At 37.5% G+C, this 144,179-nt stretch overlaps 1 protein-coding gene and 2 long non-coding RNA genes across 3 annotated transcripts in view; all 3 read left to right on the forward strand.

Moving 5' to 3' along the window:
- Nucleotides 1-1,860: 1,860 nt before the first annotated feature.
- On the forward strand, nucleotides 1,861-100,484 carry ZNF644 (zinc finger protein 644). The gene is given in 8 exon segments (XM_084873463.1): nucleotides 1,861-2,188; nucleotides 35,723-35,783; nucleotides 70,654-70,670; nucleotides 70,673-73,684; nucleotides 73,865-74,473; nucleotides 76,215-76,337; nucleotides 97,960-98,062; nucleotides 98,808-100,484. Coding segments are annotated over 7 exon segments (4,101 nt in total). The 5' UTR covers nucleotides 1,861-2,188; nucleotides 35,723-35,739; the 3' UTR covers nucleotides 99,001-100,484.
- LOC311616790 lies at nucleotides 45,219-51,023 on the forward strand. The gene is made up of 2 exons (XR_014793991.1): nucleotides 45,219-47,242; nucleotides 47,475-51,023. It is a non-coding gene; the product is annotated as an uncharacterized lncRNA (long non-coding RNA).
- Nucleotides 100,485-138,936: 38,452 nt separating the features above from the next.
- LOC311616586 overlaps nucleotides 138,937-144,179 on the forward strand; it is a 14,504-nt gene continuing 9,261 nt past the window's right edge. The window contains exon 1 of the long non-coding RNA XR_014793950.1: nucleotides 138,937-139,085. This is a non-coding gene — a long non-coding RNA (uncharacterized lncRNA). The remainder of the gene's footprint in view (nucleotides 139,086-144,179) is intronic.

A 144,179-nucleotide genomic window follows, 5' to 3' on the forward strand; every position in this document is an offset into this window, starting at 1 on the left:
TTCCATTCACTGGAATAACTAATAGATTCATATATTGTGTTAACATTGTCAGATTTTAACATATTAACCATAGCCAGGCCTTGTTTCTCCTCCTTTTTTTTTTTTTTTTTTTTTTTAAGATTCTTCATCAGGTGAATTCATCAGAAGTAGGTGTGCTTTGCAAATTTTCTCCCAGGTCAAACTATTTTCAACATCTTGATTTTCATTCTCAACTTGTTTTAATGTCTTTAACTATTTTGGCATTGAGCCATATAACTGGATATTGGATTTTTCCAGTTTGCCTGTGGGTTATTTTTTTTCTTTCTGCATTACCTTATTCAAATTTTCTGTCCTTTGCAAGTTTTCTTTCATGCACAGAATTTTTTTGACATCCATTTTGTTTATAAAGAGTTTCATAAACTATCACTACTTTTACTATAACAATTTACTACTGTTACTCTTTTCATGTATTACAGTTTAGTTGCTGACCCTCTAGTACTATATAAACAACAGCTTCATTGGTGAGACAAATGTCTGGTTATGACTGAGTTCTAAGTGCTTCTATTTGCTTGTGTTGTGATCTGACTGCACATCAGTGAGTGGTGTGCATTCACAAGAGAGTTTTTTGCTGTTTTTGATAACTGTTTTTGCAGTGATATAAGGTTTTCAGAATTTCCATAGTACGTAATACTTTTGTTTTTAATTGTAAATCCAATAGTAACCTGAGAAAGCCAATTTTAATGGATTCTGTAGTGAAATGACCCAACACTATTGGCTAGAAAAAACACACACATTTGTATTTTATTCTTTACTCATTTGTGTAAATGAAGAAAGAGACTGTGCATTTTCAAAGAGCTCAAACAGCTATGTGACTTGGTGAAAATTACCTTACCTCTCTTTGCCTCATTAGGTTGTAATGAAATTAAATGACTTAAGCACTGTTTGGTACATAGTAAGCACCCAAAAGTGTTAGCTATTATTATTAACTAACTCAACAAGCATACACATCTGTTGTTTGGAATCTATTTCTGTTGATAATGATGAAGAGACCATCCTATAGAAAAGAGAATGTTTCTCATTCTTCTCAAATAAGTGCAATTTTATGGTACATTCCTCTGAACACCAATAACATCTTGAGGATTTGGAGGAACACAGTTCATGGCTGTTGCTAAACTAATAAAAACTTTTTTTTTTTTTTAATGAGAGAACAGATTCAGAAAAACCAACTAATTTATTAAGGCAGGACTAGATTTCTAGGGAACTTTCAGTGCATGTCAACCATGTTAGCAACTTCTGTTTGTTCCATTCAAAAGCAAAGACAATCAACAGCCTTTAACAGTGTGAAGCTCTGCCCTCAGACTCCTGGAGTGAAAAGGAAGCTTCCCAGAACTCTCTTGGGACTTGCTGATTCTTTGAAGGGTTAACCAGCATCCCAGGTGCTTCACAGCAACTTTAATTTGGAGACCATGGGACATTCAGAACTGCAGGGAGAAAGTATCCTCACGGAGTCGATGGGCCTGACCCAGAGCACCTTTCAGGGCAAGTTTGCCACTTTGGATGCTTTTGCCTGGCCATCACCTCCCCATGACCGGTCGGTCCCCTTCAGAGTCCAAAACCTTCCGGTGCCATCACCCTACAAACTGTTAACCGGCAAACTTGAGTTCTTCAGCAGCTTTCCTCAAGAGTGGGGGGAGAAAAAGAAAAGGCCTCTCGGCAGGCCGGCAATGGTGGAAACCAAACACGGGCCTGTTCCACCTTAAAGGGCCTAGGCTCGCCCAAGTATTTGGGTCTTGCGGAGTTGGGCACCACCATATTTGGAGCGTGCCTACTTTGGGGCGGGAACCTCCTTGAGAGTGATTAGGTCAGCGCTGGGGGAGGTGACCTTGTTTGGTTTCTGGCACCCGACGGCGGAGGTGCGCTGTGGCCGCGGCCCCGCGTCCCTAATTGGCCCCGCGGCCCCCCTTTCCGCTCCCTCCCCACCCCCCTCGGCTCGAAGCCGCCCGAGGGCGCCGCGCCGCCGCCCCCGCGGCCCGCAGCGCGGGAGAGGCGGGAAAGCCGCGCGCCTGCGCTGTGGGCCCCGCGGCCGGAGGCGAGAAGCGGGGAGCGGAGGGGGCCTCGGAGCCGCCGCGGAGCGTGCAGAGCGGCGCGTGACGCGGGGACGCCGCGCGCTCCCAACGTCGCCCCGGTTTGACGCACACGGCACCAAACTGTGAGTTTCTAGGGCTTCTGGGGTCGGATTCTCGGGGGCCGGAACGGGCCTGGGCCTCGGGGCTGTGGCGGCGGCGGGCCGGAGGGTGGCGGAAGAAGTTGGGGGACACGCGGCCCCGGGCGCTCGGGCCGGGGAGCTGACGCCCTAGGCTGGGTCCCCACCATCCAAAAGGACGCATTTTGCCGCACAGGCTAAGATGGCGGCGGCGGCGGAGGAGGCGGAGCTGGTGCTGCTGCACAAGGAGCCCGGGCCCCGGGTTCGGGGAGGCGGCGGCGGCGGCCCCGGGGGGCTGCGGAGCCTGAGGTGAGCGGCGGCCGCCGCCGCGGGGCGGGACCCGGCGGAGGCAGCGCGGCGGGGGGAGGACCTTTTCCTCCGCGGCGGCGGCGGCGGCGGCGGCGGATCCGGGAGCCGGACACAAAGGGGCTGAGCTGAGCGCTTAGACTTGGGGGGTTTTGTTTATAGTCACATGCAGCCGAGCAGCCAGTGAGCAGCCGGGGGAAGGGGCCGAGACCTGGCCTGGGCCCCGGCGGCTTTGGGGAGCCCGGCGGGCGCCATTGCCTCGCACTGAGTAACGGGGCGTCCGGGAGCGGGACCAGCCCCCCTCCGTGCGGGCTGCTCGCGCTCATCCCGCAGCGCCGGCTCTGCCACTATAACTGTCCGCATCCCTCCCCTCACGTGGGGCCGGACCGCTTCTCCCTCTCCTTCTCCCCGCGGCGCTGCGGGATGCTATGCCTCTAGGTGCCCGGGAAGTTGCTGCAAGAGGTAAAACCGCTCCGAGTGTCTGGGTGGCCAGGGGGTCCGGGGGTGTCAGCTAAAGCTTTTTGCTTCTTCAGGTCTGCCTCCCTGGCTTTGTGGCCCTGGGAGCTTTAACCTCTGCCCGAGGAAAGCAGGTGTGCTCTCCGCTTCTCCCCGGAACCCGAGGATGAGTTGCCCCAGACCCTTCCCAGGAATTGGAAACTTGGTTGGTTGGAGCTTAAAAGGTTTCTGGTTCACGAGACTTCCGCAGTCGACTCTCGTGCCGGGATCCATCCCCATGGGGTAGCAACATTGGTAGAAAACTTTTCTCGAACTGTTTTATAAGTAGTCGTGGCATACATTTAGCTGGCATAAAACTGATGGTTGGATTTCAAGTTTTATGTCATGATTAGGAAGTATTGTAATTAAGAAGTACTCAACAAGGGGGAAACGCAGTGGGGGGCTTGAATGATCGTCCTCTCTTGTATACAAATGAATCATTTCAGCAGAAGTACCAAAACAACATCTCTTCTGGCCACTCCTGACTAATGCCAGTCTTGTTGCATCTTGATGATAGGTTAGAGTTGCTTTAATGGGATATTGCCTCTCTGCAGTGGTTTAGTTACTTTTACTTAAAAATTTTTTTTCTTATTAATGTCCTACAAGAAGGAAAACATTTCAAAAAATAGACAACTCATATTGCCCAAAAAGGAATCTGGCTGTTTGCCTTCAGTGCCATGTGTAAGTATCCAGGGAACTTGATGGCTGCGATATTGCATTAGTAGGTTTGGTAAGAAAAAAATTAGTTTTTGTAAAGTTATAATTTAGACATTTTAATAGGTGAAGTAGGAAGGCTTGACTAATATTAGTAAAATGATATGTATATTGCTGTTAAAGTCATAGTATTGTAAAATTTATAATTTCTAACATGTTTTAAAGTTACACTGCATTTATGACTGTGTATGGATATTAACTAATATTTGAAGTACGAAATTTGGAAACGACTAATGTTTTGTCTTGGCCAGATCACATTAACAAATTTAAAATGATTTTAGAGGATGCTTAAACACATTGCGATCACTAACTTGAGATCTCTGTTCAAATTAAAATTTGGACTTTTCACCTTTTCCTAATACTTTCATTTTCGTGTGTGTGTGTGTGTGTGTGTGTGTGTCCCAGATTTTCCCCCTTTTAGCTTTTTTCCTAACAGAACAGGACTTACATTAACATTGACAAGTATATTACTGAATCGTAGTTTTAGAATGGAAGGGATCTCAAGGAACACTAGTCTCATCTTTTTTGCTATATTAAGGGCCAGGTATGATTAAGTTAGTGGCATAATGAAATATTCTCTCTCTGCTTCTTCCCCATTGCTCTTTTCATTGCTCATGTTCTCTGGTACTAGAAGGCTACTGTACAACTAACTGGTTAAAATAAGGGCGTATGTTTGAGAATATGTGTTAGATACTGTAATATTCATGAGAACTGTGACAATAACTTAATCTCTTATTTAATGAGATATGATGACTTAGGTTTTAAAGTGATTTTCATTAAAACCAATTTAATACAAAATAACAGACATTTCAAATAGTTTCAGAGCAATATTGTGCTTTAATTTGGGGGTTTTCAAAAAGCAGTTATGATCCATCAATTAAAAAATAGCTTTAGCTGGTTTTGCTCAGTGGTTAGAGCATCGGCCTGTAGACTGAAGGGTCCCAGGTTCGATTCTGGTCAAGGGTAAGTGTCCGGGTTGTGGGCTCGATCCCCAGTTGGGGATGTGCTGGAGGCAGCCGGTCAGTGATTCTCAACATTGATGTTTCTATCTCTCCATCTTCCTTCCTCTCTGAAATCAGTAAAAAAATATATTTAAAAAACAAACAGAAAAACAGGTAGCTTGATAGACTTTTTGAAAAGTTTGAGATAACTGTTATTACTACCAGTTATTACCTAAGAAATGAGATGAATGCTGAAAACAATGGAGCTAGTGCCTTTCATTTTGTAATAGGGTTGCAGTTGTGTAATGGACTTGCTACTTTGGCCCTATTTAAAAACAACTTAAGACTAATTACTACTACTGAATAGTATTTCTGTAAGATCTGACAAATTAAAACAAGTAGTAAAATCATTTATGGTGAAATATCACTATTATCTTTTACTTTTTTGGATATCAAATTTAGCAAAAACAGTTAAATCATCTTGAGATTTTAAAGCTTTTATGGGTCATTTAAGGTACATTTAAATTATTGACTTTCCTAAGAAAGTAGATAAGCTATTTTTAAATTTTCACCACTATGTAAGTGAGTGGATTTAATTACACAGTGGTCTTGTGATAATTAGCAATACTGCCAGATTACTTATAAAATGTGTCCATCACCTGCAAACCTTACATATTTTGCAAGTTTAATTGGTCATTCAAGTTATAAGAGGGAGAGTTTTGGTTGTGGTTGAATTGAGACAGGTAGCAGGAGGAGAAAAGAATCCACCAGAAGTGATTGGATGATACCTGCAATTTAGAGAAAGAGATTGTCAGAAAACATCAAGTTCACCTTTCTCTCATTCCAAATGCATTATTAGCATTTAGGGTTACTTATTTAGATTCTCAGATTGTGATTACAAAGGAAAAGAGTGGGTCTTAGTCTTGTAGGAATGTTTTTCTCATAACTGGTTTGCAGGCATATCTTAAAGCAACGGTAGTTTGCACCAAATTCAGGAATTGGTATGTTGAATTATCCAATCCTAATTTTATAAAACGCTAATTTTAGGAGTAAACCCTCCTCCCCCTTTTTTTTAAGTAAGGGAGAGAGAGGGAGAGAGAGATAAAGAAACATCAGTGTGATAGAGAAACATGAATTGCCTGCCTCCTGCACAAACCCAACTAGAGATCAAACTCACATCCTAGGTCTGTGCCTTGACTGGGAATCAAGCCCACAACTTTTTAGTGTATGGGACTATACTCCAACCAACTGACCCAGGCAGCCAGGACGAGAATGTCTGTTTTGTAGGTGGAGGATCTGTAAATATTGCACACAATGAATGAGATGTAGCACTGACTGAAGCAGTTCTAGGCGTATACTGTGTCTTTTAATTCAGGTTTATTAAAGTATGTTTGAGATTACTTGTTAATTAGGTACTATATTAATGAGAACTTTTTTGACAATACCTTAAAAACTTATTTAAAGAGATATGACTTAGTTTTTAAAGTGCAAACCATTTATACCATTGAATTTTGAGAGAACTGTGAAGACTCAAACTGATTCTAGCATTGGCTCACCCTGCTGGTTGACTAAAATATTTCTCTTTCCTGTCATAATTTAAAAAAATACATAAGATCATTTGAGACCTAGAAGTTAGAACATAAAATTTAATTCAAGAGATGGTGTCTTTATGAAAAAGTTTTCATCTCAAGAGACTCAGTTACTCTAATGTTTAATTTTTTTTCTTAGATCTGCTAAAGTTGAACTGTGAGTTGCTGTCTTCTTTGAATTTACCGGAACTCTTAATGTGATTATGGGGAATTAGCATTATTTGGGACATCCTTTGACAATTAGCTAGAAAAACAAGAGTCATGTAAGATAACTTTCCAAGAAGAGAAAAGCAGAGATTTTCAGGAGGGAGGGAGCATGTCAGGGCAGAAGCAGCAGCAGTGCAAACCTCTCTTGAATGGGGGAAAATGAGATTGAATTAAGGTTAGTGTTTCCATGGGATTTCCACTCTTCCTCTACCAATTTTTGTTCTACTCTGTGTCTACAAGCTGTAGCTTTCCCATTTCACTTGAGATTCTTGGAAATGAGATCTTGGAAGTAACTTTGTGAAAAGTACAGATGTTATTTGTTCTTTGAAATTTAAGTCTGTTAGTCTAGATTGTGGTGCAATTGAAGTTGGTAAGAGAAATACAGATTTTAGGTATTGCCTTTTACTATGTATATGTATGTCATTCATTGAAGTTGAAAATACAGCTTCTAAGACTTTTTGTACAAAGTCCAGAAACTTAAAGGTTTTGAGCCAAACAGGTTAATTTAGAATAAAAAATGAATAAAGTATTAGGATTAAAGTAATTTATAGTTTACAAAGCATATTTGCCTGTTTCATTAATTATCAAACTTTTAAATGATTAACTTTTTTTTTTTTATTGATTTCAGAGAAAAAGGAAGAAGGCGGGGAGAGAGAAACATTGATGAGAGAGAATCAGTGATTGGCTGCCTCCTACATGTCCCCTACTGGGGATTGAACCTGCAGCCCATCCCATATCGGACCTTGACATTCTAGTTCATGGGTGGATGCTCAACCATTGAGCAACACTGGCCGGGCATGATTAACATTTTTATCCTTTCATGTTGTTCATTCTTTTACTCAAAAGCCTAATGCATATGTTTTTCATCAGTTTCTTAAGGGAGATGTTAAGTATAACTAGTGCTTTCAAAACACCATTTATTGGGAAGGAGTGATTGCTAATTGTTAAATGGTTTGTGAAGGTGGATAAAAGCCTTGCCAAAGTTGGAATTAATTGCCTGTTGCTTACTATCTACTTACCAATAATACACACACACCCCAACACACCAACACGTGTGTGTGTGTGTGTGTGTGTGTGTGTGTGTATAGAAAGTCATAGTTGCATTTATAATTATGTATAAACTAGAGGCCTGGTGCATGAATTTGTGCCCCAGTGGGGTCCCTTAGCCTGGTCTGTGGAATCCGGGCCGGAACCGGCTCTCCGACATTCCCCAAGGGGTCCCGAATTGTGAGAGGGCACAGGCCAGGCTGAGGGACCCCACTAGTGCACAGTAGGGGATGGGAAAAGATGTGGGAGGTTGACCAGTCAGGGAGGGACTGCAGAGAAGTGCTCCAGGGTGTGTCTGGCCTTTCTCACTCAATCCCGATCAACCGAAACCCAAGAGCAAAGCTAACCTACCAGTCAGAGTGTCTGCCCCTGGTGGTCAGTGCACATCATAATGACTGGTCATAGCAAGTGGTTGTAGGATATCATTAGCATATTATGCTTTGATTGGTTGAATGGCTGGGCACTTAGTATATTAGGCTTTAATTATATAGGATGAGATAAGCTTTAAAAGTGTAAGCCTTGAAGTAAAATTGGTGGGGTTAAAATCTAGCTGTGTGAACACTAGGCAAGTGGATTTAATGATAATACCATGTGCATCCTCCTATATAATAAAAGTCTAATATGCTAAGTGTCTGGTTGACCATTCAGCCAATCAAAACATTACATGCTAAGTCTGCTCAACCACTTGCGATGACATGCACTAACCAGCAGGGGGCAGATGCTCTGACCAGTAGGTTAGCTTGCTGCTGGGGTCCAGCTGATTGGGACTGAGCAAGAAGGGCTGGACACACCCTGGAGCCCTCCCGCAATCCCTCCCTGGCTGGCCAATCTCCCATGTCTCTCCCTGGTTCCATTTGTGCATCTGTGGGGTCCTTGGGGGATGTCGGAGAGCCGGTTTCAGGTCCAAGGACCCCACTGGTGCACGAATTCGTGCACAGGGCTAGTAATTTATATAAAATACTTAGTTTTCTGGTATTTTTTTAGAATAAAAATAGTTATCATTATCTTTGTTTAATTACTTTTTCTACTGTAACTTGAAGTTTTTACCTGAGTGATTTGGATTTATATGACTTTGCTAATGTTTCATTTTTAGACTCCTATTTACAAAGGCAAGGTTGTTAAAAAGGAAATCAGAGGTAGGTATCACAGTATGGCTTCTCCAGTTTTAGCTGTTCAGTTCTTCAGGAAAACATACCATTTCTGACCATCAGCTGATGAATAAAATGCATTTGGAATGAGTACATTTTAGTGAAATTATTTCCCAACCATTGTGTTGGTTTGTCTTTTGTTACAACATCCTGAATTTCTTCATCCTTTAAATTTTTGACCACGAGTATGGTGGTGACCATTAGTAGAGGGACTAGGGTTGTATAGCTATGTGTATTTGTATGTAATGTACATCTGGGTGAGAGTGAAGAGTAGCCTCAACAGTAGTTAGGTTGAGGAGAGGCATGCTATTTTTTCTTATTTTATTAATCCTCCCCCAAGGATATTTTTTCCAATTAATTTTTAGAGAGAGTGAAAGGGAAGGAGTGGGGAAGAGAGAAAGAGAATGGGGTGGGGGAAGAGAGAGAGACAGACATTGATTTGAGAGTGACACATCGATTGATTGTTTGCCTCTTGTACGCATTCCGACTGGCACTGGGGAGCAGACCACTACCAGGTACATGTCCTTGACCCTTCGGCCCATGGCCAATGCTCTAACCATTTAGCATACCAGCCAGGGTTAAGGCATGCTATTCTTTTCATTGCTTAGTCTGAATTGGGGAATTTTCCCAGACAGCATTATCTTTTGCAATTTTCCTCTCCATACTTTGTATATATCTGGGCTACCGCAAGTATGGTCTTAAACTTTTCCTCTTTAATTTTCTTATGTCTACCTCCCCCCACCACCATCACAAATTGTAAGTTATAAAAAAGATAATTGTACTAGTAAAAGTAATTTAAAGTTCACATGATATGAATATGAAATGATAGAAGTTTCATATATGCTTAAAAAGTATTTTCAGCAGTTTGGAAAATGAAGGAGGGGTACCACCATATAATCATTAGTATTAAAGGGAAAGGAGGAGATAAGAATGACATTAATTATCTATTGTGTTCCTTTTGGTAATACTGTGATGTATATATATTTCCATTTTACATGCAAGAAAACAAATTCAGACTTAGGTCACAAAGATAATAAGTAATAGAGCAGTCAAGTTTGAATCTAAGTGTGTCTTGATTTTACAGATGGGATCTTTATTCTGTCTTCTTGTCCTTTCTCTCTATATGTCTATCCTTAAACCCAGCTATCTTCAACCTTTTTCATCTAATGACACACACAAACTGATTACTAAAACTCTGCCACACACATTTTTTTTTTTGCCTATCTAACAAAAAATAAAAAGTAATTTTGAATCATTCATACTAGATAGCTATTGTTGTAATGGCTGTTGTCTTTATTTTTGGTTTTAATCTACTTAGTGCCCCTAACTAAATAGTCAGTTATAGCATGTTTTAAAAATTCATTCAGCCCACTTTTGCTGCACACCTTTTGAAAATCACTCTTTTAACTTGATTAATGCAATTTGTGAATTTCATCTACTTTTAAAACTTAACATTATAAAAGCATTTTTTTTAAATTTATTTTTTGCCTATTCTCATTTCAAGTGGTGTCTTATTGCCCACATTGTTTATTCATACCACCGAATAAAGGCTCTTTGTCTTGGCTGCTAGACTTCGGTACAGTGATATTGGTCAAAATGGAAGCTGCCTTTCTTTTTTTTTTACTAAGTGACTAGGATGAAAAATAATCTAGCTTTATCAGAACTAATATTCTGGGATTAGAAATGCTATTGGTTGAATGACTATCCTTCTGGTGTAACATTTTTAACTTAAATTTTGATATATTTAAAATGTAGATGACAATTTCAATTTATAGCTATATTAAAACAAAAGTTTCTTTTCATGCTTTGAAATGCTTTAAACCTTTCCTGTAAAAAAAATCTTTAAAAATGTTATTAAAATTATATAAGCACTTAAATCCTGTTTAGTTATTATTAGTAATTTCTAATATACTTTAATTTGTTAAAAGAAAAAAGCTTTATTTGGTTTTTACACTCTCAGGTGGATGACATACACTAAATGGTAATTTGTTTGACATTTATAATTGTATAGGTCAGCACTACCCAAAAGAAATACTGTATGTTACAAATATGGTTTAAAATTTTCTGTAGCCACATTAAAAAGTAAAAAGAAACAAGTAAAATTAATCCTATTGCATTTTATTTAACCCAGTATATTCAAAACATTTCAATGTTATCATGATTGAGATATTTTACTATTTCTCCCCCCTACACAAAGTATTCAGAATCAAGTGTGTGTTTATGACATATCTGAATTTAAACTAGCTATACCTCAAATGTTTAATAGTCACATACAATGTATTGAACAGTGCAGATATAGAAAGTTCTGTACAACTTAACATTTAATATTCACTCAATCTTATATGTCACAAGGGGCATCAAAATTTTAGAAATGCTTAGGTGGGGCATGGCAAAAAAAAAAAAAAAAAAAAAAAAAGGGCTGGGAACCACTGATACAAATATATCAGATAACTTCTATCCCCATGAAGATATATAACATTTTGTGCACAAAAAAAATGTGCCTCTTGCCCCTTCTGTTAATTCCCCCTTACAGAAAAAACACTATTCTGACTTCTATCACTATAAATAATGGCTTATTTTTGAACTTGCTTATGGCATATTTTGTTCTTTGTAAGGGTATTGAGAATTCTAATCTCTCTTCTGTCCTTGTTTGACATTGTTGTGTGAATTTGGATGTAAGTCAGATGATAGGTTGTTGGTACTATGATCCTTCTGTTTTTTTCCAGGGTGGTTATGTCAAGTTTAGAAAGATGTTTCTTAGATTTCATGAATAGTAACCCTTTAGAGGTTAGCTTTTTGACTAAAAAAATTATTTAGAATATAGAAATTGAAATTGCTTCCACAGATAATATGGTGGTCTGGCTTGCTTTTATTATAGTATTCTCTAGGCAGATAGCCAAGAAGTGGGTAGAGGAGGTCTTGGATTGCCTCCTTTTATAGATGCCTTTTGGAAACTTATTAAACTAGCTTCTAGGCATTATATAGGTTAGCTTTTAGACATTTCAGGTTACTTAAAAAGGTATTTGAGTATTTCTGATTATATTCAAGGGGTAGGAATAAGTTAATATATTTATGTTTATAGGTAAGTATCCATTCAAACAAATATTTTTTTTGTTTAATAAAAAAATTATATCTACTTAGAGAAATATTCATAATGTCAATAAAACAGTTGCAACTTTTTTTGCAATTAATGATACTCAATAGATTGACAGTTATTTCATATAAGCTGCATTAGAGACAACTAAAGATGAATAAACTACCATCCCCATAAATAACCAATTTGTGCTGTGCACCAAGAAGAACCTGCTTTAAATCTCCATGCCAATTTACAGTCCCCATATGTGACTACTGAAAATACCACCAGGACGGGGCTATCTAAAGACACTTCCTGTAGTGTGTTAACTATACAAAAAGACACTGTACAGTTTAAAAACAAATCTTCCATTTCCATTTTTTTCTTTAAAAGGAGTGAATTCTCTACAGGGGATTAAGTGCTTTATAGACAAGAAGGAAAAATGCACTAGATTCAACTTATCTCATCTTCTCTTTAACTTCTTCCTCTTCCTCTTTTTTCTTGCTTTTTTTCAGCCCTTACAACTCCCTTTTTGGACACTCAGGCTTTCCTTTAGCACATTCTCACAGTTAATAGGTTTCAATTAGTAAATAAGTTAGTGAAATTTTTGGTAACATGGTAAAATAGATAGGTTGACTCATCTAAGTTACCTGTTGAAGCAAATCAGCTAAAACAAAATATTATAATAGATTGTCTCATTACCACAGGGAAAAAAGATTTCATCCATATCTGAAATTTGGGGTTTCTGTATAGACAGTACGGATGAGAAGGGATGACAGCAGAACTATCGACTGTTCCCTGATTCTGATGAACTAGTGATATTGTAATAGGAACCTTGCCTGAAAGCCCTGCCTTGAACCTCTTTCATAAATAGTCTCCTGTTTATACCTATTTGTGCTACATACTTCTTGGAAATAGATGGATTCCACCTGTGTATGCTGTTGATTCTCTGCAATCTGAAAAGCAATGAAAATCTCTACATGCATGAGGAGAGGGAGCACTGAAAGGGACTAGGAAACCAAGTTAACTTCCATTTATAATATGTTGATCCTGCTGAAACAGCTCACACTGGTGGAGAAGATAGAGATAACTGTCAGTGGCCGTGGGATAACCAATATTCTTGTGCTATGTGGCTGAATGTCTTAATGGTGGCAGTGCCATTAACAGTAATGCAAATGGTATTCTAAGTAGATGTCCTTTAGTGTGGGATTGCTTGCCTAACCTACTCTTGGTACATTCATCTTATTTTTCATGCCCTCTTCAACTTTCCTGTCAAATTTGACTACCTTATAGTTTTCCAATAGATTTTTCTTAATTTAACTGGAATTAATTTCCTCCATCCCCTATTCAAATTGGACTAAAAATCTTACTGTGTGGTTTTATGAGATTTATCTAGGTCAGAATGACACGAACATTGAAAATACGGGAATGGCAAAAATAATACTAAAACTTGCAAGTTTCATTGACATCAAGAAAAGGATACAACCTTTCTAGGGCAAAACTTTTGAGTGGAAAAACATTTTTTAAATAAAATACAAGGACTGCTCTAAACAGTATCAGTCTTGAACATTTCGGGGATAAATTCAAACAAATAGCATTAAAACATATAAGGTAGTAGGAGGAACTAAAATGGCGGCATAGGTAAACACCTGAACTTATTACCTTGCACAACCACTTCAAAACTACAATTAAAAGACAAAACGGGTGTCATCCAGAACCACGGGAAGGCTAGCCAAGTGGAAATTCTACTACTAGAAAGAAAGAGAAAAGCACACTGAGACTCGGAGTGGAAGTAAAGTGCAGAGGTACAGAGGTGAAGGGCTGGCAAGTGAGTACGCTGTTGTCTTTTTCAATTGGGAGGGAGACACAAGCTCCTGGCTGCTCTGAACTCCAGCTCCGGGCAGGACTCCGGGGACCAAACTCATATGGGGAGAAATTGGACTGTCTGGCATCTGGTGGAACGTGAGGGTGGCTTTCTCTCTGAGGTGCTTGCAGCGATAATTGTTCCTGCACAGTGCTGTGGGGCACAGAGACAGGACCTCTTCCAGGCAGGGCTGATGGTCAGCCATTGCTGTTTGACACACCCTGGAGATTCACTGAGACCCTGCCCCACCCAATTTGTGCTTAGAGCCTTTTGCATTTGAATGGCCTGGCCCTTTGCAATCTGAAACCTAATTTACTGCAGTTGGGTCAGAGAGCGCCAGAGCCTCCAAAAAAGATCCAAGGCTCGACAGCAGTTTGCATTGCTTCACAGTTGGGCCTCTCTGAGCACCTCCAAACTCCAAGCAAAAAGAAGGAATCTGTAGATCTCTCTAGCTCCTACTGGGTGACCTTTCTCTGGAGATCCAAGAGCCAATGTACTCAGAGGTCGGAGAGAGAGCCAATGTACTCAGTGGTCATATCCATAAGAGACACTCTCGGGGAAGACTGTGAATGCCAAAGCCTCACTGAAGCAAGTCTTCCTCCATAAGGGTGTCTCCAGCACAGAAGTTCTCCCATGATATATACAATTGATCATGACAGCCAATTGGCCTGGAGGTCAATTCCTCCCAGTGATACCAACAACAATCAAGGCTTAAGTACAACAAAACTGTATACACAGCCCACAAAGAGATGCACCAAGAGTGTCCACCTCAGGTAATTAGACAGGCTGGGCTACAGGGCACTATAAGACACCTAGCTCAAAAAGCCATGCTATCAACACAGGGAAGCAGCCAAAATGAGGAGATAAAGAAACAGGTGATAAATGAAAGAAACGGATGAAAGCAAAATACTGGATATAGAGGTCAAAACCACGATTATAATGTTACTCAAGAATCTTCTAGAAACCACTAAAAAAATTAGTGAGACCCTCGATGATATGAAAAAGGATCAACTAGAAATTAAGCATACACTTGACGGAAATGAATAATATACAGAGATCCAACAGTAGACTAGAGGATTGCAAGAATCAAAAGATTTGAAATTCAAAGAAGCAAAAAACACCCAGCCAGAAAAGCAAAAAGAATAAAAAAAAAATATGAAGATAGTTTAAGGAGCCTCTGGGACAATTTCAAGCCAACAAACATCTGATTTATGGGGGTGCCAGAAGAAGAGAGAAAGCAAGATACTTAAAACCTATTTGAAGAAATAATGGTAGAACACTTACCCTACCTGGTGAAAGAAATAGACTTTCAAGTCCAGGAAGCATAAAGAACCCCAAACAAGAATCCAAAGAGGACCACACCAAGACGCATCATAATTAAAATTACAAGGGCAAAAGACAGAGAATATTAAAAGCAGCAAGAGAAAAACAGTTACCTATAAGGGAGTACTCATATGACTTTCAACTGATTTCTCAACAGAAACTATGTAGGCCAGAAGGGAGTGGCAAGAAATATTGAAAGTGATGAACAGCAAGAACCTATAACCAAGATTAATCTACCTAGCAAAGATACCCTTTAGAATTAAAGGTCAGATAAAGAGCTTCTCAGATAAGAAAAAGCTAAAGGAAGTCGTCATTGCCAAACCAGTATTATATGAAATGCTGAAAGGTATTTAAGAAGAGGACGAAGTAGAAAAAGGTAAAGACAAAAACTATGAAAAACAAAGTGACAACAAACGTCAACAAGTGAATCTAAAAATCAAGTGAATTAAAAATCTGATGAACAGAATAAACTGGTGAATATAATAGGATCAGTGGCATAGAAAGGGAGTGGATTGACAATTCTCAGAGGAAAGGGGTGTGGGGAGTATAGGAAGAGACTGGACAAAAATTGTACACCTCTGGTTGAGGACAGTGGAGTGGGGATAAGGGCAGAGGGTTTGGTAGGAACCTGGTGGATGGCAGCTGTGTGTGTGTGTGTGTGTGTGTGTGTGTGTGTGTGTGTAGGGAGGGGGGGCGGGGAAGAACAACTAATAATCTGAACAACAAAGATTTATTAGTTAAAAAAAAAACATATGAAGTAGTTTCTTTAAAGATATTGGTAAAACCAGTATTTTTTTTTTTTTTAGACTTTAATTTCACCTCTCAGAATTTAATAAATAAAAATTAAGGCTATAAATTTTTGAGTAGCAGTATACTTTAATAGATATATGTCATACTTTGGTTTCCAATAGAGAATACTCAAATTCCTATGAATTCTTTTGAAACTGTCTTGGGCTTCAATGAGAATTTGAAATTTTAAGTAAGAAAAACAGTATTTTTTTTTACTACAGTATAGTAAAACTAGATGTAAAAGCCAAAATGAGTCTACCTGCATTGTTGGGGTGTGTGGGGAGACAGCTGATCATGTTTTTTTCTCACATCAATGTTTTTCTCTCCCCTTCTCTCCCTTATTCCCATTCCCTCCCTCCCCCTCCCTCTCTCTCTCTCAAAAATCAATAAACATATATTTTGGTGAGGATTAAAAAACAAAAACCTCTGTGTCCTACTAGAATTCAAACTTAAATTTCATACTATTTAGAAATGTATAACAATGAAGACATGACTCATCAAACTGATAGATGAATATCTATGGTGAATTAACCATTTACTTTTTTTTGCTATCAAATCTCTACTGGAATTGATTTTTTTTTTTTTTTTTTTTAAATAGGCATAGGTGTCAAGGGCAATGAAAACTGGAAAGTTGATAACACCTAAAGTTTTAGGAACTACAAAGCAAAAAAGTGGTAAATAACTGTAAATGTGAGAAAACTGAATTTATTAGTGGGGAAGTCCTAGAATTGGTGCTTGTAGTTCTGGGATGCTTCAGGATTGGTGGCTACAGGTACCTTGAAAGAATTGTCTAAAAGTCTATAATAACAAGTAACATATTACCAGGAAAGGGTCTCTTCAGGTTTCTTCTCTAATACAAAGGGATGATCTCTGTTCTTATCACTGGGCACAGCTCGGATTAAGGGTGTCATGCTGACAAATAGAGAATAGAAATGTACTTGTTGAAATGGGAATCACCAACAGCCTCTTCCTTTCCTAGTTCTGAGAACACTGGGTGTCAGGCCCCTAATCCCAGAAGATTGGAAGATTGATCCTGTTACAGCAAACTTATGATCAGGAAGAAAAAGATCAAGAGATGGTAACATGGCCCAGACTCATCATCCAACAGTAACACCTATAAACAGAAATTCCAGCAACTTTTTTGTTTCATTTTAAAGTATGAGATTAAACATTTTAGGATAAACTGTGAAAGAGAAGAAGGAAATAGAAACAATTCAGGAATAAACTTTATTAAAAAGTTATTGATGAACAATAAAAATATTTAAAAAGTTACTGATACATTTGGAAGGGGATAATTATATCTTTGAAACAAGAAAAACCAAAACAAGAAAACAGAGAACTCTTGGACATTTAGAACATGAAAGAATAGGATTGGAAATATAGAACATGAAGGAAATTTTTAAGAAAAATCGAACCAGAGAACCAAAATGATGGCATAGGTAAACACCTATACTTGCTGACTCCCACAACCACATCAAAATTACAACTAAAATACAAAACAACTATCACCCAGAACCACGGGAAAGCTGGCTGAGTGGAAGTACTACAGCTAGAGAGGTAAAGAAGAAACCTCATTGAGGCTGGTAGGAGGTACAGAGATATGGAACGTGCTGGTGTGGCTCCTGGGTATGCGCTTTTTTAATCAGGGAGATCGCCTCGGTGGGGGGTGCTCTGAGGAGTGAAGTCCCAGCCACACACCAGACCACCACCTGGGGTCCCAGAGCTGGAGAAAAAAGTCCCTATGGTCAGTCAGAACTAAGGACTGTAAAAACCAGTGCTGATTGGGGCTGTGTGACACACAGGCTGCTGGAGACCCAGCTGTTCCACTTAAAAGGCTAGGCCTGTGAACTGAATTTACAAGCTCCCGCTTGTTCTGAGCTCCAGTGCCAGGCGAGTTTCTGGGGGACCCAGACACATGTGTGGAGAAACTGGACTGTCTGGCATTGGGGCAGGAACTCTAGGGTGGCTTTTTTCCAGACTGACGTACTTGCAGCGGTCATTTTTCTCATGCCAGGACCTCCTCAGTGCAGGGCCCTACCAATTTACACTCCCACCAGGCTGTGCGCAGCGGCTCTTGCATATGAATAGTTTGTCCTTTCTCAGGCCAACCCCCTGTCAAACAAGCTGCAGCTGGGTCAGGGAGCTGCAAACCTATCAATAAAAGGCACAAAAAAACCAGCTTCAGCTACAACCACCTTGCTTCACAGCTGGGCCTCATCTGGGCACTAACAAACCCAATACAAAGAGGAGGATTCTGCAGATCTCTTTGTAGCTCCTGCTGGGTGGCTTCAGGCAATGGCTCACTTTGCACCTCCCTGGAGACCCAAGAGCCAGTGTAGCAGTGGTCAGTGTGAAACTGTACAAGATTGTTACTCTTCACATTCATAGGTGACACACTCAAGGGGCAGACAAAGTGAGCACCAAAGCTCCACTGTAGAAAGTCCTCCCTGAGGCTGTCTTCTGTACAGCAGCTCTCCCACTGTAATTGCAGCTGGACCCCACATCCAATTGGCCTGGAGGTCAGTTCATCCCAGTGACTTCAGTAGCAATTAAGACTCAACTACAACAAAACTGCACATAGCCCACAAAGGGGTGTACCAAGAGTGTCTATCTCAGGTGATTGGGGAGGCTAAGCCACTGGGCTCTATAGGGCACCAACTACACAAGGCCACTCTGTTAACTCAAGGAGACTTAGCAGCTACCCATTACATAGAAACAAACACAGGGAAGCAATCAAAATGTGAAGACAAACGTGACAAATGAAAGAAGTGGAAGAAAGCAAACTACTGAATATAGAGTTCAATACCATGGTTATAAGGTTACTAAAAAATCTAGAAACCCCTGAGGAATTTAGTGAGACTTTAAGGATCTTAGTGAGAATGTGAAAAAAAAAACACCAAAAAAACTGAAGAGAACCAGTCAGAAATTAAGCATACACTGACTGAAATAAAGAATAATATACAAGGATTCAACAATAGATTAGAGCAGTGGTTGGCAAACAGTGGCTCGCAAGCCATATGTGGCTCTTTGGCCTCTTGAGTATGGCTCTTCCATAAAATATGTGCATGCACACAAGTACAGTGCAATTGAAACTTTCTGGCCCATGTGCAGAAGTCGGTTTTTGGCCTGTGCCTGTCTATTTTGAAGAAGTAGCATTAGAACACTTACGAGGCCAAAGAGCCGCATGTGGCTTGCGAGCTGCGGTTTGCCAACCACTGGATTAGAGGATCCCAAGAATCAAATCAATGATTTGAAATACAAGGAAGAAAAAAAAAAAAAAAAGAAAAAAAAAAGAAAAAAAAATCCAACCAGAAGGGCAAAAAGAAAAAAGAATTAAAAAAATGAAGATAGTGTAAAGAGTCTCTGGGACAATTTCAAGCAAACAAACATCTGATTTATGGGGGTGCCAGAAGAAGAGAGAAAGCAAGATACTTAAAACCTATTTGAAGAAATAATGGTAGAACACTTACCCTACCTGGTGAAAGAAGTAGACTTTCAAGTCCAGGAAGCATAAAGAACCCCAAACAAGAATCCAAAGAGGACCACACCAAGACGCATCATAATTAAAATAACAAGGGCAAAAGACAGAATATTAAAAGCAGCAAGAGAAAAACAGTTCCCTATAAGGGAGTACTCATATGACTGTCAGCTCATTTCTCAACAGAAACTATGCAGGCCAGAAGGGAGTGGCAAGAAATATTGAAAGTGATGAACAGCAAGAACCTACAACCAAGAATACTGTACTTATCAAAGCTATTATTTAGAATTGAAGGTCAGATAAGGAGCTTCATAGACAAAAAAAAAAAAAAAAAAAAAAAAAAAGCTACAGGAGTTCACCACCACCAAACCAGTATTATGTGAAATGCTGAAATGTATTCTTTAAGAAGAAAAAGGTGAAGAGAAAAAAATCTGAACAAAGTGACAACAGATATATAACAAATTAATCTAAAAATCAAATGAATAAAAACTCTGATGAACAGAATAAACTAGTAAATGGAATAGAATCAGGGGCATGGAAATGGAACAGATAATTCTCAGAGGTAAGGGAGGATGCGAGGAGATTAGACAAAGATCTTCTACGCATGTATGCATTTTTTATGGACACAGACAATAGGGTGGCAAGGGCCTGGGATGGGGTGGGAATTGGGTGGAGGGGAGCTACGGGAGGGAAAAAGAGGGACATCTGTAATCTCAACAATAAAGATTAATTGGGGGGGCGGGGGGGAAGGTGTCATGTTAAAAAAAAAAAAGGATAATGAAACCAGCATGTCCTGGTGTGGCTCAGTGGATAGAGCATTGGTTGAACATCAGTGGATTGATTGGTTGAACATCAATCCAGCAACCAGAAGGTCACTGATTTCCCATATATCATGGTGTAATTTCAGGCACCAGAAATAAAGGGAAAATCTTAAAAGCTTTTGGGTATAGTGTATATAAAGAGATTAGGGCTCTGACTTGTTTGGCTCAGTGGATAGAGCATTGGCCTGCAGACTAACGGGTCCTGGGTTAAATTCCATTCAAGGGCATATGCCTGGATTGCAGACTAAATATTAAGTAGGGGGTGAGAAGAGGAAGCCAATCAGTGGTTCTTTCCCTCGCTATAGTCAATGATAGACGCACATGAACACACACACACACATCCTAATATATATAAAAAACCAGAGACCATCATGACCTAATTGACCAGATGGACTATTGAACAGCAGGCTGTGTGGGACAACCAGGCTGGTAGGGAGGTTAGTGAGGGACAACCAAATGACTGAACAGCAGGCTGAGTGAGATGACCAGGCCAACGGGGGGAAGGGGGGAGATGGGACGACGACGATGACGACAGTTGAGCGCTACCAAGCTGCAGGCAGAGGTGCTTAGGAACCAGTGGTTTCGGATTGTTAGATGGATGTCTGACTGCCAGTTTAGTCCCGATCCTTGGGACATATCCTGAGTGGTCCCTGATTGGAGATGGTGCAGGCTGGGCTGAGGGGATACCACCCCTGTGCATGAATTTTGTACCCAGGTCTTTGTGTGTGTGTGTGTATCTATCTATCTATCTATATGTGTGTGTGTATACACACACACACACACACACACACACACACACACACACACACTGAGTGGCCAGATTATTATGACCACCTGAGGTTTGTAGGCAAATTAGCTGTACACTGCATCATATGGGATATGGAAGCCGAAGGCCTGTTTGAACACCTTTGCTGTCTGCAGTTACCAAGATAAAATGTCTCCAATTCCCACAGGAACAAAAGGATTGGACAGTCAAGCATTGGAAAAAATTCATGTGGTCCAATGAATAATGTTTCCATTTGCATCATGCAGATGGCAGAGTGAGAATTTGGTGGAAACAGCATGAAAGCATGCGCCCCACATATATGAGTACAGCCCTTTAAGCTGGTGGGGGCAGTGTTATAGTTTGGGGCATGTTTTCCTGGCATGATTTGGGCCCTTTCATTCATGTGGAACAACGTCTGAATAGCACAACATACCTAAGTATCGTTACTGATCAAGTTCATCCTATCATTTTGATGGAGTATCTCAATGGAGATGGCTTCTTCCAACAAGACAGTATGCCATGCCATGGTGCAGGAGTGATTTCAAGAATGTAAGGGAGACTTTACCTTGCTTTGGTGGTCCCCACAATCGCCAGACCTCAATCCAATTAAGCATTTGTGGGAAGAAGTTAAAAGAGCCATCAGGCAGCTGGTTACATAACCATCAAATTTCTCAGAACTGGACAGTGCTATCCATCAGGCATGGTGTCAGATTCATCGTATCACCTTTCAACATCTTTGTGGAGTCAATGTGAAGAAGAATCGCTGCAGTATTGAAGGCAAAAGGTGGCCCAACTAAGTACTGATGAGGTGGTCATGGATACTCTGTGTGTGTGTGTGTGTGTGTGTGTGTGTGTGTGTGTGTGTGTGTGTTTCTGCAAGTGGATTTGAAGAGTAATCAGTTCAGATTGGGACAAGAAGACAGGGATCTAGAAAACATATACAAAATGAAGGGGGTTTTATTTGTAGTTTTCCTATGATGTCTTTGTCTGGTTTTGTTATGAAGGTGGTAAAGGGCTCATAAAAATGAGTTAGGAAGTGGTGCCATTTTTTTTTTTTTTGTGGAGTTTGGGCAAGATTGGTGTCACTTCTTCTATAAACATTTGGTTTAAAGGTACATTTCATCAGAAAAGCCCTCTGGTTCTGGGCAACCTTATGGGATAAATGTATTCAGATTTTCTATATCTTGATCAGTTTTGGAAGTGTTTTTCTGGGAATTTGTCTATTCCACCAGGTTATTTTAATTTATATTCTTTATAAAAAATTTTTATTGTCTAAAGTTTTACATATGTCTCTTTTTCCCCAGTTAACACCCCCCGCCCCCCCCAGCCATTCCCACCCCAGGCAAGCCCCCACTGCCCCAGTGTCTGTGTTCATTGGTTATGCTAATATGCATGCATATAAGTCCTTTGGTTGCTCTCTAACCCCCCACCCTGCCATTTGTCTCTGGTTCTATTCTTGTTCATCAAAATATGTTGATCATTATATCCTATATGTGAGTGAGATCATGTGATATTTATCTTTCTCTGACTGGCTTATTTGGCTTAGCATAATGCTCTCCAGTTCCATCCATGCTGTTGCAAATGGTAAAAGTTCCTTTTTTTTTTTTTTTTTTTTTTTTTAATAGCGGCATAGTATTCCATTGTGTAGATGTACCACAGTTTTTTTAATCCACTCATCTGCTGCTGGGCACTTAGGTTGTTTCCAAATCTTAGCTATTGTAAACTGTGCTGCTATGAACATAGGAGTACATATATCCTTTTTGACTGGTGTTTCTTGTTTCTTGGTATATAGTCTTAGTAGTGGGATTACTGGATCAAATGGGATTTCCATTTTTAACTTTTTAAGGAAACTCCATACTGTCTTACACAGTGGCTGCACCAGTCTGCATTCCCACCAGCAGTGCAGGAGGGTTCCTTTTTTTCCACATTCTCGCCAGGACTTGTCATTTGTTGACTTGTTGATGATAATCATTCTGACAGGTGTGAGATATTATCTCATTGTTGTTTTGATTTGCATAACTCGGGTGATTATTGACTTTGAGCATGTTTTCATATGTCTCTGGACCTTCTGTATCTCCTCTTTCCTAAAGAGTCTATTTAGATCCTTTGCCCATTTTTTGATTGGATTGTTTATCTTCATTTTGTTAAGTTGTATGAGTTCTCTGTAAATTTTGGAGATCAAACCCTTCTCGGAAATATCATTGGCAAATATATTCTCCCATGCAGTAGACTTTCTTGTTGTTTTGTTGATGGTTCAAGGAGAAGGCACACTTCTGCCGAAACCGGTTTGGCTTAGATAGAGCGTCGGCCTGTGGACTGAAAGGTTCCAGGTTTGATTCTAGTCAAGGGCATGTATGTTGGTTGCGGGCACATCCCCAGTAGGGGGTGTGCAAGAGGCAGCTGATCGATTACTCTCTCTCATCGATGTTTCTAACTCTCTATCCTTCTCTCTTCCTCTCTGTAAAAAAATCAATAAAATGAAATTTTAAAAAAAGTTTATAAAAAAAAGAAAAGAAAAAGGAAAACACACTTCTAAGCTCTTTCTATGAAGCCAACATTACCCTAATCCCAAAACCGGATAAAGACACCCCAAAAAAAGAGAACTACAGGCTAATATACTTGATGAAAATAGATGCAAAAATCCTCAACAAAATTCTAGCAAATCAGATTCAGAATTACATTAGAAAGATCATACACCATGACCAAGTGGGATTTATTCTGGGGATGCAAGGATGGTACAATATCCGCAAATCAATAAATGTGATACATCACTTAAAGAAATTGAGAGACAATCACATAACCATATCAGTCGGTCCAGAAAAAGCATTTGAGAAAATCAAACACCCTTTCTGGATAAAAACTCAGCAAAGTGGGAATAGAGGGATCATACCTTAACATAATAAAAACCTTATATGACAAACCAGTCAACATCATACTCAATGGGCAAAAACTATACTCATTTCACCTAAGAACAGGAACAAAACAGGGATGCCTACTTTCACCACTTCTGATAGATATAGTACTGGAAGTGCTAGCCATAGCGATCAGACAAGAAGAATAAATAAAAGGCATCCAAATTGGAAAAGAAGTAAAACTGTTCTTATTTGCAGATTATATGATATTGTTCATAAAAAAACCTAAAGACTCCATCAAAAAACTACTAGACCTAATAAATGAATTTGGCAATGTAGCAGGATACAAAGTTAACATCTAGAAATCTACACCATCGCTTCTCGGCCTTTTGGCTAAGATCAAGTGTAGAAATCTACACCAATAACTCACAGAAAGAGAAAAGAAAAAAAATCCCTTTTTATCATTGCACCAAAAAAATTAAGATTCCTAGCAATAAACTTAACTAAGGAGGTAAAAGACCTGTTATAATCATTTCCTCCCTCTACCTCTGATTTAGTTTGCTCCTTTTTCTGATTTCTTAGGGTGTAAGGTTAGGTTATTGATTTGATATTTTTAAAATGTGTATATATATATCAATATATATAGCTATAAATTTCCCTTTAAATACTGCTTTCATTTCATCCCACAAATTTTGGTGTATTTTTTTATCTCAACATATTTTATAATTCAGCATTCATGTCTCATTTTTTTTTTCCTTTGACATATTGGTTTTTTAGGACTTTGTTGCTTAATGTTCACATATTTGTTAATTTTCCAGATTTTTTTTTTCTCATTTCTAGTTCCATTACATTGTGTTTGGAGAACATACTTTGTATGATTTAATTTAAGTTTATAGAAGTTTGTTTTATACCCTAACATATGGTCTATATTAGAAAATGTGTACTTGAGAAGAAAGTATGTTCTGCTGTGGAGTGGAGTGTTCTGTACAGGGATGGGTAAAAATAGGCTTACTGTTGTTTATATGGAAAATAATACAATAATTAACAAATAAATAATGCAAGAATAAACTCTCTTGTTTCATGTACAACTATAAGCCTACTTTTGCCCACCCCTGTGTATTGTCTGTTAAGTACTGTTAGTTTAATGTTCAAGTCTTCTATTTCCTGTTGGTTTTCTGTCTGGTTCTATCCATTATTGAAAGTGAGGTATAAAGACTCCATATTTTTGTTCGTTTTGATCTGTTTTCATTTTTTCTTTTTCAATTCTGTAAGTTTCAACTTCATATATATTTGCTCTTAGATATACATGTTTGCAGTTGAAATAGAATTTTTGATAGATTGATCTTTTTGTTATTATAAAATGATCTTTTTTTATCTCTAGTAACAACTTTTTTCTTAATGTCTGTTGTGACTGGTAGAGTATGGCTACTCCAGCACACTCGCTCGCGTTCTCTCTCCCTCTCCCTCTCCCTCTCCCTCTCCCTCTCCCTCTCCCTCTCCCTCTCCCTCTCCTTCTCCCTCTCCGTCTCTCTCTCTCTCTCTCTCTCTCTCTCTCTCTCTCTCTCTCTCTCTCTCTTTCTCTTTCTTTTTGTGAATCCTCATCTGAGGGTATTTTTTTCACTGCCTTTTTTCAGAGAGAGAGGGAGGAGGGTGAAGAAGAGAGGGGAGCTGGAGGGAAGGAGGGGGGGAGAGAGAGAGAGAGAGAGAGAGAGAGAGAGAGAGAATGACATTGATACAAGAGAGACATATCTACTGGCTGCTTCCTGTTTGTGCCCTGACTGGAGGCAGGGAGAGAGCCCACAACCCAGATACATTCCCTTGACCAGGAATTGAACCCACAATTCTCAGGACTGACACTGAGGAACATCAGCTGGGGCACCAGCTCTTTTTTGATTTGATTATTGTTTGCATAATACATCTTTTTACATCCTTTTGCTTTCAATTTATTTGGCCCCCATGGTTTGTGATGATAATTTAATTATATTTAGGATCTCTACATGTGACAAGTTGTTTATCTTTGGCTTCTTTCAGGCTCCTCCTTTCTTTTTGACAGTTGATTGTGATAGTATGTCTAAGAGTGGGTCTCTTTGAGTTTATCCTCCTTGTAGTTTCTTGAGGTTTTTTGGTGTTTAGATTATTGTTTTTCATTAAATTTGGGGAATTTTTAATGATTATTTATCCAACATAATTTTATCTTTCTCTTTTATTATGTGAATGTTTTGATATGTTTAGTGGATTCCTTAAGGTACCTTTTGTTTTTTCCATCTGTTTTTTTGTTTGTTTGTTTTTCAGTGGATAATCTCAATTGACCTATCTTCAAATTCTCTGATTCTTTCTCTTGTTGGTTCAGATCTGCTGCTGAAACCTTAAAGTGAATTTTTCATTTTAGTTATTGTACTTTTCAACTCCAGAATTTCTATTTTTTTTCACGATTTCTCTATTGTTATTTTCTACTTGTTAGACATTCATTTCATGCTTTTCTTTTGTTCTTTAGATATGAATTTCCTTTAGTTCTTTGAACATGGATAAAATAGCTGATTTTAAAACTTTGTCTAGTGAATTCCATGTTTGGTTTCCTCAGGGACAGTTCCTATTGACAGTTTTTTTACTTGAGTATGAGCCATACTTTTAAAAAAATGTCTTTTTTATTTTATTGAAAACTATACATATGAAATAATGTGACAGGCCTGACAATCATTTATTCACCACTCCCCAGTGTTTGTCATTGTTAGTTTGTTGTTGTTTAGTTTTTGAGTTCTGTAAATCTATATATATTCTTTGTTGTGTATGGCCCCTACAGTGTCTCTACTCAATTAATTTAGTGGTCAGCTAATGATTGGACAAAATAGCAAAAATAGCAAAATAAATGCCTGGGACCACCAGTAAGTCTCCCAGTCTTTGTTGGGGTACAACTTCAAAACTCAGCCAGGAAGTTTGTAATTTGCCTTACCTTTACTTCCTGCTTATGTAGAACTTCCAGGTTAGCCAGAGGCAAGCACTTAGGGCCTTTGTAGGTCTTTCCTGAGCATGTGTACAGCCCTGGACATGTGCAGAGTTCTGTGCTATGTGTGACTATCTAGATTTTTAAGTATATATTGGAGCGTTTCTAAGACCTCAGTTTTTATGTTTTTCGGTTAGCTTATTGTTTGCCTCACCTGTTATCCACTGCCTTGGACAACCACAATATTAAACAATTGCCTCTGATTGAGCTCTGTTTCAGGTTGAATTAGGATAGCTTTGGAGTGGGGTCTTCCAGGATACCACTAAACTTGTCAAATAATGACAATACTTGGGGAATGGGGTAGTGAAAGAGCTCCCACCCTCTTCTGCCCATCTTAGGTGGCTGCTAGGCTACTGGTTTTCATGAGGCTTATGGAATGTTGGCTTTTTCCCTAGTTAAACAATGCTTTTATTGCTTGAGTACATAGACATTTTATGCAATCAGGGCAAAGGCTATGGATGCCTCGTATTTCCAGTTGAGAAGGGAGAACTCGTTTGGTCTTATAATATCAAGCCCCAACCAGTGAATATGGCTCTCTATCAGAATCAGATGGAATTTAGTGTCCTTAAACTTTTCTGTTCCTCTCAAGATGCTTTGAACAGAAAATGGTAGAGATCTTAAGGAAGATCAGGAGCAAATGCTTTGGAGTTAAGAATTCTCAAGATTTTATTGCCTGTCACAAAACATACTTGTGCAACACCATGTGAGTCAATATCATACAGATTGGTGAGAGAGTCAGGTCCTTCTTTGCCAGTTTGTAGATCTACTCCTTTATGTCTTAAGATGGCAACTTCAGCCAGGTGGAAATGCTGTGGCAGTAGGGAAGAAGCTACTGGGACAAGTGCTTCCTAGAACAGGAGCATGCATTCAACTCCAGATGGCTGCCAGGCAGTGAAAAAGAGCATCAGTTGGGAACACTGCAGGAAGCCACCCAGCATGCTGGAGGTCAGATGTTGGCTTTCAAAATTACTGTGGATCTGGGGTGGGAGGATGGGAATAGGGCAAAATAATATGCCACAAAGTTTGCTGGTCTTATCAAGATTTAGCCATCTTTCTTAATAAATTCTTCCCAGGTTGCTGCAAGCCTTTGATTAATTTTTAGAGTTTGGAAAAGTTGACTATTTTTGCCAGTTGTTGGTCTAATGAAGGAGATGATTTTTGAATGTTCTTATTTTGCTATTTTTGCTCATGTCTTACTGTTAAATTTTGAGAGTTCTTTTATGTGAGCCTTTTGTTAAGTATGTAGTTTGCAAATATTTTTTTCAAATCTGTCACTTACTAAGCTTCTTAACAATGTCTTTCACAGAGTAAAATATTTTTATTTGATGAAATCTTGTCAAATATTTTCTTTTCTGGATCATTCTTTTGGTGTTGTTTCAAAGAACTCTTCCAGATCCTAATGATTTTTCTCTTCTACAAGATTAATAGTTTCACAATTTACATTTAAACTTATAATCTATTTTGTATTAATATTGATATAGTGTGTGAGATTTAGGTCACTATTTCTCTCCAACCCTTTCTCCCCCCAATGTATAGCCAGTTGCTCCTAGAACCAAATGTTGAAAAGATTTTGTTCATTGAATTGCTTTTGCACTTTTGTGAAAAAATTAGCCATCCTCTTGTGGGGGAGTTATATAATTTGGGGAAGTTACAGAAGGATATAAGAGTTAAGTTATTTTCACATATTAGATCCAAAACGAAGCAACCAGATCCAAAATGAAGAATTGAAATACTGCCACAGAAGTAATGTTTAGAATGGGTGGTGGGGTGCTGTCTTTCATTTAAGCTTCATTTAATTTTTAGAATATGCATTTATATAACTTTAAAGTAAAAAACAAAATACTATAATGCCAACGCCTTAGATGAAAATTCAAGCCTTAAACGTTTAGTGTTACTTTTGAAACATTTTTACTGTGGGAAAAATACTCAAAATAATGCATGGAAAAATATACAACTTAAGTATTCAAAAGTACATCCTGCTTAATCACATCCTAATTAATAATTAAAACCTTGCCATATCCTTCACTTTGTCCCTTCCCAGTCACACCTCCTTCCTTAGGAGAAACTACCATCCTATCTTTTATGGTAGTCCTTTATTTGGTTTCTGTTTTTACCATTTAAAAATACATTTTTGAACCGTATATATATTTTTTGTTAATAAAAGTTATATAAACGGATACTACTCCAGCATTCTTTGTGACTCATCTCTTTTGTTTCATATATTATTGTTGTTCATTCATTTTCATTGCTATACAGTATGTTATTTGAGTATCCCACTATTTATTATTAATGGAAATTTGGGATGTTAACATTTTTACGAATAACTAGAAGCCTGATGCATGAAATTCTTTCCCAGGGGTGAGGAGGAATGTGTCTCCCTCAGCCCAGCCTGCACCCTCTCCAATCTGGGACCCTTTGAGGGATATCCTACTGCCCATTTAGGATAGGGCCGAAATGGGCAGTAGAACATCCCTTTTTACAATCCAGGACTGCTGGCTCCCAATAGCTCACTTGCCTGCCTGCCTGATTGCCCCTAACAGCTTTGCCTGCCAGCCTGATCACCCCATAACCACTCCCCTGCCAGCCTGATAGATGCCTACCTACTCTGCTTCTGGCCCGATTGCCCCCAACTGCCTCCCCTGCAGTCTTGGTCAAACTCCCCCCACACCCCCCCAATTACCCTCCCCTGCAGGGCTGATCCCTTCTGACTGCCCTCCCCTGCTGGCCTGATCACCCCCAAACCCTCCCCTGCAGTCCTGGCCACCCCTAACTGCCCTTCCCTGATCACACACAACTGTTATCCCCTGCCAGCCATCTTGTGGTCATCTTGTGTCAATATGGGAGCAGCCATCTTGTGTGTTGGAGTGATGATCAATTTGCATATTACTCTTTTATTAGACAGGATGCTGCAGTGCATTTTCTTGTACCTGTCTCCTAGTGCACAGTTATATTCAGTACTAATATAAACATGTTAATATGGTTAGAGGGGATCTATGATAGATTTTAGGACATACTCAGATTTCCCCCCCAAAGTGTTTGTAATGGTTTGTAGTCTCATCAACAAAGTTCTTTTTATACTTCATCTTTATCAACACTTTGTATTGTTAATTTTACTTTTAGCCATTCCAGAGAATATGCAATATTACCTCATATTTTTTGGGTTTTTTTTTAACCTCATAGTTTTAAATTTTTTTTTAATTTTTCATTTTCTTGTTTCAAAATGTGGTTCTACTTTTTTGTTTTTATTAGCCAGGTGTTGTAAATATTTTTTGTGTATTTGAAAAGAATGTGTATTCTGAAGTTTTTTGGGTGCAATATTTATATTTGTTAAGTCATCGATTTGTTAACCATGCTAAAAACTTCTACATCCCTACTAATTTAATTTTTGCATGTTGGTTCAGTTTAGAGAGGTTTGTTAACTTTTTCTATTGCTATTATGGATTTGTCTTTCCTGTGTTGCTATCCATTGTTTTACAGATATTTACGAGTCCATGGTATTGGGGCACACAAATTTAGAATTATTCCTTGTTTCTGATGAGTTGAAGCTTTTATCATTATCTCTGGTAATGCTTTTTGCTTTGAAGTCTATATTGATTGGTAATAATCATAGCAGTGCCAGCCTTCCTATAACTAGAGTTTGTGATTCCTTTTCTTCCCCAAACTTTTATTTAAAAATTTTCTGTGCATTTATGCTTTAGAGCAGGGGTCTTCAAACTACGGCCCGCGGGCCACATGCGGCCCGCAGAGGAGTCTGATCCGGCCCGCCAGGTTTTTTGGGCAGTGAGCGCAGCCGAGGTGTTACAGTAGGAATTAGTAGTTCATATAGTCCGGCCCTCCAGCTCTCTGAGGGACCGTGATCTGGCCCCCACTTTAAAAAGTTTGAGGACCCCTGCTTTAGAGCTATTTGATGTATACACCATATTATTTTACTTTCAATTCCCCCATTTAACACTCCTTGTCTTTTAATTATAACGTAAGTTTGTTTAGATTTCATATAATTACTGATGTCTTGATGTTTATATCTGATCTTAGGTGTGTTCTATTTATTCTGACTTTGTGTTCTTTTTCTCATCTTTCTTGCCATCTTTTGGATTAAGTATTTTTATTCTCTCATCTTCCCCCACCTTTTTAAAAACACTGTTTTGTCTGTGGCCTGAAGTCTGATTTTTGTTTATTGAAAAATATCCCTTTTTTCACATTTATTTTTGAAGTATAGTATCATTAGGTATAGAAGATGTTGTTCCAATACCTCCCTTATTTTCTGATAGTCAGCCATTACTTGTATTATCATTTCCAATATGTAAACTCTTCTTCTGGAGGCTCTCAAGGTTTTCTCTTTGGCCTTTAGCAGCTTGAATATGATATATATAAATATAGATTCTTTGTGGTTTTTTTCTGCTTAAGTTTGTTAATATTCTTGGATCTGTAAGTTAATATTATCTACCAAGTTGGGATGCTTTTGACTGTTACTTCTTCCACAAAAATTAATTTGTACCTTCTTTTTTGCTCTTCTTTCATTCTGTATCTATGTTGAGTGGGTTTTATCTATATTGGACTACCTGAGATTGTCCTACTGGTCTTCGAGGCTGTTAAATTTTCTCTAGTTATTTCACTCTGTTTTTTGCATTGGATAGTTTTATTGCCCTATTTCAAGCTTCTCAGTTCTTCCTTCTGCCTTCTGGTGATTTTAAATTTTATGTAAAAGCTTTTTATTTTTTATATAGAGTTTCTATCAATACTTAGAATATGTTTTCTTTTATTTTTAATGATAGAATGCTTTAAACTCCTTATATACTATCTACAACAGCCAGGGTACTCAAAACCAATATCTAGTGACGCTTCCCCCCCCCGAGTATGAATCAAGTTTTCTGTTTTTGTTGTTGTTGTTTTTTGTTTTGGTGTGTGTGTGTGTGTATTGCATATCATGTAACTTTTGTTTGAAAACTGGACATTGTGAATATGTTCTAGTGACTCTGAATTGTTAATGTTCTTCTAAGAATTATTGGGTGAAGTTTAGTGTCAGATTTTGAATCTTTCTCTGTAGTTTTCTTGCTTCTAGGGATTCTTATTACCAACTATTCTGCTGGGTGTGGGTTCTTTCTTTTGACACTTCAGTCTTGTAGGGCTTCAGCTATCTGCTGTCCTAATTGTGCACAGCTGTGGAATGTACCCTTTTGAAAAAGCATCAAATTCAGTACAGCTCTATTTTTCAATGTAGTCGTCCCCCCCACCCCCCATCCCCTCCCTGGCTTCTGCCAAATTTTCTGCTTTTAATTCTTCCCTCCTTGCCAAATGAGTGGAATAAGGGGTGCTGCGGAATTGAGGCTGTTTTTGCAGATAGACTTTGGGGCTCAAGCTGTGTAATTAATTTTTACTGTGTATTTAATTCTAGATTGAACCTTGTTATATTTCAGTAGGAATTGTGCTTGAAAATTGAACTTGGGGCAAGTATAAATTAAATACATTAATCTGTTCAGTATCCAGATGACTCTAGTTATACCTTTTTCATTGAATGTGTCTGATAGGATTCTGGAAGCATAGAATTGCCAGTTGTAGGGTAAGTGTAGTACCAGTTACAGATGTAGAAAGATGATTTATTTGTATCTTTACTCTTTTGGTTATAAACGACAGTGTTTTTTTTGTTTTCATTATTATCATTCTGACATTCTTAATTTGAGAATTTGACTTTATTTTTTTCTTCTAGTTTATTGTTTTCATATTGTGGTTTTAAAAAACAGATTTATTAAAGTATAATTACACTAGGGGTGCATTGCAGGAAGATTCCTGCAAGAACAGGGCTTCTAGTGGGCTTTCCTCCCGCCGCCACCACCTCTCCTTCAGTGCCCGCCCCACGCTTTCCCTGCTGTCTCTGTCCCCCACCCCACGCTTTTTCTCCCGCCACCCTCTCTGCCCGCCACAGTAGCCACCACCACCACCACCACCACCACCAGCACCCGGGTGGGAATAGCTGGAGGCTGGGAGGTCAATTGGGAGTAAAAGAGACATATGTAAAACTTTAGAAAATAAAAATAAATAAATAAATAAATAAATAAATAAATAAATGGAAAGGAAAGGAAAGGGAAGGGAAGGGAAGGGGAAGGAAAGGAAGAGAAACACTGATGTGAGAGACACATATCAACTGTTTGTCTTCTGCACTCAACCACCAGCAGCTGCCTTGCTTTTTGCTTTCACTCCCTCTTCTTTCTATGCTGTCTTCAGTCTTCACTCCTCCCTCCCTCAGTGTATGCAAAGTAACTGCCATCTTTGTTGGTTTAATTTGCATACTTGTTTTGATTGGCTGTGGGCGTAGCGAAGTACAGTCAATTAGCATTTTTCTCTTTTATTAGTGTAGATAGTAAGTTACAAATTTTAGTGTATAGTTTTGACACCTATATAAACCCATCAGTAATTGCCTGTTTAATATCTGAAAACTATCATTTCATATGTTTCTGGTTTCTAGGGTAGGGGACAACCTCAATTCCTGTTATTTTACCTTGCCCTTGTATTAATTTCTTCTCTTGATGTTTTTAAAATTGTGGTAAAATATATAACATTAACCACTTTTAAGTGTACAGTTCAGTGGTAAGTATGTTTACATTATTGTGCAACAGGTCTCTGGAACTTTTTATCTTTCAAAGATGAAACTTTTTACCCATTAAACACTAACTTTTTTTCCCCTTTCTACTTTATTTTTCTCTGATTTTTGACCATTTTAGATATTTTATGTCAGTGAAATCATTTTCTATTTAAAAGACCATGTTACCTACAAACAGATTTTTTTTTTCTTCCTTTCCAATTTGGATGCCTTTATTTTTTTTTCTGATTTATTTGCTCTGGCTATTATTTTTAGTGCTATGTTGGAAAGTAGTATATATAAGTGGGCATCTGATCTTGATCTTAGAGAAAACATTTTTAGCCTTTCATATTAATATGATGTTATCTGTGGGTTTTTCACATATGACTTTGATTATGTTGAGGTAGTTTCCTTCTATTCTTAGTTTGTTGATTGTCTCTGTTATGCTTTTTCAGCATCAGCTGAGATTATTGTGATTTCTGTCCTTCATTCTATTATGGTGTATTACATTGATTGATTTTTATTTGTTGAGCCATCTTGCCTTCTAGGAATAAATCCAACTTGATCATTCTAACATATAAAAAGCCAGGGGCCTCACGACCGAAACAACTGGACGGACGACTTAACAGCAGGCTGCGTGGTGCGACAAGGCCAGCAGGGGGGTTAGTGAGGGATGACTAAAGGACTGAACAGCAGGCTGTGTGGGGTGATCAGGCCGGGAGGGGGGTTAGTGAGGGACAACCAAACGACTGGCTGCGTGAGGCAACCAGGCTGGCAGGGGTGGCAGTTGGGCAAGACCAGGCCAGTGGTGGGGGGCAGTTGGAGGTACCCAGGCCAGCGGGGGGGGGGGGGGGGGCAGTTGGGGACAACCAGGCTGACAGGGGGGCAGTTGAGGGTAACTGCCAGCAGGGTGGGCAGTGAGTGGCAACCAAGCCAGTGAGGGGACAGTTATGGGCGACCAGGCTGGCAGAGGGGCAGTTAGGGGTGATCACCCAGAAGTTTGAAATCAGTATCACTGGGCAGAAATTAAGGTGTCAGCAGGGTTATTCTCTCTCTGAAGGCTCTAGAAATAATTCATCCCTTTCCAGTGAAAGGTTTTACTTGGCTGATTTTTGCCAATCATATTTTCACTTAGCCATAGTTATTTCATAAAGTAACATGACTGGATCCAGAAGTGATGTGAATTTTTTCCGTCCGATCTTTGAAAATGTAACTTCAATTCAGCCTGAATTTTACTTGTTTTATTTCTATATTCCTATGTACATTTTAGGATACAACACAAAATTTCTGTAGTCAGTCTACATTGTTATGCTTTTATAATGTGCTCACCAGTGAAAATGCTAAAATTAGATAAATGAATTTTTGTCCACATTGTAGTTCAGAAAATGCACAAGTAAACCAATGGGGTTGATAAAGAACTGTTACTAGTTGCTATAGCAGTTGAGAAACACAGCTATACATAGCTGAAGAAATTAAGGAAGGATTTGTCACGGTGACTGGGCTAATTAATTGAAAAACTAGTTAAAAGATATTAGTGAAGTTAGATAGTAGGTATAGTAAACCATGTGAAAAGGTATGAAAGCTGAGGGCATGAGGGCTGTTCTGAGAGTTGAAGAATTTAGTGTAGTAGAAGCCCGGGGTAAAAGTGACAGTAAAAATTAAGGATAGATAGAGGTGAGGTCATTGATGGAACTATTGAAGGACTTGAAGCATAGATATGACATCTGCAAAAGGATTACTTTTATAGTTCTGGAAAGGATGAATTTGAGAAGATAGTCTAGAAATAGAACAGTTATAGTAATCTTGGTATGAATGGCAATTAGTAAGCTGGTGCAGTTTTTTGAGAATAAGAATTCAGACGAGTTACAAGTCTGTTTCAGGCAGGGGAAAGTCATGTTTAGAGTTCAGGGTAGGATATAATGAGTCTTCAGAATTTATAGAATGTGATAAAATTAGAGATAAGTAGTTTTTTTTACAAGTAAATTTTCAGTGGAGTGTTGGGGTGAAGGTTACATTATACTAGATTAAATTGAGGAAGTAGAGTATTAGTATATGCTATTTTCTGTAATGATTTTTGGTATTTATTAAAGTACCAAATCAGTGTTAGCCATTATTATAGGTACTATTAGTATATACTTTTATGTATCTTACTCTGTATTTTTTCTTCAACTAGTTGGCATTTTTTTTATATGTACATAATACCATTAGGTAAACATTGATTAGATAGTATGTTTTATGAACAAATTCTGATTTTAATTATAGCTATTGATATACTATTAAAGTTATTACAACAAATTTTGTAAAATATTTTGAAGAGAACGAGAAAATATTTCTCATTTAAATAGGTTATTTTAAAAAAAAAATAATGGGACTTAGCAAATTCCATGAAGGTTTAATTACTCATGTTTTAGTTGAACAATTTTTCAGATAGATATCTTACCAAGAAAAATTTTGATTTTCAGTTTTTAATTTAAAAGCATTGGGTGTCATAGATGTAATTATTCATATCTGGAACAGAAAACTAATTGATGGTTTTACCTGTATTCTTTCAGGTTTGATTTAATTTTGAATGAGATTGTTCCTGCAGCAAGATGTTAATAAGACAAAATCTAGGTAAGTAGAAGACTACTTTTTTTTTTAAATAGTACATACCAAATTAGGAATAATACCAAAAAATTTTTTAACTGCCTTCTAGTCCAGAATCAATGAGTTTTTTAATGAAATTCAAAAATATAAAGAATTGACTTTTTGATGCACTTGATCCAATTGATTTGGTGGGAGAAAAATACAACAATCAAATTATGAAACTGAATAATTTCCTCTTTTATAACTTAGGTGTGCAGTTTTCAATGACTACAAAACAAGTTAGAAAATCAGATTTAATAAAAGGTTTATTAGGTTGCTTCACTGTTCTCTGCTTGTAGATTATAGTACTTGAGTAGCTTTTGTGAACTTTATTTTCTTATTTCCCTTAATAAGGTACTTCACAAATTGGTTAAAGTATCCAAATTGTGATTTTTAACATAATATTCAGAATTCTAAATGAATGGCTTAATATTTTTCTTATGGGATTCTCTGTTTTTTAAATTTAGCATTCTTATTTGCTTTCATTTTATTATTTTTAAGACTGTTGACTTTCCAAAAATTAAATTTTGGCCTTGTACTTTTGGTCTGGTATCTGAAAGAACGCTTTTTAATAATATAAACTGTTGAAATGTTAAAAAATAGACATTTATTTAATGTGTATTTGTTAAGTGTATATAGTTTCAAAATATAAATTAAGAATACTTTGATAAAATTACATTAACTATTAACTTGACCTTTTTCTAATCTGACAGATGATTCAGCTATCAGAAACTTGCTGATTTCAAAGTTAAAAAAAAAAAAAAGCTTTGTATGAGAAGTGCTGTAATTCAGTAATGTGCAGTTAAATAATGTATTCTCAATAAGTGGTTTAGAATAATTTAAGCAGTTTCCCTTGTATTGCTATTATATAATAACTAGAGGCCTGGTGCACAAAATTGGTGCAGTGGGGGGTTGTCCCCTCAGCCAGCCTGCATCTTCTTGCGGTGTGGGAGCCTTTGGGGGATATCCAGAGGGAGCAGGCCTAAGCTTGTAGTCGGACATCCTTAGCGCTGCTGCAGAGGCAGGAGAGGCTCTCATCACTGCCACTGTGTCCGCCAACCATAAGCCCAGCTTCTGGTGCACTGACCATGAGGGGGCAGCTTCTGCATTGAGTGTCTACCCCCTGGTGGTCAATGTGTGTCACAGCGACTGGTTATTCTGCCTTCTGTCAATTTTCATATTAGGGTTTTATTATCTACGCTAATTAAAGGGAAAGATGCAAATTGACCATACCTTTGTGATACCCAACAGCCAATCAGGAGTGAGTATGCAAAGATGGTGGGTTAATTTGCATACACAGGCGCCCAGTGGCCGGGGGTAGGACACTCACTGCATTTCACACCGCCCCAGCTCCTCTGGGCTCTGGGCATTGTGGGAAGGTGGAAAGGCAGCTCCAATGGAGCGAAGGCAGAAAGGGGGCTCCAGACTGGAGCAAAGACTGTGCCGGCAGCCAGGATAAGGAAGGCCCATTCTGCACAAATTTTTGTGCATTGGGCATCTTCCCTGTTTTCCCAAAAATAAGACAGTGTCTTATATTAATTTTTGCTCCCAAAGATGCGCTAGGTCTTATTTTCAAGGGATGTCTTATCTTTCCATGCTCTAGGTCTTATTTTCAGAGGATGTCTTGTTTTCGGGGAAACACAGTAGTATAGGATAATAGTAATGGTAGTTTGAAGAGTATTTATTGGCTGTGTATTGTATTAAGTGATAATTGTGCCTTATTAATCTTTATATTACCTCCTATGAGATAGGTAACTGCAGTATAGAAACTATTTATTTTTTGGTTAATAGGGAGCTATTTCTTTTTATTTGGAAATGCATTTTATTTTGCTAGCATGCATTATAAGGAACATTTGCCTGCATATCTTCCCGAAGGAGAGAAGCTTCTGTATTTAAGGTCTTACAGGGATTTTGTTTGCTAGTTGAATATACAGGTTTTATTAGAAACTTTATTCTGATTTCTTGTAAAAGTTAGGTATTAATCAAGGGATGATACTAGTTTAGTTTACTCTAACCTTATCCCACTCCAATTATATGTGCAATTTTTTTTTTATATTAAGTTCTAATGTATGTATGGTAAAATATGGAAACTTTAAAATACAGAACTGAATGAGTTTTTACATATGTGTTTATATATATAACCACCATCCAGATCAAGATGCAGAATATTTTTATTGTCCCAGAAAGTTCCTCTTGTTCTTTCCCTTCCAAATCCAATAGCTTTTCTCCCTGAGGTAAGCATCATTCTGAATTCTGTCAGCACAGCTTAGTTTTGCTTGAACTTTGTGTATATAAAATTATATATTCTGTATTCTCTTGTTTTTAGTTTTCATTCAGGAGCTTTTGAGATTCCTCCAGGTTGTTGTATCAGTAGTTCATTTTTTTTTTTTAATGTTGAGTAATATTCTATGTAAAAATACTACAAATTTTTATCCACTGTCTGTAATTGTTTTTATTGGATTCTCTGAGTGCCAACATTCTACACTGCTTTCCATCCTCTAGTTTTCCCTTCATTTTCTTCATCACCTGTACAATGAAATGTAAGCTTTATAATATGGTATATAATGTTATCACTGTAGCTGATTCAGAATGCCTAGTAGTATCTGAGTAAACAAAATATGATGTTTTATATTCTTAGTTTTAATTCTAAGTATATGTTGTCAGCCTTCTCCAACCATTTGCCTCCCAATTGTCAATGTCCCTCCCTCATTAGCTTATCTCCTGAAATAGTCCATCTCAAGCATCATTTTATCAAGACCTGGCCATACCACAATAGTCGGTTTTCTTTACTAGACTGTGAGCTCTTTGAAGGTAGATACCTTTCATGTTTTATTTATCTCAGCACAGTACTTAGTGAATGTTTGTTAAACATAGAACAATGAAAAGATATCTCTAAGACAAATAGAGATTCAGAATATTTACTGGCATAAGATGGGGCTTTAGCACTTCAATTGCTGTTGAGCTGCATGAAGGAGCCTTTGAACAACATAGAGGGAACGTTATAGACATTTTAGAAAGACAGATAAAATATCCCCTGTCTTTTTTCAGTCTAGTTGGAATAAAATAGCTAATCATTATTGATCTTGATTACTCTTTCTAAATGAAGATATTAATTCATGTTATGGAAATTGGTGTATTTGTTACTAATAGTATTTATACTACTTATTTCTTTTGTACTAGTTTGTAATAATTATTTCTCTAAAAATTTAAAAAGATGTGTTAGACTAATAGAAGTAGAAGATTAGGAAGAATGGTCACTTCTGTGAGAAGTAAAGAAAACTGCCTCATTTTCCTCAGGGTGAAAACTGTTGGAGTGGAGGAAGGAATTGAATTATAGTCTGGAATTGTGATAACATTTTCATTTCCTATAGCTTAGAAAACTTGCTGCTTGCTGAAAAGTATTTTTAAAAAGTGTGTTTTATCATTATAGATCTGTAATATACATAAATATTTTTTTTTATTGAACTTATTGGTGTGACATTGGTTAATAAAATTTCATAAGTTTTAGGCGTATAGTTCTATAATACATGGTCTGTATATTGTATTATCTGTTCACCACCCTAAGTCAAGTCTTCTTCCATCACCATTTATCTCTCCCTATATTTTCTTAAGAAATGAAACTTTATAAAACTTTAAAGCATTTCACAGTAGTCTTCTCCCATATTTGAAATTCGGCTAGTTGGGTTGGCTGTCGTCGTCGGCTGGGGAGTGTTTTGCCTGAAGCTTGATTGCCTTCTAGCAAGTCTGCAGCGAGGAGAGGCTCTTTCCCACTGGGATCAATTTGTTCTCTTCCTCTCTGCGGCTTCTGCCATAACGGTTGAACACAGACTTGGATGTTGACCCCATCTCATGCTGTTCTTCTGTCTCTCTATAAGGGTTTTCTTAGCCACAGATTCTTATTGAATGTAGGACCCAATTTTATTTCATCCTGGATGTTAAATGTGTTTAGTTTTTTTGTTGATAAATTATGAGTATTCAGAGAAATTTAATCTTGTGATTGCTTGACTTAGTGTCTTTATAAGATTTCAGACTAGTCCGTTCCCCTCCCCCAGAGGTTAATAGGTATATTTGAATTTCAGACTCTTCCTCTTTATTTTGTGCTAGAATATTTTAGTCAACTCCTGTTAAGCTTTTCTATTTTGCAGAATTCCTAACTCCAAGGATTTGAAGTTCTTCATGAAAGTGTGTTTTTTTTTTTAGGTTAATTTTCTTCATTTCCAAATTTTCTGCATTTCACTTTAGTAGCACTATAGATGTATTTTCCTTTGTTGTAATGTAAAAAACAAACAAACCACCTTTTAATTAATAAGGTTATTTGTTCTTCACTCTTGATTACATTGTACAGTGTACATTTGACTGTTTTCAAATATATTGCCAAGCAACATTCAGTATTTTCAAAATTGTATTTTAAAATAAAAGTCAAATATCCTTATATGTGTGAGCAAATAGTACAGAAATGTTTAAAAATAAGCAAAACTCTTTTCTCCCAGCACTGTGCTCCCATAAGTTATCAAAAATGCTTGTATGTATTGTGCATCTTTCTCTTTCTATTTAGCAATATATCGTGGACATTTTTTCCTATATACATTATATATAATACAACTGTTTGGATAATTGGGTAAATCTCAGAGTTTTTTTGCTTATGTAAGCAATACTGCAATAAATATTCTTGACTATATCATTGGGATTATGTGTGAATGTCTGTATGGTAATTTGTAGTAATGGGTTCCTGGGTCCCTGTATGTGCCCTTTAATGTATGATATATATTATAAAATTGCAGTGAGATTGTACCATAACATTCTTATTAACAGTTTTTGAGAATATCTATTTCCCCACACTATGCTAAATGTTTATTTGTGGTTTAATTCTTGTCAGTCTAATCAGTGAAAAGTATATTTATTTGTGAATTTCTTTAATTGTGATGTTTTCTTTTCTTTTTTTTAATAAATATATTTTATTGATTTTTTACAGAGAGGAGGAGAGAGGGATAGAGAGCTAGAAACGTCGATGAGAGAGAAACATCGACCAGCTGCCTCTTGCACACCCCCTACCAGGGATGTGCCCGCAACCAATGCACATGCCCTTGACCGGAATCGAACCCAGGACTCTTCAGTCCGCAGACCGACGCTCTACCACTGAACCAAACCGGTTTTGGCTAATTGTGATGTTTTTCAAAGGTTTGACATGTCACCTTCATTTTATTATTAAATCCATCAATTAACATACTTTCATGGTTTAAGTACTGCATTTAGTTTTTAATATTGAATAACTAGATTTTTTTAAAAACATATTTTATTGATTTTTCACAGAGAGGAAGAGAGAGGGATAGAGAGCTAGAAACGTCAAGGAGAGAGAAACATCGACCAGCTGCCTCTTGCACACCCCTCACCGGGGACGTGCCTGCAACCAAGGTACATGCCCTTGACGGGAATCGAACCCAGGACCTTTCAGTCCACAGACCGACGCTCTACCACTGAGCCAAACCGGTTTCGGCTGAATAACTAGATTTTAATAAAAGCTACATATTCTGATATGTGAGCAAATAGCTTTCTTTGTTTTCTTCATATTTATTAAGGATAAATATTTCCTAATAATGAATTTCTTTATAATTGTCACAAACAAATGTTAGCATAACATGTACATAAATAGAAAGAAAATAAAAGCCATTACTGAGTATTAGGTTTATTAAATCTGGACTAACAGCATGCCACCTGAGCATTAAGAAAACTTTCCTTCTTTATGATTATACTTTTGTTGTCTTTAACATGTATGATAAGCTGTAATTATTTGTCTGAAATCAGCTTTAAAGTCTATGATCTCCTGTTTCTAAAATTCTTTAATTCTATAAATTATTAAATTTAAGAACTGAAAAAAGAACTGAGAAAAATCCTTAACATATAATAGTTTCCTCTGAGTTATTTTTAAGGATTAAGATTCTGCCTCTTTGGGGCTTATTTTTTGTACAGTATTTCCCAGTGTGATGCCTTTATTACTGGATATGTTTGTATTTATCTTGGTTTCATCTCTTAAAACTCATTCTTGGTTTTACTGTGTTGTTTTATTTATTGAAAGGGTTAAGTAGGCTGCATTAGTACGTTTTTAAGCCAAGTGGTCAGTCTATTTTTCCAAAGAAAGTTCCATCTATGACTGTATTTATTATAAAAATTTCAACCCAAATCTGAAGTGGTTTTCAACTTCACTATTAAATATTAGTTAAGTGGCAAATGTCATTCTAATATGTGATCAGGAAATTATAAAACTGTCCTGTCAAACAAAAAAATTTGCTGTTGCTTTAGGTTGAACTTTTAATGGTAGGTTTAAACTGTAAATAAAGCTGCTAATTAAAACAAGGCATTGAGTAAGTCTTTATTGAAATTGGATGTCTAGGCACTATGCTACATTTAAGTATTCATAGCTAATTATAATAGAATACTTAATGCCATATAACGAATTATGTTATAAGTTATGAACAGAATACTGTCAGATGTAAAGAGAAATATAGTAGGACTAAGGAGGGAATTTTGAAAGACAAGATCAGGAAAGGCTTCATAGAAGGAAGGCGATGTTTCAGTTGGGCCCTGAAGGAAAGTATAGAATTTTGATTGTAGGAAGACCTAGGGGAAATGTAGACAGAGGGAGTGTGAATTAAATTTTAATTTCCAGAAATTACTTTGTATAACAGTTTCACTCATCTGGATGTCCATGCTGTCAAAGTTACTGACTCCCCCCCCCCCCCCCCCCAATTTTATCAAAGTTTACACTCTACTATAGCTTAGAATTCATTGTTTGAACTCTTCCTTTGTTCTGTTTTTCAAACTTTTAAAACTACTCTAATTTTGGACCCACCAAGAAATAAATTATACTCTGAAAGGATCTATGCTTATCATTAATTTACACATGACAGTATTATACTTAAAAGTGTGAGGTTCATCCATAACATCCAAAACAACTGAAGGCTCAGCTTAGTTGATTTATTTTATGCCCCTGAGGCTTCCCCTACTGGTGTTACTTTAGGAAGTGGAAGATAACTTTCCCAGACTAGGCCACTTGTTGCCTTTAAGTGAGGGAAGGTAATCTCTGGAAGGATAAAGGGTATGTTCTGGATTTGCTGCTTGTGGTTGTGGTGGGATCCTGTTAATGAGGCTCCCCGCCTACACACTGCTTCTCAGTGGAGGAAAGCAATCTCTTACCTGGCAATAGAGGATAATGCATTTGTTATCAGCAGAGCTTCCAATAACTCTTGCTGCTTCTGCTAAGTTTATCTGGTTTGGACTACTGAACAGTACAGGGAAGGAATGAGCCTAATTGGGCTACTTTCTGGTGCTTTATTAGAAAATAATGACCCTGGTCAACCTTCTGTTAAGAGTCATAAGGTGTTCTACTATCCTCTAGTCCCAAGGTCCCTAACAAGTTCATCTTCCTCTTGACTTCTTTCAGATTTCTCCTTTAATTATCTTTTTGTTTTATTCCTGGCTTTATAGTTGTAACGAGCAGTGGGGAGATAAATATAGACTGAAAGTGGCATGAGGCATGATTATAACTCATGTAATTACCGCATTTTATTTATTCTGTATAAGATTATTTTCACAAATCCATTAGGCTTAACATCTTTAAATTATTTGCCTTTTACAAAAATAGTGGCATATATAATTAGTTGGTATACCATGAATATAGCATCTGTTATAGAGAGACTGGAGGCCCATTGCAGGAAGATTCCTGCAAGAATAGGGCTTCTCCACCGCCCTGCTTGCTTCCCACCTATCTCTGCCACCCCACTTGCTTCTCCGAAGCTTCACTCCCTTCTGCAGCGCTTGGCTTCCTTCTACGCTGTCTTCAGTCTTCACTCTGTGCCTGCATATGCTAATTAATCACCATAGTTGTTGAGTTAATTTGCATACTCTCTTTGATTGGCTGGTGGGCATAGTGGAGGGATGCTCAATTTGCGTGTTTCTCTTTTATTAGTGTAGATAGTTTTCTAATGTTCTGAATGACAAAGGTGACTTAGATCAGAATAGTTTACCTATTGTTTTTTTAAAAGATCTAAGAAATTTTACAGATACGTACATTTCAATTTAATTTTACTTATAACAATAAAACTTCAATGCTAATATTTATTTGTCTTATCTACTGCTTCTAATGTCTTAGAATATGCCTAACTAGTCTTAGTAGTAGGAGATAGAAGCAAGAGCACAGTCACACCTACCACAGGTAAACAGGTGCACCAAATCTATAGGTTAAAGAAATATTTCTGATTTATTGGCTCTCTTTGAAGATCTCTACCTTAGTAGTAACTGCAGTTCAATACCTATTGTGCTGACAGTGATGATGTTGACAGGACTTTTAAAAATTTGTTTCTAGGTACATATTTAGTCTGGAGGGATGTTTGCCATTGAAATATGGAAATTTCTAGAATATTCTTGCTTAAGGGATATGAAACAAAATATGTAAAAAATTGGGAAGTTTTATGGGTTCTTCATCACGTAGGCACAATCTGTTATTAACTCAAGGTGTAGTCTTTTTTCCTCCCCCAGAGGATTAGGGGTGGGGGCTAGAAAATTCCAAGCTTCTAATCATAGCTTAGTCTTTCTGGTGACCAGTCCCCACCCATCCAGAGTACCATAGCTTCCTTAGAACAAAAGATCCTCTTATCACTAAGGAAATTCCAAAGGATTTAGGAGGTCTGTATAAGATTTTCTTATCATTCAGGAAATTACAAGGGAGATTTTAAGAGTGCTTTGTTAGGAATGAGGAGCAGAGACCAAATATATATCATGTGTCACAGAGTTTCTTGTATATTCAAGATATTAACCCCTTATCAGATATATGATTTTCTAATATATTCTCTCATTCCATAAGTTGCCTTTTCACTCTTATTATGTATGTCCTTTGATTCAAAGAAGTGTTTAAGTTTGATATAGTCCCATTTCTCTATTTTTGCTTTTATTGCATTGCTTTTGGTGTCACATCCAAGAAAACATTGTCAAATCCACTGTCATGAAACTTTTTTCCTATGTTTTATTTTACCAGTTTTAAAGTTTTGGCTCTCATGTTTATGTCTTCGATCCATTTTGAATTAATTTTTGTATATGGTTTATCTTAGTCCATTTGGGCTGGTATGACAAAATAAACACATATTTTGGGTACTTGATAAGACAAAAATTTATTTCTCACAATTCTACAGGCTGCAAGTCCCGAGATCAGTGTGCTAACATGGCCAAACGTTCCCAGGGCCCTTTTCTGGGTTGTAGACTACTTGTTGTGTCCTTACATGGCAGAAGGGGTATACTTTCTTTATACCTTCTTTTATAAAGGCATTAATCTCATTGATGAGGGTTCTTTCCTCACTAATCACTCTGAAGGCCCTATCTCCTAATACCATTACATTGAGCATTAAGATTTTAACATACAAATTTTGGGGAAACACTACCATTCAAACCAAAGCATGATGTAAGCTAAGAGTCCAGCTTCATTGTTTTGCATATGCTTTCTAGTTTTCCCAGCACCATTTGTTGAAAAGACTGTTCATTCCCTATCAAATGGTCTTGGCATCCTGGCCAAAAATCATTTGACCTTATATTTGAGGATGTATTTCTGGGCTCTCTCTTGTATTCCATTAATCTGTATGTCTGTCTTTATGCCAGTACCACACTGTTTTGATTATTATGGCTTTGTAGTAAGTTTTGAAATAAGGAATTGTAAAATCTGCAACTTTGTTCTTTTTAAAGATTGTTTCAGTTTCAGCTATTTGGGATTGCTTGTGACTTTAGGGTTAATTTTTCTGTCTGCAAAAAACTCCATTGGGAATTTGATATGGGTTGCATTAAGTCAGCTTTGGGTAGTATTGACATTTTAACATTATTATGTCTCCAAGTCCATGAGCATTGGATGTTTTTCATTTATTTTGTACTTAAAAACAAACAAATTATGGATATTAGCAATACTGAATCAGAAATTTCAGAAAAGAAGTTCTCCAATCTGTGTTTTTGAAAGGGCAAGTTTTTCTGAAGCGTAGCGAGGTTCCTGACCACTAGTCCATAATTTTCTCAGCCATAGAAAAGGACAAGTGGAAACTTGTTTTTTTTTCTTAAAGGGAGTAGTTAGGAAATGTTTGATTGACTAATTGATTTAAAATTATTTTTAATCCTCAGCCAAGGACATGCAAAGAGAGAGACATTGAAGTGAGAGAGAAACATTAATCAGTTCCCTTCCCTGTGCTCCCCAACTATGGATCAAATCAATGATCTAGGTAGGTGCTTTGACCATGAATCAAACTGGCAACCTTCTGATGCAGGAGACAATGCTCAACCATCTGAGCCACTCTGGCCAAGCATTGGCAAACTATTTTAGTTAAGATAATTTGCAAGGGCCTAAATATAAGTTTTGTATATTATAGGTTGAAAGGAGATACATGTTTTATGTATCGGGTATATATTAGCTCAGTTGTTCTCTTTTGATCATTGAGGAAATCGACTTAGGTACTTATCCAGGTACAGTAGAGATTCATCTCATTGCTTCATAGGGTTGTAGTAATAAGGGTGTGCAATACTAAATTGTTTTTTTTAGGCATGCTTGCTCATATGCATACATATTCTTTTTTAAGTCATAGCATGTAGCATATATTACAGTTGAATAGAACCTTTATAATCAGTATAATATAAAACATCTCATTGGTTCTGTTGGTATGAATATATAAGACTACCAGGGCTTAAACAACAGAAATTTTTTTTTTTTTTTTTTACAATTCTAAAAGTTGGAAGTCAGGGCAGATTAGCTTTCTCCTGAAATCTTTATCCTTGGCTTCACTTTTTTTTTGCTCTATCTTTACAGAACCTTTTTTTTTTCCTGTGAGAATGCTTCCTTGAGGTCTCTGTATATTCTAATCTCTCCTTACCAGGGTGTGGAACCTTTTTTCTACCAATGGCCATTTGGATATTTATAACATCATTCTCAGGCCAATACACAATTATTATTGATCAAATACTTCATTAACTCACCCTTAATACTTTGGCACGGCCAGACCAAATTATTTCTTGGGCCATATAAGGGCTGGACGTTACCCACCCCTGCCTTGTGAGGATATCAGTATGATTGGATTAGTTAATAATCTCCTTTTAACTTAGTTACCTCTTTAAAGGCTTTGTCTCCATATATAGTTACTTTCTCTTTGAGGTTAGAGCTTTAATATTATATATATTTTGGTAGGGGTGGTATATTCAGTCTATAAACAGTGAGTTAAAAATGTTCTGTATGATTGAATGAACTAATGAATTAATAAAATTACTTGGAATTTTTTAAATGAATATTTAACCATATTCTTAGAATGTAATACAATATAATGCATGGTCACATAAGTGGCTTTTAGTTTGCTTTGGCAAGTAGGTGTGTATCAGTGTCATCTGAAAGGTCTACTAAAGTATTTAGAAAAAAGATGTCATAGCCGAAGCCGGTTTGGCTCAGTGGTAGAGCGTCGGTCTGTGGACCGAAAGGTCCCAGGTTCGATTCCGGTCAAGGGCATGTACCTTGGTTGCGGGCACATCCCCAGTGGGGGGTGTGCAAGAGGCAGCTGGTCGATGTTTCTCTTTCATCTACGTTTCTAGCTCTCTATCTCTCTCCCTTTATCTCTGTTAAAAATCAATAATATATATATATATATATAAAAGATGTCATAAAACTGGGAGGGAGTTATAACCTTATTTTTATATATCATTTATGATATGAGTTTTTATTACATCATAAAGACAATAATTATCTTAATCCTTTTTATTATAATATTGTCATAAGGAAACAAGGTTTGTACTATATATCAAATTTATATAATTTAATCTGAAGATAACTGCTGTTTAGGCACCTGAAAGCTAAAGATAGAACAATAAATGTTGCAAAGATTTATATTATGTATTCTTTTTTCATGTTAGTGAAAATATTAAATGAGCTTTTAGCTTTTGTAAGAACACTGATGGCTATTATTTTTCTTTATTGATTAAGCTATTGCATATGTGTCCTTATCACCACATTGCTCCTCCACCCCCCCAACTCATGCCCTCACCCCCTGTTGTCTGTATCTATTGATTAGGCTTATATGCATGCATACAAGTCCTTTGGTTGATCTCTACTGATGGCTATTGAGAGTCTACCCAGAAGATGCAGTGTGTTTGGATTAAAAAAGTTAATAAAAAGACATTTTTGGAAATTAAAAATTGATGTGGTGTAAGTGGATGCTACACTGACACATTCCCAGGATCAAACTGGAATTACAACTAAAATACAAAAAAGAAAAAAAAAAAAAGAAAATCATCCTGAATAATCAACTGAAGACTAGCTAGAGAAAACTCCAATAACAAAGGAAGGAAAGTGGAGACCACATAGAGACACATAGGAAGGGCAGAGGTACAAAAGGACTGGCCAGGCTCTCACTGACAGCAGCGAAGTTCTGGAGAGATATCTCAGCAGTGGGAGGTAGCCATTGAGAACTCTGTGGCCTAAACCCCAAGCTGGGCCCCTCAGAAGATAGCATCAGAGCTGAGAAAGATAACCACATAACATCTAGGTATGAAAAGCAGCATGGTTGCTGTCTGCAAGGGAGAGATGGCTGGAAATTCAGGCACTCTTAAAGAGCCAATGTACAAAATTTTGTATGTAGCCACTCACCTTGGACTTCGGCAAAGGGAATGCAGGGTGGACTGGAGCTGTGTGAGCATAAGCCAGAGTTGCGGGCTCTGGGGTTAGAACTGAGAAGGCAGACACCCCATTTCCTATGCCGAGTCATTCCCTCACTCTGTACAGGACATATCTCAGTCAGACCTTTGCTATCCAGATGGATTTTGCTGGGGACGAGGGGAGGCAGTGCCCCACCATATTGGAAAACCACTTGCTCCACCATGTGGTGTTCCTGAGGCCCATTAATAGACAGAATAATAATTAACCTCCAATCAGAAGCAATTTTCCCACCTTCTTGGAAAACCTCTTATCCCATCTATGAACCATTGCCTATGGCTAACTACAGTCAGTATGCTGACAAAGGCAGATCTCTGGAGGATTTGAGTCTTTGCCTGATCTAATTAGAAAGTGTTTGACCCTGTCATTCACTAGAGATTGGGAGGTGTAAGTAGATGTACCTAACACATAGTCACAAACCTAAATAGGCAGCCATAATGGGGTGAAATGAAAACAGCTCTCAAACGAAAGAACAAGAGAATTCTCCAAATGAAATGGAGATAAAAAATTTATCAGACATAGAGTTCAGAGTAATGATGGAAAAGATGCTCAACAGCATGAGAAACTATGGACCTTGAGAGCTTGTTTGGAGGTTCTAGCAGGGGAGCGCAGCTACTCATATACCCTTGACCTAAGACCGGTCCTCTCCTCTTGGGGGAAAGTCGTCCTCTTCGACCGAGCGCGCAGCTTCGGGAGGGACGCACATGGATCGGTGAGGGAGGAGGGGGACACCCGCCTAGCCAGCCAGATCAGCTGAATCAACCCTGGCGATCAATGGGGTGACAGATGTCGCAGCCAGATCGCCCTCACATCCAGCATGAGAAACTATGAAGAAAGAGCATTAATAAAGAACACAGCGGAAGGATTACACAGCAAATTAGGAGGGGGGTAATCACTCAAAGAACCAAAAAGAAAAAAATGAAGGACACCTTAATATTGCTGTGGGACCACATGAAACATAACAATATTCACATAATAGGTGTGTCAGAAGGAGAAGTGAGCAAGGGATAAGAAATAATGGCCGAAAAACTTCCATTACATAATGAAGGAAAATGTCACACAAGTTCAGGAGGCACAGAGAGTGCCAAGCAAGAAGAACCCAAACAGGCTCAATCCCAGACATCATAATTGCCAAAAATTAAAGACAAAGGAGCTCCTCCCATAAGGCTGTTAGTTGATTTCTCATCAGAAAATCTATAGGCCAGAAGGGCATGAATGGCATGAAGTAGTCAAGATCATGAAATGCAAGGATCTGAAACCAAGATTAATAATATTCAGCAAGGCTACCATTCAAAATACATGGTGAAATAAAGAGCTTCTCAGACAAAAAAAAAAAAAAAAAAGGCTAAAGGAGTTTATCACCACCAAACCAGCACTGCAAAAAAAAAAAATGCTAAAGGGACTGCTGTAATGAGAAGAATATATAGAGAAACATAGGCATACAGAATTAAAATAGCAATAAATAAGTACCTATCATTAATAAACTTAAATGTAAATGAATTAAATTCTTTAGTCAAAAGACATAGGGTACTAAATGGATACAAAAACATGACCCAATAATAGGTTGTCAATAAGAGACCCACCTCAGAACAAAAGACTCAAATGGATAAGAGTGAAGGAATGGAAAACAATTTTCCATGAAAATGGAAACAAAAATCTGGGGTAGCCATACTCATCTGACGGAGTAGACTTCAAAATGAAGCCCATTCCAAGAGACAACAAAGGAAAACTAGATAATACTAACAGGATCAATACAACAAAAGGATATAACTATAATAAACATATATGCACCCAATATAGTAGCACCTAAATATATAAAGAAACTTCAGGAGAACTTTAAGGGAGAAATAGACAGCAATACAGTCATACATCCTGCTGACTTCACTGGATGGATCTTCCAGACAAAAAATTAACAAGGAAACAGTGATTCTAAGTAACACACTGGATCACATGGATTTAATTGACATTTATAGGACATTTCATCACAGGACTGCAGAATGTACATTCTTCTTAAATGTACATGGATCATTCACAAAGATAGACCACATGTTGGGATACAAAACAAGTCTCTACAAGTTCAAGAAGATTGAGATCATACCAAACATCTTCTCACATCACAATGGAATAAAATTAGAAATCAACTACAGTGAAAACATTCAAAAACATTCCAACATGAGACTATAGCATGCTATAAACAATGAATGGGTTACCAATGAGATAAAAAAGAAATAAAACACTTCCTGGAAATCAATGAAAATGAACACACAACAACCCTAAATCTCTTGGGCACAGCCAAACAAGTTTGAGAAGTAAGTTCATAGCACTACAGGCATGCCTCCAAAAATAATAATAATAATAATAATAATAATAATAATAATAAAAAACAACTATTTAACCCTACAACTTAAAAGATTAGAAAGAGAAAAATAAGGAAAGCCCAGAGTATGTAGAAGAAAGGAAGTAATATAATTAGAACAGAAGTAAGTGACAGAAAAAAAAATCAAAACAAAAACCCATAAAATCAATGAAACAAAGAGCTGGTTCTTTTGCAAAGATAAACAAGATTGATGAACCAATAGCCAGACTCATCAAAAAACAGAGGACTCAAATAAAATCAGAAATGAATTTGGAGTAGTAATTACTAACACCAAAGAAATACAAAAGATTGTAAGAAAATACTGTGAACAACTACATGCCTATAAGCTGGACAACCTTGATAAAATGGACAAATTCCTAGAAAAATACAACCTTACAAAACTGAATCAGGAAAAGTCAGAAAACCTAAATAGGCCAATAACAGATGAAATAGAAACAGTAATAAGAAGGGAGGGATGGAAGGAGGGAAGAATGGATGGACGGACTCCAGCAAACAAAAGCTCGGGTCCAGATGACTTCACAGGGAAGTTTTACCAAACATTCGAAGAAGAAATAACACTTATTCTCAAACTTCCAAGAAATCTAAGAGGAAGGAACACTTTAAGCTCTTTTTAATAGGCTAGCAACCTAATTATAAAACCAGATAAAGATACTACAAAGAAAGAAAATTACAGGCCAATAACCCTGATTAACATAGTTGTAAAAATCCTCAACAAAATATTAGCAAATCAGTTATAGCAATATATTAAAAAGATCATACACCGTGACCAAGTGGGAATTATTCCAGGGATGCAAGGCTGGTACTATATTCATAAATTAATAAATGTAATACATCATATATACAAATTGAAAGACAAAAATCACATGATAATATCAATAGATGTAGAAAAAGCATTCAACAAAATTCAACACCCATTTTTGATAATAATCTCAGCAAAGTTGGAATAGAGGGAACATGCCTCAACCTAATAAAGGCCATATATAACAAACATATAGTGAACATCATACTCAATGGGCAAAAACTAAGACCATTTCCCCTAAAAACAGGAATAAGACAGGAATGTCCTCTTTTTTATTCAGCTTAGTGCTAGAAGTCCTAGCCACAGCAATCAGGTAAGAAGAAAAAAATAAAAGGCATCCAAATTGGAAACTATTATTCACAGATGACATTATATTGTACATTGAAAACCCTAAAGACTGTACCAAAAAAACTACTAAACTTAATAAAGGAATTTGGTAATGAAGTAAGATACAAATCACCCAAAAATTTTTTTGGCCAAAATTTGGCATTTTTAAGTGTAAAAATATATATGATGTTAACACCTTCAGCAAATTTGACATATGAAGTTTTGAAGCTTGCTGTCAATACAACAAAATAGCATACATATCAAATCACATATATATCAACATATGTGTAAATCCATCTTTTGAAAAAAATCCGCATTATTAACTGGTACACCTAGGATGCTAAATGAAATACACCAATCAAAAAGTCAAATATCACATAATCTTTCTCATATGTGGAATCTAATGAACAAAACAAGCTGATGAAAGGGGTAGAGACAGAAGCATGTAACAGACTGGGGAATCTCGGAGAGAAGGCAGGGGGTGGATGGGTGCTTGGAAGTGATCAACCAAAGACCTTGTATCCATATATGCGTGACCTTTGGACACAGCCAATAGGGTGCTGAAGGCCTGGGGCACGGGTAGAGGTGTGGAGAAAGAGGATATGTAATACTTTCAACAATAAAGATTTAATTTTTTAAAAAGTTTGCTGTGTTTAATTTTTATAACTGATTACAGGCTTTATTATTCTTACAGTTAGCCTGGACTTAGTGTGTATCCCTTCATTTACATACTTGAGCACCTATTAATTGTTCAAAACAGTGTATACAGCAAGAGACATGGTTCGAGTTCTCTTAGAAATTGGTTTCATTGGGAGAAATACATTATTCAGTTATCAATTATTGAAAGGCATTAGATCTCAAAAGCAAAATTCTTCAAAAGCATGTGACAAAGAAACTTTATATTTAGAAGGTTAGAGGAAGGTTCCTGAGAGTAAATGTTGTTTAGAGCTGTGATGTGAAGGAAGATCATGACTCAAAGTTATATAAATGTATGTGATTAAGGGCTGGAGAGTACAGAGCATGCTAGACTAAGGAAACTGCATGTGCAGAGGCCCTGTAATGGATGAGAAGGAACATGTTGGGAAATTTGAAAGAGGGCCAGTGTGGTTGAATCTCTGGTAACTAACTAACTGGTGTGAAGTGTGAGACCAGATTGGGGCAGGGACCATCAAAGCCATATCAGCTATGTGTAAGATATGGGACTCTGTCCTAGGAGAGGAAAACATTGTGTTCCACAAAGGAGTAATGAACTTGAAAAGATCACTGTGAGTATAGTTTTGAAGAATTGATTAGAAAGGAACCAATAAATCCACTTAGAAAGCCAAGATACATTAATTTTTAAAAATTCACTTTTTTCTGCTTATGATAATACACAAAAATGTAGTCACATTAAGTAGCATTTTGTATGCCACGGATGCATGTGAACAAAACATTAGTCAGGAAACTTTTTAGTAGTGAGAGAAAACAGGTAATGAAATAATTATAATTGGAGATGAGGTCTTTACAGAGGTTATCGAGTGAAAGGTGGGCCATTAGGGTGAGGCCCTATTCCAGTTATGACTGGTCCCCGCATGAAAAGGGAAAATTTGGACACAGGCATGCATACAGGGAAGACAATTGGGAGAGGAACAGGAAGATGATCTACAAGCAAAGGAAAAGCCTGGAACAGAGATCCTTTCCTACTTTCCTGACTCTGTATACTTAAAGACTGCTGACATTGTTATTGAACCTTCAGGTCTTTTAAGAAATATGGAATTAAAAAAACAACAAGCAGCAAAAGTAAGCACTACTTATATACTTCTAAGAAAAATTTAGCATTGAAGCTGTGAGTCCATCATAATAATACATATTTTGTTCACAAAAGATTGACTCCTTTTGTTTGCTTTTAAACTTCTATACCAAGATATTTTACAGTGTTACTTAATTTATTGAAAGATTGATTTCATTTCAATATTGTGTTTCAGTATAACATTTTCTATTGCTTCAGAATGGTATTTTGGGATGGCAGGGGTGGGGAGAACGGGGAACATCTGTAATAGAGTTAACAATTTTTAAAAAAGTGTAAGAAGCAAAAAAAAAGAATATTTTGGAAAAAGAATTTGCTACCACTTGGTGGCACTACTTGGCTTAAAAATGAATCAGAATGTCTTAACTGCTGTTCTACATAAATGATTAAATTCAGTGGGGATCTATTTGATATTAAGTTACTTAATATAAATATTTGATTCTGAATTTGTATTTACAGTAGAATTGCTGTTGTAAAGTTGAGTTTTATTAAAATATGGAATATAAAAAGATAAATCAACTCTTAGTTTAGAGGGGGAAGTATACAAATTTTTTATAAAAATATATGTCTGTCTTAATCCTCTTTGTTTCTAAATCTGAAAAACATTTTTAGTATTAGGAACAAACGTCTTCAACTTTTCTTTAATATTACCATTTTCCATGATGTACATTTTATTTTGTCCTACATAAAGCTAAGATTTTTTTAGGTGATCAAGGCAAATGGAACACAATAGGGGAAAGAAAGTTTAAATGAATTTAATTATGTCTTCCACAACATTCTGAAAACTCAGTTCTTTTATTTAATTTTAATTAATTAGACAAAGGATCCTGAACTACAAGATGTGGGAAATTATTATGTCATCAGATATGATTTTAATAGCTAAAGTACTTGTAATTATTGATTTCTAGGTTTCATATATAGCATATAAAATGTCTTTTTTAAAAGTTGGAATATAATAGGTGCAGGAAAGTACACAGAATATAACTATACAACTCAGTGACTCACAAAATAAACACTCCATGAACACCACACATCAAGAAATAGAATACTGCCAGCAACCCAGAAACCCCATTTCTTTTCCCAACCACTTTCCTTTTCCTCTTTCCTGGAGTAACCACTGGCCTGGCTTTAAAGACTATAATGCTTTCTTTTAACACATGTTTTTAGACTTTTATATAAATAGAATTATGTAGTAATATTAGTCTCTGCTTAACTTGTTTATTAGCATTATGTCTGGGAGATTCATGAATGTTTTCACATGTAACTATAGCTGATTTGTACATTTTATCACTTTTTTTATTTCTGTATATTTGTATTGAATAATGCTGTCATGAGCATTCTTGTACATGTTGCTTGGGGCACACGTACATTTCTGTGAGTATATACCAGGAGTAGAATAACTGGGTCATTATATATATATATATATATATATATATATATATATATATATATATATATATATATATACAAATTTAGAAGATAACACAGAATTGTTTTCAAAGTGGTTGTATCCACCCCATCAATAGAATATGAGGGTTCCTATTGCTCTATATTCTCACCAACACTTGTTTTAATAGCCGCTTTGATTTTAGCCTTCCTATAGGATGCATTTCCTTGATTCCAAATGAGATTTAGTACTTTTTCATAAATTTATTCGCTGTTTGGATATCCTCTTTTGTGAAGTCTTCTCTCTCCTTACACCCCAGCATTTTTTGTTATTACTATTGAGCTTTCTATATTACTGATTTATAGGCATTGCATATTTTATGGATATGAGCCCCTTTTTTCTATTGGAGTTTTTGTGCTTTTTCTTTTTTTGTTTTTAGGAGCTTTTGTATATGCTAGATACAAGCCCTTTGTTTAATTACATTTTTTAAGTTTTTTTTTTTTAATCCACATTGGAGTATATATGTCTATGGATTTGGGCGGGAGCGGGGGGGGGGGAGTATGGAGAGAGGGGGAGAGAGAGAGACAGAGAGAGAGAGAGAGAGAGAGAGAGAGAGAGAGAGAGAGAGAAGAAAGGGAGAGAAAGAAAACATTGACAGGTTACCTGTAAGTGCCCCAACCAAAGCCTGGCCAGGAATTGAACCCGAGACTTTTTGGTTTGTAGGAGGGTGCTCCCACCAACTGAGCCATACCCACCAGGGCTGTTTATTTAAATTTGTTGGAAAAATATATCCCACTTTGGCTTGATTTTCACCCTGTTTATTAGTACTCTTTTGATGAAAGGAAGGTTTAAGAGATCTTTCCTGGCTCCAAGGATATGAAGATATTTTGTTATCTTCTAGATAGTGATTTTCAACCTTTTTTTTTTATCTCATGGCACACATAAACTAATTACTAAAACTTTTTTGGTCTTTTTTGTTGTTGAATTATTTATACATTTTGCATATTTAACCCTTATCAAATATATCCTGATAATGCCCTTTGATGCATAAGTTTCTTTATTTATAAGGTCCAAATTACCTACTTTTTGTTTGTCATGATTATAATCAAATATGATAATCCATTACCAAATCAGACATCATAAAGATTCATCCGTAGGCCTTCTAAGAGCTTTATGATTTAGCTCTTAAATATTTTATATTGTTGACCTATTTTTGTTTCATTTCTGTATTTGATATGAGGTAGTGGTCCAACTTCATTTTCTTGTGTGTGATTGTCCAAGTGTTTCAACACCATTTCTTGAAAAGACTCTTTTTGCCCCATTAAATGGTCTTCACATTTTTGTTAAAAATCAGTGGCCACAGATATTTGCATTTATTTCTGGACTCTCAGATCTGTTCCATTGGTCTATATGTCTAACCTTCTGCCAGTACCACACTTATTACAATAGCTTTGTAGTAAGTTTTTTTCTTTAAATCCTTATCCAAGGTTATTTTTTCATTGGTTTTGTTTTTTAGAGTGGAGGGGAGGGGAGAGACAGGATCGGGAGAGAGAGATAAACATTGATGTGAGAGAGACACATTGATTGGTTGCCTCCCACATGGCCCTGTTTGACAGGAGATCGAACCTGCAACTGAGGTACAAGCCCTTGACCAGGAATCAAACCTGCAACCCTTCCATCCACAGGCTGATGCTCTAACCACTGAACAAATCAGCCAGGGCTGTAGTAAGGTCTTTTTTAAAAAATATGTTTTTATTGATTGTAGAAAGAGGAATTGGGGTGGGGAGGGGGAGAAACATAAATGATGAGAATCATTGATCCACTGCTTTCTGCATGTCCCTTACTCAGGGGATTGAGCCCATAAGCTGGGTATGTGCCCTGACTGAGAATCAAACGGTGACCTCCTGGTTCATAGGTCAAGGCTCAACCACTGAGCTACACCGGCTGGGCTGTATTGAGTTTTTAATATAGTGATTACTACTACTTTCTTTATTTTTCAATATTGTTTTTGTTCTTCAGGCTCTTTGTAGTTCCATATGAATTTGAGGATCAGCTTATCTATTTTTGGGGGTGGGGGGGAGCCGTTAGAATTTTGATAGGGATTGCATTGAGTCCGCAGAACATTTTGGGAAGTTTTGCCATCTTAACAATATTTCCTGTTTGAATCCATGAGCATAGATAACTTTCCATTTATTTAGGCCTTCTTTAACTTCTTTCAATATTTTGTAGTTTTTAGTGTATCAGTCTTTTACCTCCTTGTTTACATTTAGTCCTGGTTATTTTATTTTTGGATAGTTTTATAAATGGAGTAAATTTTCTTAATTTCTTTTTTGGATCATTCATTGCTGACATAGAGAAATACAACTGATTTTTATATGTTGATCTTATATCTGAAAGCTTGCTGAATTCATTGATTATATTAGCTCTAGTAGTGTGTGTGTGTGTGTGTGTGTGTGTGTGTGTGTGTGTGTGTGTGTGTGGTCTATGGGTTTTCTATATATGGAATCCTGTCATCTGCAAATAGAGATGGTTTTACTTCATAATTACCAATTTGGATGCCTTTTATTTTTCTTATATAATTGCTGTGCCTAGAACTTCCAGTACAATCTTGAATAGCAATGGTGAAGGCAGTCTTGTCCTGTTACTGATCTTAGAGGAAAAGCTGTCTTTCACCATTAGTGTGTGTGATGTTAGCTGTGGGTTTTTCAAGGATGCCTTTATCATGTTCAGGAATTTCCTTCCTATTCCTAGTTTGCTGAGTGTTTCTATCATCAAACAGTATTTGATTTTTGTCAAGTATCTTTATGTACCAATGATGTGTCAAGTATTTTTTTCTTTGTATTATTAATATGATGTATTACATTGATTGCTTTTTTTTATATTGAAACACTATTGCATTCCTGAAATAAATCCCACTTGGTTATGATATATAATCCTTTTTATGTACTGTTGGGTTCAGTTTGATAGTATTTTGTTGAGAATTTTTGCACCCACATTTATAAGTGTGTATCATTATGGTTTACTTTTGATAACTGGATTTATTTTAGGGCAGAGGTTTTCTGATCTCATGGCACACATAAACTACTGAAATTCTGCAGCCCCAGCACACCAAAAATATAATTTTTGCTGATCTGACAAAAAAAAGTATAATTTGATTCATATTAAACAGTTGTTGTTGTGTTGGTTGTTGTCAGTGTATTTGACAATCTAAGGGGAAAGAGGTCAGTACCCTGACTAAGAGGTCAGGTGGTGCATGTTTTAAAATTTTTTTGTGCCACACCAGTTAAAAATTGCTGTTTTAGGGTAATGCTGGCCTCATAAAATGTGTTAGGAAGTGTTCTGTCTTCTATTTTTGTAAGTTGGTGAAAGATTGGTATTAATCCTTTAAATGGTTGAATAGCCAGTGAAACCATCTGGTCCTGAACTACTTTTTGGGAGATTTTTGATGAATGATTCCATCTCTTTACCTATTATAGATCTGTTTAGATTTTCTATTTCCTGTTGAGTAAGGGTTGATAATTTGTGTGTGTTTCTGGGAATTTGTTCATTTTAATCTAAATTGTCTTATTGGCTAACATTCAATTAGACAATTTAGGTTAAATGATAGTATTTTATGACAATTCTTTTAATTCCTCTAAGCTCCTTGTAATGTTCCCATGTTTGTTTCTGATTTTATTTATTTGCATCTTTTTTTTCCCCTTAGTTTGTCAGTTTTGTTGATCTTTTAAAAGGACTAATTTTGGATTTTATTTCATTTTTATATTCTCTTATCTGTTAATATTTATTATTTCCTTTCATTTTGTGGCTTTGAGTTTAGCTTGCTCATTTTTAGTTCCTTAAAATCTAAAACTAGGTTATTGATTTGGGACTTTTTTTAATGTAGGCATTTACAGCTATAATTTTCCCTTTGAATCTGCTTTTGCTGCATTCCATAAGTTTTGGTATGTTGTGTTTTGTTTTCATTCATATGAAGATACCCTTTTTAATAAATTTTATCTGTAAGAAAGGCCAAAGGAGGTTGGGATAAGCTTTCATTGATGGTAAAGTCAGCAATCGACTCTTTTAGTGAAAGAAAGTTGGTAGTTTGTGTTGCACAGCCTTGTTTGAAGTGAGTATTTTGTGAGATTTTTTAATGTTTAACAGGAAAACAATATGACTTAGTTGAAAGTATTAGATTAATTCTTGGACGTCAGGAGCTGCTTTTTTTCCCCCTTTCTAAGTCTACTTATTATTGTCTCTTCGTAGGCATTCTTTTTTTCTGTGATTACTTCTAAGATTTTCTCATTGTCTTTCATTGTCATTAGTGTTTTACTGTGATGTATATTAGGTGTAATTTTCTTTTTATTTATCAATCTTAGAGTTCCTGGTGCTTTCAGAAACCATGGCTTGATGTCAGTTTTAGAAAATTATCAGTCATTATCTCTTCAAGTTTTTGTTCTGTTCCATTTTCTCACTGTTTCTGGGATTTCCACTAAATATAAGTTTTCACTGGATCCTTTTTTTGGGGCTTTTTTTCTTCATTTTCCTTTCTTTTGTCTCTCATTACTCATTTTAGATTTTTTTTGTTCTGACCTTTCTCTAGCTCACTAACTTTTTATTTTTTTAGTAGATATTTTTTCAGGTTTATTGCTACACAGTTAACATGATATTTAACTCTTTAACTGTATCTCATTTTTAGTTTTGTTGCCTGGTGGCCAGAGAATATGATCTATATGATTTCTATCCCTGTTTGAAATTTTTCTGTGGTTATTATAATAGATTCATTCATTCATTTATTTATTTATTTATTTATTTATTTATTTATTTATTTATTTATTTATTTCAGAGAGGAAAGGAGAGGGAGAGAGACAGAAACATCAATGATGAGAGAGAATCACTTTAATCATGGATTAACTGCCTCCTGCAGGCCCCACACTGGGGATCTAGTCGCAACCCAGGCATGTGCCCTCACCAGGAATTGAACCTTGACCTCCTGGTTCATAGGTCGACACTCAACCACTAAGCCAGGCTAGCCTTGCTACACTAGATTTTATAAATGTTCCACTTTAGTTTATAAACAACAATGTCTATTTCTTGTATAGAACTCTATGTATTCAATCAGTGGTCTTTAAACTTCTTTTTGTCATATCCCCTAAGAGAAGTTTGGAAAACGGTGGCATTTTTAAGTTCTTTACTTCAGAGAAAAAACAAACAGGGAGCCTTTAAGAGTTCTGATGAATATTCTATGTCTTAGGTTTTTAAGTGATTTGTGGTATTGAGAAAAGATAAAGGAAGATGCACTAAGACCAGATTAGGAAGTTGTTGAAATAATACAGGGGAGAGACAATAGTGGACCTAGATGTTTCAGTAGTGAGAAGTGACTGTATTCTGGATGTAATTTAAGATAGTAGAAATAGGATTTCCTGATGGTTTGGATGTGAAGTGTGAATATAAGAGAATACGGATGATTGCTCCAAGGTTATTGACCTGAGCAACTGCTGGGAAGGGGAAGATTGCAAATTTGTGTTTGGGAACCTTTCTTTTGTGAAGTGAGAAAAAGGTGATCTTAAAAGAGGAGGTGGTGCCTTGGCTGGTGTGGCTCAGTTGATGGGAGTGTCGTCCATACACCAAAAGGTGATGGATTTGATTTCCAGTCAAGGCATATACAAAGGTTTCTGGTTCAGTTCCTGGTCACCATGGGTATGGAAGGCAAACAGTTGATGTTTCTCACATCAGTGCTTCTCTCTCTGTCTCTCTCCCCCCCAAAACTAACTAAAAAGAAGTTTTGATGGGGGGATAAGGACATGTATGTAATACCTTAATCAATAAAGAAATTTAAAAAAAAATAAGAAGAGAGGGGAAACTAGAATATTCTCCTTGATCTGTTGAGTTTTATAGAGAATTTTTTAAAGCCTCCCTTTGTAACTGTTAGATTCTTCTAATACTTGTAAAAGTTTATGATCTTATATTTTGTATCCATTTAATTGTGCGCAAATGGAGTAATGAATATTGTATATTCTTGATATATAAATATGTATTATTAATTGATGATGACATCTTTAGTGGGTTTAGTGTTGCTTGCCTTAAACTTCATTTGATTTTTTGATTGTAGGGATATCTTTTCTTTTTTCTTCTTCTTTTTTTAAATATATTATTGATTTTTCACAGAGAGGAAGAGAGAGGGATAGAGAGTTAGAAACATCGATGAGAGAGAATCATCGATCAGCTGCCTCTTGCACACCCCCTACTGGGGATGTGCCCGCAACCAAGGTACATGCCCTTGACCAGAATTGAACCTGGGACCTTTCAGTCCGAAGGCCGATGCTCTATCCACTGAGCCAAACTGGTTTGGCGGGATATCTTTTCTATTATTAACATTTACATACTTTGTTGTTTCATAATCTTATTTTTAGTGTTGGTATTTCTTTTATAAACAACATACAGCATCCTTAAAATAAATGATGCCTTTTTCTTAATATATTCACAATAAATGTGAAAAGTGATGTGTTTGGACTTTTCCTGCTTTCTTATTTTTATTTTCTGTTTGCTGTGTTCCATTGTTGCTTTTTATTTTTGATGGGTCAATAAAATTTTCATTTTTTTAATGCTAAAGATTTGAAATTATATATATTATTTCACTATTTTAATTAGTTTTTTTTTTTTTATAACATTTTAACACATTTTTTTAAAAGATTTTCTTTTAATCAGTGTCCACTATTCTAACCTCCTTTGTTAAAGTCTTTTTGGAATTTTAATTCTCGTGTTATTAAATATTATATAATGAAATTACATTTCATTTCATAGGAATTTGTTTTGAATATTAAAAACAGTTCCTAGATTTAGTTGCATGTGTTAGTAGTTTAATTGCTCACTAATTATATTGATTCTTGAAAAAAAATATTTTTTTACTGATTTCAGAGAGGAACGGAGAAGAAGAAATAGAAACATCAGTGATGAGAGAGAACCACTGATTGGCTGCCTCCTGCATGCCCCCTCACTGTGGATCAGGCCCCAAACACAGGCATGTGCCCTGACTGGGAATCAAATTGTGACCTCCTGTTTCAGGGGTCAGTGCTAAACCACTGAGCAATACCAGTCGGACTCTCTTCTTGCCCCTTAAATAAAATCTATGTTCGGAGGAATACTTCGTTTCTTCATCTGTATTCACTCTGCTCTTCCACTTACCTACTGAGGGTTGTTTGGGTAGGAGGGTTGAGTTTTGTTTTTGTTCTAATCATTTTTCATTTCAAAGTTCTTTGTCAACTTTCCACTTAAAACATATTGTACTTTTTAATTTAAATCTGAAGATATTACATATATTGAGTATATTTAATTTCTCATTTTCTTCTTCTAGTGATGAACCTTATAATTTTAAGAAACATTTAATTTATAATTCAATCACTATTAATATCTATAATCTTACCTATATACAATGAGTGGCCAGATTATGATCTCTGAACACATAATAATCTGGCCACTCAGTGTATAACCTTTAAAATAAAAGGCTAATATGCAAATTGTCCCCTTGACCAGGAGTTCAACCATCAGGCAGGCCAGCCAACTGCCCATGTTCCTTCTCCCCCCACCCCCGGCCAGGCTGGCCGGACCCCACCCATGCACGAATTCATACACCAGGCCTCATATATATATATATATATATATATATATATATATATATATATATGTGTGTGTGTGTGTGTGTGTGTGTGTGTGTGTGTGTGTGTGTATGTATGTATTTACACACACAGAGTGGCTAGATTATTATGCGTTCAAAGATCATAATAATCTGGCCACTCAGTGTATATAAAAGCCTAAGCAACTGGCCGACCATTCTACTGGCTGGCTGTAGCTATGATGCACACTGATCACCAGGGGGCAGGAACTGCCGAGCTACGGCGACCTGGCAGTTGCAGTTCTCAGGTGATGCACCAGAACCAGAGAGGAGGTGAGCTCAATTCTAGGTGTATCACCTGAGAACTGCCTTCTCGCAATCCAGGACCCCTTAAGGCAGGGGTCTTCAAACTACGGCCCGCGGGCCACATGTGGCCCGCAGAGGAGTCTGATCCGGCCTGCCAGGTTTTTTGGGCAGTGAGGGCAGCCGAGGTGTTACAGTAGGAATTAGTAGTTCATATAGTCCGGCCCTCCAGCTCTCTGAGGGACCGTGATCTGGCCCCCACTTTAAAAAGTTTGAGGACCCCTGCCTTAAGGGATGTCGGAATGCTGGTTTGGGTCCAATCCCCGCAGGTCAGGCCGAAGGAGTCCACCAGTGGACAAATCTGTGCACCAATACTCTAGTTATTGTATAAAATAATAAAATATATACTTAGCACACTAATTTCAGCCATTTTCAGATCCTCTTACTTTTAACCTTTTGGAAAATGTTTTCTGAGATGGTAGGTGATTGAGTAACATTTAGACTATGTGTCCTCACATTTGAATATTATGTATTATATCTCCATAGAAGATTCTGTAGTCAGAATAATTTTACTCCAAACTCTTAAGTTATTACTCCATTGACTTAACACCTAGTCTTGACAAAATATGCTATTCTAATTTATATTCTTTTGTATTCTGGTTTTATTTATTTTTAAAATATATATATATTTTTATTTCAGAGAGGAAGGAAGAGGGAGAGAGAGATAGAAACATCAATGATGAGAGAGAATCATTGTTCAGCTGCCTTTTGCATGCCCCCCCTGCTGGGGATCCAGCCCGCAACCCAGGCATGTACATTTGACTGGAATTGAACCAAGGACCCTTCAACCCACAGGCTAACACTCTATTCACTGAAACAAACCAGCTGGGGTTGAAACCTGGTTTTAGTTTTCGTGTTTGTTTTGACATTATCATTCCATTCTTTTCACAGTCCTTCTCAGTGACTATTCTAGTTATGGTTTTAGCTACCTTGTTAAATCTTTCTCTTCTAGTCCATTCTTCTCTCTTCCTATGAGTAAACCTGAAAGAAAAATTTTAAGTCATATTTGCTTGAATAGAGCTAAACATTTGTTACTTAAACTTTATTAAGTACTTGCATGTTCTAAATATTATATAATATTTAATATAAGTTTGGGTGAAATTTTCTAGCTATTTCAATTCACAATAAAAATATTTCTGGTTTTAAAGAGTGTCCACCTCAGGTAACTGGGGAGGCTGACCCACTGGCCCATATAGGAAACCTAGCACACAAAGCTACCCTACCAACTCAGGGAAGCAGCAAAAATGCGGAGTCAAAGAAACAGTCCACAAATGAAAGAAATGGAGAACAAACAACTGGATATGAATTCAAAACCACAGTTATAAGGTTTTTCAAGAATTTCCTAGAAAAGGCTGATAATTTTAACAAGACCCTCAAGGATATGAAAAGGACCAACTAGAAATTAAACATACACTGACTGCAATAAAAAATATTATACAAAGGCCCAACAGCAGACAAGAGGAATGCAAGAATCAAGTCAAAGATTTGAAATATAAAGAAGCAAAAAACATTCAACCACAAAAGCAAAAAGCAAAAAGAATCCAAAAAGTTGAAGATAGTGTAAGAAGCCTCTGGGACAACTTCAAGCGTACCAACATCTGAATTATGGGGGTGCCAGAGGAAGAGAGAGAGCAAGATACTGAAAACCTATTTGAAGAAATAATGACTGAAAACTTCCCCCACCTGGGGAAAGAAACAGACTTATAAGTGCAGGAAGCACACAGGAATCCAAAGAGGATCGCACCAATACACATCTTCATTAAAATGCCAAGAGCAAAAGACAGAGAATATTAAAAGCAGAAAGAGAAAAACAGTTAATTCCCTACAAGGGAGCATCCGTACGATTGTCAGCTGATTTCTCAACACAAGCTATGCAGGCCAGACGGGAGTGGCAAGAAATATTCAAAGTGATGAATATCAAGAATCTATAACCAAGATTACTCTACCCAGCAAAGTTATTCAGAATGGAATGTCAGATAAAGAGCTTCACGGATAAGAAAAAGACTAAAGGAGTTCATCACCACTAAACCAGTATTATATGAAATGTTGAAAGGTATTCTTTAAAAGAGGAAGAAGAAAAAAGTAAAGATAAAAATAATGAACCACAAATACATATCTATCAACAAGTGAACCTAAAAATCAAGTGAATTAAAAATCTGAGGAACAGAATAAACTGGTGAATATAATAGACTCAGGGGCAAAGAAAGGGAGTGGATTGATAATTATCAGGGGGAAGGGGTGTGGATGGTGCAGGAAGAGACTGAACTAAAATCATACACCTATGGATGAGGACAATGGGGGTAGGTAAGGGCAGAGGGTGGGGTGGGAACCGGGTGGAGGGCAGCTATGGGGGGAAAAGGAGAAACAATTGTAATAATCTGAACAATAAATATTTATTAAATTAAAAGAAAATATATATATATATATATATATATATATATATAAATATATATTCTGGGTTTATAAATGAAACTACAAAATTGTATATGTAATAAGTAAAAACTTGCTAGCAATTCAATTGTTAAATGGGCTCTGTGGCCTCAATGTGTTAATCATTTGGTGCCATACTTTTCCTTGTTCAAGAATGTTACAGGTTGTCTAAAGGCTTATTTCAGGTAATTTTGAATTTAGAGAATGTTTTTAAAATCCAATAGTATATTTCACTTCTGTTTTTAGCTCATTATCTTAAATATTAAATGTTAAAAATGTAGTATGCAGACATTAAATATATACTACATATGAGGAAGGGCCTTAAAAATTATTTTATCCATCTTCAATCCCATAGTTCCTTCTGCATTGTTCCTAACAAATAGTTTTTACCATGCTGAGCCATTCAGTCCACTGTTGTGTAAGACAGCCCTTTGTAATATGGAATTATTCCTGTTTCTAGTTTTTCTTATTCTTGGGATGAAATCTACATCTTTATGATTCAAACACATTATTATGTTTTCTTCCTTTACTCCAAAGTTTCAAATATTTGAAGATTGTTAATTGTATTGACTAATTGTTAGGCTAAGCATACCAAGTTTTCTCTTTATTTCATCATGTGGCATCCTGGAACTCTTAAGAATGTTTTGTATTTTTTTAGTGTTTCCTCTCAATATACATCCATAGTAAGGTACTACCTGGATTATATGGATATACAGTGTACTCTTCTTCACTTGCATTATAAACTAGATGAGAAGTAGGTATATATTACATTGTGTATAATATATATAGGCCTAAATACTACGATAATCTTAGTTATAGTATTTCAGTTTTGTTTTGTAATTAGAATAACAGTTGTGAATGGTTTATTCTTCTTAACCCAGTTGCATATATGATTAATTGAAGTTGTCATGTGTTCTCAAGGATAATTTAAGTGGACATAGGATTTGTGAAAAACTGACAAATCCTAACTGTAACTCAGCTAGTGGGTAACATTATAATTTACTTATAGCTGTGCAATATAGTTTTTAATGAACTAATATAGAAAAATGACAAATTGTATTATATTTTTATGTGAAATTATACTGCATGACAAAGGTTGGCATAATGTAATAAATACCCACAAAATATTAACCTACTTGCAATAAATACAATTAATAATGTACATAAAAGAATGAAATTAACCTTATTTTCTATCAGAAAAAGAATTATTCATGAACAGAAAGTGGACAGCATAGATTAGATGACAGGAAGATTGTATATAATCTGAATTACTGAGTGACGTAGAAAGCTTGCTCAGAGGGATTACAGAATAATTATGTTAATATGCAATTATCACCTCATTTCTTCTATAGTAACCTCAAGATGTAGTGTAGTGAGGGTGTTATAGCAAGTGCTGATAGTTTGCAAAAATACTGATGTTTGAAATTTCTGAGACAATAAGTCTAGCTTCAGGCATATAAGTGATGATCTGTCATCTTGAAGACAGATCTGACCTTTGTGCTTTTTTTTTTTAATGCTCACAGTATATAACTACAGGCAGTTATAGCTGTAGAACTCATTATGGTTTTCTAGACAGTGAAATATATTTTATGTAGATTTAAAATTCCATTTACAGCTTTTTATAAAGTGTGTGAGTTTTCTAAAAGAACATTTTAAAATTCAATTAAAAGAAAAATTCTATGATTATGTGATTACATGAAGAACACAGTAACACAGCAAATTCATTGAAATTTAGGGGTTTCAAACAATATATAACATTAGTTTGTTTATTAATTTATTAGTTTCCCTTTTTTAAACTTAATAATGCCTATCTTCAAGTATATCCCTTAATTAATAATAATATTAACATAAAATGGTGTTGGTGGCTCTGTTATGTATATTTGACTATGTAAAGACAGTTGGAAAAACTATATGAGAGTGTGAAATTAGCTTACAGGTCAAATGCTTTCTTTTCCTGATGTCACATAATCAGCCATGAATGTAGGGAAATAATTTTTATGTTAAAATTCTAGATCCATTCAATACAACATATTTTGATGATCCATTGTTTTGCATTGTATCTCAATGTAACAGCTGAGTCTTGAATATTATTTAAAATGTATTTTGAACATTTTCAGTTAAAATAAATTCTGAAAATTAAAACAGGAAAATTGTTCATTGTTACTAAAATACCAGCTTAGTGAGTGAAGTGCTTATAACGTCTTATTTAACTGATGGAGTAGATTTTAATATTTGTGTATTAATAATAAAAATTCTGAAAAAGAGTAACTTCTCTGTTTTTGAGTAGAGATTGACAATCATTAGTTTGGGGGCAAGTCGTATATTTCATTATATAGGTGTGAAGTAAAACTTTGATTATTAAAGACCTCATTTTATTTTTTTAAATGTTTAATTTGATCTCTTGTTTTTCTGTTTGCTGGATGTATTTTATAAAGAAAAGATCTGTTATGTACATATGTTCTTTTTATGTTTCTGAGCAAAACAGTTTGATATCTTCAGAATGTGAACTTATGTAAGGCTCTTATAAAGCCATTCTGGTAATGAGGATGCAGTCTCCAGGCCGACATGAATGTAGTTTGTCACCCTGCTGTTCAGGGGTTACCAGTGAGGTTGCTTTAAATGGGAAACGTCTGTTCTATCTCCGAACCTCTAACACCAGAACAGATGGGTAGAACATGGAACATGGAAGGTTTTACCTCTGAGGTGGTAACAGTGAAGCCACTCATTAACACTGAATTTACCACTTCGTTAGCAACGTTGCTTCCTGTTGAGAAAAGCTAATATAGGCTTTCAAATTGACTGAGCATATATTTGTCTACCTCTGTGATTATAATAAGTAGGAATAAAAAGTAAGTGTCTTTCAGTCTAGTTTTAAAAATTTTGTTGTCCATTTCAGATTTATGTAAGATTGTTCCTATTTAGACATTTGACTTTTCATACCAAATGTAATGAGAAATATCAGGAATGGATAATAGTATACCATCAGTGTTTGCTTTTCTTTTCACTGACATTTGCACACTCTATCCTAACACATGTTTATGTGCTGCCCACTTTTAACTTCTGTGTATGTGATGAACAGACTCCTGCTGGGTGCTGCATTAGCACCATTTTGGGGTGATATCATTGAATATGATCTTATTGAAAGTCTATTTTTATTAATTGGGAAGTTTGCCAATCTCAGAACAGAATTCTAAGACCTATGAGGGGTGGAAAAATGATTGTTGGTATAAATAATAATGCCAAAGAAAGATATTTGTAATGTATGTTGTATGAAAGAACACATCTGTTCATAAGATAAGGTTGTATTTATAAGTGTTTGTCCCAAGTTCTGAAATAAAGAAGTAATTAGAAATTTTTTTTATTTTTGAATTAAAAATGTATTTTCAAAATTGGTAACCTAGAAGATATTAGAAACAATAAACTATTGAAAATGTTTTATTTCTAATTTTTGGATTGTAACTTCCTACTGTCTTAAAGTGCTATTACTCATTATACCAATTTAAAATACTATAAAAATGGAAGGTTTTATTCTTTATCTGAGAGGAGGTACCTGGTCTGTCTTGTTTACAAATGTATCCTTAATACTAGAGCAATGCTTGGCATGTAGTAAAAGCTCAATAAACATTTGGAGAATGAATGAACTGTACTTACTACTGTGTGCAAAATGAAAAGAAATATGGGATTTTATGCCAGTACTTCAAATATTATAGTTAAAACCTAGGGTTTCCAAATAGTGAGTTCTTTAAGTTGTACTTGAGGATTATTGGATATTTTGAAGGCCTTGCTATAATAAGTGAGTCAAAAAATTAGGACCACAGTGAAATTGGCATTATTTGATAGGCAAGCCAGATTTCATAGGAAGAAAACTGTTTAGTTTTTCTATACTTTAGGAGCTTTTGCTTTGTTTTTAAAGTTGTGTTTTTATTTATTCAACAATATTCCTTTATTCAACGAATTCTGCTTGAGGATCTATACCAAGTACTATGTTAGGTTTCAGAGATATGAATATCACTAGGTCACAGTCCTTGCCTTCTAAGAACTTACATTCTTTTAAAAAGACAATCCCTGTATAATGTGGCCATTTCTAAGTGCAGAATGTAAAGGAACTCTTACTAGTAGGGGCAGTAATTATAGCCATGGTATGTATATATGTCTCCAAACTTTCAACAGTCTTTTAAAAAAACATTGTCTTCTCATAAGGATTACATCTATTGTCAAAAATGTCTAAAATTTTGTAATCTACATTTTAATATGAAGTAACCTAAAATCATAAAATACAATGTTTCAGAGTAAAAGTTTTAGGCCATTGCCGTAGACTTTCTTTCAGATGACAAATGAGATAACTGCCGTTAGGGAATGCCTAGAATTTTGGGGCTCAGGTTATAAAAATTTAAAGTTACAGAAAATTTTATTAATTTTAACTTGAATAATTTAGAGCTAAGGGTAATTTATATATGGAATGAACAAAATCCTGTGAATAAGACATTTTTAAATTAGAATTTTAGGAGAATGAAACATTGAAAGCAAAACAGCCTTAAATTAAAAAAAATTAAAAAAATAAAATTGTTAGATACATTAGCCATTGATGTTGATAGCAAGTAAGTTTCTTTGCTGAACAGTGTCTTTTACCTTCCTTCAGGAATGAACTCTTAAGTGACAATACTTCTCTGAAGTATTTAACAATTTACAGTATTCTCTAGAATAGTGGGACTGTCCCTAATAAAAGTAAGATACTTTTCTTTTTATTAGCAACCTATAAATGAGATTTTAAAGTTTTTTTTTTTTTTTACCTGTAGCATATTTATTTATATCATGTGTGTGTCTGTATATGTGTTTATGTTGCTTTTTCCTAGAGATTTTGGATATATGTGGTATTGAGTTGTTGCCGAGCACAAAGAAAAATTAATTTTTGAGACACTTTTAAAGTCTTTTAATTTTTAATAGTATTTCTTTATTCTTAGGAAAATTTTAGGACTTCAATATAAAGAGTATAAGTAAGCTAATAAAAGTGTACTTTCAACTCTCCATACATTCTAATACTATTTTTTCATGCAAATCTAAATTTTTTTTTTCCGTTTTCTAGACTAAATGTGTTAAATGGCTTGCCAACAATATGGATGATTTGAAGATAAACACCGATATTACTGGTGCTAAAGAAGAACTCCTAGATGACAACAATTTTATCTCAGACAAAGAGAGTGGAGTTCATAAACCAAGAGATTGTCAGACATTTCAGAATAGTAGCACGTTCACTCTGCCTGAAGAACTGTCGAAGGACAAATCGGAAAAAGCCTTAAGTGGAGGCCAGTCTGCTCTATTTATACATGCTGGTGCTCCTACTGTTTCTAGTGAAAACTTTATCTTGCCTAAAGGAGCTGCTGTTAATGGACCAGTTTCACACTCCTCCATAGCTAAGACTTCCAATATGAATAAAGGCAGTGTTTCATTAACCACTGGACAGCCTGTGGATCAGCCAACAACAGAATCTTGTTCAACTTCGAAGTTGGCAGCTGATCTTCAGCTGTCTACACCACAGAAAGCAAATCAACACCAAGTTTTGTTTTTGCTATCAGATGTACCACATGCTAAGAATTCAACCCATTCCATTAAAAAACTACCTACCTCTGCTTCAGTTGGTTGTGACATTCAGAATTCAGTAGGGAGTAGTATAAAGTCAGATAGCACTTTAATAAACCAAGTAGAGGTGGGTGAGGATAGTGAAGATTTATTGGTAAAAGATGATTGTGTCAATACATTAACAGGCATTTCCTCAGGTACAGAAGAATTTAGGTCAGAAAATGATACAAACTGGGACCCCCAAAAAGAGTTCATTCAATTTCTTATGACTAATGAAGAGACAGTGGATAAAGCTCCAGTTCATTCTAAAGTTGGTCTAGAAAAAAAGAGAAAGCGAAAAATGGATGTAAGCAAGATAACGCGTTATACTGAGGATTGCTTTAGTGATTCTAATTGTATACCCACTAAGTCAAAGATGCTAGAAGTAGACTTTCTGGAACAGAATGAAGGACTGCAAGCAATAGACTCACAGAAATATGCATTATCAAAAGTGAAGCCTGAATCAGCTGATGAAGACGTGGAATCTGTGGATGCTTTTCAACGTCTAATTTATAATCCTGATAAGTGTGGAGAAGACAGTTCATCTGTTCATACTAGCACTTTTCTTTCAAGTACCTTAAAAAAAAAATGTGAAGAAAATGATTCAGAGTCACCTGCTACTTTCAGCACCGAAGAGCCATCATTCTACCCCTGTACAAAGTGCAATGTGAATTTTAGGGAGAAAAAACACCTCCACAGGCATATGATGTATCATTTAGATGGAAATAGTCACTTTCGCCATCTTAATGTCCCAAGGCCATATGCTTGTAGGGAATGTGGGCGGACATTTCGAGATCGGAACTCACTTCTAAAGCATATGATTATTCACCAAGAAAGAAGACAGAAGTTGATGGAGGAAATTCGTGAATTAAAAGAGCTTCAGGATGAAGGAAGAAGTGCACGATTACAATGCCCTCAGTGTGTATTTGGTACCAATTGCCCCAAAACATTTGTGCAACATGCTAAAACCCACGAAAAAGATAAAAGGTACTACTGCTGTGAAGAATGTAACTTCATGGCAGTTACAGAAAATGAATTGGAATGCCATCGAGGCATTGCCCATGGAGCAGTGGTAAAATGCCCTATTGTCAGTTCTGATGTAGCCCAGAGAAAAACGCAAAAAAAGTCTTTCATGAAAGACTCTGTTACAGGATCATCCAAAAAATCAGCTGCCTACGCGTGTAAGATGTGTCCTTTTACTACTTCAGCCAGAAGTATTTTGAAAAAACACATGGAATACTTGCATTCATCATCATGTGTTGATTCATTTGGTCGTGCTCTCGGACTTGGTAAAAGAAAAGGTAACGTCATTGAAGAACCTGAAGACAATGAGAGCACTAAACCATTAAACAAGCAACAGTCAGCCACATTTCCAAAGAACTCTGCTTTAAAACAAGATGTAAAGCGAACATATGGGTCATCACAATCAAGTAATTTTTCAAAATTACATAAGCGGCCACATAGAATACAAAAAGCTCGGAAAAGCATCGCCCAGTCAGGTGTTGTAAATGTGTGCAATCAAAACAATTCTCATAAGACTATAATGATTAAAAGCAGCGTTGACCAAAAACCTAAGTATTTCCACCAACCAGCTAAAGAAAAATCTAATGCCAAGGCAAATAGCAACTATTTATATAGACACAAATATGCAAACTACAGGATGACCAAAAAATCAGGTGAATCATATCCTCTGCATTTCAAAAAAGAAGAAGCTGGTTCATTAAATACTTTACATCTGTTTTCATCATCAAGTAATTCTCACAACAATAGTTTGATTATTTCAGACTCTCACAACTCTAACACCAAAAAGCCTGAAAGCTTCAAAGACCGCAGGCGTGTATCTGCAAAGAGAGCAGTCAGGGAATCTAAGAAGGGAAGTTCTGCTGGAGGGGAAGACTTAGATAGCTATCCAGATTTCTTGCATAAAATGACTGTTGTTGTTTTGCAGAAACTTAATTCTGCTGAAAAGAAAGATAGCTATGAAACAGAAGATGAAAATTCCTGGGATAATGTTGAGTTAAGTGACTACACTACACAGGCTATAGAAGATGAAACGTATAACGGTATTAATCAAGAACATTTATTTCCTCTATTTAAAAGCAAAGTGGAAGGTCAAGAGCCTGGAGAAAATGCTACACTTAGTTATGATCAAAATGATGGCTTTTATTTTGAATATTATGAAGACGCTGGAACTAATAACTTTTTGCATGACATACACGATTCTCAGCATTTAGAAAATGCAGAAACTTCATTGTCAAAACATAGTTCTGTTTTTCATTGGAGTGATTTGTCTCTTGAGAAGAAATCATGTCCTTACTGCCCAGCAACATTTGAAACAGGTGTTGGATTGTCTAATCATGTTCGGGGACATCTTCATAGAGCAGGATTAAGCTATGAAGCCCGTCATGTTGTATCACCAGAACAAATAGCCACCAGTGACAAAATGCAGCATTTCAAACGAACTGGCACAGGGACACCTGTTAAGCGAGTTAGAAAAGGTAAGTTTTCCTATAGATACTTTGGGCTAATGTGTCTGTATTCAAATTCAAAGGATTTATAAGTTTTGCTCAAAGTCAATCTTTATTAGCATCACATAATTTCATTTTTCAGAGTTAATTGGCTTTAAGATGGTCAGTTTATAAAAAATTCTGATATTACTCTTAAAAAATTTTTTTTAGCTATAGAGAAGTCTGAAACCACTTCTGAACACACTTGTCAACTCTGTGGAGGTTGGTTTGATACTAAAATTGGATTATCAAATCATGTTAGAGGCCACCTGAAGAGACTTGGAAAGACCAAATGGGATGCTCACAAATCTCCAATCTGTGTTCTGAATGAGATGATGCAAAATGAAGACAAATATGAAAAAATCTTAAAGGCATTGAACAGTCGTCGTATTATTCCCAGACCATTTGTAGCTCAAAAACTTGTATCAAGTGATGATGACTTTCTTTCTCAAAATGTTATACCTCTTGAAGCATACCATAATGGCCTAAAGACTGAAGCTTTATCAGTGTCTGCATCAGAGGAAGAAGGGCTGAGTTTCTTAAACGAATATGACGAAAAAAACCCAGAACTGCCCAGTGGGAAAAGGAATCAGTCTCTTACATTGATAGAACTGCTTAAAAATAAAAGGACGGGGGAAGAAAGGAACTCTGCTGTCTTTCCTCAAAAGATCCATAATCAGACTGCAAGAAAGAGATTTGTTCAGAAATGTGTTCTTCCATTAAATGAAGATAGTTCGTTGATGTATCATCCACAAAAAATAGACTTGACTATGCACTCAGGTAAGAGGACATTTAAATTATCTTACATAATTTAAACAACTTACTTATGCTTATTTTATTGGAATATTTATAGAAAATGCTGTCTTTGAATCTTCTCAAGCTGCTTTTTTTGCAGAGCAGAAATTGGTTATACTGTTACTTCTATAAAAATCATCAGTTGATGCTCACGAGTACTGAATTCTCTGTGCCTCATTTCTTGGTCAGAATGTAAGGTGAGAACAAAAGCAAAAACAAACAAAAAGCTGATCTATAAAAATAAAATTTGCTGGGTCTGGGGCATGTTTCTATGGATGGGAGGTTGACATTCAAAAGCATAACATTACCTAAAAGGCAAAACCTGTCATATTTTTTGCCAGTGATACAGTGAAAACAAAAACAAACTCTTTCAACTGAGTGGGTTGGTGTCTGTTGTGTGTTGTGATGAACTGAAAGAAACTTCTCCCTTTCCAGTTTCTCATTGTACCATGGGATAGTTTGGTTTTGGAGAGCTGTTGTATGAAACATTTGTTTGGGGCTTTCGTTTTTACGATCGTGTTCTACTGGAACAGAATAGGTGGTTTAGTGTAGTGCTTGAGCACCAATAGTTTTTTCATTTTCAAAGGAGTATTTTGTATACGTTGGCAAATGATGTGGTAGATAAAGTACCCAAACTTCATTTGGTATTGCTAAGTCTGGTTTAAGAAAAATTTTGTGTCTTTATAGGTTTCTTTTGGAGGTTAAGAATGTTGAAGATTAACTTAGTCTCATCATTTTAGCTTTGAGTTGAATGTGTTAAGGTAAAAGTTGGTCAGTGGGTTAATACTGAATAAAATGACCGTATTGTTGATTTGTTTACTTTGGGCAGACATTAGGAATCCCAAATATTTGTAAGGCAGTTTAGATTTAAGGAAAGATTACCTTGCTCTGTAAGTGGTCTGAAAAATAGTTTATCTTGTATGGGCTTCTGTTAACTGTGTTAACCAAGTTGTAGTACACTTCAAAGAGATAAAGCTTAATTGTGGCTATCATGTTGAAGATACCAATTGAAATGTGTTGGGAGAATGAGAGTTGTCTGAGAAATTAGGGATTTCTTATTGTTTCAACGTGTTTTCTTTCTTGTGATGACTAAGATATTAGTTTGCTGATCATTTATTCAACACAATGAATTTAGCAAAAAAATTTGGTATCATTAACTTGCAATATTGATTGCACAGAACAGTGAAAATAAAATGCCCTGAATAAAATGTTGTGTCTAACAGCTATTCAGTGGTAGGTTTTACCACCTTTTTACCCAGCCTTCATCAGAAAGCCTAACTTAGTATTGAGCCGTTTATATGGTTTTGTGGGTAAAACACTTCAATTACCACTTCGTTAACTAAACTTTTTAATTTTTTTAAATTGATAATGCTGTGAGCTTTGAAACTTCTCAACAGAACAATGCTGTTCAAATCACATGATTGTATTTTAGGTTTAGGAAATGATCTGCGTTAACACAGAAATCTGCAAGAAAGTGATAGTAGGTATTAAGTCTAGAGAAATTCCCAGGTTCAAGATACTTCTCTTCCACCTTTCCTAAGAGCATGGGTTGGCTCTAAATACTAACTACAAACTAACAATAATTAACTGAATCTCCTCTCCTTAAGCTAATTCAGAGAACGCTTTTTAAACCATCCATATTCTGCTACTTTTCTTCACACTTCTAGCTAAGAAAATTTCACTATTTGAAGTGAGAACTGGATTATAGTTTTCTTTTGAATGATAGGTATGCCTGTGAAGCTTAGAACATGTGTGCATTGCAATACGACGTTTACAAGTGCTGTTAGCCTGTCCAACCACTTACGCGCTTATGTACGAAAGAAGAGTGCTGGAGTTTTGACTGGTTCAGGTATGTTTGAACAGATAACACAGCAAGTCTGTTTGATAAATGAACTTTTTTTTTTTTCTCAACAGACTGGTGCTAATTTAGATGATATTTATGGCTTTCTTTGCTATGCAGCAGTTGAGTTTGAATACGCATTAATTTTTGGCAACTTGTAAACTGTTAGATATAAGTTTAAACAAGTTTTTTTCTTTTTTGGTGTTTTTTTTTTTTCTTCTTTTTTGGTGTTTTTTCTTTTCTTTTTTGGTGTTTTTTATTTTTGTTTTTTGTTTTGTTTTTGGCTCTTATTGACTTAGGGGAAAAATACCACCCAGTAGAGGGGTGGAATTTTGAATATATATTATTCCCATTGATCATTAAATTATACTACTTTTGACTCTTAAATTTATTTTTGTTAATAGATTCTTTTTGGTTAAAAAAAAAAAGATTGTAATTTTAGCTTGGGGAAATGTTCTATTAGATAAGAAATGAAATTTCAGCTATGTAGCTTGATTAGAAAACTAAGCAAAATACTGAGTTTTTGTTAGTCTATAGATAAAATCTTTAAAGGGGCAGGCCTTAGTAATGGCCCATATTAACAATTGAATAGATGTTTCTTTTAATGCCTCTGCACTGTCTTTAGGATAAATAAATATAGCTATCCACATAAACGTTAACATGCACATTTCTGTGTTATTTTTGGTTGATTAGCAGATACCTCTTCATATTGCTAGTTTGTGAAATTTTTATTAGCTTACTCATGTATAGTACTGCTGCTTAACATTACAAAATGTGCTGCTCTTTTCATTTGTCGTTTTTCAAGCTACTCTGCTATAGCAAATCCCATTTCTCCTACATCTGAAATATACTACCTTTACTAAATATATCTACATTAATCCTTTCACCTAAAATTCTCTTTCCAGTCTTATTTCTCTTGCTTTCTGCCTTCTAGTTGTTGTTTCCCAATTTTTTTTGTTTGTTCTTTTCATGTCTTCCTATGGCTTACATCCAGTGTTTTTACTACCAAAGAAAAACTTGTTAGTTTCTTTCTTCTGCTGCTTTGCTTTGTCATTGGACTTGATATACAAATGACCAGGGATGATTGTTGACCATTTATATTAAAAGGAGGGAAATAGAGTTTTACTTCTACTGTGAGGTTTTAGTTTTTATTATATTACTCCTACCTTCATCAAGCTTGAACGGTGATTACAGACAGGAGAGGCAGGGAAGTAGTGAAAATAAAAGGCAGTAGAAACAGAAAATCATCTTTGTTATTATAATCACTAACTTTTATTGAAAACTTACTATTGTGTCTGGCAGGCACTATGCTAAGCAGCTTTTATATACATAACATTTATCTTTACAACCACAATGAATTGTATGTACTGTAATTCTCTCAGTTTTACCAGAAACTCCAAAGCTTAGAGAACTTAAGCTTGTGTAGTTATTAATGGCAAATTTGAAATTTAAATCAAGGCTGACTTACTCTAGACCTTTGTTTTAATCATCGCTATCTACCACATATAGAATGAAAGTAATTGAAAATCCTAAAATAAAGTTGGGTTAAGGTGGGGAGCATTCTGGTGATACTGAATAAACAAGAGTCTAATTATAATTAGTAAAAGCAAGGATCCAAAAAATGGTTAGGCCTGGATTAGATATCAGAGGATTTTTAGAAAATGTTCTATTCTGTCAATTCAGATACATTACTCAAATATTCACCAAGTCAGATGTATTAGTACAGATTTTTATAGTCCATTAAAAGATGCTTTTATCTCATGTGAAAATCTTGCAAAACATAGAAATAACTGCTTATAAATAATTAATAGGAACTCTTCATTGACCAAGGGTGTATTCTAGTGAACATTCTATTGTCTAAAAATTTCATTAGTAGAAGAAAAAGTAATATAGGATGAATGGGAATACATTTCTTTGGGCTTCAGGAAAAAAAAAAAAAAGGCTAGTATCTTTAAAATATCATTAAATACTAACCAAAATGTTGGCCGTCCTAAGATAAAAAGAAGGGAAGTGAAAAGCTGAAAAAAGTCTGGGGTATTCCCACAGCCCATACTCACTTTTAAGAAAAATAAAAAACTCATACTTCATTTTCTTGGAAATTCTGAAACTTCCCCCCTGATTGTTAAAGTCTTCTTGACCAGTAGAGCTATATAAATGTATTCCCATTCATCCTATATGATGTTCTTGCTGCTTATTCATGCCAGCTGAGAAGTTCTTTTGAGAATCAACCTATGAACCAAGAGGTCCCTGTGCCCGGGTTGTGGGCTTGATTCCTAGTAGGGGGTGTGCAGGAGGCAACCTATCACTGTCTCTCGTCAATGTTTCTATCCCTCTCCCTTCCTTTCTAAAATAAGTAAAACCATTTTAAAAATAAAACATTTTTTTAAATATAACAAATCAGCTTCAATAATGATTTTGTTTTCCAAATAGAGAATATTCTCTATTACATTTAAACTTCACATTTCTATTCTCTTCCCCAATGTCAGTTTCACTGATATAAAGCAGTAGTCCCAACTTATGGTTCCACTGGTTGTAATAAGGGGAGCAAGAGAGAAGATGTCTTATAAGGGATTCATCAATTCATATGAGTAAAAAGCAGTATTTTTTAAGAATATGTACAAAATGTTTTGAGAAATAAAATACAAAATCATTTTTTTAAAAACCTTATCTTAATCCAATTATATCACAAAACTGGAACAATGTAAAAGGAAAATTGATAAGACTAAAACCTCCATAAGAATGTCTAGAATCTGAGTTCCTAGTTCAGTCTCCATTCATGTAGACAGACTCCATTCATGTAGATTTTAATTATGTGGCCTACTCTTGAAGAAAAGCTTAGATATACCTAGACTAAATGCTAAAGGCTGCTTGGTTACCTATAATATGATCGAATAAAAAAATTTCTTAGAAGCCACCAGCTTCTGGCCTGTTGTATGGGAACTGGTGGCCTTTTGAGGAGGGAGGAATATTCTAGCTGGCCTGAATAGACTGAAAAGATGCCTCTGTGCTTCCCCAAATAGTTATTTACTAATGACTCAAAAGTTTCTTTTGTGGGTTTGTGCTTTTTTTTTAACCCTTACCCAAGAATATTTTTTCCTTTGATTTTTTTTTTTTTTTTTTTTTTTTTTTTTAGAAATGTGAGAGAGAGACATCAATTGGTTGCCTCCGGCATGTGTCCTGACCCAGGGCCAGGGATCGAGCCTGCCCTTGACTGGGATTCAACCCCTTTACCCTTTGGTCCGCAGATCAACCCTCTAACCACTGCAAAACCAGGGTGACTCAAATACTTCTTTTAAAAAAATATATATTTTATTGATTTCAGGGAGAGGAAGGAAGAGAGATAGAGAGAGAAACATCAATGATGAGAGAGAATCATTGGTCGGCTGCCTATTGGAAATCAAGCCTGCAACCCGGGCATGTTCCCTGACCTGGAATCGAACCCTGACCTCCTGATTCCTGGGTGACACTCAGCTACTGAACCACATCTGTCAGGTTACTCAAATACTTATATGATGCTTCTCAATTTTGGGGGGAGTTATTGACCCCTTTGAGAATTTTATAAAAGCCATGGTCCATCCCAGAAACATGCATTCATTCATCCAAGGATAAAAATGTTTCTATATATAGACTTTGCATATTTTTTTAAGATTATCATTCAAGGACCCTTCCTCTGTGGGAAACTGAGAAAAGGGAAGAGCCAAAATGAAAATGAAGTGGAAAGAATACAGAACTGGAAATCGGTTTTTCTTAAGAGTAAAAAGATACTTGAAATGCCAGAATTGTATAACATCAAAACTAACTTATATGATCACAAATACAAATTGAAATGTAACATTCTTCCCAATTTTAGTAAAAGGAAATGATGAAGAAAGTAGTAAAGCTTTGGAATTGAAGAGATGGAAGAGGTAGCCATTCTTGGGACAGAGTTAATTTGCCAAAAAAGAATAAACTTCACAGATTAAAAATTTTCCCAGAACTGACCCAGTTTATCATCCATTGGGTAGGTTCAAATAAATTGTTTAATTTCCATGTGCCTTCAGTTGTGAATAATTCTTAATGAAGCTGTTTTACTTTTATTTTAAATGGATTTTTGTTTAAAAAGACTAATGCCAAATGGGTTGCTTTATATTCTGTATGGTAAATTCAAGGCATACTTGTAATTCAAAATTTATTCCAATTAATATAGACTGCACTATTGGTAGACTTCTTTTACAGGTTTTGTTGTCTGTAGATTGTTTTACATGCTCATACAAATTGGTTCCTGGTTAATTCCTTAGACAGTCTAATAACATTTAATTTTCATTAAAATTAGAAATTCCATATAGTTCATATTAAATACTTTTGGGCTTTTAACTATTGGCTTTTTTGTATTTAATATTTTAATTAAGTGATATTCTTTATATACTGGCAGTATTAAGAACACAATGTTTCTAAGTTATTAATGGAATGACCATACACACTGTTTTAGCCCAAGAATATTTTTTCCTTTATATTGGAATATATTATTCCAATCAAATAATAGTGCCTCTTTCATAAGTATCCTGGATTGGACAATAAATTATATGGTCACCCTGCTTATTAAAATTTCTAAAATATTTTAAATTATATAAGGCAAAGTGTATTCTGTCAACTTAATCTATAATCAGGAACTAAAAAAACTGAGCTCAAAGTACAACAGGTGAAGAAAGGAGAGTAAAGTGTGTGTAGAGGGAATCTTATGAAAGAAAATATATCAGTAAGATGAATGCATGTTTGCACAATCTGTTATCTCTTTAAAAGAATAAAGAGTAACAGTCATATTCAATATTTTTATTGAGACTCCATTTTACATCTTGACCCTTCATAAAAATGCAGTCATACATTCACCTACTCATTCACTCACCTACTCATTCACTCACCTCAATTGACTGTGATACACTCTAATATGTCCTATTTTATTCTTTTTCATTAAAAATTAATGGTGGTCATGACCCAATAAATTGATTTACTACCCACTAAGAAGTCACTTCCCAGAGATTGAAACCATTTCCCTTAAGTGACTTTTTTTAGGGACAGATACTAACTAGAATCAGTAGTAGTAATAATTTTGAAATCATAACACTTCTGTGGCAGCAAGTGAATTTTCTTCTCTCACGGAATTCAAATTTGTCTATATATCATCTTTTTAATCAAAGGCTGATCTTTTGGTATTTAAAGTAAATTATAAATTTCTATTTACATAATGTAAATATATATATATATATATATATATATATATATATATATATATATACACACACACACACACACACACACACACACACACACACACAGGAATAGTTAGGGGAAGGACTATTTCATTATTTTTAGAACACTTTCATGATAACATTTTGGAAGTAAATCATGATTTACTTGCTCTTTTCCAAAACAGACTCAGCAACAATTTTCAATGAGAAAAAAAAAAAAAGTAAAAATTGGAGCTAGAGCCTTTCAGTTAATATGCCACTAATGCAGTATATCTACATTCATTTTTTGGTAGAGTCAGTGTTTTATTTTTCATACTCTTTTAAGGTTACATGTTACCTATAGGGTCTTTCTTTTGCTTATTTTCAACTATAATGACATAATTGGTCATAGAGAACGGCAACAAGTGCTAGTGAACATATAACACAGTGCCAGGTGCTAAGTTGCCTGTATAAGCCACCGGAAAAGTAATTCTTATATTATGGAAAGTGCTGTAGGAACATTTTCTGCTTTGATGGAAAGAAGAAAAAATAGTATTGTGAAAGTTTCTCAAGGTACATTAAATTACTTGTCCTTTTTATGACTGTCTACGGTATCTTTTTAAATATTAATAAAATACTGCATTAAAAAAATTACATGCTTAAATGAGTCATTTAACCCAGAACACTACAAGTGGAAAGTTTATATTTTGATTAAACTATAAAGAAGCAAACCAGCTTCTAGTTAAAGCAAAACACCTTGTAATTCCTTCAGACTAGGCTGTATGAGGAATATGTGATAAGTATGAAACATGCCCCTGTCATCAAAGAACTTAAAAACCTCATTGGTAACACATATAAAAGTATCAAAATTACAAAACTGCAAGTTAGGATACAGATAAATGGTATATTGGATATAAATGTTGTATTATAGGAGTTCAAGGTATTTTAGCCCTTTTGAGGAAAGTTGTTGGACTTAACGTTGTACTCTTTTCTTCCTTTTGCTTTTACTCTTTATCTCATTGTTAAATAGAGCCTAAAAAAGAAAAAAAGAAAGAAAAAAAAAACAGCCCTAATCCGTTTGGCTCAGTGGATAGAGAATCAGCCTGTCGACTGAAGGGTCCCAGGTTTGATTCCAGTCAAGGGCATGTACCTTGGTTGCAGGCACATCCCCACCCCAGTAGGGAGTGTGCAGGAGGCAGCTGAATCGATGTTTCTCTCTCTCTATCCCTCTGCCTTCCTCTCTGTAAAAAAAATAAAAAATAAATTATGTGTGTGTGTGTGTGTGTGTGTGTGTGTGTGTGTGTGTGTGTATATATATATATATATATACACACACACATTTTTTTTAATGCTAGTAGGTTCTTTTTCATTGTTTAAAAGGAAAGAAAAATAAAACCAGTAGTCAAAGAAAACTTTCATGCATTCAACAAAAATAGTTATTGTACCGGAACCATGCTAGCTCTGAGGCTATAATGACCTTATACACCAAGCTGCATAAACATAGTCACCATCCAGTGGGATAAATACAAGTGTTAAGATATATAATGTTTTAACTAGGCCCTGAACTTGAAGGATGAATAGTTTTAGGAAGAAGAGATAAGTATACCATTCCAGGTATAGAAAAGAATATAACGTGGCGCAGGTGATGGAATTTGGAGTTCAAGAGGTCCTGGGAGATTCAGTTACAGGTGTTTGGAAAAATGGGGATTTTGGAAATTTGGATGGATGCTTTGAATGTGTGCTTAAATTTTAGGACGTTATGAAACGATTTTTAAAAAATAGTGGGGGGAGATAAAAATAAGGAAATGAGATAGTCAATTTTGTATTTTAGAAAGCTATTCCTGATACAATGAAAGATAGGTTTCCATGTTTTCTTGGCTATAGCTTATCTCTGTAGAACTGTTTTTTGCATTAAAGTGCATATCTGTATATATTTATCTGCATAGTAATGTATTATTTATTCAGGATCATCAAGGTAATGAATTGTTAAAGTTAAGTAAATTTTTCAGGTAATGGAAGACTAGTGTCAAATTTGATTTTGTCCTAACCATGTTGATGATAATGTTTCTAAAGTGTTGTTCTTATTTCTGCCTTGTGAAACAGTACACTGGATGTAACTTAATCATCACAGTATTTAGAGCCAACCTTATGGATACCAATTGTTTTATTATGCCAGCAAGATTGGACTATATGCCCACGTTACCAAAAATTGACTCGCTGATTTATTCAGTTATTTGATGAGATTTTTTTCCAGCTCTTACTGTGGTATGTGTATTGTGCTAAATAGTGCAGAGATAAATTGGATCTTACAATATAGTAGAAGCATATAGATACATAACTATTATACAGAACAAATTTTGCCATTGGAGACATGTGCATGAAATACTGTGGAAGATGGGAGGGAGAGGAAAGTACTTTCAACTAGACTAGGACCTAGCAAGGTTTTTGGAAGTCACATTTGATTTGGACCCAGAAGGGTCACTAATTGAAATGGAAATGGAGGTTTAGGGAGGGAAGGAGTATACTTGTGGGAGGGAACAGCTTGGGACTATGTGGGAAGTTTATTGAAAATACTAGGAAGTAGGAGATAAAGGAATGGAGGTAAACGGGTCAAGGACACAAAGTTAGAATGCTAATAACCTATGGTGTTGGAATTAATTTTGTCAGGGGCCAATAAAGATGTTTGTTGTTTGTTTGTTTTTAAAGGTTCTACTTTTAAAGAATTTTTTTTTTTAAATTTATAAAAAGGTAAAGGATTTGTTGAGGAAATGAAGAAATTGTAGGTTAGTTATGTTAGTAATCTAAACCAGGACAATGACAATAGGAGGCAAAATAGATGTCTGGATGATGTGAAAGTAGAAGTAAGCAAAATTTTGCAGATTAATTAGAAGTAGTAGAAGAAGAAGAAGATAGAAATGGCTCAAAGTCTAAAATCTTGTTACTGGGAAGATGAATATTCCAGTAACAAGTTAATGCATCAGCTACCATGATATCTGGTAAGAGAAAGGCTTCATGGCCTCACAGGGGTTCATTTATCAACAATGCCTCATCAGCCTGTCCATCATAACAAAGCAAATCATCACATTCAGCGAATCAGTAAGTTGGTTTTTAGTTGAATGGAGCCTGAGATTTGTACCTTGGTGGCATGTATTGATATTTTATGATGCCTAGTTTTGCTTTTCATTAGTTATAAAATTTAGGAATTCTATTTGACGGTTGTTTTTGACCAACATCTTATTTCCCATAAAGTATTAATTAGTCCCCTAGTATTCTTGTTGGTTCTGTCATTTCTTAAGTTTTGCTTTTTATATCTTGTTTTCATTTTTTAACAATAGACTTAACCTAGATTTTTATGTGTTTGGATTATTTTAACATAGTATCTAATATCTTTATATACTCAGCTGTAGTATTGTGTTTGCTATAATTTATTTCCTTTTTTAAAAAATGATTTCTAATCTAACATTAATTTTTTGATGTTATTTATTATCTGGATTAAAATATAGTTAGGCCTGCCCAGCCAGTGGTTGAGCGTCTACTTATGAATCAGTTCCCCGTTTTATTCCTAGTCTGGGCACATACCCAGGTTGTGGGTTGTGGGCTCAAACCCCAGTGGGGGGCATACAAGATGCAACCAATCAATGATTCTCTCTTCATCATTGATGTTTCTAACTTTACCTCTCTCTTCCTCTCTGAAATCAATAAAAATACTTTTAAAGAAAAGATAATAGTTAGGCTTTACAGTAACAAGACATTTTCATGGCCTGAGCTAATTTCTAAGTAATCTGCTTTAAGTGACTTTATGGAAATAATAAAATAATATACAGTTGTTCTCTTTTGGATGTTAAAGCAAGAAGATGGCTTGGTGAAGACTGGTGGTCCCTCACTTAACTAAGAAGTGGTAAAGTAGGATTTACTGTTTCTTTCTGCAGTCTGAGGAATAAGGTTAAATCTTGGTATACAATGTTTAGAACATCTGTTTAATTGTGGCCTTAGCTGGAATTTACTTCAGACAGAAGACACCTGTTCAGCATCATGTTTGATTATTGATTGAATTTTGGCTGGAATGTGTAAAGTACTTCAAAATTATAAAAAGCCAAATCAGATCTATGTTTTATTTGTAAGTGCCGTGAGCCCTATTTAAGTTGAATGTGACTATATTAAAAATAACAGATATTTTAAAATAAGTTTTTCTTTCTTAACTAATTTTGTAATTAGGAACAATTATTTAATCACTCCTACTAAATATGGAAGGATATTTTGGAAATACTGAGACTTTTAGAAGGCAGGGAATATGATTATATTTGTTAATAGAGAGTCTCTCCAGTTGGAAGGGGCTCATCCTGCCTGGGCTCTTGTCACTTTTGCGAGAGAATTCAGAGGAGTCACAGAAGGCAGTGTTGAAATAAAGCAAACCAATATGTTAAGAAGGCAAAACAAGCAAGTTTATTAAGTATACATTTGGCATATAGCACAAGCAGGCAACTCAGCTAATCTGAGTGGCCCATGTTGGGGGTTCAAGGGTTTTATACTTCTCCCCTATAGGTTTCAAGGTTCACCTGCCAGATATCTGAGAAACAGACTAGATTTCAAGGTCCCCCTTTTGCATTGTTGTGGCTTTTCCCAGAATTTATGAGAACACCTGGCGATTTTATCTTGGCAACTTCCAAGACTGCTAACTTCTTTGTTCGGTGGGTGAGATAAACTCCCCCCCCCCCCCCTTCTCTTCCTCCTTCTTTAGCAGCTATCTATGCTGTCTAACATATTCAGGTAATTCTAAACAAAAGTGATTTAATGCAGATTTGTCATTATGTATTTAATATTTATGGCAATTTTAGATGTGTCTTAGAAAAGTGTTTGATATTGATAAGTGCCTATTTTGCTTAATAAAACACCATAGAAGTAATACATTTATTATCCTGACCAGTGAAGCAACATGTAGCTGGGGTATGGTTAGCTTTTGGCTTTTGGCAAGCTGGAAAAATAGTCTGCCTCCAATTTCTGTTTATAAAAATGTAAGATAAATAAAATATCATATTTATGTTTAACTTTTCCTTTCACATCTTGAAAATACTTAAAATATTCTTTTACTTGTCATTCCCTCTACTTTGAATTAACGGAAGCTTCTACAAATTGAATGTACTTTTTCTTCACCCTGGGAGACCCAAATTTAGATAAAGGCTTGCCTTCATTTATTTTAACTTTCTCTGAACCAAGCATATGAGGCTATTGCTATCCTTATTACAACCTCTTACTTTATAGGACAACCTCAAGCTATCTGTTTCTTCTAGACTAGGGGTGTCGAACTCAATCAGAGAAGGGGCCAAAATCTAAAATCCAGCCTAAATCGCGGGCCGAATGGTTTACTGAACAGTCATAAACTGACAATGTCATAAACTGACAGCGGAGTGCAGTGATGACAGCGCAGTTCGGGCTACATTGCAAGGCCTGACGGGCTGGATTTGGCCCGCGGGCCTTGTGTTTGACACATGTGTTCTAGACTAATATTGTTAAGCCGTAACCTCATAGTTAAGGCAAAGGAAATCTGCTTTTCAGATATTTTGTATTTCATTCTATTCCAAGTAAAATGTTAAACCATTCAAGATCTAATTTACTTTACCATGATTGCTCTTTGATTATAGGTTAGTGATTTTATTTTATCTTATCTTTTAGTTTTTGAGAATGCAAACTAAAAATCAATGAAAAAAAGTTAGAGTGTTGAAAAATATCCAATTTTGGAGTGGAAATATCAAGGCAAAATATTGGTGAAATATACTTCTGAGGTTACTAATTTTGTGTGTGTGTGTGTGTGTGTGTGTGTGTGTGTGTGTGTGTGTTAGAGGCCCTGTTCATGAATTCGTGCATGGTGGGATCCAGCCATCCTGGCCAGGGGGAGAAGACATGGGGCAGTTGGCCAACCTGCCTGCTGGTTAAGGGGACAATTTGCATATTAGCCTTTTATTATATAGGATATACACTGAGTGGCCAGATTATTATGCATTCAGAGATCATAATAATCTGGCCACTTAGTGTATATGTCTAATAATAACTGGAAGGGAACATTGCTTTTCATAATAATAAACCAGTTAAACTGCTTAATATGTACATTTTTTATTATGGCAATATATAGCTAGAAGTAAAGAATTGGTATTGGTAGTAGGGAAGTCTTTTACAATTTTAATGGATGTAGAGAGTGAAATTTAAGTTCTTAATTGTTGTTGGTTTTCCTCTATAAAATGCTGATTCTAGGTACCTATTCACTTGGTGCCACCAACTGATTTGTTGCTTGCATTTTGCTCAAAAGTCTCTATTTGTAGGAGATATTTTTTTCTCTATGAGGAATATGAAAAATATACTCTGGTTAATCTCTGGTGATGAAAATTACCTGATGTGTGTGATATTCAGGTGATAGCCAGATAATCTTCAAGTTGGGCATAGAAACTTTTCTGTTAATTAGTTTACCAGGTTAAGTGTCACCAACTTCTGAACTTCTGTGAGGCAGAGTTGCTAGAAGTACTCTCTGTGCACAGGTAAATGCTAAGCAAGGTAAGGGGATCCCCCCTGGGAATTCAGGTCCCAGGAGAGCATTGGTAGGTGGATTTCAGAGATTAAACCACCAGCATTAAGGTCTAATTTTTATAGACACTTCAGATTAGGTTAAGGTATATACCACTGTCAGATAACAGCCCCACCTTGGTAGCTAAGGTATCTCAGAGTATGGCTCTAGCCTTAGGACAGGTAGGTGCGACTTGGGAGGAAGGGGGTTTAACTAAATGTGTCTTAGAATCGGTGAAAATTGGACCAACCCCCTGTCCTTTGCCCTCTTGAGGGCCAGGTGTACCCCTTACTGGGACAAGTTTCCCCTTTTTGGGAGGGGATCATGTATGATAACCATTTTCTTGCTCAAGTCCTTACATGCTCTGCAGTTTGCTTGTTCCAGATGCACTGCCAGTGCCCACCGCAGACCCTGTAGCCCCGGAACTCAATGTGGGTAAAAAAATTCACTACCCAAGGACTCAAAGGGATGCTGCACTGTTATCCTGAGCATGCCCACTGCTGTTGAAGTAGATAGCACCCAGACCTGACTACATGACTCCCAGCTCCTGTATGGCCTGGATCCTGGCAACTACAAGCCAGGAGGAGAACTGGTGCCTGCAGGAGGGGAACTGGACTTCAGTGAGGACAATACTGATGAGAACTGTGATACTAAGGGTCTTGATAACTGTATTTGTTGTTTATGCTGAAAGGAAGTAGGCTGAGTCAATGATTTGACTAGGCACATTAGACAAGGGGGGAATGAGAGGGCAGGGCGGGGCGAGGATGAGCTCCCAACTCCGCCCCGCAGGGCGGAGTTATCCCTAGCCCTCAAAACCCCTGGACTGGGAGAAATTCGCTCTCTTCCGCCATGCTGCTGACTTTGGTGGGAAGGGCCCATGCTAGCATGGTGAAGGCTCTTTTGTTTATTGCATTGGACTTGGCGCCCTGGTGGTCCTTGGGGGATCACGAAGTCTGGGCATAACACTTTCTTTCTGATACGGGACAAGGCTTGGAACACATCTGTCTATCCTGCCACCGTTTTTCCCCTCCGAGAAGCCAATAGTTTTATAAACAATTAGATTTAACGAAAGCCCTCTGAAAGTTACTAAGACTTCCCATAATTCTTCTGTATATGAAAATGAGCCAAAGGGGATATACTATTTAAAACTATAATTCTAAGCTTAATAAAAAGGAGAAATTTGAAAAATTTGAAATCTCTTCCACTAATATTTACATGGTACAGTGAAGATGGTTGTTAAAGTACTAAATCTGACAATAATTACAGTGACTATAAATGTAAAATTACTTGAAATATAGAAACAATAGTGTCTTTTAAAAGAAACTAAATGTGGACTAAAGGTTACTCTAGAAGGAAATAAAAAAAGATTTTATTGAAATGTCTGGAAAACTTTACAAGTCAATGTATTAAGTCTTAAAAAGAAAAATAAATAATTTGTGTTTTTGCTTCCCTAAAAAAAAAAAAAAGAAACTTTTCTGTTAATTAGTTTAAAATAAATTTTATTCTGCTTGTTCAGAGGCAGTATTATGAGTTGTTTATGGTTTCAGAGATTGAGGTGTTTTTGATACAATATTTCTTTTGAAAACAAATTTTCGTCTCTTTTGTGATTTTGTAAATATTACATCAGTTATGCTTCATGCATTATTACACCTTCATCAGGTGTATGTAATGTCTAATTCATTTCCAATAAATACAATGCTATAATTAACAACAACAACAAAAAAGAGATAAAGAAGTGGAACAAAGAGCTGGCTGCTTTTCTCATTTAGGTTGGTGGAAACTCAATATCCAGAATCCTAATATATAAAAAACCCTGGGTCATAATGTCTAATAATGACCGAGGCTTGACCAACTGGAAGTCAGTCCTGCAGTCAGTGCTGGGTTGCCATGGCAACCCAGTGCTGGCTGCTTCTGCTGCAGACGTGGTACCCCAGCACTGACTGTTGAGGGGGCTGTGAATCAGGACTAGAGAGAGGCCTGAAGAGAGAAGCAGGGACTGATCCATTGCCTCTGTGGCAGCTTTTGATTAGCACTTCTCTCTCTCCCTCTCTCCCAGCCTGGCCAGCAGCTGTGCCTCCATTTCTCTTCAGGCCTCCATCGGGGCTGCTGATCAGCCCCACCTTTCTGATCAGACTCCATTGATTGGCCCAGAGATGCTGACTGGCATAGAAACCAACCAATCAGAACCAAATCTGGGTCAATGTGAGGAGCCAATGGCTTCCTCGGAGGCAGAGCTTTTGGCACTGACTGGCATAGAAACTGACTGATCAGAACCAAATTGGCCTGCAGAGGAGGGCAGTTGGAGGCAAGATCAGGCTGGCAGGGGAGGGCCGTTGGAGGTGAGATCAGGCCAGCAGGGGAGGACAGTTGGGGGCAACCAGGCCTGTAGGGTGGACAGTTGGGGGCAAGATCTGGCTGGCAGGGGAAGGCAGTTAGGGGCGATCAGACAGGCAGGCAGGGGCAGTTAGGGGTGATCAGGCAGATAGGCAGGTGAGTGGCTAGGAGCCAGTGGTCCTGAGGGATCTTGCCTAAACTGGTAGTCGGACATTCCCCAAGGGGTCCCTGATTGGAAAGGGTGAGGGCTGGGCTGAGGGAATCCCCCCACCTCCATGCACAAATTTAGTACTGGGCCACTAATTGCCTTCATAATTTGCCAGATCCAGTGCAAAGTGAAAATGTAGCACCCTGTTCAAAGCATTAAACGAAGTGTAGGACCCGATGCACCATACCCCACAAAATGTGTCTTTCAGGCACTTTATGCAAAGACAAAAGTATACACTGAAGAAATAAGAATTTACCTTTTCAACAAATGGCTTTTCCTACCTCCATTTTTGTGTTACACAAACTCACGTTTCTTAACCACCCCCAAATCCATGCTTTTTTTTTTTTTTTTTTTTCATGCTTTATCAGTTGAGGCTGAGAGAAAGAAAATGCTATTTGCATAGTCTTTTGTATGTTAGGGACTTATGAACCTTGAATAATGAATGGCACCAACTAGATTTGTTTATTTGTCCATTTCACTCTGTGTACCCCTTGGGGCTATGCACCCTCTTTCCTTCTCGATCGCTGTCACTACCACCACCAGCTTGTTAATGGTGGTGGAATGTTGGCTTACCTATCTATGTCATTTTTATCCATACTTTTTCCTACAATCAGGGCTGGGGAGGGACACGTGAGGTTGGCCAGCTGGGGAGGGATGGTGGGAGGGCTCGAGGGTATGTCCAGATCCAGTGCAAAGTGAAAATGTAGCATTCTGTGTTCAAAAACTGCTATTTATAGCTGCTATTTTCTGCCCACCTTATATAGGCAGATTAGATGAAGAAGAAATGTTCTTCTCTCTTACTAGGGCTACTTTATGTCTCTTATTTTGGATATATGAAATCTGACCATTATATTAACTTTCAGTTTACCCCAGAGATTCCAACAGTTAGGAACAAAACAGATGAAATGGAGGCTTTTAACTAAATGGGCAGGGGAGGATGATTATAAGTAAGAATATTTAGTGGTGAATGTTAATTTAGTTATGATGCGCTTTTTTTACAACAGGTGTTTTTAAGAAATGAATCCTCATTCTTTGAGGTCATTGTGTAGTGAATTAAAAAGAAAATGAAATTTATTGAAACAGTTATACTATATAATAAAAGCCTAATATGCTAAGTGTCTGGTTGACCAGTCGGCTGTTCAACCAACCAAAGCATAATATGCTAATGATACCTTAAGGCCACTCAACCGCTCGCTATGACATTCACTGACAACCAAGGGAAGACAGTCGACCAGTAGGTTAGCTTGCTGCTGGGGTCTGGCTGATTGGAACTGAGCAAGACAGGCTGCACACACCCTAGAGCCCTCCCGCAGTCCCTCCCCAGCTGGCCAACCACCCGTGCCCCTCCCCAGCTCTGATTGTGCACTGGTGGGGTCCCTCGGCCTAGCCTATGCACTCTAACAATCCAGGACCCCTCAGGGGATGATGGAGAGCTGGTTTCGGCCTGATGGCAGAACAACCGGTCACTATGATGCGCACTGACCACCAGGGTGCAGAAGCTCAACGTAGGAGCTGCCTCCAGGTGGTCAGTTCGCTCCCAGAGGGAGCGCTGCTTAGCCAGAAGCCAAACTCATGGTTAGCAAGCACAGCAGTGGTTGCAGGAGCCTCTCCTGCCTCCGTGGTGGTACTATCAATGTCCAAAGGTACAGGCTAGGCTGAGGGGACCCCTGCCCCAAGTGCACAAATTTCGTGCAGCGGGCCTCTAGTTGTATGTATATAATGGGCAGAAAGGTGGAAAGGACAAAAGGGTTTAATGTTTAAAAAAAAAAAAGCCCAAAGTAAATTATTTTTCTTCGGTTTATAAAACTAAAATAATATCTCAGAAAACAATCTTAAATTTGTATCTGTATTATTTATTGGTTTGCTTTTCACTGATCCAGTTTAATGCTTTAAACACATACATGTTGTTGTATTTTGTAGCATAGCAATATAGTGTTTTATTGAGGACTTACAAGTCTGTTGTATTTCCCTCATCGTTACTAATCAAAATAGCTATTTTACCGGAAGGTGTATCCTAAAACTTTTTGTATACTGTACAGCTCAATTCATTCTTCTTACAAGTAAAATATTTCTAGTAGAACAGTAGCAGTTTTAATCCTTTATAAATCAGATAACTGCAATACACACTTACACATACTAGAGGCCAAGTGCACAAAATTTTTGCTCAGGGGGGGATTGTCCCTCAGCCCAGCCTGCATCCTCTCCAATCTGGGACATCCCCCTCACAATCCAGGACTGCTGGCTCCCAACCGCTCACCTGCCTGCCTTCCTGATTGCCCCTAACCGCTTCTGCCTTCCAGTCTGATCACCCTCTAACCATTCCCATGCCAGCCTGATTTGATGTCTTACTGCTCCCCTGCCAGCATGTTTGCCTCCCAACTGCCCTCCCTTGCTTGCCTGATCACCCACAACTGCCCTCCCTTGCAGGCCTGGTCCCTCCCAACTGCCCTCACCTGCTGGCCATCTTGTGGTTGCCATCTTGTGTCCACATCAGGGCAGGATCTTTGACCACATGGGGGCAGCCTCTAGCCTATCTAATAAGATAGGGGCAGCCTCTAGCCTATCTAATAGTATGCAGTAGTATGGTGATGGTCAATCTGCATACTACTCTTATTAGATAGGATAGAGGCCTGGTGCACGGGTAGGGGCCAGCTGGTTTGCCCTGAAGGGTGTCCCAGATCAGGGTAGGGGTTCCCTTGGGGTGTGGGGTGACCTGGGCGAGGGGCCTGTGGTGGTTTGCAGGCCAGCCACGCCCCCTGGCGACCCAAGCGGAGGCCCTGGTATCTGGGATTTATTTACCTTCTACAATTGAAACTTTGTAGCCTGGAGCAGAGCCAAGCCTCCTACGTGCTCCATGGCTGCTGCCATTTCTGTTTGGATTTGTTTACCTTCTATAATTGAAACTTTGTAGCCTTGAGTGGAGGCTTAGGCCTGCAAGGGCAGGCGGAAAGCTTGGCTTCTTCCATTGCCTGGGAAACCCAAGCCTCAATCCTGCTCTCTATGGCCACAGCCATCTTGGTTTGGGTTAATTTGGATACTCACTCTGATTTGGCTGGTGGGTGTAGTGGAGGTATGGTCAATTTGCATATTATTTTTTTGTTATATAAGATATATATTATATAACACATTTTTAATGATTCCAGAGAGAAGATATAGAAACATTAACAAGTAGAAAGAATCATTGATTGGCTGCCTCCTGAATGCCCTCTACTGAGAATCAAACCATGACCGCCTGGTACATAGATTGATGTTCAACTACTTACTTAAATCCGCCAGGCTGCAGTATTTTATTTTTATTTTATTTTTGTATAGTCTTCTGGTTAAAATTGATCACTTAAACATTTTCTGTTATCCTGAATGGGAACCTTAGGAATGTTTGAGTGACTGAGTTTGTTTCTTTATTTAAAAAAAAAAAAAAAAAAAAGGAGTTATACTCCTGGAGAGGAAAATTAAGATTTTCTAAAAATAATGTAGTATTTTTTATAAATTTCAGTACAAAAACAATATTAGATTTAAAATTCTTCAAGAGGAAAATGGTATGTATATGTTCTGTGGGTGTTTTTTTTTGACACTAACAAGTGCAAATAAAGGCTTTGTATAAAGTTATCTATTTGGCAGATTGTTAATATACACAACTTTTTAAACCTTTGACTATTTATCACAAATATTGATGAGCCCCATTATACTAAAGCTACTGTTAGTGATGTTCTTTTTTTAAAAAGCTGTAGTGACTCCTGATATACAGTCCAGAATGAAACTGCTTTTCGCTCTAGATATAATAAAATCTGTTAAATTAGAACATTTGTGTTCTGGACATATTTGTACATCATCTTTTCATTTAATGGAACATACTGTGTAAATCATATTTTTCCTATAGAAAATAACATATAGGTGTCCCATTTGTGTTCACATTAATATGTTAAATACTCAAATTTTTCTTACAAAAATGTTTTTCTAAGTTATTTAGGCAGTATTGCAAGGATAAAGGTTGAATATTGGTATTACAAAAAATTGTTCTTTTAAAATATATTTGTTTTACTTTCTAAATAAAGTGACATTTCAGGGGCTAAGACGTTTAAAATGATAATGGAGATATTAAGACACTGAAATACCCTACCTAATAAAAAAGTAATATGCAAATTAACCATCACTCCAACACAAGATGGCTGCCCCCATGTGGACACAAGATGGCCAGCAAGGAAAGGCAGTTGGGAGGTACCAGGCCTTCAAGGGAGGGCAGTTGGGGGCAATCAAGCCTGTAGGGGAAGGCAGTTGGGAGGGACCCAGGCCTGCAGGGGAGAGCAGTTGGGGAAACCAGGCCTGCAGGGGAGGGCAGTTGGGGATGACCAGACCTTCAGGGGACAGCAGTTAGGGGCAATCAGGCTGGCAGGGGTGCAGTTAAGCATAAATTAGGCTGGCAGGCAGAAGCGATTAGGGGCAATCAGGCAGGCAGCAGTTGGGAGCCGAAAAGTCCTGAATTGTGAGAGGGAAGTCCTACTGCCGGTGGATTGGGCCTAGGCAGGCAGTTGGACATCCCTCAAGGGGTCCCAGATTGGAGAGGGTGCAGACTGGGCTAGGGTGACACATACCCCCTGTACGAATTTCGTGCACCGGGCCTCTAGTTTAAGTATATTTTCAAGAATTCCCAATGTATGTGATTCTCTAAACTTACTTGGAACTCTGGATACTGGAAATAATTGTATACTGGCAGAGTTGTCCGACTTTCCGAAGTCACAATACCTTCAAATATTAAAACCTGTGGCATGCTCATTTAAGTTTTATAGCTGATCATTTATAAGTCAGCCTAAAATTCAGGGGTTTTAGAGTTTACATAACATCAAAAGTCAGGAAAATTATTTTTTTCTCTTTTAAAGTTAAGAAACATTTTTATACTTCAGAATAAACCTATCCAGTTCCATTTAAAAGGTATCACAGCATCCGAATGTAACTTGAATACGTAGTGTAACTTGATAAAACATTATTTTGCATACTTTCTCATCACCCTCTGCCCTTCTTTTTCAATTTGCTTTACATACCTAACAGTATTCTGTGAATGATTTTTTAAAGGATTGCTATAATGTATTCTATTTCTATCCTACAGTAATTTATTTACATTTTAATGGGAATTTGAATACAGTGGTAATTTTGACAACCAGCAAGCTCATCAAAGTAAGAATCTATCTGTAATCTCATGATATGCCAAATATCTGCTCTATTTTATGTAACAGAGACAGGGATTGTGTGTGATTTACCTAACATAGGGAAAGAGTAACTGACCTATAGCTTTTGAGTGTCCTAAAATCTTTACTTCTAATGTATCCATTGCTTTAAAATTCATTTAAATTGAAATTGCTCACCAATGCAACTAAGAAAAAGAAGGTACTGATTACAAAGTACATAAACCTCACTCTTCCTACTAGTTATGAAAAACCTCGCTTCTACACATAAGCTAGCTAGACTGATCAGTGAAGAATTTAAGTGTGACATTAGCAACATACTCACTTAAATGATGCAGAGGTGTTTTACATGAATGTTACCTATATTACTGCTGATGGAACAAATTTCCATTTATATGCTCTAAATGTCAGAGGTTAAGTTACTGGGTTTTCTTTTATTTTTTACTTCAAAAGTATTTGTTGAGTTCCTATTATGTGCCAGGGCTCTTGACTGAGACATGTAATGAGAACCTTACATGATTTTTCTATTCCAGGTTTTTGTTGAAGCTTTGCATTAGCCATTCTTTAATACTTACTTGACTTCCTGTATGTAGTTCTTTTCTTATGAGATTCTTCTTTTGAGAATAAGCAGAGAGAGACTGTGGGCTCTAGATTTTACTGTTAAAGAGGCAGATGAGAGGAAGCAGAAACCAGTGGCTTGAATGAGATTTAGGCTTCTCGTGGTTTCTATCAATAATTTTCCTTTGCACTCGCCAGCTGACTACTGTAAGGAATTGTGTGTTTACTGGTTGTGTAATAATAGCATCTGTTCTTTTGAAATCTGGACTTTGAACAACTCATTTTATGGAATAATTGAAGAGCCAGTTCTTATTCTTTCTTACCTAGAATTTTTCCAGGGGATTTCACATGGCAGGTTAAGAGAAGAAAACAAACTCTTCTGTTATGTTTGTTTCCCTCCCCCTAGATACAACTTCCTTACCTTCTCTTCCTGCTAATTGACCAGCAGATCCTGTAGTACTCTTGTCCCTTTATCTGTAGTTGTATTCAAAGACCAATAAAATGTATGTCCTATCTATTCCTACCTCTAAAAATAATCCTTTTTTTATTAGATTTTGTGGAATAGCTGATTGAAGGAAAAGCAATAAAATTTTTTCAAGAACAATTAGCACTAAAAGTTTGATCTAATTTAATATAAAAATCTTGTTTTTTCCTTTTAATTACATTTTTAAGTAGCTATGGAAGAAAACATAAAATGAAAGCATGTAAGGAGTAGTTAGCATTAAACTTCTGGTCCATTTGCAAACTTTTATGAAATAACCTGGATTTATATTTATTTTCCAGAAAATAAAACATGTATGCTATACATGTTTCACAGATTGAGTTAAAAAATGACAAGCTTTATTTATTTTTTTTTTTACCCTTTCAATGTAGGGTCATCATACAATTTTGAGCACTATTTATTATAATAGAATTCAAAGTGAATTACTATAAAATTAATTTTCATTGAAACTTTTATTACATTGTTGATGTTCCCTTTCTAAGTTTTTAAAGCTTGTAAGATCTTAATGAAGTAGTACAAACTTAAATAAATAAAACATTATAATTTTCCTGGAAATAAGGAAGATTTAACCAGATGTCAAAATGGATATATGATTATAAGAGAAATACCATTATTGTAAAATTTGACCAACTTAATAACTTCAAGTTATTACATTTTCTCAGTTTGATATAGTAAAGCATTATAGGAAGAATGCATGTAGATAATATTACTGCTATTAGAGAAACAGCTGCAATTAGGCCATGCTTTAGGGCAGTGGTCGGCAAACTCATTAGTCAACAGAGCCAAATATCAGCAGTACAACAATTGAAATTTCTTTTGAGAGCCAAATCTTTTAAAACTTAAACTTCTTCTAACGCCACTTCAAAATAGATTGCCCAGGCCGTGGTATTTTCTGGAAGAGCCACACTCAAGGGGCCAAAGAGCCATATGTGGCTCGCAAGCCGCAGTTTGCCGACCACGGCTTTAGGTAATGCAAGGAATTGCAGACATTTCTAACTTGATTTAGATGGTCTGATCTCTCTAGAAATACAAGTATGTCTGTATGTGTATATTGGAAATATATTAAAAATGTCTTTCTCTTCTTCCCTTTTTTAGGCTTAGATTGTAAGCAAAAGAAATCAAGGTCAAGATCTGGAAGCAAGAAGAAAATGCTAACTTTACCTCATGGTGCTGACGAGGTTTACATTCTCAGATGCAGGTACATGCTTATATTGCTAAATATGCTTAGTTCAGATTTTGGATTGAGATACATTAACTCTTATTCGGCGTTTTTAATTTGTGGCAGAGGTACATTCTCCAAATTAAATTATAAATGAACTTTTGAAGACAAGTTTAAAATCTTAACTTAGTTCATAAATGCTGTACTTCAGTAACTAATGGGTCAACTTTTTTATATTAGCCAAGAAGCTCTGTGATATGGTGAATTATAATAGCAGCTTTTTTTGTTGTTTTATTTATTTGCTTTAGTTTGATTTGATTTTTTTAAAAATTATCTTTAGTTTCTGCGTATTGGAACACATTTAGCTTCTGCTTATTGGGAACATATACTTCTAAGTATAGCTATACAGTTATTCATATCTCCCTTCCATACTCATCATCATGCAGTTTAAGGAATTCTGAATTGCATAAGGATCTTTTAAAAAGAAGATACATTTTGGAAATATAGTTGTTTTAATTATAGGTGTTCAGACCTTTCATTTTAACCTAATGTTCCCATTTCTATAAAGATTACTAGAGCTATTATAGCTGTTAAATACATGAATTGGCAATTTTGATATTGTATTAAGTCATTTTGACTTTATATGTATTTAGAAACGATTGTCAAGAACTCTCTCCAATATATGGTAAAGTTTACTTGTTATGTTTATTGATTTTTTGGGGAATTGGTTTTAAATAAAGGGAATTGGTCATGTTAAGACAGATGTCATTAACTTCTTCTGTAGGTTTTGTGGCCTAGTCTTTCGTGGACCGTTGTCTGTTCAGGAAGACTGGATTAAGCACTTGCAACGACACATTGTGAACGCTAACCTTCCCCGGACTGGAGCTGGCATGGTGGAAGTCACGTCACTGTTTAAAAAGCCTGCTTCCATTACAGAAACTTCATTTTCTCTACTAATGGCAGAAGCAGCTTCATAGAACAATGAAACCTTTTAAATAGCAAATATAAATTAGGTGTAAATTTGAAATTCTTTGTTCTTTTTTTTTTAAGCCACATTAAATTATCCATTTATAAATACTAAACAGGAAAAGGGGGAAAAGTGAATTATGGTGGCATCAGAACAAATAGAGTTCTTCAAACAGTAAGTAGTCTATATATTTTATATAGGACAGAATATGTGTTTTCAAGGTTTACTGGATTTTGTCAGTTAACTGTATTCATTCAGTAAAAAATCAGTACATGTAAGCAGTCGTTAATAAACTGTTGCACATGGATACTTAAAGACAGACTTATTGGAAAGTTATGTTTTCTGCAGTGTTACCAGAATCAAGGTTCTGTTTATTCCCCACAAGACTTGCATTGAAAAATAAGATATTATATTTTGTTTGTATGTAGTGTTTTGTATAATACCTGGAACCGCTAACTAAATTTACTCAACTTAGGGCATTAAATATCATGTACTTCATAGATGGAGACTGTTCACTCATATAGGGCAGAGTACTATTCTATCTAAATGTGTAAGTGTTTTTTTAAAATCACACGGAATGGTTTTTTTTATACTAAAAAGTGGAGGGAGATTTGTTTAAACAAGTATTTCTAAAAGAAATATGTACATAGTTCTGGAAATTATTTGTGGTAAGGAAATATTCTTTACTCCAGTTGCATTTCTCAGACAATAAAGTGGTGCATCCATGCTACCTCCTACTTTGTCAACAAAGATGCTATTTACCCTTTACATTTTTTGTATCATAATAGATTTTAAAATCTAATGTTCTTTATTGCAAGGCATCATTTTGTTAACAGATTTGTTTCTTTTTAATGGTTTACCTAAAATTTGACATGCTTACAGGACAGGTTTGCCTCTTTATTTAACATTGTAGAAATGTAATTAATAAATGATGCTCACTACACAATTTAGAATAGGTTTTCTCATTTATATTCTCTTCCAAAATTGATCAGTAGCAAAACTTAATATACCAATTGAAATATTTCTACATATGATGAGAATGTTTACAATTTAAATTTTAGAACTTGTTTTGGATGTGATTATATGTACGAAAATCGTGTAACACTATGCTTATGCTAAGAACCGACATAACGGAATTACTGAAATAAATGTGCTGTGAGGAATGGAAAATATGGTGCAGATGTCTTGGTCATGAGATTGTGATTCTTCCTTTCAACTTTTTCAAAAACAAATTGATTCTTTTAATCTGAACTCAGATTCCTTTACAAATGACAGTTTTTTATATGCAAGCACCATTTCATTTTATTTCACGTAGTATGGCTAATACTATAGTTGAAACAAGGATATGCATTGATACTTTTCTTCGTATGTAAATAAAGTTTAAAACATTAAATAAGGAGTATTTTGGTAGAGTATATACATACCTCACTGCCAGTGAAATTGCTTTCCTATGGTATATCTCCTTACCAGAAAAATCTCTAAATAAAAAAAGACTTAAAGAAAATTATAATGTGTATAGTGTGGAGCATTTCTTATTTTTATCACTGGTGGGAATAGCCCACTTGAGGTTGTGTTTCATTTGATTTAAATTTTTCTACTTAGCAGATTACTTTATTCACATACCTTATATGTGAAATTAGGAAGTTGGACTAAATGGATCATTCAAGTGTCTCTTGATCCCTTGGGTATACTAGATAAAAGTACTTGTAATTTATTTTCATTTTTTAAAATGCCTAATAGAAACTGTATTTTTTCTTATAAAGATGAGACTAAAACATCAAGTTGCCTTTGACTAAATATACTAAATCGGTGTATACTAGTTGTCTCTTATTGAGCAAGTTTTATATATATATATATATATATATATATATATATATATATATATATATGAATATATTTATTTATTTATTTATTTATTTAACTGAAAACATACTACATGGCAAGTAGAATTCAAAAGTTTATTAAAAAAAAAAAAAAAGGTTCCTGTTCTGGTTGGTTGCTTGGTGGTTAGAGCATCAGCCCTTAGACAGAAGGGTCTTGGGTTTTTTTCCAGTCAAGGCAAGTACCTTGATTGCTGGTTCACTCCCCAACCCTGGTCCAGGCACATGCAGGAGGCAACCATATTTTCTGGTGAGGATTTAAAAAGAAGATTCCTGTGGCAAGACTAGCAGTTACAAGAATCCCTTTTAACTCTAATATTTATATGATTTTACCTTTTTTTTTTTAAGTATGTTTTTATTGATTTGGAGAGAGAGGCAAGGAGGGGAAGAGAGAAACATCGATTATCTGCCTCCTGCATGCCCCCTACTGGTGATTGAGCCCACAGCCCAAGTAAGTGCCCTGACTGACCTGGAGTCAATCCTCGACCTCTCAGTGTATGGGATGAAGCCCGGGTAACTGATCCACACCAGCTGGGCTTTAAGCAAGTATTTTATTTATGACAAGATGTAGACATTGGCTGAAACTGGTTTGGCTCAGTGGATAGAGTGTCGGCTTAGGGACTGAAGGGTCCCAGGTTCCGTTCCAGTCAAGGGCATGTACTTGGTTGCGGGCACATCCTCAGTAGGGGGTGTGCAAGAGGCAGCTGATGGATGACTCTCTCTCATCGATGTTTCTAACTCTCTATCTCTCTCCCTTCCTCTCTGTACAAAATCAATAAAATATATTTTTTTAAAAAAAGATTTATACAGTATAAAAAAAAAAAAAGGTAGACATTGCCAACATCCCCAGAAACCTTTGTTCTCCACCCCAATTGAATTCTCTCCCTCCCATTACCATTATTCTAACTTCCATAATAATTATTTGTTTTCTATTCTTAACAGTTTGGTCATCTGTGAATACATAGTTTAGTTTTGCCTGTTGTATTAAATAGAAATGGAATTACACTACATGTGTTCTATAGTGACTTGCTCCTATGTGGATTGGCAGTTATTTTTCCTCATGCATATAATTGAAGCTATTATTCCACCACTAGAGGCCGGGTGAATAAAATTCGTGCACAGAGGGGGGCTTCCGTCAACTCAGCTTGCACCCTCTCCGATTGGGAACCCTTTGCGGGATGTCCAGTTGACATTTTAGGCCCAATCCCAGGGATCCTGCCTAAACCAGCAGTAAGACATCCCTCTTACAATCTGGGACCACTGGCTCCTAAATGCTCACCTGCCTGCTTGATTGCCTCTAACTGCCTCTGCCTGCCAGCCTGATCACCCCTAAGTGCCCTCTCCTGCAGGCCTTTTGTCACTCCCAGCTGCCCTCCTATGCTGGCCAATTAGGTTCTCATTGGTCGGTTCCTATGCCAGTCAGTGTCAAAATCTCTGCCTCCTAGACAGCCATTGGCTCCCCACAGCACCCAGATTTGGTTCTCATTGATCAGCTCCTATGTTAGTCAGCACCAAAAGCTCCGCCTCTTAGGCAGCCATTGGCTCCCCATAGTGCCCACCTTTGGTTCTGATTGGTCAGTTCCTATGCAAGTCAGCATCTCTAGGCCTATTCTGGGCCTGATCAAAGAGGCAGGGCTTACCAGCAGACTGACCCCACAGAGGCTGGAAGAGAGAGAAAAGACTGGCTGCTGGCAAAGATCAGAAAGAAAGAGAAAGAGAGAGGTAAGTACACTGATCAACTGCTTCCACTGAGACTGCAGATCAGACCTTGACTCACTTTCTGGGTCTCAGCCATCTAGGCAGTCAGTGCTGGGTCACCAGGCTGCAGCTGGGCAACCCAGCGCTGACTTAGGGATGGTCTGCATTTGGTCGCAGGTTAGGCCCCTTCCCAAGTGTAAAGCTTCTGCCCCAGGCTTTGGGATGGTCTGCATTTGGTCGCAGGTTAGGCCCCTTCCCAAGTGTAAAGCTTCTGCCCCAGGCTTTAGGCTTGGGAAGTGGGCGCCCTCCCTGCCCCTCCTATCGCAGGCTTGGCCCCTTCTCCCATCGATGGCGGGCTGGGAGTGACCTGGGTGCCGAGGAGGTTCCCGAGACCCAGGTATGTTAACTTCCATCTTTGGGCTAATTTGCATACTCTTATTGGCTGTGAGCATAGCAGAGGTATGGTCAATTTACATGTTTCTATTATTAGGTAAGATATTCTATTTCATTTTTGCAAGTTTAACTTTTGCTCAGTTTTAAATAAGCTATTAATGTTTTTATGTAGTTTTCTAAAGTTTTATTTATAGTATATCTAGATGGGAATTTCTTTATATTACTGTCAGGGTTAGGATCTCTCCTGAGCTGCTAGAAATTTTCTGGCCATTATAGCTATTATTTTTTCTATCTCATTTTCTCTCTCTTTTCTTTAGGGACTTCAATTAAATGTATGTTAAATCCTTCTCACTGTGTCATCTAGGTTTTTTACCTTTTCTTATCCATTCTTTATATCTTTATCTCTTGGTGCTACATTTTGATAGTTTCTTTTTCTTTTTTTCTTTTTTTTTTTTAATATACTTTATTGACTTTTTTCAGAGAGGAAGAGAGATGGATAGAGAGAAACATCAATGAGAGAGAATCATCGATCAGCTGCCTCTTGCACAGCCCCAACTGGGGATGTGCCCACAACCAAGGTACATGCCCTTGACCGGAATGGAACCCGGGACCTTTCAGTCCACAGGCCGATGCTCTATCCACTGAGCCAAACCGGTTTCGACCTTAATTTCTTTAATCTTTCAGTTTACTAATTTTCTTAGCTACTGTTAAACACCATCAACCTAGGTATTAATTTTGGATTTTGGTTATATTTTTCAGATCTAGAATTTCCATGGATTTTTTTTCCCCCCAGATATATTTCTTATTGTTTCTGGTAGTCTAGTTGGCTGGTATTTCTTTAAATATAGTGTACATAATTATTTTTATATTCTTGTGCTTCTGATAATTTAGAATCTAAAATGCTTTTGGGGCAGAGTTTATTGATAATTGCTTTTTCTGCTTTTTTGTTCATTGTGTTTTGTTTTCTCATGTGCACTAAGCCTAGGTGGCCCTTGCGCGACGCTCTCACATTGTCACAAGATGGCCAGCAAAGGCAGGTAGTTGGAGGCAACTGGGCCTGCAGGGGGATGGACAGAGGTGACCAGGCTGGCAGGGGAGGGGAGTTGACAGTGCCAGGCCTGCAGGGGAGGACAGTTGAGGGCTGTCAGGGTAGCAGTTAGGCATCAATCAGGTTGGCAGGGGAGCAGTTACAGGGCAATCAGGCTGTCAGGCAGAAGCAGTTAGGAGCAATCAGGAAAGCAGGCAGGCAGGTGAGCAGTTAGGAGCCAGCAGTCCTGGATTGTGAGAGAGATGTCCAGATTAGAGATGGTGCAGGCCATGCTGAGGAACACACACACCACCGCTCCTACCCTGCTCCCCCCCAGGCACGAATTTTGTGCATCAGGCCTTTAGTATTAATAATATGTGCCCTATATTAACAATATTTAGAATCTACTGTATAATTATTTTGAGGTCTAAGATTTTCATTTACTTCTGCCAGGTACAACCAGTTTAGAACACCTTAACCCAGGTTCAAGACTTGTGTTTTCCTGGCCTATCAAGATGACCTGAAGTCAGGCTATAAGAGGTAGATCATGGGAAGGCTCATACACCTCTGGTTCAGCTTTTACCCTGTGAATGTGGTTTGGTTCTCCAAGCCCCATGGAGCCATCGAAAGTGCAACTGAGTTTCATAGCTATTTCTTCTAGGAGGGTATGTCCCAGAGCAACATACTTCAAAGGTTTCATTACAGGGTTGTCCCACTGGATTTCTTGTCTTCTCTTAAGACTCAGTAATTCTTTACTCTCTTTTTCTTTTATGCTCGTATGATCTTTTTTGTTTTGTTTTGTTTTATTCAACTTTTTTAGTTGACCTCAGTGAGAGAAGATTTATTGAAATTACCTAACCTACCCATATCAGAATCAGAAGTCCTTATATAAATTCTGAGAGCAGGGGTTTTGTATGTTTCATTCACTTCTGTTTTCCTAGAAGAGTTCTGGTATATTGTATGCATCCCCAGTCAATATTCACTGAATGATTGAGTAAGCTATTATTTTAAAGCAAATTTAAATACATTATGGGATGTGTTTTTTTTTTCTTTTTTTTTTTTTTTTTTCTTTCTTAAAAATAAAGATTCTTAAGCATTGTTCTTATCCAGGTGTATTTTAGAATCACTTGTCAAATTCCATTTGAAAACTAAATGGGGTTTTGCTTGGAAATACATTGAATTTATAGATAGTAATTTGTGAAAAATGGGAAAATGAGTCTTTTTTTAGGAACATGGTGTTTTTCCATTTAGTTTCATTTTTTTTGGTGTCTTAGAGTTTTCTTTATAAAGTATTGCACATTTAAAATTTTATTTTATATATTTTAATGTTTATTACTGTCGCGAGTTTTCCAAAAATATTTCTAACTGATTATTACAGATATAAAGGGAAACTCTTGATTCTCTCTGTGGCAGTCTTATTTATATCCTCTATCATTACTGAATTCTTATTCTAATATTTCTCAGTCAGTGCTCTTGAAATTTCTAAGAAGCTAATCACATCATCTGCAAATTGTGACATTTACCTTTGCTTTCCAAATTCTTATTTTTTTTAAATATATATATTTTATTGATTTTTTTACAGAAAGGAAGAGAGAGGGATAGAGTGTTAGAAACATTGATGAGAGAGAATCATCAATCAGCTGCCTCTTGCACACCCCCTACTAGGGATGTGCCCGCCACCAAGGTACATGCCCTTGACTGGAATTGAACCCGGGACCTTTCAGTCCACAGGCTGATGCTCTATCCACTGAGCCAAACCAGTTTCGGCAAATGCTTTTTAATAAGGATTTCTAGAACAATATAGAATATTAGTAGTGATGGCTAATAAAATAGCATTTCTCTTTTGCTTCTGATTATAATGGGAATACTTTTATTTCATCATCCTATCTAATAAAAGAGTAATATGCAGATTAACCATCACTCTGCTACAAGCCATCATTTCACTACATCATCCCACAAGCCACATCCATCAGCCAATCAGAAGTGAATATGCAAATAAACCCAACCAAGATGGCTATGGCCACAGAGAGCAGGAGGGCTGCTTGGGTTTCCCCAGCGATGGAGGAAGCCAAGCTTTTTGCATACACTGGTGGGCCAGGCCCCCCCTAAGGCTACAAAGTTTCAATTATAGAAGATAAATAAATCCCAACAGAAATGGCTGTTGCCACAGAGTGAGCAGAAAGCTTGGCTCCACTCCAGGCTACAGTTTCAATTGTAGAAGGTAAATACATCCCAGATACCAGGGCCTCCATTTGGGTTACCAAGGGGTGTGGCTAGCCTGCAAACCACCACAGGCCCCTCGCCCAGGACACCCCACACCCCAAGGGAACCCCCACCCTGATCTGGGAAACCCTTCTGGGCAAACCAGCTGGACCCCACCCATGCACCAGGCCTCTATCCTATCTAATAAAAGAGTAGTATGGAGATTGACCATCACTCCAACACACAGATGGCTGCCCCCGTGTGGTCAAAGATCCTGTCGCCATGTGGACACAAGATGGCCAGCAGGTGAGAACAGTTGGGAGGGACCAGGCCTGCAAGGGAGGGCAGTTGGGGGCAATCAAGTCTATAGGGAAGGGTAATTAGGGCTGGCCAGGCTGGCAGAGGAGGGAAGTTTGGGGCAAACAGGCTGGCAGGGGAGCATAGTTAGACATCAATCAGGCCGACAGGGTAGTGATTTGGGGTGATCAGGCTGGCAGGCAGAATGGTTAGGGGCAATTAGGAAGGCAGGCAGGTGATCAGTTAGGAGCCAGCAGTCCTGGATTGCGAGAGGGATATCGGACTGCCCGCTAAATGGGCAGTCGGATATCCTTCGAGGGGTCCTAGATTGGAGAGGGTGCAGGCTGGGTTGAGACAACCCTCCCCCACCCCTGCATGAATTTCGTACTCCCCTCTTCCCCCCCAGCATGAATTTTGTGCACCGGGCCTCTAGTGTAATATAATTTAGTAGGAATTTTTGTGTAGACATAAGAAATTTTTGGATAAGAGTTTTTAAGTGGCTTTTTAAAATAAATGTTTTGCCCTTAAACATTTTACAAATATTAATTTTAATAAGCATCTACTTCAATCAGTATCTGTATCTCTTCTCTCCATCAGCACAAGAATCTTAGCATGCTTTACTTCCTATTTCGGCAACCTATTTTTTTATCACCTGAAATTTGGCTTCCATATTATTTTAAAAATTTATTACTTGTATTAAATCTTGATCTTTCAGTACACATCACTTTAATATTCTATGGGAATAGCACATAAAGCACTTCTGCATACTACAGTACAGTGGTTGTCTCCAAGAAAAATAGTTGTATATAATTGTTTGAGTTCCAAGCTGTACTAATTGCTTTTTTCATGGAAAATTTTTTAATTGAGGTAAATTGATATAAAATTAACCTTTAAAAATAAACAATTAAGTGACATTTAGTGTTATGACACAACAGTCACCTCTACCTAATTCTAAAATACTTCTATTACCCCAGCAGGAAACCTTGTACACATTTAGTAGTTGCTCCTCATTCTCCTATTTCTGATCCCTGGGAACCACCAATCTGCATTTTGTCTCAATGGATTACTTATTTTACTGTTGTAGTACTTTTTAAATCAATACTTTTTGTTTTAACTCTTAAATTGTTATTAATTTCTCAGCCTTCTATGGTTTTATATATGCAGGTTATCCTCTTGCAATTATTTATCTTTTGTTCTAATAAGGCGGAATTATTTATCTTTTGTTCTAATAAGGCTTCAAGGAACCTTTTAAATGTGGGTAATAAACTCTTTGAGTCTTTATATATATATATGAGGATATATTTTTTCCAATTGAGAGCTAGAATTCCCTTAGACTTTTGAAAATAGTATTTCATCTTATATCCAGTATCAAGGGTAATCTTGTACTAATTCATTCTTTGTGGATATTTCAACATTTTATCCATCATATTCTGAAAGCTCACCATGATGTATCTTTATTTTTCATTTATGCTTTCCAGCACTTATTGGACTCTTTCAGTTTGAGGACTTATGTCTCTTTTCAGTTCTAGGATATTTATTTTTATTATTTTTTTGCTTATTTTTTTTTACTTCTTCCTATTATATCCCTATGGAACGTCTTCAGAGGGTATTAGAACTCCTGGATCTATCTTCACCTTTTTCTTTTATACTTTATATCTGTTTTTTTCGTCTGTTTGTTGTTGTTGTTTTACATTGTGCTCTGGAAGAATTCCTTAGCTCAATCTTCCAATATACTATTTGGATCTAAAGCTATGTTCATGGCTATGATTTCCTCTTGGCCTTCTTAGGATATTAATTGTATATTTTTAAATCTCCTTTTTGCTCTATTGCTTTCTCAGGGATTTGTTTGTCAGTTAGGACAATGGTCTCAAGGTCTGGGCAGTTCTTAAATAAATGCTAGTTTTGCTAAATGTTAAAATGTAGCACAGTATTTTGCAGATGCAGCTGTAACTGGATGAGCTGGGCAGGAACCAAACTGAATAAATGTAAGCCAACTGAAAAAAAAAAAAAAAAAAAAAAGACAGTGAAGAAGAAATAAACATGCAATTAACCAAAACAGGGTATATAAACAGTGGCTAAGTCTCCCTTTGGGGAGAGAGGTTTGGATATAAATCACATTCAAGTAAATAAAACTATCTAAAGACAATCATGTAACCCATTGAGTTTAGTAACAAGTTCTTTCTGTTGAGTTGCCTTTTATTCATGGTGTTGATTTTCTCAAATATTTGGTGATTTTTGCTTGTTAATTCATCTTATATTTTAAATTTCTTATTACTTTTCTGTACATGTTTCATTTATTCAGCCTGTTTCTGGTAATTACAGAAAAGGAGTAACCAATATAGAGCCCTCTAGAAGTATAGACTGCATTACTTTTTTGGTATTGCCGAGGAATATCATGCCTCTTCCATGGGTGAACTAAAAGCACCCAAACCTCTGGAGCCTATCTCACCATTTGGAGCATCTTCCCATGCAAAGTTTAGATTAAGGTTTTTTCCTTCAAACACACAGCAATCCAAAATCTGTGGGACACAGTGAGAGCAGTCCTGGCAAGGAAATGTATAGCATTATAGGCCTACCTAAGAAATGAGAAAAAGATCAAGGAAACAATCTAACCCTACACCTAAAAGATTTAGAGAAATAACAATAGGAAAAGCCCAGAGTAAGTAAAAGGAGCAGAAATAACAGAAACTAAAAAACAAAATCAATAAGCCAATACAAAAGATAAATGAAACCAAGAGCTGGTTCTTTGAAAAGTTAAACAAGATTGAATCTGTAACCAGACTCATCAAGAAACCGAGAGGACCCAAATAAGTTAGAATGAAAGAGATAAAGTTAAAAACTGACATCACAAATAAATACAAAGGATTGTTAAATATTACAAACAACTCTGTGCCAACAAATGGGATAACCTTGGTGAAATGGATAAATTCCTACAAACAGTCTTTCAAAACAATCAGGAAGAAGCAGAAAACTGATAACAACTAACAAAATTGAAGTAATAGTCAAGTCACAGCAAACGGAAATCTTGGACCAAGTGACTTCATGGGCTAATTTTATCAAACATCCAAACAAGAACTAACTTAACCTATCTTCCTCAAACTATTCCAGAAAATTCAAGAAGAAGGAAGACTTCCAAGCTCTTTAAAATTAGGCCAACATCCTAATTCCAAAATCAAATAAAGACACTATAAAGAAAATGTTATAGGCCAAAATCTCTGATGATCATCAATGCCAAAATCCTTAACAAAATATTAGCAAATAGAATTCAGCAATATAGTAAAAAGATTATACACTATGACTAAGTGGGATTTATTCCAGGAATTCAAGGCTGGTATAATACTAGCAAATCAATAAATGTAATACATCTCATAAACAAAACGAAGGATGAAAATCACATGGTTGTATCAATAGCTGCAGGAAAACCATTCAACAAAATCCATCACCCATTTATGATAAAAGTTCAGCAAAGTGACCATACCTCAATATAATAAAGGCCATTATGAAAAAATAAAAATAACCCTATAGCCAACATCATATTCAATGGACAAAAACTAAAAGCATTTCTCTTAAGATTATGAACAACACAGGGATGTCTGTTTTCACCACTCTTTTTCAAAATAGTACTGGAAGTTCTAGCTGCAGTGATCCATAAAGAAATAAAAGACATTCAATTGAAAAGGAGAAAGTAAAACTAATTATTTGAAGAACTATCAGAAAGAAAAACGAAGAAAACAACCCCATTTACCATTGCAATAGAAAAATAATAAACTTAACCAAAGAAGGAAAAGACCTGTACTATGTAAACTATAAGACATTGAAGAAAGAAATTGAGGAAGATACAAATAAATGGAAACGCTGTTTTCATGGATTGGAAGAATTAACATCATTAAAATGTTCATACTAAAAATAATCTGTAGATTTAATCCAATCCTTATTAAAATACCAAATTTCACAGATCTAGAAAAACTATTCCAAAAATGTATATGGAATCGTAAAAGACCCTGAATAGCCCCAGCAATCCTGAGAAGGAACAAAGTTGGAGGGATCACAATATAGATATCAAATTATACTAAAAGGCCCTTGTAATCAAAACAGCCTAGTACTGGCATAAGAAGAGGTATATAGAACAATGGAACAGAATAGAGAGCCCAGGAATCCATGCCATTATGGTTAATTCATATTTGACGAATTATGCAAGAGCATACAATGGAATAAAGACAGTCTATTCAATATATGGTGCTGGGGAAATTGGACAGGTACATGCAAAAAAAAAATGAAACTAGACCACCAACTTACACAATACATAAGAATAAACTCAAAATAGATAAAAGATATAAGTTGTGAGACCATAAAAATCCTATAAGAGATAATCAGTAAAGTTTCAGACATCTCTTGTAGCAATATTTTTGCTGATATATCTCCTAGGTCAAGGAAAACAAAGGAAAAAATTTACAAATGGGACTACAAACTAAAAGGCACAGCAAGAAAAATGGAAGAAATATTTGCTAACAATACATCTGTTAAGGGGTTATTTTCAAAATACAAAAAGAACTTACATAGCTCAACACTAGGAAGACAATCCAATTAAAAAATGGACAAAGGACCTGAATAGCCAGTTCTCCAAAGAAGACATTCAGATGGCTGATAGACATGAAAAAAATGCTCAACATCACTAATCATCAGAGAGATGCAAGTTAAAACCACACTGAGGGATCGCCTCTCACTAGCTAGAATGGCTACCATCAATGTATTAACAACAAGTGCTGGAGAGGATGCGAAGAAAGGGAGAACCCTTGAGAACTATTGGAAGGAATGCAGCCACTGTGGAAAACAGTATGGAGTTTTCTCAAAACATTAAAAATAGAACTGCCTTTTGCCAGCGATCCCTCTTCTGGGAATATATCCAAAGAATCCCAAAACACCAACAATATATGCACCCCCGTGTTCATTGTAGTATTTACAATAGCCAAGATTTGGAAACAGCCCAAGTGCCCATCAGTAAATGAGTGGATAAAAAATGGTGTTACATTTACACAATGGAATACTTACATGACTATTAAAAGGAAGGAACTCTTACCTTTTGCAACAGCATAGATGGGCCCGAAGATTATAATGCTAAGCAAAATAAGCCCGTCAGAAAGACAAATACCACATGATCTCACATGTGGAATCTAATAAACTGACAAAAATAGAACCAGGTTCATGGGTACATGATACTGACAGGTATCAAAGGGGAGGTAGGTAGGCCAGATAGGATGGACAAGGTGAAGAGAGTAGCCAAAGAACATATATGCATAGCCCCTGGGCACAGACAATGTAGTTAGGACAGAGGGAGGGGGTGGCAGAGTCTGGGTGGAGGTGGGCAAAGAGGGGAGAATGGGGTACAGATGTAATGTCAACAATAAAAATTACATTTTTAGAATAAGATTTCCTCTTTCAATCAGATTCCATTTATACCTTCTGTTTCTTTAAGGATTATTCATAATTTCTCAATCAAAATATACTTTTAACTTCCCAACATTGTTTACTTTAAATTTATGTCAGTTTTTAAGGATCCTAAATATATGTTCAATCCAGATCTTGCTCTAAAATTAAGAAGGGAATACATAAGTTTTTGTGAATTTATAAGCTTTCTAATTACCCTAAATCATTTCTCCAATGATTTAGTAGTCATTGGTAAACTTTTCAGTGTGACAATCTTAAGACATACTTTTACATGAAAGCCTTTTTTGTATTGATAGTTCATGTAAATAAGCATATTATTCCTTAAATCATTGTCATGTTATATAAGCAAAACATAGTTATGCTTCAAAGCAGTGTTCTTTTTAGCTGCTCAAATCCTCTCTTTTTTGTTTTCACTTATTTGCATATAACTGGTGTCAGTCTCTTTAGAGTATCAGATCAGTGCTTTCTACTCACTGTAGTCTTAGATGTATATTTCGTGAAGATACACAAAAACAGGTAAGGAATAAAAGTATTTGATTTTTTTGGAAGTTAATCTGGAACATGGATGTTTAAAGTCAGAAAGCTTTTTGCCCTGAGATTTAAATTTTATACTCTGCTTTTTTCATTTGATGGTTTTGGGGGGACACTCTTACTCATTTCTCTTCGTTCCATGTGACCACGTTGCAAATTTGAAATGTTTGTTATGGTATCATTTCAGAACTGAAACATTTGCTAAAGGTAAACAATTTTATGGTGACATTGATTGTGGAGACCCTTGTGATTATTCATTTAGTGTTTTCAAGCCCGTTGATGAGATTTCTTGTCACTAACACAATAAGTACTCCAGGACATTCACTGGAAATACGGGAGAAACTAGGTTTTCTCATATATTTAAAGATCCATTTTTCTTTGCTATATCATCTTCCAACACAGCAAGCAATAGCCTTCTCCCTCAGACAAGCTCATATGGTTGGCTGTTTGAATTGCTTATCAAGAACTCTAGAGGCCTAAACCAGTTTGACTCAGTGGATAGAGCATCGGCCTCCGGACTGAAAGGTCCCAGGTTCGATTCCGGTCAGGGGCATGTACGTTGGTTGCGGGCACATCCCCGGTAGGGGGTGTGCAGGAGGCAGCTAGTCGATGTTTCTCTCTCATTGACGTTTCTAGCTCTCTAGCTCTCTCCCTTCCTCTCTGTAAAAAATCAATAAAATATATTAAAAAAAAAAAAAAAAGAACTCTAGAGTACCCAATCCAGTGCATGGTATCGGGCCTGCACAGTTAAAAGAAAGTCAGTTCTTCACATAATTACTGCTAAAAATCAAAGGGTGGTAAGTGGTAATACTGGCACAACGGCAAATTTTATTTTGTTCTCATGTCTTATTTTCTACTGAACTGTCCCACATGTGTCAAACACAAGGCCCGCGGGCCAAATCCAGCCTGCCAGGCCTTGCAATGTGGCCCGCACCGCGCTGTCATCACTGCACTCCGCTGTCAGTTTATGACATTGTCAGTTTATGACTGTTCAGTAAACCATTCGGCCCGCGATTTAGGCTGGATTTTAGATTTTGGCCCCTTCTCTGATTGAGTTCGACACCCCTAGAACCAACCAACATGAAATGTTTTCAACTAATGGTGAATACCAGTAAATTCAGCTAGGGCTCACTTTATGTAGGATTTACCATTAAACTTAACAAATTTATTCAACTTTATACCAGTAACCTTATAAATTTCATTACTCTTCCGAGGAACGTTTCATTGCTACTTCTAGACTCCTCTACCTCTTTCCTCTGAGGATCTTCAGTTTTGAAACTCATACTATCAGACTGGATTACTTCTACCCTTTGTTGCAGTTATTTAACAATTCCCCCCTGTGCCACAGTCCCAGAGATTTGAGGCTCCTACTCAGTGTCTGCAACACTGCCCCTATCCTAAATCTTGAAGAGTTCAATATCCATGTGAAAGTGACAGCAAATGGCTGAAAAAGATGAATTTAGTCATGAAATTATCTTGGGGGAAAGTGTAATGGGTGGAAGAACAAGTGCAAAGACTGAAACAGTATGCTTAGTGTGCTGAAGGAACAGCAAAAAGGCTGGAGAAAAACAGGGAAGTAGGAGATAAAGTTAGAGAAATAACGTAGAGCTTGGTCATGCTGGGCCTCTCTGTCAGTGTAAAGCATGTAAGATAAAGTCTAACACATTTATCCTTCACACTTTTTTAGTCTCACTATCCTGATCATGTATCCAAAATTGCATCTTTTTCTCAGTTTTAATATTCCTACTCTCTGAATTACCAGTATTTTTCTCTCTTACACTGACTCATAATTCTTCATCCCCATTGATCTTATCACCTTTTTACTGACTCTCAACAGCTCTTCTTCTCTCCACCCCCCTTCTCCCACTCTCTGATCCAAATTTTATTCATCAGTCACTCTTGTACTTGCTCATTCCTTATTCCTCTCTCACTTCATGTACTCTCTTAGCAAGATCCCAACCCCCAAGTTAAGCAACTCTGCACACTTACGATGTTTTTTTCTCCCATCTTAAAACAAAACCTCCTCTTTTGGCCCCCACAATCCTCTACAGCTACCAACCATTTGTCTTTTTGTTTGAAAGCAAAAGTATTTGTCAGAGCCAGATCCTATTGAATAAAGAGGGAATATGCTAATTGACCCTCATGCTATCACAAATATGGTGGCGCCCATAGCCAATATGGATGGAATATGCTAATTGATTGCCACACCCTAAAATTGTGGTGCCCACAGCCACAAGATGATGGTGTCCAGTTCCTCAACCCCACTTGGGGCGGCAGGCACGAGGCAAGTCTGCTCCACACTTGGAGTCCCCAAGTCCCCTCAGCCACCCAGGGCCGGCCCGAGGCATAGGCAAGCTTTGGGTGGCAACTGCCCAACCACCCACAGCTCAAGTAACAAGGCTTGTGCTACTGGTAGTGGCAGCAGCAGAGGTGTGATGGGGCATTGCTTTCCCTTGATCCCCAGGTTGCCTCTCACCCCTGAGGACTCCCAGACTGTGAGATGGGGCAGGCCGGGCTGAGGAACCCCCCTCCAGTGCATGCATTTTTATGCACTGGGCCTCGAATATATAATAATCATGATTATCTATAATAATAAAAGCCTAAGCAACCATCACAACCAAACAGACGACCAGACAGGCTGTGTGGGGTGACTAGACCGGCAGGGGGGTTAGTGAGGGGCAACCAAATGATTAAGCAGCAGGCTGTGTGAGGTGATCAGACAGGCGGGGGGGGGGGGGGCAGTTAGGGGTGACTGGGTTGGAGTTGGGGGGCGACCAGGCTGGCAGCAGGGGCAGTAAGGGGCAACTGGACCAGCCAGTGGGGGCAGTTGAGGGTTACTAGGCCAGTAGGGGGGTCAGTAAGGGGCAACCAGACAAACAGGGGTGGCAGAGGTGGCAGTTAGTGGTGACTGGGCCAGCAGGGGAGGGTAGTTGCCGGCAACTAGGCTTGCAAGGCGGGGGGGCAGTTGAGGGTCACCAGGCCAGCGGGGGGGGGGGGGGGGGGCACTTAGGGGCTATCAGGCAGGCATGTGAGCAGTTAGAAGCCAGTGGTCCCAGATTATGAGAGGGTGCAGGCTGGGCTGAGGGGACCTCCCACCCCATGCATGAATCTCATGCACTGGGCCTCTAGTCAATAAATAGTGCTACCCAGCTGATGGACACCAAACTGGGCTGACATGGCAAGGGCAACTGCAGTGGTGCAAACCTCTTCCACGCACACTCCTGCGTGCCAAAGCAGCAGTGGCAGGCTCAATGGGGCCAGGATGAGCAGGAGCAGCACCCAGCCCGGGCTCAGGCTCCCCTCTGGCCGCCTGCCACTTTCTGCACTACTTCATGCTGTGCGAGATCGACACAGACAGCGGGCGGGAGCCCAACAAGCTGGCAGGTAAGGCCAGGCTGCAACAGTGTGGAGGTCCACTGATCCCTGCAGGCCTGGCTAAGGGACCCCACCAGTACACAAATCTGTGCACTGGGCCTCTAGTACATAATAATAGATAACATTTATTGAGCATTTTCTATGTGCCAGGCACTATTCCACATATTTTACATACATTAATCTTAATTGATTCTCACAGTAATCCAATGAGGCTAAAATTCAAATCCAGGCAGTCTGGTATCAGAGCCTATCTATGCTCTTAACTATTAAGACTGAAGGTAACTATGTTCTAAATCTCAGTTCATTCACGTTAGCAGCACCCTCCAATTTCCAAAAATGAACAGACTCTACCCTAATCTCATTCCTCATGAGTGGTAAGGCTAAGTCTAGCAGATTCTGGCTGTTAGGCGTATTACAAGGTGGAGTTTTTCATTTATCAGAAATGATTGCTTTTGGCTGAGGACTCTTTCTGTCTTGTAATCTTTTGACTTTAGCTCTTTTTGGTTTCCTGTGCTTTGTATTTCTCTCTTACATTTCCCATAGGTTAGTAGAAGCTTGTAGGATGCTAAACAGGAACCAGAGAGGGGTCCAGGGAAAAGAGGTTATAGCTTTTTCTCATCCTGATCTGTAGCCCAGAGAAGAATCCCTGATTAGTAAGAAACAAAACTATCTGAATTGCACCCTCTGCAGTTGCTACTTTGGAACTGATGGCAGTAGGTGGCAGATTTTTTTTTTTTATTTTTTTTTTAGCACTACCAGGATGGTGGTAGGCAGAATCTACTAATTACATACTGCAGTTACTTTTTAAAATCCTACTGACACTTCCCTGCAGAACTTCTTACTCAAAGAAGTGCCTATAATTCATTTTTAGTCACTTCTTTCTTTGGAGGGAGGAATTCATTCCATATGAGTAGTTTGTAAATAACTACTGAAAGTTTTAAAGAGTAAATCCTCAAGATCAGTTTTTAAGTCTGAAAAGCAAGGAAACATCAGAACCACTCTGGCTGATACTGATCTCATTCTCCGGCGGACCTGGCAGAGGTCACGTGCCCCTTCCGGAACAACATCGACCAGGGGAAGGGACTCCTGTGCTGGCTTTTCCCTGTCCTGGCTAAGCAGGCTGTGGAATCAAACTCCATTCCTATGGGAGAGTTGTTAGTGTTTTTTATTTGCTGTTTTTTGTTCACTTAGTTTTTTCGGCTCCTCAAAAGTTATCCTCGTGTCAGTTTAAAACTCTCGTTTTAAAGAGCAGGCAAACTTCCCAGCCATGCTGTTGCCCCTCCCACTCGCCCCTGTCCCCCATTAAATGTAGTTTTACCTTCCTGTACCCACACATGTTTTAATGACATTCTGTTTGGGGAAAAAAAATGTTGAATTTTATTAGTTCACAATGAACATTCTAATCCACTCACAAGGAACTGATGTTAACGTGAAGTCACTAAAAGAGAATAAAGAATTGACCTACAAACTCCCTTGGTCAATGCAAATCCAAGCATTTCCCAAGTGGTTTCTTTTCACTGTGGAAGTTTTATTTCTTAGAAAACAACGCTGGATAACTTTGCCAAACCAGCCTAAATTTGATAAATGATCTCCATTGGTCCTTTAGGAGTCATATCTGAAACATTTATCTCTTGAATTCTAAAGAAAATGCATAACTTAGGAGAAACTCTTGGCATAAGGATTTAAAATCCTATGGGTTTTCTTTTTCTTCTTAAGTTTAAATTCTTTATTGTTTAAAGTATTTCATATCTCTCTCCCCCCTCTCCCCCCATTGTCTCTCCCCGGCCACTCCCACCCCCCAGCACATGCCCTCGACTTGCTACTGTCTGTGTCCATTGGTTATGCTTATATGCATACATACAAGTTCTTTGGTTGATCTTTTACCTCCCATCTCCTCCCCTTCCCTGCCTTCCCTCTGAGGTTTGACGGTCTGTTTGATGCTTCTATGTCTCTGGATCTATTTTTGTTCATCAGTTTTTGTTATTCATTATATTCCACAAATGAGTGAGATCATGTGATACTTCTCCTCTGACTGGCTTATTTCACTTAGCATAATGCTTTCTAGGTCCATCCATGCTGTTGCAAATAGTCTTTTTTACAACAATGTAGTATTTCATTGTGTAGATGTACCACAGTTTTTTAATCCACTCATCTGCTGATGCGCACTTAGGCTGTTTCCAAATCTTAGCTATGGTAAATTGTGCTGCTATGAACATAGGGGGTGCATGTATCCTTTCTGAATGGTGTTTTTGGTTTCTTGGGAGATATTCCTAGTAGTGGAATTAGTTGATTTTTTAGAACTATGGCCTCATTACTTTTAGTAAATAAAGCATTTTCATATTAATAGTTTAAAGGAGAGCAGTATTATCAAGGGTTGCAAATATCAAGAATATAATTTAACAACCTGGCCCAAGATTTTTCTGTGATGAATCCAGTTGTACCTGTGTTGGATGAAGGTTGCTATGTCCTATTGCAGAGAAGGACTTTTTTGTGTGCATTTAATGTAAATACTAATCCTTACAGCAGGTCCTTCAGATTGATGCCAATAGTGTGGGTGAGGACAAAATCGTGTGCTTATACTAAGAAATACTCCAGAGGAATTACATATTAAGTAAGAGTGGTAGGGGAAACAAGAGGTTTTGCAAGATACGCAGGTGAATGTCTTATTTCTGAAAGAGATCATGGAGTAAAAATAGCACTAACGGGTGCAGAGCAGTTTCCATCTCCACCCAGTGGACATACTTGAATGAAGAGTCAACCAGAAGACAAAACAAAAAAACAAATGCTTTGTTTTCTTATGGACTAGAGCTGAGGGAAGGGGTAGTATTCTACGGGGGAAATTTTTGTTTAAATGGATGAAGGAAAGAAGAGAACTTCTATTTTGAGAGTACTTCTGTTTAACCATTATTGCCACTGATTTCCACACAGCTACTTTCTCTGATACTGTAACACTTCTGGAAACATCCAAATGGCAAATATAATTTTCTCCTGACCACAGGAAAGAAGTCCTTTTTCCATGGTTTAAATAGCAAAATGATGGCATTTCCCACTGTGGAGGCTGATAATGGCGAAATGATGATGATGACAGTGACCAAGGCATGGTTGAAGCCTGATGGCTGTTAGAGGAAGGGAGTAGGAGTAGTGGGAAGAATACTAAACCAAGCATCATATTTGATTTTTAAGACTGGGTTGTTCCCTATTTTAGCCAAACACAAGGCCATGAATTCATAATTGTGATTAGTTTGCCAATCATTAAGCTCTTGTTCTTCTGTCTCTTAAATTCTGTAATTACAGCCAAGACCGGTTTGGCTCAATGGATAGAGCGTCGGCTTGGGGACTGAAGGGTCCCGGGTTCGATTCCGGTCAAGGGCATGTACCTTGGTTGCGGGCATATCCCCAGTAGGGGGTGTGCAAGAGGCAGCTGATCGATGACTCTCATCGATGTTTCTAACTCTCTATCTCTCTCCCTTCCTCTCTGTACAAAATCAATAAAAATATTTAAAAATAAATAAATAAATAAATAAAAATTCTGTAATTACAACAGAAAGTGTCCATGCTAACCCTAAAAACTAGCCTGAACAGTATCAAGAATATGAAAAAATAGCATGAAGAGTAAGGTGTCCTTTTAATTAAGTTTATGCTTCCTTATAATTGGTTTATGTAACTATTGTGTTTTTTTTTTTCTTTTTCTTTCTGGAATCTACCTCAGAAATGGCTGTAGAGTTCATTTAAGCAAACATAAAAGGCAGAACTGATAACACATCATATCGCCACATGAAGGCTAGCAATTAGACATAAAGCCAGACAAAATCACAAGGAGAGCCATAAATAAAAGAGAGTCTTAATGTGATTTAAATACCGTGACTGAGTTGCATTCAGTGTCAGCCTGGTCACCAAGTCCAATGCGACATAGAGATGTATTCTAGCAAAAGACTTCTGCATCCACCATCTGGCCCCTGACTCAGGGAACACATCTCACTGAATGACACATAACCCAGTGGGATGCACCGAATCTGCTTAAACATGAGCACATCCTCTTCTCATAACAAAGGCCGCTTATAACCCTAATTTTATATTCTATACACTATGTCCTGAAAATTATTAAAGCCATGGTCTTCTGGGTAGGACTACAAACGTTTATGGATTTTGTTTCCTTTGTGAAAGCCGCAAGTTAAAAAAAATACTGTAAATATATTGAAAAGCCCCATTAGATGCACTTTAAAAATTTATCCTTTGTGGGGTGAAATAGAACTAAGCTGTGTGTGACTAGGTAATCTGACCCTCCAAACACAAGAGTTTGAGCAGAGAGTTCCAAAAATCAGAGCTACTGTTCTTTGTCACAACCTCCTGGTAAGTATGTAAAGTGAATACTATTACGGAAAAATTTCTCTAAGATTTAGACTTTTTAGTTTATGCCTTAAACTGTTTTCAGACATGTTCCAGAATAAAGGCAATCACATCAGTCTCTTGTCTCTAAGAAATAGTCTACTGGGCTTCTTTTCGTCTATGTTAGTTTGGAAATATTTTACACTTCAGGAGGAACAGTATTATTTACCTAAATGGAAAGTGGTGTTTTGTTTGTTTGTTTGTTTATGTTTTTTTGTTGTTTTTTTTTGTGTGTGTGTGTGTTTAAGCAAATCATTAGCATTCTTCAGACTGCTAAATATTTTATTGGCTGTTGGGAAGGAAGGAGATATTATAGCCTTTTCTGTTATTTAAAAAGTATCTCAAATCTTCGATCTCTAGTTTAAATACTCAGGACTTTTTGATGGTCTGTGGTGCCCTTTTTGACAAAGATAAATGCTGAAAGAAGGAGCGATGTGTGGAAATTGGGATAACAGTTAACTATTCTCTTCACAGTTATATAAAACTGTATCCCTTTGTTGGAATAAGATGAGAAAATCTTATTCAAGAACTGAACTGCCTTTTTTTTTTTTTTTTTTAATCCTTACCTGAGGATATGTTTTTATTGATTTTTAGAGAGAACAAGGAAGGGGAGATAGAGAAACAGCCATGTGAGAGAGAAATATCAATCAGTTGCCTCCCATACATGCCCAGACTGGAGATTGACCTTGCAACCTGGCATTTACCCTGACCAGGAATGGAACCTACAACCTTTTGGTGTATGAGATGATACTCCAATCAACTGAGAGCCACCCAGGCAGGACCTAGCTGCTTGCTTTTTTTTTTTTTTTTTTAATCTTTACCATTGAGAGTATTGCAGATGCCCCCTGTCTTCCCCCTTTTACCCCCACTCTTCCCGGTTCCCTCCCAGTCCCAGGCCTTCACCACCTATTGTCTGTGTTCATAGGTAATGTATATAGGCATATAAGATCTTCGGGTAATCTCTTCCCACTCCTTCCCTCTGAGATTCGTCAGTCTGTTCCATGCCTCTGATTATATTTTATTCATCAGTTTATTTTGTTCATTAGATTTCTGGTTCATTTATTTTGATTTTTACATTCAGTTGTTGATAGATAAGTATTTATTGCCATTTTATGGTTCATTTATGGTAAACTTCCAATTACATCACAGAAATTGGGCCCTGGTCCAGAGTGGCTCAGTTGATTGGGCAACGTTCCATCACCACCAAACCAGTATTATATGAAATGCTGAAGGGTCTTCTTCAAGAAGAGGAAGAAGAAGAAAAAGGTAAAGATAAAAATTATGAGCAACAAATACATATCTATCAACAAGTGAATCTAAAAATCAAGTGAATTTAAAAAATCTGATAAATAGAATAAACTGGTGAATATAATGGAATCAGGGGGGTGGAAAGAGGGTAGACTGACAATTCTTGGGGGAGGGGAGTGTGGGGAGTGTGGGAAGAGATTGGACAAAAATCTTACACCTATGGTCAAGAATAGTGAGGGGACGAGGGCATGGGGTGGGGTGGGAACCAGGTTGAGGGGAACTATGGGGGGGAAAGAGGAACATATGTAATCTGAACAATAACATTTTTTTTGAGAAATGGGGGGGGGGGGAGAGAAAAAGACACTTGGCAACTTGCCCAAAACCTCCCCTGAACCTTAGGACACAAAGTAAATGATTCTTAGGACATAGTCATTCCAATCACAGTGTGGTTAATACTCATTCTAAACTACTGATAATACTCATAACAATTATTGTCATTTACAATGAAGTCTCACATGCATGTTCTTTCCCACTACACAATACTGAATAACACTGGTAACAAAATGTCATCTTCCAGTTTCAGAGCTTCTACCGATGACTAATATACATTTATTCAATAAATAGGTGATAGGTGCTTTCTGTGGTGAGGCATTGTGGAGTCTATCAAGATTAATTAAAGCAACCCATTAGTATTGGACTTGGGCTGGACAGAGATTAGAAATGTTCACACATACTCAGACAGAAATTTTTATTTTCTCTCATTTTATCAGTGGGAGAGAATTTAAGCTCAAATAGGTCATCACCATGGTGCTAATAAAGTTATTAGGTTTGTTTGGTTGCCTGGCTTTTCTTCTGGACTAGTTATTTAATGAAAACAATAATCACAGTTGATGAGCATATCTCAGTGAGTTTTATATACTATACACCTAAGGTCATCCTCAAGATTTATTTCTATGATGAATATTTCCCTGAGAGTAACAGTTGATGGCAATGTGACCCAGTCCCCTTAATTGCTGTGAGTTAGCACAGCGATTCTGCATTGCTTTGGCTAATGAATTAGAATCATTGCCGGGCTCTGACAAGACATGTCACTGATAAAGTGGCGGCAGAGAAGAGGACAAGAAGGAGAAGAATGAAGCAGGAGCAGGAAAACAGATTTCAGTCAACACACTAAGATCAGAATCTGTGCACAAGGAGGAAAGAGAACATACAGCAGCCTCCTGACCATTCACTTACCACATTTTGATTCTCTGATATTTAAAAAAAAAAAAATTAGTGGTAGGAAATGAGTCATGAGTGAAGTTCTGAAGCTTCACAGTAAGGCTTCCTGCAAATCCTACACTCAGATCTCCAGCTCATTTCACCCAGTGGCATTGGAAAACAGCTAAGGTGTCTTTGTCATCTAGACTTGTGAGCTCCAAAGGTGGATGAAACAAGTTACTGAAGGGAATCGTAAGTGCTTCACTGTGGGGGCTGATGAAGGCGCTCCCTGATTCAAAGCACATTGTCACCAACAAACTTTAAATTTGATGCGCAATGAAGCGGTGGCTTTCCTGGGTGACCAGGGACATTCCCATGGCTGGGGTGTTCCTCTGGGACATTTCCCCTTCCGTATCTTTCACAGATGTTTGGAAGTGAAGGGAATCAGCTATACACAAGCTTACTCATTATCGTGGTCTCACAACTCCAAACTGGAGGTTTTCCAAGACAAACCATTTCCCTCAAGTTCTGGAATGCAAGGTCAACCTTGGGCCACTGCTAGGGTGTGCAGATGTAGACACATGATCTCCAAACACTGGAAGAGCCAAATCTGGAGACACAGTTCTGTATTCCTCTTTCTTACGCCAACTTGTTTAAATGGAGGTCAGAGCAAGAGCCATGATTTGTGTGTGGAACCGCCAGAGGGCACTATGCAGAGAATGAAAGGGCATTTCCATCCTCTGGAAGGCAGATGCTACTTTAAGTCATCTTAGTTTATAAAGGACTTTCTTACACAGCTAAGCCCAGTGATTAAGGGGGAAAAGAGAAAACAACTGCTTACTTCCAGTGATGGAGATAGATAGCTTTTTTACTGTGATTTGGTGATATTTCTGATACTACCAGAAGCCCATTTATAAATGATTTCCAGGAGAGATTGGAATAATTGCTAAGTAACAAGGGGTGAGAAGGAGGCAATGAGATCTTAATAAAAATTAAATATTAATTCGGGGAGGACCAAGGAAAAAGCATGGGAAGGTACGTAGGAATAAATTGGCTATTTTCTTTTTTTATTTTTTAATATATTTTATTGATTTTTTACAGAGAGGAAGGGAGAGAGATAGAGAGCCAGAAATGTCGATGAGAGAGAAACATCGACCAGCTGCCTCTTGCACAACCCCTATCGGGGATGTGCCCGCAACCAATGTACATGCCCTTGACCGGAATCGAACCTGGGACCTTTCAGTCCACAGACCGACCTCTACCACCGAGCCAAACCGGTTTCGGCTAAATTGGCTATTTTCACCAAAAGTTACAGAGATAACACCAATTCTTATTCACAAGGTAATTATATGGGACCATATCAAATTGATGGTATCCAACCATCTTTAACCTACAAGAACGGTCATGGCCTATGGTTCAGCCCAATAATACTAGAAACTACTAGAAACAAGGTAAGTTTGTAAAATGTGCAAAAGACTAAATTGTGGCTTAATAGTAAAAGTGCTGGATAAACAATAATAAAACATTTTTTTTTCTCAAAAAGCACCATAGTCAACTCTTGAACCTCAAATACCTATGGACTTTTAATCCAAAATATTCTCCAGATGCCCATAATGAGAAAACTGCAAGTTTACAAGTTTTCATTAGTTTATTTTGGAGAAAAAACAAGTCTAGTTGTTGAGCAGGCATGTTCTATTAGCCCCAAAGGAATTTAACACCAAGCTCTGTTTTTCATTTTAAAGAATCTGGGGGGTTCTAACTGCAGAAAAGATCAAGAACAGTCACATGCTGGTCAGTATTAGTCTTTCCGTGCTCTTGGTGCAAAACCTGCTAAGCTGTGTGTGGAGTATCTCACCCACAATGTAACCTTGACCTGGGATGCCATCCACAGGTCCCACTGTCACAGGAGAGTCTGTGGGTGTCCACAGGTGAGTGTTGGGCTTGGCTGTGCCCACCATACCCTGGGCACAGGTGGGATGTGGGCACTGTCTGAGTAGGACCACTTCTCATCCATGGTTTCTGGGTCATTTGAGCCCAGCATTCTGTTTGCTAACAGGACTGAAAAGGCTATATTGAAAGCAGTAAGAGTACGTCTTTGCAGTAAACACAGGAGGAAAGCAGGCTTAACATTTGAAAGGAATATTGAATTAAAATATTCTATTTTCTCTATATAGGAAATTTAATAATTTGATGGTGTAAAGGAAGGCAAATGGTATCTTGATAGCATTTTATGGGGTAAATAGCAAACAACAAAAAAACAACAACAAAATTTCCTAGAAATATGAGAGTACTATGGAAACAAACCAATTCCTTAGAATAGTTCTGATAAAAATAAATATAAGCCACTTGATGGTTGACTGTTCTCTCGTACACAGTCATCCTTGTAGTGCTCCTATAACATGTGTATCGTTTTCCTGACTTTACAGAGTGAAACAGGTGTTCCTAGAGATTTCCTAACTTCTCTAATGTCATAATTAGTATGCTAAAGAGTCAAGTTTCAAATCCAGGGTTTGATGCCAGGTACTGTTTCTTATTGTGATGCCTTATTTCTTGACTTATTCTCAATATAACTCCTTGAGTTTCATCATCTGAAAAATGGCAATGATAACCCCTCCTTTAGAAGGTCATTGTGAAGATTAACCATAATATATCAAAAGTGCATCAAATAGTGTAGGTACATGAAAATGGTAACTACTTTTCTTGGCTTTCCACTAATATGAATGCAAAATTCTACCAATTATTCCTTCTTAGTAGAGCTTCAAATCTGAGTGAAGGAAATCTAATGCAACATCATAATACCTGTTAATAACAGAATCAAACAATAGTGCTCAACATGCCTAATCATCAGAAAGATGCAAATCAAAACCATGACATATCACCTCACACCTCTTAAAATGTCTTATTAAAAGGACAAGAAATAACAAATCTTGAGGAGGATGTGGTGAAAAGGGAACCCTGTACAATACTGGGGAGAATGTAAGTTGATACACCCATTATGGAAAAGAGTATGGAGGTTCCTTTAAAAATTAAAGAAATGAAATCAGTGTTATAAAGAGATACCCCCACTCCCATGTTCATTACAGCATTTCTCACAATAGCCAAAACATGGTAACAACATAAGGGTCTGTTGACAGAGATTTTATGTAGATGATAAGAGATTTTATAGAAATGATGAGCCTGAGAAAGAAGATCATCTTTTCATTTGCAATAACATGGATGACACCAGAGGACATTATTCTAAGGGGGAAAAGCCAGATACAGAAAGAAAAATACCCTACGTTTCACTTACATGTGGAACCTAAAACATGTTGAATATATAGAAGCAGAGAATAGAATGCTTATCTGGTGGGGGAAATCAGACAATGTTGTTCAAAGGGTACAGAGTTGCAATCATGTGGGATGAATAAGTCTGGAGAGCTAATGTGCCACATGGTGATTATAGTTACTTTACTGGACACTGGGAATTTGCTAAGAAACATTGCAGGTGCTCTGACCATTACAAACAAACAATATATGAGGACATAGCTATGTTTAATAGCTTGACTTCAGTAATCATTTCACTATGCATATCAAAACATCAAGTTGTACACTTCAAATATATACAATTCCTACTAAATAAACAATAACATTGTTTTTAGCTTCCAAACTAATTTGAGCAAGACTTGGTGGTAGAATGCTCCTTCCTCCACCAGTTGGGGCTGCTAGATGGTGAATTTATTGAAGCTTATCCACTCATATGCCTGGTGGTTAATACTCGCTATCAGCTTGGACTTTGCAACTGGGCTGTTGCCTTGGACACAGCCATGGAGCCTCTCCATGTATTCTGGGCATTCTTCCAAAAACGGTGGATCCTTACCATTCACTTCAAGGATAAGAGTCTCAGGAAAGCCAGGTGGAAACTGCATCACCTTTGCTGGCCCTGCCTTGGAAGGTATGACTTCTGCTGCATCTATTCATTAAAAGGCTGGAAGCAGCCCCAGTGACCATCAGTAGAGAAGTGGATAGAAAATCTGTGGTACAGTTACACCATTAAATGCTACTCTGCTATAAAAAAGAAGGAAATCTTACCTTTTGGATGGACCTGGAGAGTATTATGCAAAGTGAAACAAGCCAGTAAGAGAAGGACAAATACCATATGATTTCTCTTATATGTAGAATTTAATAAAATAGAAACAGACTCAAGGTTACAGGGAATAGACCGACAACTGTCAGAGGGATGGAGGGCTAGGTGAAATGAGTGAAGGGATTAAGCAAAAAACAAACTCGTAGACACAGACAACAGCACAGTGATTACCAAGGGAAAGGCAAATGGGGGGAGGTAGAAGAGAGCAAAAGGGGAGATAAATAGTGATGGAAGGAAACTTGGCTTTGGGTGGTGAACTCACTATACAGATGGTGTATTACAGAATTACACACTTGAAACCTATAGAACTGTATTAACAATTATCACCCCGATAAATTCAATAAAAATGTTTAAAAATTAAATTTAAAAAAGTGAATCACAAGTAATGTCAGTGACAACAACAGAGTGAGAAACTGAAACTTCACCCCTTCATAAAAGTAATGTAAAAATGGGCCCCCCAAAATGGTCTGAGTCCACTTTGGAAATTAACCAAAGGCTGGCAGCAACTTGGAGAGGGACTATTCAAGAAAAACAGCTGAATCAAAGTAACAACAGTGAGCTTGGTAATACTCAAATACATTCTGGTCTCCTCCTTCTTCCTCAGCTCAGCAGTAGCTTTGACAATAACAGCCCACATTTCAGGAACTTCAGGGAGCAAAATAGTCTCCTTTTGCAAAGAATTGTCATTATTTGAACTGCCAGGTAGCTTTATGGAAGAACAAATAGAAGCTTCTAACTCTGTAATCTGACTGAGAATTGTTTACCTACCACAGCTAATACATAGGCAGTGTTTGTTGAAATATTTACAGGTGAATGTTTTAGTTGCTACTGCTACAGATGGTAACAGGTGGGGAAAACAATATATTAATAGAAAAGATTAGATGAAAATACAAGGGAATGCGATGTCCATGAAGGCTTTGAAAAGTTCTTGACATATTTCTGGAAATCTGGAAGGCCACACACGTGTATTGAGCTGTGTGCATGCTCAAGAAGACCCAAGAAAGCCTCTGGCTGACACTGAGGCTTTGTATGCGCAGGAAGAGTTGTAAACTTTGTATGCGCAGGAAGAGTTGTATGCGCAGGAAGAGTTGTAAACTGCCTGATTGAGTGTGAAGGTTGCCTCCACATACACCAAAGTTCCTCAGCAAAGATTGACACATTATGGCTCCTGGCATTTAAAGAAATCTCAGTGCAATTATTAGCTGACCACTAAGCCAAATAAGTAGAAACTGAAATTGTCTCACACAACAAAGAAAACAGCTTTATAAAATTTGTTCAGAAAACTCACTAAACAAATAACAACAGACCTTAAGGAAAGAAAGTTTGATTTTCAGACTTGCCACATTATGACATTCAGTATATTCAATTTTCAAAAACAACAAAAACAACAAACAAACAAGTTATCAGGCATGCTAAGAAACAAGAAAGTACGGCTTCTGCTCAGGGGGAAAAAACAATCAATAGAATGTGTCCCAAAGAAGCCCAGACGTTGGACTTACTAGACCAAAACTTCAAATCAGTTATTTGAAATGTCCAAAGGAAATCTCTTCTAAAGGACTAAAGAAAAGTATGAGAAGGATGCCGCACAAATAGAGCCTATCAATAGCTAAAAATCATAAACAATAAGCAAATGGAAATCCTGGAGTTAAAAAGTACAATAACTGATATAAATTCACTTAATGGCTCAATAACAGATTCAAACTTGCGAAAGAATGACACAGAAAAATTCAATTGAAATCAATAATAGGAGGAACCTTGGGAAATTCACAAATCTGTGGAAGTTAACATCCTACATCATCCTATGTAATAAAAGCATAATATGCAAAATGACCAAATGGCCGAACAATGGAATGACTATCCGGATGATCACCCAGGTCCATGCTGTGACGCCCACTGGTGCTAGGCCAGCCAACGCGAGTGCCATGCAGTTGGTCAGAAGCCTGGCCATTGCCCTGCAGAGGGAGGCCCAGGCCATCTGCAGGCTGTGGTGGGGGGCAGGGCCTCTCTTTGTGAGGGAAGCTGGGGTCCCAGGTGCCGGCAGGAAGCCAGTCCCAGCAGCCAGGGGAAGGAAGGCTTACTCTTGCACGAATTTTGTGCATCGGGCCTTTAGTGCTTCTATAAAACCAATGGGTCAAAATGAAATCATAAGGAAAATTAGGAAATACTTTGAAATATACAGAAGTAAAACCACAATACATAACACTGATGGGATGCAACAAAGCAGTAAGTAACAAGAGGGAACTACGTAGTTGTACATTCCAATAACCTAACTTTCTTTTTTTTTAATATAATTTATTTTATTATTTTTTTTAATTTTTTTAATTTTATTTATTTATTTATTTAATATATTTTATTGATTTTTTTTGCCCCCTCCCTCCCTCATTACATACCCTCCCTCCCCAGAGTTTTATGTCCATTGGTTGTACTTATATGCATGTATACAAGTCCTTCGGTTGATCTATTATCTCCCCCAGATCTCCCTCCCCTCCCCACTGTAATTGGACAGTCTGCTTGTTGCTTTACTGTCTCTATATCTATCTTTTGGTTCATCAGTTTATAATGTTCTTTATTATCCATAAATGAGTGAGTCATGTGGTGTTTCTCTTTCATTGATTGGCTTATTTCACTCAGCATGATGTTCTCCAATTCCATCCAGGATGCTGCAAATGATGAGAATTCCTTCTTTTTTATGGCAGCATAGTATTCCATTGTGTAGATGTACCATAGTTTTTTGATCCAATCATCTGTGACGGCACCTAAGCTGGCTATTGTAGATTGTGATGCTCCAATAACTTAACTTTCTACCTTAAGAAACTAGAACAAGAAGAGAAAACAAAATTGAATTAATAAAATAAATAGTAGAAACACAATAGAGAAAATATAGCTAACATTTGGTTCTTTTGGAGAAAACCAATAAAATTGTCAAAACTCTAGGTAAATCAAGAAAAAGAAAAAAGACTCAAGTTTATAAATTCAGAAATGAAAGAAGATATTGCTATTGACCTTATAGAAATTAAAAGAATTATAGGGAAATACCATAGACAATTATATGCCAACTAATTAGATAACTAGGTGAAATGGATAAATGCCTAAAAACACACAAACAATCAAAACTGATTCAGGAAGAAATGGAAAACCTGAAGAGACCTTAACAAATAAAGAGATTGAAATAGTAATTTAAAAACTTCTAACAAAGAAACTCAGGACCAGATGGATTCACTGTGAATTGTTCCAAAGTTTTATAGAAGAATTAGCACCAATCCTTCTCAAACTCTTCCAAAACATAGGAGAGAGGGAACACTTCACATCTCATTCTCTTAGTTCAGCATTTACCTGTTACCAAGATCAGATAAAATCATTATAAAAAAGGAAAACTATGGACTGTAACCCTTGTAAATATAGATGCAAATATCTCTCAAGAAAATACTTGCAAACCTAATCCAGCAGCATATAAAATGACTGCACATCATAACCAAGTGGAATTTATCCTAGGAATGGAAAGTTAATTCAAAATATGAAAATAATGTGCATCATATTAATAAAGTGAAAGAAACATGATCATCTCAATAGATGCAGGAAGAGCATTTGGGTATCTGCCCAAAGAAAATTAAATCAGGATCACAAAGAGATATTTGCATATTCATTGCAGCATTATTCACAATAGCTGAGATATGGAAACAATATGTCTCTAAACAGATGAATGGATAAAGAGAATGTGAGATACACACACACATACATAATGGATTATCATTCAGCTTTAAAAACAGAGAAATACTGCCATTTGCAACAGCATGGATGAACCTTGATGATATTACTGAGATACTAAATCAATTCTGGGCCCACAAGATTCCTCCACCAGTTTTATTGATATAATTAACATATAACATTGTATTAATTAAAGGTGTATAGCATGCCTTAACCTGTTTGGTTCAGTGGATAGAACGTCAGCCTGTGGACTGAAAGGTCCCAGGTTTGATTCTGGTCAAGGGCATGTACCTTATTTGCAGGCACATCCCCAGTAGGAGGGGTGCAGGAGGCAGCTGATTGGTGTTTCTCTCTCATCGATGATTCTAACTCTCTATCCTTCTCCTTTCCTCTCTGTAAAAAAATCAATAAAATATATTTTAAAAATAAAATAAAGGTGTATAACATGATTTGATATATGTATATATTGCAAAATAATTACCACAATAAGTTAGATTAACATCTATCACCTCACACAGTACAAAATAATTTTTTCTTGTGATGAGAACTTTTAAGATCACCCTCTTAGCAACTTTCAAATATATAATACAGTATGTTAACTACACTCACCATGCTGGACGTTACATGCCCAGAACTTATAACTGGAAGTTTATTCCTTTTGACACTTTTATCCATTCCCTCCACTCCCCACCACAACCACCTCTGGCAACCACCAATCTTTTCTCTGTTTCTGTGATTTCACATACAAGTGAGATCATACAGCATTTGTCTTTGACTGACTTGTTTTGTTTAGCAGAATGCTCTCAAGGTCCTACTATGTTGTCACAAATGGAGGCACCATGAGATTTTTGCTGTTCTGTTTTGTGAAATAACTTTTACTTGCAGCCTAGTGTATTTTAAAGAGGAAGAAGTTAAAACAGAGGTGATACTGGATTCAGAGTTATTAATACTCTATTTAGATATACTGAAATTTTATGATTGATTGGAGAAAAGATATTAAATGCATGTGTGAATACAGTACAAGTTTCTAAGTAAGCAAAACACAAGTATGAATTTAAGTTTTTACTTTATAAATCAAATTAAAAGCCAAAGAAACAAAATCATTATTTTCCCTCCAAATGGCATGATTACTGTGAAACCGCTGCTGGAAACAGAGCTGACCTTACATAGAGCTGTAGATCAGAATCATGTTGTCAGAAAAGATTATCTTGAAGTTAAAATTATAGTGAAGATTTGGGTTTAAAGATCCATAACTGTTTTATAAAGATAGAACACAAAAGAAAAATCTTAAGCTCCAAATGACTAGATCTTAGTCCTATGCAGTCACACACATCACAACTATTGCTGTCTTAATTACAAATATCTACTTATAGGTAGTCACAGGACTCTAATAGCTTGAATTTTAATAAGGTGCATTCATAGCTTTTTTAGAATCACTCATTCCTTTGGTTTCTACAAAACAGAAATGTTTAACATTGAGACCAATACATGATTCCCCCCCTTTTTTATCTTGCCTTGTCAAGTAAGGATATGAATTAAAAACATCTTTCACCCATCATCATTATTTATAAAAAGTATACAACGTTTAACACCCCAAAAAGATATCATATTGGAATTTCTAAAAGATTAAATTTTATTTTATAAAATCACATTAACTTTGTTTTGTTCACATATTTATCAGAAAGTGAAACTTCTTCATGGACTGGCATGAGCCATTGATTCTAATAATTTTCCCCTAAATCTATTACAGACTGGAAAATGTTTACCCTCATTTTTCTATACTTATATGTAGCTTTTTTGCTTCTTCATTCAGTGGCGGTGTGTTGTGTCTGTGATATGTAAGGCCTTGTGGCAGCCTCTATGGGGAACCCCAAACTACGTAAGACCCAGCCACTGACCTTGAGCTGAAGATGCCTTGGCTGGGTGATAAGATATGTCACAGAATCGGGCCTATCCTGTGTTCTCTTTGCCAAGTGTTTTCTATTTATTGAAGCCCAAATGCCAGTGGATTTTTTATTTTTTTATGTATAGCTTACTTTTTTTTTTTATGTCTCATGTGTCTTTAATAACAGGCAGTTGAACAGTTAGCAACTTTGATTTTTTATACCACGAGAGATGTAGTTTCGGGGAGTGAAGCAAATCAAAAGCCAGAAAGGGACCATTAAAACCGAATGTGAAGACTGCAGCATCTCATGAATGGGAGCCCAGCCAACAGGGACTCATCACCTCTGGGGTCTGTGCTTCAGCTCCTCCCTGAGACTCTGTCTCCAGCTCTCTTTGAGAAAATGGCTGGGGAAGCACCCCTGTCATTTCTTGCTCTGATTTTTCTAGTCCTCCGAGCTCTTTTCTAAGATGTCTGAATTTGATCAGGGCCATAAGATGATTATGTTCTCACTACAAGAGGATTGTGAACTAAATGTATCAGGTTGGCAGCTAAGATCAATAACCTTCCTTCTTCTTCTTCTTCTTCTTCTTCTTCTTCTTCTTCTTTTTTTTTTTTTTTTTTAAAGAAAGTTCTCTTCAGCAGAGACCATTAACAGACATTCTGTTCATAACTCAGCACAGTATCCTCGTTTTGAGTTTTCTGGACTTGTCTATTGGGCAAAATTAATTCCAACCCATTGTTAATTTGGTTCAAGAGGAAATAGCTCTAGTTTCTGAAGAAAACATTGAGCAATTTTGAAATGATCAACTATGGAGAAGAGTGTTTTATTTATTTTCTTAAATATATTTTTATTGATTTCAGAGAGGAGGGAAGAGGGAGAGAGAGAGATAGAAACATCCATGATGAGAGAGAATCATGGATCAGCTGCCCCCCACAAGTCCCCCATGGGGATCAAGCCCACAACCCAGGCATGTGCCCTTGACCTGAATCGAACCTGGGACCTTTCAGTTCGCAGGCCGACGCTCTATCTCTGAGCCAAAACAGCTAGGGCTGGAGAAGAATGTTTTAAAAACACAAAATAATAATAATTTTCCCCAACACTCATCCAAGGCTCCTCTTCATTTCAAACCTTTCTTTCTATTGTAAAATAAAACAGACAAGCAGAAGCAGTCAAATAGTTTACCGCAATTTCATGCATCAGGACTCTTTAAGAACTAATATAATTTGGCTTAATATCAAGTTGTTGGTTCCTTGTTTTGGGGACCTTGTTTTATAATACATAAACATTTTAAACATTTTCTTGCCAACATGCCTCTCCTCAAGTATCTTTTCTAATGGTATTTTAGCCCCAATTTGGCTAGCAGGCAATGCTAACCCCAACTGTATTTAATATGCAAGGCTTGGTATTAAAGCCCTGGCGAACTAATAGGGTTCATTTAAAGAAAACACCAAAGAAATGAGCTTTTTCTTACATATATTCAGTGAGATTTTAAAACACGATGTTCAGGAAACACAAGCAATTCCTGAAACTTTTCTCCCCTGGGTTATCCAGTCTGAGACAATTGATGACATTACATTGGTCGTTCATTGTAGATTCGTGGAGCCCACGAAAATCAATAGTTTTCCATTATCAGGTCCAGCTGGGTCACTAGTCTGTCAATGAGCTGTTACAATTGCTGTACAGGGGTGAGCCTGACCAGTCAATTGCTGCTGACAAGAGGAAAACATGCTGACAGCCACGGGAACAAGTCAGAACACAGATTTGCACTTCAGTTTGCCATCCAAAGAGACTCAGAGCAAGGCCATTTTCAAGACACAGGGCATACTCTATTGGAGGCCTGGGTGGAGGGTGGGGAGGCGGGGAGGAGAGAAGGGGAGAGGGGAGAAGGGGGAGATGGGGTGCAACCCCCGTTTTTTATAGCACAAGTACCTAAGGCGTCTGTCCTGGCTCCAGCCAACCATCTCCAGTAGAGACTATCTCCACAAATGTGGAGGACAGCTCTGAAGTCTTAACGGGTGGTGCGGCCTCCTTAATTAGTAGAGGCTGAGAGCCAGCAGAGAGGGCACACACTGCTGTAGTCAATGCTTTGTCAGTAAGAGGGCACGCACCAGCCAGAACTGTCCCTAAAATCGTCTATCCCACATTGTACCCAGAGGAGTAGGAGGAAAGAAGTCCACTTTTACTATCACCACCCCAGACATAACTGTACATATCTTGGAGAACATAAACACATAAAGAGGAAGTAAATGGGCCAAAGGCACCAAATATGAACAAATGTGACCAAACATAAGCGTTGGCTGAAGGACAGGAGGTCCTCCGGTGCTGGTGTAGAGGCTGTTCCCTGTTGCCTGTTATTTATCGTCTTATCTGTACTTCTAGATCAACTTGGATATTTTACTAAATCAACGAGTCCCCATTGCAGGCGCGCCTACAGCTAAGCTGGGAAACTGAGGTCTAGACTTGCCCTGCACGTAATTAAGAGGTGTGGAGCGGTGAGTTTGGACAAATGCCCTAACTGCCCCACCATAATAAAATGGAGATGTGCTTGCCTTACCTCTTATGTCATAGGTTGTCATGAGATTCAAAATGAGATCAATTGAGAGAGCTCTGTTCAAACAAATGAGTGTGTGTGTGTGTGTGTGTGTGTGTGTGTGTGTGTTCTTGATCTCTGAAGCTATCCAGGCAGCAAGAAGTTTGGGAGCAACAGAAAGAAGTCCTTCTTTCTCTGGAACAATGCATTTTTGGTCTAGACCAGTGTTTTTCAACCTTTTTTGGGCAAAGGCACACTTGTTTCATGAAAAAAATCACGAGGCACACCACCATTAGAAAATGTTAAAAAATTTAACTCTGTGCCTATATTGACTATATATAAAGTAATTCTCTTGAATAGGAATCAAATAAACACAAGGAAAGTATTTTATAATTACTTTATTATGAAATATTAAGTAAACAAAATAGTGAAAAATTATAAAATTCTTGTCTTGTCTGCACCTACGGCACACCAGGCAACATCTCGCAGCACACTAGTGTGCCGCGGAACAGCGGTTGAAAAACGCTGGTCTAGACCAGTGGTCAGCAAACTCATTAGTCAACAGAGCCAAATATCAACAATACAACCATTGAAATTTTTTTTGAGAGCCAAATTTTTTAAACTTAAACTTCTCTAATGCCACTTCTTCAAAATAGACTTGCCCAGGCCGTGGTATTTTGTGGAGGAGCCACACTCAAGGGGCCAAAGAGCCGCATGTGGCTCGCGTGCTGTGGTTTGCCTACCACTGGTCTAGGCGAATTGTTTTCCTCCTTTAGGTGAATCCAGGGATAATCTATCAAGTTTTCCATCATAATGAAAGCCCAGACAGCTCTGAAGTCTGAACAGGTGGTGCGGCCTCCTTAGTTAGCAGAGGCTGAGAGCCAGCAGAGAGGGCACACCCCGCCGGCCCTTGTGTGCTGGGGACTTGCAGAGCACTGATTGATCTCCACGTGCTAACTTCATATCAGATGTCAAACTCCAGAGCTCAAAAGGTAAATATTTGTAACTTGTTTTAATATTATGATTTTTAATGTTTCACTTGTATTAGTATCCTTCAAGTATTAAATTCTAGGCTCCCCCCCCCCCCTTCTTTTTTTTAAATGCCTCCAGTCTTGGGTTTGATTTCATTTATGTTCCATCATCCAACAAAACTGGTAATCAACTCTGTTACTGGAAGCCAACTACTAGGATTTTTCTTTTCTCTTTTTTTTCTTGTTGCAATGCCCCAAAAAAGTAATTTTCTTTAAACGAGTAAAAAGGTAGTTTTAACAAGAGCAAATTTGCTAGTAATTGGATGAACCAGTATTATGTCTTCCAGCACTTAGGAGCATGAAATTCATCAGAACTCTCATAGCATTAATTAAAGAGAATTTATGTTTTTTTAATAAAATGCTTCATGTTTTAGCTCCTTTATTCCTCCACCAAATGTGATTATGAGGGGGCTGAAGGGAATTCAGGTTAATATGTTGACACACTTAACAATGCAGGGTCATGTTGCACAATACGCTTCACTGGTTAGTTCAGCACACCCCCTGACAGGGCCCAATCATTCCCTGCCCTAAAGGCAGAGGGAAAGAGAGGATTTTAATTACTGTTCTGTATGCAAGTTTGCCAGCATTAAATTGAGACATAATTAGGCCTCTGAATTTTAATAATTGTCCTAGCTAATTGGGCAGACAAGTATGTTATGCAGCATGGTGTGATTAGATAATTAGTATTTCCAAATGACAAAACTGGGCTCTTGATTACAAATTCTACATGAAGGGGGAAAGAGGTAGCAAGCGGATCTTTACAAGTCTATTAAGGGAGAGTTTAGCGATGTTGGTAATTTGAAGTCCATTAGGAAGCCACATTTCATTCTCAGAGCTGGGGGCCTGGGACAAGGGCCTCCGGCCAACTCTGGCTCTCACTGAAGGCTCCTCCCCAGGGTGCTGTGCTCTCTTTGAGGTCTGCTGCCCCTATCCCCACCCCCTTCCTCCGAGCTTAGCAGTCACCACTGACCCTGGGTAAGGTCTCTTTGGCTAGACACCAGATGGCAGGTCATAACTCTAAAAAAGAAGCCATGGGACGTAGGAAGGGTAGAAGAGGTATTCTACCCTGGGTGTGGGTATAAGGATTTACAGTGTCTTTCCTTTGAAAACAGCTATTCATTCATCATTTTCCTAGAATTGACCTCTTTCATGGTAGCATCAGCTCTACTAAAGTCTTTGGTGAAAAATGTTAAACTTTGAAATATTATGTTACTGAGGTGAAGAGCATGGGCATTGAGAACGACCTGTGTTTGCAGTAATCACTTGCTGGGAGTCTGACCTTGGTTAAACTACTCAATCTTGCCAAATCTCAGCTTTCTTATTGGTAAAATGAAGAGCCTTCCCCATAAGAATGCCGATGGGATTAAATAAAGCGATACATATAATTTAAAGCACAGTAAGCACAGTGTCTGGAATGAAATGCTCAATAAATATTGTCCATTAAATGCAAATTAAGTAAATAATGTTAGAAAGTACAGTTTGAAGGTGCAGTTCCGGCTCTTTGTTACCCCCATGTAGTCCAATGAGGCAAATGTCCAGAACCCCTTTGCTTTCGGAGGAACACGGTGCCCATGTATGCTGTGGGAGGCCCAATGTCGATAGCTACCCCTACAACTCAAATACCCACCATTTCCTTTCTCCTCATTCTTGCAGATAAGCCCTGCTGTGCAGAAAGCATGGGAGTAGTAAGGCTCAGAAGTTTGTGGTGTAAACTCTGCATCCTACACCCCTCAACATACACACATACCTTGTGACTCACTCTCAACGAATATCACTTCATCGCCCACAGAGGTATACTTCTATCTGCTAAATGCTTCTCAGATTCAGTAATCAGTAGGCTGGGCTCCAGAGCTATGTTTTTCAGGCAGAAAGAATATTAACTTGATACAAACAAGAAGCAATCTAAAAATGACTTATCGGTGGCTACTGGATGGCCATGTGATGCTGGTTTGTTAGGTGAAACTCAGGAGTTCTGGATGTATATTTATGACCACTGAGGGTAACTATAAGGATAACAGCAATGTCTCCATAGCCTGGTCAAATCAAGACAGCCTACCAGACTGAGAGAATTTCTTACGACTGTCTCAGAACTTTGTGCCATCTCATTTACGAAAGACAAAAGCATCTGGGAGAGATTCCAATTCAGAATGCACAATTCTCTCCGTGGGGAAACTCTGTTGCACCCTGGCATAATCCTTACAGTACATAACACTCAAATAATAGAGAGAGGAGGGCAACACCCTGAGACCCAAGGAGAAAAGAAACTCAAGATTAAGTATAGAATGCAAACATTTTGCTAGAAGCTTAGAATCAAAGGGTACGGTATTATTCTCCAGGACGGGAACGAAAACAGTGAGTGATCCTTATGCCTGATCTGTATTTACACCATAAATCTCTTCTCTTGGAGCTCCTACTTGTGTCCCTGTCGTTCACAGGTACGCTGCTCGCTGCTCGTGGGGTCAAGACGGTCACTGCAGAGCTGGAGACAGGGCCCTTGGCCAGAGGGAGGGCGAGGTGACAGCTGTCATGGGAATTTTTTCCCCTGGCACACAGTGCTGCTGCTTCTCTCCCGCTCTTTCTGAAGAAGTGCGTTTGTGACTGATCACTCAACACCTTGTTGGTTCTGAATGCAGAAAACACACCTTATAAATGTATGATAACCATTCTGTAATAGAGAGTGTGACAATTTACTTCGCAGCGCGTTTCGGGCTGCTAATTGATCGTTTCAGTCCAGGGACGATTCGGAATAAATTATAGCCATCAAAAGGATATCACAGCTCATTCTGGTGGAAAGATCTCTTCCCGGCGCGCGGCGTCGGTCTCCCGGAGAGGCGACTGCACCCCGCGGGCAGAGGGGCGGGGAGGGAGCCGGCAGGAGAAAAGAAGGCCAGGGGGCGGGGCCGACGGGAGGGGCGTGGCGAGGGCAGCCAGGTGGGCGGGGCCGGCGGCAGCGCCCGGGGCTGCAGGTCCGCGGCCGGACGGTAGAGGCCTCCCTTCCGAGGCGGCGGCGGCGGGGCGCTCCCCGCTGGGGCTCCTGAGCTCCCGCGTCCTGCGCCGCGAGGTCCGGGCCGGCGGCCCGGGGTGAGCGCTCCCCGCCCGCCCTCCTCCTCCCGCAGGTGGCAGCGCCCCGCATCCGAGGTGAGAGTGTCCCCGGCGCCGGGCCTGCGGGGGGCGGGTGCTCGCGCGCAAGGGGTCCCAGCTCGCGCCGCAGGCTTCTCGGCGGGGCTTCCCCGCAGGAGCGCGGCGGCGGCTCCCGGAGAGCCGGGAGCGGGGGAGGCGAGGCGCGGAGGCGCCGCGGCCCCGGGGGTGTGTGTGTGCAGGTGGGAGCGCGGGGCCTCACGCAGCGAGTGGGAAGGCGGCTGGGGGACCCCGTCCCGGGCCCAGCCTTGCCGGCCGAAGACCCCGGGAGGCGAGGAGAGGCGAGGAGAGGCGGCGGGGGTCCCGCGGGGGGCGCGGGGCCTGAGAGCGGGTCGGGAGGGACCCCCGAGCCGGGAGCCCGTGGGCCGGGCCCTGCCGCACCCCTCAGCCCGCCTCGCCGCGGGGACCCGCGCGCCCTCCGTCCAGCCTCCAGCCTGGATGTCATTTCCCAGCGAAGCGTGTGCCGCTGCGGGGGCGCGTGGGGAAGAGACCCAAAGGCCTATTCCTGGATGGGATTCGAATTTGAAAAAAAAAAAGTTTTTTTTTTCCTACTTTGGTCGCGGGGACTTGCCTATCTGGCCTCCCCATCTGGTCCATGAGATCTCCGCCCCCCACCCCTTCCCCCCATCTTCCCTTCTCTTCCGAAATGGGAGCTGAAAGGCGGAGGCCCTGCTCACGCACCGCACACCCTCCTCCCCGCGCGGGCAGCGGCTCCGCGTCCTCAGCTCCCGGCCCTCTGCCAGGCCCACACCCACCCTTTGCCCAACCACGCGCGGCTGCCGTGCAGGCCCTTTTGACAGCGACCCCCATGCCAAGCCGTTAGGAAGTGCAATGTCAGTGCGTCCTGGAGGACGGGTAATGCACAGGCCACCGCTGGACACGCTATCTTGCAAGGAAACGTCTGAGACCGTCTGCAAGAAGCACTTTTAATCCACATACCAAGAAGTATTTTGTGGTTGGTGGACATCTTTCCAAAACGCTGAAAGAGGGAGTAGCATTTGTCACGTTGTAGGCATTTATCAGTGCTCACCAAAGCCCCGGTAGGATGGAGGAGGGTTTTGTTCTATTCCTATTCTTTCTTATAAACCGAGGAGCAGAAATGTTATGTGACCCCGACAAATAGTCCATCATAAGTCAGCGAGAGAATTCTATGTATGAAACCATACAATCTAAAAACTGGAATAATTGAAAAAAGTGAGGAAACGAGATGCGTTTATACCTCTGTGGTGAGAGAGAAGTCCTCTGCTAGTTTAAATGAGAGGCCATATGCTTTTAGCACAAGTGCTGAACGTATAAAAGGATCAGTTTATCTGAGGAATGGAAGTCAGGTAAATTTTCTGTAAAACGCCAGTCTTAATGACTACTACTTACTCATGGGTATTAAAAACTAATTATATCAAGAATCACTTGAAACAAGTGATTAGGTTCAAAAGTATGGCTAGGGCCCTAATGAATGGATTCTGAAATCTAAAGCAATCCAAATCTAAGTGAATGCTTTAAAATTGGTATTATATAATAGGTTTGATTTACACAGACCAAATCCTGTTAGTTTTACAGTGGACTCTGTGTTGACCCTTGATATGGTTTTCTTTTCCTCCATTTATTACTAAGTACTTATTCCTTACCTATTAAGGTCCTCCTCTTTCCTTTGACATTGAACATGACCCCTGTAGGCATTTAATAAATAGTTGTTAAAATGTAACTAAAACATGTATACCCTCTAACTCCAAGAAACTCAAGGAGTAGTATTATGAAAGAGTTAAAGACTGGCATTTCATTTGTACAAATGGAAAGTTGTTGGCTACTCTCAAGTAGTAAGTCAAGTGGAGAAAATAAATTAGAAGTCAGAAAGCGTTCCCCACACTGTGCCCTATTCACAGTACTGTGTGTTTTCTCTTAAAAAAAAAATGTACAACGAAGTTTTGAAGGACTTGCATGACTGAAGAGATTTGTGACATTTTTTTTAAATTATTTTAAAATCTAAAGTTTTCATGAAAAGGTTTACCTCTTTATATGGCATGCTAGACTCTGGTTTTATGTGAGTGAAAGCACCATATGTTTAGTTAAAATCAAAACCACATATCCTCCCCCCTTATCCCCCCCCCCCCCAACCTGAAATAATAATTGCCTGCAATTGAGACAAGCAAACAAAACACATCCCAAGTAGTCACAAATTCACCGGGTTAAACTGCATTGTTTTAACTAAAATAGAAAAACAGACCAGGTGTATATCCCAATTATTTGTAGTTTTAATTTTTCTTGGATAATTCTTGAAGTCATTCACAACAATGCTGAGATCCTTGAATAAAGACATCTTTGTGTGAAATCTATAAAATGGATCTAAAGAATATAAAACTTTGTGAAGTATAATAAGAGAAGCCAAGATGTTAAGAATAATTTTATCCTTAACCCTCAAAATGTGCCATAGGGCTGAAACTATGTGATCATGACTAGGACTAACAGTCAACTATAACAGAACATAAACTTTTAACAACTGTATTTTAACAACTATACCAGGACTTACATGTACATTTCAGTGTATCCTTATCCAACCTGCCATCTTGGAAGGCTGCCACTTACTGCATGGTACTTCCATTACTGCCATTGCTCAGACCTATTTTGGAGCTCTTTTTTGAATCCTGTTTTCAGAACCCACAGCACAGCTTGTTAAAAAGCCCTGTAGATGGTAAGTTGTCTTCCTTTGAAGACCTTCAGTCCCCTGAAGAGTAAGGTGGGTGATCAAGACATGGTAATATAATTGGGGTCAAAACAATTGGAAATACATTAGATAACTTTTTCTTGAGTAACATTCAAACTGGTTCTAAAGTCATTATACAAACATAGTTTGAATGATGGAAGCACCATTGGAATTAAGATACCAATGGATAGCTTTAAGAAAAGTACTCATTTGGAGTTATACATTCTTTGATTGTCAATGAATTACTATTTAACCATCATATATACATATAGTACATTGGTGTGCAGTATAGAGACATTACTTCAGGAAGTTATATTGTCAAGAATTTTTATCAATCTGGATTTTATGAGAGTTCACTTTTGCTACTGTGATTACAAGCTAAGCTCTAAATATGGAATTGGGTAGGAGAAATTCAAGATGTCATGGGCTAAAATCAGGATTGTCCTATGTAGTTCTACAGACTTGGTGCTCCACATTCTTTGAAGTATAAGAGAATCACACTCAATTAAGAAATCAGACTTAACCTGTATTTTATTTAGTGAGCAAGGCACCGGCCATTCCAAAAAATCTCAGTAATCCTTAGACTGTAGATGAAGTCTAACCTGTGGGATAAAACACTTCCCGTTTTAGTAGTTGGTTGTGAATATAGACCCTAAAGTAGATATGTAGTAGAACCACTGCGTACGGCTTTAAGTTAGCAATATGCTATCTACTATACAAAATACAGAATCATGAAATTCCTCATCAACTGAGTTTGAACTCTTTATTATATTCAAGAATAGACTATGGGAAAGGAAAAGAGAGAGTGGGAGAGGGAGAAAAGTAGGTCATGAGGCTTTTGAATCATAATTATTTGAATTAACTTGAGGGAAGAGTTTACAAGAGCTTCCCAGAAACCACCAGCAAACAATTTAAAATCTGAGGAAATAGGGATGGCTCAGTGGTTGAGCACTAATCTATGAACCAGAGGTCATGGCATAAGCCTGGGTTGTAAACTGTTAATTTGTGATTCTAGGTCAGGGCATAAGCCTGGGTTGTAGGCTCCATCACCAGTAGGGGGTGTGCAGGAGGCAGCCAATCAATGATTCTCTCTCATCATTGATGTTTCTATCTCCCTTCCTCTGAAATAAAAGTATATATATTTAAAAATAATAATAAGAACTGAGGAAATAATTCAACTCCAACTAAGACTACATGGAGAAGCAAGAAAAGCATATAGAATGTAATTAGCCAAGTAGGAAAATTTCTAAGAGTTCAGATCTAATATCTTTAGTATAATATAGAAGGTCGGGATCATTAGTGATTAGCTGGGATCCAGACCATAATGACCAGGAGAGAGCAAGACCAGCAGATAAAGAGAAAAGACCTTGCTTAAACGGAATGTTGCAGATGCTGATGCACTTATAGGGAAGGTCAGCCAGCAAGAAATAGAGCAACTTCACAAAGCAACAAATATATTTATGTCTTTTACCCCAGAGTTAGACGAAAGGAGATTAGTCAAATTTGAGCTGAGAGAGAAAAAAATGTCCTTGCCGTGACAAGGTGTTGTTCAGTGGATAGAGTGTCAGACTGCACACCAAAGGTCATGGGTTCAACGCCTGGTTAAGGGCATGTACCTGGGTTGCAGGTTCAAGCTCCAGCCTTGGTTGGAGTGTATACGGGAGGCAACCAGTAAATGTCTCTCTCATATTGATGTTTCTTTCTCTCTCTTTCCTCCCTCCCTCTATTCCACTTTCTTTAAAAATTAATGGAAAAATATCCTTGGATGAGGATGGGCAAAAAAAGAAGAAAAACGAATGTCCTTATATCATCCATTTATAAGATCTGGAATTTTACTTCCTGCCTGCTTTGATGAGCATAGTTATTGCCCAGAAATTATGAAAGGGGACCTGCTGGGCCCTAGATCCCAGGTTTATCTAACTAAAGGGTCAGGGAACAAGGTGGGCAGATCCAATTCCAGATCTTTTCCAGGGAAAGACCCTCAACTGTTTGTCTATTGGGTAGACAAAACAGCTCCAAAATTTTATGTTACAAGTACAAGAAAGAAGCAGGTACCCAGAAACCTCAATAAATAATGGTAAATGTGGAAAAACAAGTGGCAGTGATGCTGGCCTTTCTTTGGAACCAGATAGCCTAGCCATCATGCCTGCTCATCTTCAGTGGATTCAGATAACCTGTAACGGCCGCCGCCGTTAGGGTTAGTTTTAGCATGTAGACGTAAGAACCAGCCAAACATTTCTTAATGTGAATCTGTTAAATGTTGTATATAGTGTTTATAGCTTCAGGATTAGGGTGGAAGATTCTTAGTATGGTCCAGCAAATTGTAATAGAAGTTGGATTAGTGTAGCTTAAAGCCCATCTCTTGCAGATAGAGAGATTCCTGGTTTTCAGTTTAT

The sequence above is a fragment of the Pipistrellus hanaki genome, assembly GCF_964339955.1.
Source record: "Pipistrellus hanaki genome assembly, chromosome: 2".
NCBI lineage: Eukaryota > Metazoa > Chordata > Mammalia > Chiroptera > Vespertilionidae > Pipistrellus > Pipistrellus hanaki.